Source organism: Dasypus novemcinctus, chromosome 21, assembly GCF_030445035.2.
Source record: "Dasypus novemcinctus isolate mDasNov1 chromosome 21, mDasNov1.1.hap2, whole genome shotgun sequence".
In the NCBI taxonomy this organism is placed as follows: Eukaryota; Metazoa; Chordata; class Mammalia; order Cingulata; family Dasypodidae; genus Dasypus; species Dasypus novemcinctus.
This window is the reverse complement of record NC_080693.1, coordinates 33504067-33620130: the sequence shown is the minus strand read 5'-3', so window position 1 is coordinate 33620130 and position 116064 is coordinate 33504067. Positions and strand designations below refer to the sequence as shown.

The 116064-nt window shown below is 37.9% G+C and overlaps 1 protein-coding gene and 1 non-coding gene across 2 annotated transcripts; one reads left to right on the top strand and one right to left on the bottom strand.

The window, feature by feature from the left end:
* The first annotated feature begins 283 nt into the window (after positions 1-283).
* CPD (carboxypeptidase D) lies at positions 284-94542 on the top strand. Its single transcript, XM_058283797.1, has 21 exons — positions 284-1026; positions 6575-6822; positions 34418-34560; positions 35666-35835; positions 37521-37867; positions 38339-38530; positions 40188-40355; positions 52678-52787; positions 73965-74067; positions 74530-74672; positions 76464-76633; positions 77735-78058; positions 79697-79892; positions 82762-82897; positions 83770-83901; positions 84662-84757; positions 84866-84930; positions 87291-87422; positions 88459-88644; positions 88947-89046; positions 90481-94542. Exons 1-21 carry the CDS (start codon positions 299-301, stop codon positions 90705-90707), a joined length of 4116 nt encoding a protein of 1371 aa, XP_058139780.1. The 5' UTR covers positions 284-298; the 3' UTR covers positions 90708-94542.
* On the bottom strand, positions 38814-38875 carry LOC111762004 (U7 small nuclear RNA). The gene has a single exon (XR_002795224.2). It is a non-coding gene; the product is annotated as a U7 small nuclear RNA (small nuclear RNA).
* Positions 94543-116064: the final 21522 nt, after the last annotated feature.

Below are 116064 nucleotides of genomic sequence, written 5' to 3'. Positions count from 1 at the left end.
CGAGGAGAGGAGAAGCGCCGAAGTGGAAACGGGGAGGGAGAGAAAGCGAGCGAGAGGAAACAGCGAAAGAAGAACGTGATGAAACTCGCCCGGGACTGAGCGGAAATCCATCCCTTGCGGGAATCGGCGGCTTTAAGGGCGGCCCCGCCCCCGCCGTGACGCCGCAGCAGGCCGGGCCGCGATTGGCCGCGGCGGGAGGGCGGGACGCGTTGCTAGGCGCCGAGGGGATCCGGCCGGCGCCCGCGGCCCGGGGCGCGGAGCTGCGGGAGCGGGCCCGGGCTGGCGGCGCTGCTGGAAGATGGGGAGCGGCGGGGACGCGCGGCCGCCCCGGCCCGGGCGCCTCCCGCTGCTGCTGTGCCTGCTGCTGCTGCCGAGCCCGGCCCGGGCGGCGCACATCAAGAAGGCGGAGGCGACGACGACGACGACGAGCGCGGGCGCGCCGGCCGCCGAGGGCCGCTTCGACCGCTACTACCACGAAGAGGCGCTGGGCGCGGCGCTGCGGGAGGCGGCGGCCGCGGGGCCCCCGGGCCTGGCGCGCCTCTTCAGCATCGGGCGCTCGGTGGAGGGCCGGCCGCTGTGGGTGCTGCGCCTCACGGCCGGCCTGGGGCCGGCGCCCCCTGACGGCGACGCGGGGCCCGACGCGGCGGGGCCGCTGCTGCCCGGGCGGCCGCAGGTGAAGCTGGTGGGCAACATGCACGGCGACGAGACCGTGTCGCGCCAGGTGCTCGTCTACCTGGCGCGCGAGCTGGCGGCCGGCTACCGCCGCGGGGAGCCGCGCCTCGTGCGCCTGCTCAACGCCACCGACGTGTACGTGCTGCCCAGCCTCAACCCCGACGGCTTCGAGCGCGCGCGCGAGGGCGACTGCGGCCTCGGCGACGACGGCCCGGCCGCGGCCAGCGGGCGCGACAACAGCCGCGGCCGCGACCTCAACCGCAGCTTCCCGGACCAGTTCCGCACCGGCGAGCCGCCGGCCCTGGACGAGGTGCCCGAGGTGCGCGCCCTCATCGACTGGATCCGCAGGAACAAGTGAGTGCCCCGCGCACCCGGCCGCGCACCCGGCCCCGCACCCGGCCCCGCACCCGGCCGCGCACCCGGCCGCGCACCCGGCCCCGCACCCGGCCCCGCACCCGGCCCCGCACCCGGCCGCGCACCCGGCCCCGCACCCGGCCCCGCAACCGGCCCCGCACCCGACCCCGCACCCGGCCCCGCACCCGACCCCGCACCCGGCCCCGCACCCGGCCCCGCACCCGGCGGACGCGCAGGCGCCGTCAGCGGGCCTGAGCGGGAGGAGCGAGGGTGGAGGGAGACCCCCGCGCCGGGGCCGCGGCCCGGGCCACGCAGCCTCCTGACCCGCTCCTTGGCAGAGACGCTCTGCCTGCAGGCTGTCGTTTGTTCGAGCTGTTTCCTGGCTTTTCTGGTCCCTGTTCTCACGCGACCGTAGAAGCCCAGCGATGGACTCGACTTTCAGGACCGCCTAGGTCTGCTGCACTCCTTTTATAGAGAAACTGTCAGTACTTACCACCGTATTACTGTAGGTACTGTGCCAAGTCACTCTGTCCATGGGCTGCGTTATCTGACATTATCTCGGCTACACCATTTATATCCCCATTCTTGCAGATGGGGAAATTGAGGGTCAGAGTGGTTCATCAACTTATATAGTAAGGAGTGTAGCTGGGACCTGGGCACAGGCAGTCCGATTCCTAGTCTTAACATCCAGGGAGGGAGACCCTAGAGATGGTAAATGACACCCCAGACTCTTCCTCTTGGTTATTTGACAGAAACCGTTCTTCCATCTTTAGCTCTGACTTCGCTAAGGGCCATATGGACAAGGCTGGGGAACTCATACAGATCCTGGAATCTTCATCTGTGAACTGCTTCACTTTAGACTCCGAGGGGTTTCTGATGTCCTTTGTGCACCTGATTAGTGCGCCGGGACTGACAAATTGTCACACTTAATACACACCTTAAATGTTATTAAGCACCGTGTGGGATTTAGAAAATTAAAAAGTAGACTCAGAAGGGCCTCAAGAAATTAGTGCATAATGAGAGACTATTATAAATACATATGAGTGTGTTTAAATACCTACTTACTAACTTTACAGGAGTTGTTCCCACTGGCAAAAATGGGTGTGGGCTGCAATAATACGGACCATCTCTATGGAAGAAGTTAGAACTTGAACTGAATACTGAGAGATAGGTAGGATTTTTCAGCAAAAGGGAGGAGGAGAGATATAAAGGATGAGGGAACTTAATCCAGATGGAATAGTGTCTGAGGTGAGCATGCTCCTCTTCCCTTTTTCAAGTTTTGGCTTTGCCAGCATATCCTTATTTGTGTCTTTCGTAACTCTTATGACGCAATAGCTAATCTTTCTGTCTTGATTTGATGAAGATTTCTGAGGACAGGTAAGATAAAGGTAATAATGAACAAAGAAATCTCTCTGTGGAACTTAGAATCATTTCTTCTTCAAGATTTCAGTTATATATATATATAGCAAATCTAGAGAATTTATGGGCATTATGATAGTTTCAGATTCTTTTTATCATTCTCCTTTCATTTTACTCCCCTTTTTAAGATCCCTTGAAGATATTTAATTTCACATACACTTTCTGAAAAGTTTTTTTCTTTCAAAAATTTGCCATGTTATGACCTTTCAATATCTACATAAGAAATATGACTTTGTTGTATACATCTTATCCTCGTAGGGATGTAAATTCTATGACTGGATTTTTCTTTTCTGTATTAGTTCTGCTGTGACCAAAAATGAAAATGAGCTTTCTCTTAGTATAAGTCACCTTGAGGCTATTCTAAATTGGAAGCTTTAAACTTTAAATCAAGAACTAAAAATTCACTCTCGTTAACTCTTATTGCCAGTTTTTAATGATTGCAAATTATGATCTGGACTGGTTAGTTCAATGATGGGAACTTGTGAGGATTTTAAAAGCTCATGTGTGTCAGTTTTATAGAGAGCAGTTATATTCTGTGGTTATGGACTACCCTGATCATACCCAAACATTTTTCAGGCATGCAACTTTAGTCCAACTGGGAAAGGAAGTAACTGTATAGTGTATCCTGTCTTCAAAATTACACTCAAAATACATATTCTTTAATGGTAATCAAAAACAAAGCACATTGTTTTATGTATAAAATTAAAAAGACAAGCACACTACAATTTTAGATTGATACCTAAATGTAGAGTTAACATTATGTATAGGAAATTTTTTTAAAAACCCAAACATCTGTTAGTCTATATGGGAAAATTACTTTTTTCAGTGTATTTGTGAAGTAAATCATTTGAGTAATTTCTTGGTATCCTGTTCACGCAGCTATCTTAGAAATAGATTTTTGTTGTTATTTTGAATATGTAAAATTTTAAAGACTCATTTCTTTCTGCTTAGTTAAGTTTCTTTTCTTTAACTTTATGCTTCATCCAGTGGGTGTGTTTTGTACTATGGATAAATGAAACAAATATTTAGGAAAATATACCAGATTTTAACTCCATCATTAAAAAAATAGATTTTATAGTTTACTTGTTTCCCATATTTTGGCACACTTGCCTTCTTTAGATATACCTGCTTTGACTTTAATAGGAGACTAGCATATAAATTACTTTTTGGTATGTTTATACAAAGTATTGTATTGTTTGGGGTGAATGCAGATTTTTGTTTTTTGTTTTTGGCTTGTTTGTGTGCATGTCTACACTTTCCTGAAGAATTGAGGTTTCTTAAAAAATTTTTAACTTATCTGTAGGGTTATCTGGAGGGTATGATAGAATTAACTTAGAGATTGACTTCTTAATATGTATGTTCTTGTTTATAATATTGATAATATACTTAACAGCAACTTTAAATCTTATGCAATAATGATAGATGATACTGACGTGAAATATGAGAAACACTTGAGATAATTGATTTGATTGGAAACCATAAAATATCTTTCCAGTAAGATTGGAGTTGATATACAAAGTAGGTTTAACAAAGACTGAAAGCAATATTCTTCTGTCCACTATAATTGGTATCACTTTGTTTTGAAATCCTCTCTATAAGAGTGGCATTGGTACTTTTAAAACTATTTATATAGAGTAAGGAAAATCTAATAATTGAATTTTATTGTTTGGTAGATTGTTGCAAGTGTCATTTCATTGTAAAAGTATTTTTAAGTTCTAACAGTATCTCTGAGAAGTGTTACAGGAAATGTTCAACATGATGCAAAACTTAGTATTTTGTAGAGCATCTTGGATTTTAAAGTTTTAATAAATATGTGAAGTAGTGTGCTTCACTTATTTAGACTACTCAGTTATACGTTTTATTCCACTGGAATATGAGCACCAAGAGGGCTTTTTTTTTTTTTTTAATTTCGTTGGCTAATGTATCAGTGCCTAGAACAATGTTTTACACATAGTTGACACTCAAGAAATATTTGTTGCTGAATGGTTGCCTGAACTGGACTTGTAACTTTCTCAAAGTAATTGGGGGAAAAAAGTACTTAAATTAGTTTAGGCACAAACCTACAAAGTAATACCTTAGTTTGAAGGAAACATGGGATGGGTGTGTGTGTGCACGCATATGCTTAGAATGTTAGAAAATGCTTTTTGTTTCGATATCATTCTATCATCTAAGGCCTGGCAGTGAACTGGGGAGTAGAATGATAGTCTATAATGCAGTGATTCCCTAAACAGGATGCTAGATGTCTCCAAAGGAATGAACATTTGTTCATCTGGTGCTATAAACAATCATGCTAGGAGATGCTTCACGTGTACTACCTTATTTCATTCTCATAACAACCCTGGGAAGGAGCTAGCATTAATTCCCATTTTACAAATGAGGGAGAAACTGCAGTTCAGTGAATTTAGAGGCAGTGACTTCTGATCATATTACTGGTAAGCAGCAGATATAGGAGAGTGAATGTTCTTACCCACATTTGTCTGGCTCCAAAAGCTTCACCAAATGACATTCTCCTCTAGTGTCTGGGAGAAAAGCTAATTATAATTGTATTAGTTTTTATTTAGTCCCTTTTCATAACTTCTCTCTCTTGATTAACAAATTCTGAGTTACGAGTAATTTTCACTGTTTGATCTCTTCTGGGATGGTACTAATCATACTTAACTTTTCAAATTAGACATACAATAGATTGAATTCTTTCATGCATTTAGAGAGAAATATTATATGTAACAGGCTTCTTGCTTTAGAACTTGTGGAGGCCAGTTAGTTTCAACTACAGAAAGATGAAGCAAAAAAAAAATCCAGTTTAGAGTACAAATAAAGAAATGTTTAATCTCTACTCATAGTAATGGCTTGAACTGTTACATAACAGAAATATGCATAAATAGGACATGTGCATGTTTTTACCTTTAGTGAAAGTTTGTTCCCTTAGAAGTAGAAACATAAAAAATTGTTTCTTTTATGGTAGCAACCTTGTTTCCCTGTCAGCTTATCTCTTAGCCTCCTAATAAGAAACCACTTCTGCAGTGATGCAGTGGAGGACTGGTCTTTGATGCACTGTATTGTTTTTCTCTGAAAGTAGCTCAGCATATCAGAGTTTTTCCCCCTTTCTTTTCTTTTTGCAAATCTTCTCAAAGTGACTTCGCTCTTGAAAATATGAGTATAATATATTGTGAAACTACAGTGAGGCAAAACATCCTTTTTAAAATTAGACTTCTTATCTCAAAAATTCTCTTTGGACAGTAAATATGAAAATCATAAAAGTTGTTAACCTAACTCATGTATTCAACAAATATTTCTTTTTACCAGCCATGCCTTCTATGAAATTGGTACATTATGAAATACAAGTATTAGGCTGAACTATATGAAATTTTGTGGGTCAGAAAAGGTCAAATATTGGCAAGTTCACATTCATCCTAATACATGAATTTGGAATATTTTCTTTCTTTTTTTTTTTTTAAAGATTTATTTATTTATTTAATTCCCCCCCCCCCCCTCCCCTGGTTGTCTGTTCTTGGTGTCTGTTTGCTGCGTCTTGTTTCTTTGTCCGCTTCTTTTGTCGTCAGCGGCATGGGAAGTGTGGGCGGCGCCATTCCTGGGCAGGCTGCTCTTTCTTTTCACGCTGGGCGGCTTTTCTCACGGGTGCACTCCTTGCGCGTGGGGCTCTCACACGGGGGACACCCTTGCGTGGCAGGGCACTCCTTGCGCGCATCAGCACTGCGCATGGGCCAGCTCCACACGGGTCAAGGAGGCCCGGGGTTTGAACTGCGGACCTCCCATATGGTAGACGGACGCCCTAACCACTGGGCCAAAGTCCGTTTCCCTGGAATATTTTCTGACTAATACATCTCCTGGAACATTAATTTATGGTGTGTTATTCAGCTGCTTTGTCAATTATGGGAAAAATCTTTGAAGTTACTTGAGGTTAACATGAATTGTGAAAACTGAAATTTGTTAAATTGAAATACTTTCCATTTTGTTTTTGTTGTTGGTCTGTTTATAATAGTTGGCAGAATTGTCTTCTAGGTCTCAAGAGAGATTTCTGAGTTCATTTAAGAAAGATGGTGTAGAATTTTAAAATACATGTTTTCTGTGCCTTTTTAAAGTGATATATGATTTGTTTGTGTTTTCAAAGATTTGTGCTTTCTGGAAATCTGCATGGTGGCTCCGTGGTAGCAAGTTATCCTTTTGATGATTCTCCAGAACATAAGGCCACTGGAATCTATAGCAAAACCTCAGATGATGATGTCTTTAAATACTTGGCAAAAGCCTACGCATCAAACCACCCCATAATGAAAACTGGTGCACCTCATTGTCCAGGAGATGAAGATGAGACTTTCAAAGATGGGATCACCAATGGTGCACATTGGTATGATGTAGAAGGTATGTACAGCGCTGGATTTGTTATATGTTTCCCTTTTAGCTTTTCTATTTGGCTTTAAGTATTCTGTGAGTGGTAAAGAGGAAACGTTGTGGAATTCTAATTTTTAATAATCTTAATTCTTTTTATTAAAAAATTTGAAACCTGTAATAAAGTTCAAAGAAGATTACCCTGTACCCATATATATCCTTCATTTAGATTCTTTGTTACTTTATCCCACATGCTCCATCTTTCCATCTCTTTCCCCTTTTCTCCACCTTTACAAACGCATACCCACAATCTTTTGCCAAACCATCCAAAAGTAGGTTGCAGATATCATGACACTTCGCTTGTGAATACATCAGCATGTATTTCCCATTTACAGGGACAGTCTCCTGTACAACCACATACCATTACCATAACTGAGAAATCAGCAATAATTCAATATAATCATCCCATAGCTGTCCATAACTCAAATTTCCCGTTATCCCCAAAATATCCTTTGTAGCTCCTTTTCCTTCTGACCCACAATCTAATCAAAGATCAAGTATTGCATTTGACTCTTGTGTCTCTTTAGTTTCCCTAATCTGGAATAGTCCTGTCAGCTCCCTTTTTTCTTAATGATGTTGAATCCTTGATTTGTTATTTTCTTCATAATATGGTTTTGGTCAATTGGACAACTTGGTTAATGTGGTGACCACCAGATCTCTCCATTTTATGTAAAGGCACATAATCTTTCTGTGTTTTATCTGTGGGATGATCAAGGAATGCTGTTTTGTTTGTTTTTTTAAAGAGACTTTATTCTCTCCCACCTCCAATGGTTCCCTGGTCTGTTTGCCCGTTGGTTTTGCTCATTTTGCTCATTGTTTGCTTGTTGTCTATCTGTTTTTCCTTTTTTTAGGGGGCACTGGGAACCAAACCCAGGACCTCCCATGTGGGAAGTGGGCACTCAACTGCCTGAGCCACATTGCTCCTGGAATGCTGTTTTAAAATAGAGTTGTTAAACTGAACTTGAATTGCTTATCTTTTCTTTTTAAATGTTATGAAAACAGCTCTTGTGCAGTACCCTTTGAATAATAGCTTTTTTTTAAATGCACCAACTTAAATTCTTTAATTAAGAGTAAATAGAGGGAATAAATCAACCCATGGAAATGTCATCAGTAAAAGTTTTTCTCTTCTTAGAATCTGCCCATGGTGAAATGCCCTAGGCCTTCCTTACCTTTTTATTGGCAGTTAATCCATTATAAATGTCTTATGACATTTCTCTTAAGGTGCCTTTATTTAAACCTTTGAATTACTCTTTGACTTTCTATGTCAAGTCTTGAGTACCCAAATTGGTTCCAAAGTTTGAGGACTTGAGACCTTCTGGAGTTTTCTGATTTCCCCCACCCCTATAATTTCTAGCCTTGTTTCTTGTATATAACAAATACCTACAAAAATATTTGATATATTTAGAAATCAAATTTCCCCCAATAACAAAGGTGATTTGGAAGTAATTTAAATTTCTTTATAAATAAGGACATGCTTCAGCACCTAATTTCGTTTCAATCTTTAGTGAATGTATTTAACAAAAACTGACCTTGTGAACTGGTGGTTCTATGATATAGTCAAATTGCTTCATTAATTTGAGATAATATTACTTAAAATAATGGGTTGAAAAATAACTTACTTTTCAGTTTTGGAAAAAGCCATAGGTTAAATAGTAACCTAACTGACAGTTGACTAAGGAAGTAAATCTATGTTATATTATTTTTAAAAATGAATATGTTGCTTTCACAGAAAATAAGTGGACTTTGGTATTAAGAGCAGAGATTCCTTGATGAAACCAGTTATCACATTTCTTTGATTCTTCAAACATCTGAAGAAGCTGAATTTTGCTGCTGCCACTGTTGTTGTTATGAGCATTATTAGCTTTTCTCCTGTTTCATATGAATGGTCAGACACTTTTTATGTTATCTCTACAATAACTAGCTTATACCTCTTCCTACCTCAACAAATACCAAACAGTTTCTGCTCAGCAAGGATGCTGTGGTGGGCTCAGTGGTTTCAACAGGGTAAATTCAGTTTGTCCCATGCAGGGCTGCAGTGAGTAAGATGTTATGAGACCTCGTGACTTGACATGTATTCAACCCGATGTCCTGGAATAATTTTACTGATACTCTGTGTGATGTATTTTAGAATCCCAGCCCACAGAAGTATGGACTTTCAGAGCAGGAAATAAATGTACTGATGTAGTTCAAACCTTTGTTTTATAGGAAATCAAGGCCTGATCTGAGAGAGGAAATAACTTGTTCAAGATTACTTATTCATTCAGCAAATATTTACTGAGTACCTGCCACAACCCATTAAGCTATATTAAGTGATATGGATATAGTGTGAGTGAAACAGAACAAGGATAAGACAGTATATAGTATATTAGTAATGTGGGAAGTGATAGTGATCTGGTCCTCAGTACCTTCGCCTTCCTTGCCAGGGTTGACTCAGCATAGCTAGCTGCCTCTGGGTGGGCCTAGATTCTTGCTACATCTCTCAGTCCTTCAGGATCCATCTGGGAATGACCATCCTAATAGTCTGTGAATAGTTGTAGGCCTCTGTTAAACCTGGTTACTGTGAGAGCCTAAGCTGGACTTTGTTCATAGAGCCGGCCTCTTTTTTATTCTTTTAAACACACAGTGCTGATTTATGTACCTTTCATTTGCCATCTCTCTTTTTTCTTCCAATTTTGAAGACATTATAAAAATATGCTGATGGTTTAGTATGTTTATTCCAAAGCAAACTTAATGAAAGTGAACTGTAGTTTTAGGTCAGCTTCTAAGACTTGGTCTCTTTTAACTAATAAAGAAAAAGGGCAGATAATCTCAGGCTACCTGTAAATGAAATTGTACGATCTAATATCACAGTTTTGTATAACTTTTAGAGGTTTTCTTGGACAAAACATTGTTATATTTTATTTTCCTGTAGATAGAAGGACACTGGAAATTTGTTTGGTATAATAGTTAAGAGCAGGGCTTTGGATTCCCACTGTCTAGGATTTGAATCCCAACTCTGTCATTGAGTAGCTTTGTGTGTGTGTGTGTGTGTGTGTGTGTGTGTGTGTGTGTGTGAGATCTTGGACAATTAATTATTTTCTCTAGACCTTAATTTCCACAAAATTAAATGAAAAGAAACACTACCTATCTCATAGGATCGAGGCCCCAAAGAGAGACTGTATGTAAAACTGTTAAGACTAAAACCAGGCCCCATGTCTATCTGACTCCACTAGAATTAAACCTTTTCAGGGCTGGGGCTTTTTTTTTCACTTTTGTATTTCCAGCACATAGAACCATGGTGGAAAGTGGGTATAAAATAAATCTTTTTTGAATGAATTGATTTGTGTTGTCTGAAGAATGATCACCTGTTATTTTAAAATTTGGATTGATGACCTTTAAACTAGATAATCTCACAAAATTTTATAAAAATACTCTTTCTAATTTCCCTCTTTCCTGAGAAAATAAGCTTGCTTTATTGGTAGATGCTAGGTCAGTATTTTTCAAACTTTGTGTGTGTGTGTGACCGACAATATGAAAAACCTTTGTGTGTACATAAGAGTGAAACAGTTTCATGAAATAATACTTATCTTTGCAACATATTCTTGTATTCTTCTAGTTTGTTCTATTTCCTTCCTTTTTTTTTTAAAGCTTTTCTGAACCCACTCATATTTCACATTCATTAATCATAACCTGCAGTTTGAAAAACACTGTTCTTGATCACCCTATGGTAGACATTTATTTTCAAATTCTATTATAAGTAGGAACAAAATAACTGACAAGTTGCATGTGGTAACTTAATATTTGGGATTTTTTTTTTTGCCTTAAGTGGTTTATATATGTCTGAACCATTTCCAATGAGGACTGAGCCACTAATATTTATCTCAGCTGATCTACTTTTAGATTGCCTTCCCTATCAAATGAATGAGTATTGAGATAGGAACTTGATCAGAAATATAGTTATCAGGCCTACATGTTGTTCATAAGAGTCTATGTGTTCTATGATTAGCCAGGAGAGCTGCCACACAGGCTTTATGTTTATGTATTTTTAAGCCACTACTAACTTGGGGCTGAGCTTTTTACAAATTGGCAATTAAAAATAATTTTCTTTCCTTCTGGAAGAAGAAAATGTTTCATTGATTTATCAAACTTTCTTCCTTGACCTTTAATACTATAGTTGAGATTTGTGGAATGTGGTGAGATACCATATAATGTACTCAGTTTAGTTTTTCTGTCAATATGAACTCCTTTGATCATGTGGACAACCATTTTCTACATAAGGTGGAGATCAGACTGAGCAGAATTGATGTGCTGTAAATATTAGGGTGCATTTGGATAGAAGTAGATTGCTGATGAAACAGGAAGACCATGGGGGAAATGATAAAAATCTAACTATCACTAAAAATGTAACTAGTTTTTTCTATCACACAAGCTGCTCTTCAGAATGAATAGAATGAATAATTACCAAACTGTTTTGAACAGCATAAAACATTAGATTTGTTCTAGCAGTTATCCAAAAAGGTTATTCTTTTTTTTAAGTATTGTTTTGTTTTTGTTTTTTCTACTCAAAGATGATATACCAGAAAGGTTATTCTCCAGTAGTGTTTTTTTGTGTCATTAAACAGATCGTTAGAAATTAATCCAAACACCAGAAAATAGGAACCTATTTAAAGCAAACAAAAAAAAAAAGGTATTCTTGAACTTAGAACAGTGCTGATATTAAGTGTACAAATCCATAAATATCTATAGTAGGCGATTTTAAACATACCTCTCTTAGTAATTGTTACATCATGAAGACAGAAATATCATTCATTATGGATATTGTAATTTGAATAACAAACAAATTTGCAGAGTTTGTTTACTAATTTGAGGTGTTGATGACTAATTTATCAGTTGTCACACGGAAGATATGTCTGATTCTATTATTGCTTGTGTTACTTTGTTTTTGAAATTATATGTTAAAAACAACAAATACATAAAAACTAAAAGGATGCTTGTATCTTTGCTTGTTTCACATTTTAACAGGTTTCAAGCCTAAACTTTTCAGCATGATGTTGAAGGTCCCACTTTCTGGCTGAAGTCTTCATTGCTAGCCTCACCTCCTACCTCTTTCCTGGCATTCAGTATGCACAGGATTACTTGTCCTTCCCCAAAATGTGAACTCTCAGCACACCTTGGTGAGCCTTCGCCATCCTCTGTCTGGAATGCTTTTCTCCAGTTCAGCTATTACCTCTTCTGAAATCATCCCAGTAGTAACAGTCACTCTTCTGCCTTCCTATAGCTTTTTGTTTATACCACAGTCTAAAGCTTATCAGCTTAGGTTGTTGATACTTGTTTGGGTCTACTGCTAAAAAGTTGTTTTTGCTTTTTGTTTTTTATAAGAAGTGTGGTGCTTTTCATTTTGGAGTTATCTTTATGTAAGATGTGTTTGCAGGAGAAGAGTCCTAGACAGAGACAAAGGAAGGTTTTTGTAGTCATTTGGAGTGAGATCTCTTTTGGAGATAATGGTTTTATAGAAGGATGCTTGGGATGAAAAGGAAATGTGACATATATGTGAAATTGTCTAAGAATTGGAGGATTAAACACTAATTAGATGGTAGAACGGAATGTCAGGAGAGAAAGAAACCAACGGTATGACTTGGAGATTTTTAAGCTAGATGAGTAAGAATGATAATAGGAATGGAAAAGACTAATTGGAGGAACTAGTGTGTGTGTGTGTGTGTATTTTGTCTCTTGATGAGAGTGGGGTGAAAATTGGAGGTGGTGGGAATATGTTAAGTTTGATGTATCAGTCATAAGTGCCCAATGGGCAGTTGGGAAATAGGCTCTGGTACATGGGCAAGAGGTCTAGATTAGAGAGATTTAGCAGTTATGAGACGTTTGAAAAGCATATGGCAGTGTACGTGATTTTTGAAAGTTGGATTGGAATGATTTCCTGGCTTAATTACTTAGAGCCAGAAATTCAATCAGAGTATTTATATATATATATATATATATAAATGAACAGATGGGTGCTTTTTCACCTCCAAAATGAGTGTACTTTTGGCATTTTGTACTGGAATGTTTTTTTTAAGGAATGCTGACAATTCAGATATTAATTCTCAGCCTGTTTGTGTTCTAAAAGTACTGTTGATAATGTATGTTAAGTAAAAGTACTTTGAGTCTTACCTACTCTTGAGGCATCACATTGTACATTAAGGAGCTGGTTAGATCTCTTTTTTTCCTTTCTCTTTTTCAATCCAAGCAACGCTTAATTTAAAAAGGAAAGCAAAAAGGTAAAACAATACTCTAAATGAAATATTTGCTTCTACTTTAGTCAGGAGTTTATGTTAGTAAACTGAAATATAACCTAATATAAAATATGGCCTTTAGGAGTTACAGTTGTGTATTTTGTAATGTGATAATAGGTCTGTGTGAGTATTGAAAACCAAACACTACTTTGAGATATAGCCCTCTAATCTTCAAATCCAATGTCTAAAACTTAGATGTGCTTATTTTTTTTTCTGTTTAACTTAAAATGGGAGAACCTTAAAAAAAAGAAAGAAAGGAAGGAAATACAGTTCAAAAAGCTGAGAGAGAGTGTTGACCAGATTAGGCAAAATTGAAAACAGACACAGGACTGTATAATTCAGTTTAACTTTGTAGAATCATATCATTAGCAAATACATATTCAGTAGGAATGGTAAAGGAAATAGCTTTTCATAAGATAAGATACTCAGAATACAAAGACCGAGTTCATTTTAAGATTTGATCAGAGTATATGTGAATTTAAAGATCAGGAGTTTGGGGGAATTTTTTAAAAAGACATCCTCTGTTTTACATTCATTTGGTTCATTTGGCCCAAATTTTCCAAACATTTTTTATGACTCTTATGCCCATTACTTTAAAAAATCTCTCAAGGAGTACAAAATTATTTAAAAATTCATTTATTGTCTATAAAAAATTGTTCACAGAAACCAAAATTGCAAGAATTTCACACTGTCCTTTGAAGTAGTTTTGAAGTAAAGAAATAACAGTAAGCTCAAAATTTAAATAGGGTTGAAGTTACCTACCTATTGTCCTACGCCATAATGTTTTTCCTATTTAAAAAAAGCATTGCAGATTTTCCTGTAAAAGGGTTCTTTTTGTTCTTTTTTTTGTTTTGTTTTGAAGAGTTCTTGTAAAAAAAATTTTTTTTTTAAATTTTGAAATACTTTCAAACTTAAAGGACAGTTACAAATATAATATAAACCCCGTGCAGAGAACTTCAACATACCCCTATCCCCCAGTTATATAGGGTTCTTGTAGAATGCAATTTCACACTTTAAAGTTGACCAGCTCAGACAAATTAAAAACAAAACAAAAGAAACAAACAAAAAACTTGCTGTGTTTAAGTCTTAACACTGAAACATGACTATATTTTTTTCTATTGGATTTCTACTTGAGACATAAGGCTCAGTCATAGCTTGATCTTTGAATGAAGGGTTGAACTTATTTTAAGCCCCCGTCCTTCCGTCCTTGAGGTTAATTCTCTCTCTGGTGGAAAACGGTAATAAGGACTGGTGTGACAATAAAGGTGTATTGTCTTTGAGTATCTTTTTTTCCTAAGGTTTTAAAATACGTATCACTTTATTTGAATATAGAAAGGAAAAAGACTTTTAAATTCTCAAAGTGTGTGGGAAAATAATTGTAAAATTACAATAAAATTCTGTTCCATATTTTGAGGAAAGTCACTCTGAGAATATGGGCAGATATTGGTACCCATAGGATGATGCCTTTTGGGTCAGTAGAAATCGTGAATCATAATGCCTTTATATTTCTTTTTTGTTTGTTTTTTTAAAACAGTTTTATAAAGATATATTTACATACCATACAATCTATCCAAAGTGTACAATTAATTCTTTTTTGTTTTTGTTTTTTTTAAAGCAGTTTTATTGAGATGTATTCACTTACTGTACAGTCTATCTAAAGTGTACAATCAATGGCTTTTTTTTTAAAGATTTATTTATTTTTATTTCTCCCCCCCCCCCATTATCTGTTCTCTGTGTCCGCTTGCATTCTTGTTTTTTTGTTGTGTCGTCTTGCTGTGTCAGCTCTCCAAGGTTCCAGCACCATTCCTGGGCAGGCTGCATTTTTTTCGCACAGGGTGGCTCTCTATGCAGAGCGCAGTCCTTGCATGTGGGGCTCCCCTACATAGGGGACATCCCTGTGTGGCATGGCATCAGCATAGCATGTGGGTCGGCTCACCACATGGGTCAGGAGGTCCTGGGTTTGAATCCTGGACCTCCCATGTGGTAGGTGGACGCTTTATCAGTTGAGCCAAATCTGCTTCCCATCAATGGCTTTTAGTATAATCACAGTGTGATTACAAATATTGGAGAAGATGTGGAGAGATAGGAACACTTATTCAACTGTTGTTGGGAATGTAGAATGGTACAGTGGAGGACTGTTTAGCAGTTCCTAAAAAATTGCATATAGATTTGCCATGTGACCTGGCAATACCACTACTGGGTATATACCCAGAGGAACTGAGAGCAGTAACTAGGACAGACTCGCACACTGATGTTCATAGTGCCATTATGTATGATTGTGAAGATGGAAACAACCCAGGTGTCTGTCCATCAACTGATGAATGGATAAACAAACTGTGGTATATACACATGATGGAATATTATGCAGCTATAAGAAGAAATGAAGTCGTGATGCATATGGCCGCATGGATGAACCTAGAGGACATTATGTTGAGTCATGAATCAAGCCAGCCACAAAAGGACAAATACTATATGATTGCACTATTATGGACTAAATATATTGTATAAACTCCTGGAATTAATAACTAGATTATGGGTCACCAAAAGAAAACATAATGAGTTTAGAGAATGGAAAGCTGAGGGTTAACTTGTACAGAATTGTTTAAAAAAGGTTTGTGTTTATCTTTGGCAATGAATAGAAAAGGTTACAACCTAATGTTTGTAAGTAGCAGTGTTATTATATGGGTATAACAGTGGTTGAAAGAAAAAGACTAAGGCAATATATATTACTAAGGGAAAGCTAAAAAATGTAATATAGGACTGTATAGCATAGTAAAAACTCATGTGAAATATGAATACGGGTAGTATTGCATATATAAGACTTTTTCTTTGAAACTGAACAAATGTTTTGTATATTAATGTTACAAGATGTTAATACCTGGGAAGTGGACTTGGCTCAACAGATAGAGTGTCCGTCTACCACACGGGAGGTCTGCGGTTCAAACCCAGGACCTTCTTGACCTATGTGGAGTTGACTCACACGCAGTGCTGATGTGTGCGAGGAGTGCTGTGCCACGCAGGGGTGTCCCCCACATAGGGGAGCCTCATGTGCAAGGAGTGTGCCCCAAAAGGAGAGCCACCCAGCGTGAAAGAAAGTCCAACCTGCCCAGGAGTGGCACTGCAACACGGAGAGCTGATGCTACAAGATGACACAACAATAAAGAGACACAGATTCCCGTGCCGCTGACAAGAACAGAAGCGGGCACAGAAGAACACAGAGGGAATGGACACTGAGAGCAGACAACTCGGGGGAGGGGAAGGGGAGAGGGAAAAAAAACAACAACAACCCAGAAAACATTACGTGAAGTGAAACCAAACACAAAGTACTACCTGTTGTGTGATTCCATTTATATAAAATGTACATATAAATCAATTTATAAAGATGAAATTAGATTAGTGGTTATGTAGGGCTGGGGAAAGAGAGGGATTGAGAGGTAACTGTTAATGGGTGTGGAGTTTTTCTTTTTGGAGTAATGAAATAAAATTGTGATGAGTGTACAACATTGTGACTATTCTAAAAGCGGTTGATTATACACTTTGGATAGATTGTGTGGTATGTGAACATATCACAATAAAACTGCTTTGAAAAAATGAAAAGAAAAAAAAAATGATGATCTAAGCCCCTCTCAATTAGAAGCTGAGTAGGCATCACCATCCCAAAATCCTCAAGATTGGGGAATGAGCATAGACTGAAGTAGACTTATAGTCTCTTTTAGACTTCTTATTATTCTAGCAATGGAAGAACTGGTATCATTGATGCAAAGGCAGTGGCCTCCAGAGGTTCTTAGGAATGGGAGATGAAAGAATAGGTGTTATACGGGAGCATTTTTGGGACATTGGTTTTGTCCAATGTTGGATACAGGCTGTTGTATATTTTGTCATAACTTACAAAATTGTGCAGGACAAAGTAAACTATAATGTAAACTGTAGTCCATGGTTAGTAGCAGTGCTCCAATATGGGGTCATCAATTGTAACAAATGTATCACACTAATAAAGGATGTTGTTACTGTGTGAAAGTGGGGGAGGGGGGAGAGAGTGGGGCATATGGGAATCCCTTATATCTTTTATGTAACATTTATGTAATCTAAATCTTAAAAATTAAAAAAAAATTTTAAAAAGAACCTAAAATAAAGAAAGTGATGTAAAAGTTTTACTTAACAATCATAATTCACATTATGCAGGAAATTATATTGTTTATAACTGTTTAAACTTAAGATGAAAACTTAGATAGTGTGACAGTTTGAAGTTTTGTGAATACCAGAAAAGATTGTTTTTTGAACTAATCCATTTCTCTGGGTGTGGGCTCTTTGATTGTATTAGATTCAGTGAAGGGACCTTTTGATTAGATCATTTTAGGGAATTTAATTGGACTATATCAGTGTGGTGTAATCCAGGTTGAGTCTCTGGCCTCTTGCTAGGGTCTTATATAATAATCTGAGAACTGGAAGCAGAAACACACAGAGAAATACAGCTGCCATTTTTCCCCTGCCTTATGAGAAAGGGCTCCAGGATTACCTGCAGTCACAGAAAGACATGCCCTGAAAGGCTGGGAGAAACCCCAAGAGGCTGGAATAAGTGGAGCACAGAAGCACAGAGAGAGGCCCCTGAAAGGCTAGGCCCATTGAGTAGCTCAAAGCTGAAGAGATGGAGAGCCCTGCCAAGTGCTTGATTGCCCACACTAAGCTCGGGAAGAAAGTGAGCCTGGAGGAAAAGGCAGAGAGAGACTGGCAGAGCCACCATTTTGCCTTCCACATGACAGAAGTCCAGTATCTGCCAGCATTCAACCTTTGCTGAGACAGCATTTCTTATGGTGCCTTGATTTGGAGAATTTCACAGCCTCAGAACTTTTAAGTTTTTACCCTAGTAAATTCCTTTTATGAAAGCCAACCCTTTTCTGGTAGTGCAGCAGAGACCAGGAACTGAGGTGGTGCAATTGACGGGGAACCTCTATCCATATCAGAGGTCCCCAGGATCGAATTCTGAGGAATCCTAGAGGAGAAAGATGAGAAGAGAAGACAAAAAGAGAAATGATACAGAAGATCACACAGTGAAAGGACACAGCAAAAATAGCAGAGTGGTGGGGGGAGGGGAAGAAAACTACAATGAGATATCATTTCACACCTTATGGAATGACCATTATTAAAAAAATAGAAAACTGGAAAAATAGGAACACTACTTTACTGTTGGTGGGAATGTAAAATAGTGCAGCTTCTGTGGAAGAGAGTTTGATTTTTCCTCAGGAAGCTAAATAAAGAACTGCTGTACGATCTGGCAGTCCTGCTACTAGGAATATAGTCAGAAGAATTGAAAGCAAGTATGTGAACAGATGTTTGTATACCAGTGTTCATAGTGGCATAATTCACAATTGCTAAAACCCATCAACCAATGAATGGATAATCAAAATGTGGTGTATACGTATGATGGAACGCTATTGAGCTGTAAGAAGAAATGAACTGGGGAAGCAGATGACCACATGGGTGGACCTTGAGGATATTATGTTGAGTGAAATAAGCCAGACAGAAAAGGACAAATGTATTTTCTCAATGATATGAACTAATTATGATGAGTAAACTTACGGAGTTAAACTATAGAGTATAGGTTAGTAGGAGATAGAATGTGGATTGAGAAGGGGGAGCTGATACTGAGTGTATGTAGAATGTTTAATAAGGTTGATTGTAAATATGTGGAAATGGATAGAGTTGATGGTAGCACATTATAATGAGTATAACTAACTGCTGATTTATAAATTTGATTGTGGCTGAAAGGGGTAGTCTAGTGAGGTTAATGTTAATTGAAAGACAGCTAAAGGATAATCTAGGGACTGTATAACTGATTTTGGTGGTAGTTGAGGGTTGTGGATATTAACTTAAATATAAGAATGTTCCTATATTACAGGGTATTAAGAATATAATGATACCTGGAGAAAATATAACAAATATAGCCAATAAATAATAGTTAAGAGTAATATTGTAATATTTGTGTAGCAAAGACAAAGAAGTACTATATCAATGCTAATGGTAAAAAAAAAAGAATATGGGACTTAGTTTTATGAGATATGAATATGATCGAGCATTTTTTTTCTTCATTTTCTTCATTAATAAGGAGACCATGGCCATGTCATCGAACTAGTCTTTGCTTATTTATGTATCTTTCTGAGCACTAGAGAAACAACTGAGATTGTTTTTAGGATTAAATAAGATAAATGTTCCTGGACAGAATTTTAAAAATAATGCCTCCATAATCTGTTAAGCTTCCTTTTGTCTGTTAATAATTTTTGAAGTTGAAAAAAATTTTTATTTAAAAAAATTGAGAGGGAAGCAGATGTGGCTCAAGTGATAGGGCTTCTGCCTACCACATAGGAGGACCCGGGTTTGATTCCTGGGGCCTCCTGGTGAAAAAGAAGAGAAAGAGTGTCTGTGCAGCCAGTGTCCATGTGGTGAGCTGAGTGCCTGTGTAGCAAGCCGAGTGGCCATGTGAGTGCTCGTGCAGTGAGCCGAGTGCCCACGCAGTGAGTCAAGTGTCCACGCACGGCAAGCTCAGTGCCCGCATGGTGAGCTGAGTGCTCATGTGGTGAGCCAGTGCCCACACAAGTGAGTCACACAGCAAGATGATGACACAACAAAAGAGAGACAAAGGTGAGAGTCAAGGTGAAGCACAGCAGAAACCAGGAACTGAGGTGGTATAGCTGACAGGAAACCTCTCTCCGCATCAGAGGTCCCTAGGATCGAATCCCAGTGAATCCTAGAGGAGAAAAAATGAGAAGACAAAAAGAGAAATAGATAAAGAAGATCAGATAAAGGACACAGACAGTGAAAACAGCAGGGAGGGGGAGGTGAAGGGGGGACAAATAAATACATCTTTTCTTAAAAAATCATGTGTCGTTGCATAATATTTCAAAATTGTTGTGGCTTGAACAAAAACATTTCAGGATCATTGGTTTAGATAACCCCCTGAGCAACTAGTGGATAATAGTGGCCTGCTTTTTTATGATGTTATAAGTAGGGTAAAGGAGCAGATCCTATACACTATTAATAATAAAGTGCTTTATTGCTTTGAGGCAAGCTTATAACTAAATGTTTTACTCCTTAAGTGAAAAATTTCTTTGGATGGATGAAGATAATGTTTTGAAATCTGACACGTCTTCTTTTAGTCTCTGTTGAGCCATATGACATAACAGCTTAGGAAAAAAAAAACCATATTAACTGAATCTGCACACCTGCAGCTTTCAGTAATGTCAGGCCTCTCTACACATCAATGATTGTTCCTTATTACAGTGAACTATAGCTTTGTATAAGTTGGCTCTGTGTTGAGGAAAAAATCAAGATAGCAAATCTGAATCAACCACTTAGTTAAGACTACTTATTACACAGACTGACATTTAGTATCGGAAAAATAAATGTTAAGGTTAATACAGATGGCAAACAATGCCTATTTCCGGCCTCTCCCCCAAATTCTTTTTTTTTTTTTCTTTAAAAAAAAAAGATTTATTTTATTTATTCCCCCCACCTTGCCACTTGCGCTCACTGTCTGCTCTCTCTGTCCATTTGCTGCTTGTTCTTCTGTCTGCTTGACTCCCTTTATTTCATCATCTTGCTGCACCAACTTTCTGCAGTGCAGGCCAGCTTTCCTTCACCAGGAGGCCCCAGAATTTGAACCTGGGGCCTCCCATATAGAAGACAGGAGTCCAATCACTTGAGCCATATCTGCTTCCCTCCCCCCATATTCTTAAATTATTTATCACTCAGACAGTTACCCCATTTGTCAATCTGGGTTTTAGACAATTTTTTAAGAAGTAATTTCTAAGCCAAAATTTGGAAATTGGTGAATAAAGTTTTTGATATTCTAAAGTTAGGATAGCTTTATCTTTTTTGTCTTGTGAAACGAAAGTCTACTGCTTTTGTGACATTGATTGACTCTTGTAAGTTTAGAAAAAGTTTACAGTATATATCATAACTCACTAATTGCCTTTTGGAATAGTTTGTTGTTATAAACTCAAGAAATGTGCTTTATTTTATGATACTGCATTTAGAGAAGGATATTTTCTAGATAACTTTCTGTTATTGATTTCTATTAATTTAATTCTACCATAGTCAGAGAGCATACTTTGTTGATTACAGTTCTTTTAAATTTGTTAAGTTTATGTTATAACTCAGAGTATGGTCTGTCTTGGTAGATATTCCATGTGTACTTCAAAAGAATGTATATTGTGCTGTTGACTATAGTTGATCTAGTTAGTTGATGATGATGTTGCATTCTCTATCCATACTGATTTTGTGTCTACTTGTTTTTTTGATTACTGAAAGAAGAATGTTCAAGTATCCAATCTAATTGTGGATTTGTCCATGTTTCCATTTCTATCATTCTATCAGTTTTTACTTCATGCTTTCAAAACAAAATAAGTTACCAGTATTATCAAAACTGCAGGTTTATTGAAAGAGAAACTATTTGAGCAGGTGGATCTTAAGTAAGGGGAGTGAGGGAAGCGGACTTGGCCCAGTGGTTAGGGCGTCCGTCTACCACATGGGAGGTCCGCGGTTCACACCCCGGGCCTCCTTGATCCGTGTGGAGCTGGCCCATGCGCAATGCTGATGCGTGCAAGGAGTGCCGTGCCACACAGGGGTGTCCCCCGCGTAGGGGAGCCCCACGCGCAGGGAGTGCACCCCGTAAGGAGAGCCGCGCAGCGCAAAAGAAAGTTCAGCCTGCCCAGGAATGGCACTGCTCACATGGAGAATTGATGCAGCAAGATGATGCAACAAAGAGAGACATAGATTCCCATGTCACTGACAACACAGAAGTGGACAAAGAACACGCAGCAAAATGGACACAGAGAACAGACAACGTTGGGGGTGGGCAGAGAAAAATAAAAAAAATAAAAAAATTAAGGGGAGTGAGAGTCTTAAAATGGTGTGTGGCTTATACAGGCATTGGGAGATTTCAACTGGGAAGTTACAATTGGTTGGCATTTAAGTTTTTTATTACACAGTAGGATTTTACAAAGCAAGGAACAGATATACATTGATTAGTATAGTATACTTGTCCATGTTTAATAAGCTACTCCTACGTGACTAAGACCATCATATTAAATATTGTTCATATTGTAATTTATCAGGAATGCTCCACTTTCTGGTCTGTATTCATCCTTGGCCAATTTTTATCTTCTATAAAGTCCCTGCCATTTCTCAGAAAAGGGGCCATTCCTGGCAACTCCCAATGCAGATGGTCATTTTATTTTATTTAACAGTAAAACACTCCATTCACCACCATTGGTCTTCCTTTTTTTTTTCAGGTGGTCGCAGAAGGCTCAGTCATTTGTTTTGTTCCCTTTTCCCTTTTTAATTTCAATATTCATTTCCTTTTCTTGATTGCAGTGAGGTTCATTTGGTGGCTATTAAATCATATTTAGGACTCTTGAAGTGGAGTTGCTTGTTTAGTTGAGTGGATTATGGTTATGGCCATCTCTCCACAGCAAGGTATTTATTATTTTAGCCTTAGTCCACCAGGCAGTCCATTTTATCTCATTTTCCTTTTCGATTAATTATCTTAAGAGCAACTATCTGTCTTGCAGATGATGAGAAATTTGAACAGAATCTTGAAACACAGTTTGCGCAAGAAATAAAAAACATAGAGATTAATAATCACAATTAAAAGCGTAGATCTAAAGTGTACTAGTTGTCCCCATTTCCATTAAACAAAGAGTTTGAGTCAGGAAATAGGTCTGTCTGTTGAAATGTTTGAGCCTGACTAATATCCTCAAATACCTCAACTTGGTCCTTTAAAATATGTATAGGGAAGCTGATTTAGCACAGTGGTTGAGTGCCTGCTTCCCATTTATGAGGTCCTGGGTTGAATCTCCAGTACCTCGTGAAAATAAAAAAATAAAAATAAAATATTTATATTATTATCATGTATTAGACTTACTAATATAAAAGCAACATTTTTCCTGTATTAGGACAAAAATATCTCCTTATGTAGACAACTTTGTTTTAGATGGAACAAGATCTCCTATTCCATATCTTCCTGATCAATCATGGTGAAAAGTGTTAAATATATATCCCTTCTCCCCCTTCTCTCCCCCCACCCCCCAGGAAAACACAATCCTGTGTAATCTCATGTAAGGCTAAGAGCATATTCAGAAACCCACCATGAATGTCTCTTTTTTTTGGATTTCTATACCTTCTGATGAAGTCATATTTGCATTGGCACATTGCCATTTTCCAAAAGAGTTAGTGCAAGTGAGCAAAAGACATTTTTGCTTTTTTGATGCAAGATTCCAAGTATATTACTCCCAGTTATGTATGTTGAGTTTCCACAGATATGACCTGAATATTGATTAAACCAGATTACATTAGTTTTATCTGTATTGAATGAGGATAATAGAAGCCGTCTATGTGCCAGTAATATTTTTGCCATTAAACCAATATCTAGTTTCAGTGATTTTCTTTGTTAGGTCTAAAAAAGTATTATTATCAAAGTCTATTGGAAGTTCTGTGTCATTTATATGGGAATCCGGTTTCCATTATCTGAATCAAGCCAGAGATTGTTTACATGATTGGCCTGGAATGCTTCCTAATTCTGGTCCTGTGTGATTTCAGTTTTCCACACATAAGGAAAAGTTTCTAGTTACAGAGTTCATGGTAGTGCAAGGCTGGCCTAACACTTTTATTAAAAACTCCCAATGTGCAATAAATTTGCCATATCAATCTATAGAAGAGTTATCCTGATTTTTAACAGCATGTCAAACCTCTTCATAAACCTGTTCACCATTTATGGTTTTTTCCCCTCCATTAATTGATTTTTTCTGGATAAATACTATTTCAAGTGCCTTCTTTTCAAGGTGTTGGCAAATCCAGCAATTAGACTTGAATGACTGGATCTAGGGGATGATCTAAGTTTAGAGCACCATGGATCATTAAAAATAATTATACTTTGATTAATGGTTTCATTTCAACAACGAGGGAGAGGATGGCAAATAAAGCTGTGGAAAAGGGAACAAAACTAACAAAATTTTAAAGACAGGTTAAAAACAAATACAGGGATCAAACAAAGTTTGGGTCAGCATATTCTTTTTTTTTCTTTTTAAAGAAAAGTTGTAGGTTTACAGAAAAACCATGCATGAAGTACAGACTTCACATATACCACCCTATTATTAACACTTTGTGTTAGTGTGATACATTTGTTACAATTGATGAAAGAACATTTTTATAGTTATACTATTTATTGTAGTCCATCATTTATAGTTGAGTTCATTGTGTTGTACAGGCCTATGTTTTCTGTTGTTTTTTTTAAAGTTTTTATTCTGTAACATATATACAACCTAAATTTTACCTTTTAATCCACATTCAAATATATAATTCAGTGATGTTACTTATGTTCACAATATTGTGCTACTGTTACCACCATCCGTTACCAAAACTTTATGGTCAACGCTCATAGAAACTGTGTAATTTAAACATTAACTCTTCATTCCTTACCTTCACCCCATCATCTGGTAACCTATATTCTAGATTCTGACTCTTAAGAGCTTGCTTATTCTAATTATTTCATATCAGAGATCATGCAGTCTTTGTCCTTTTGAATCTGGCTTATTTCACCCAGCATAATGTCTTCAAGGTTTATCCATGTCATTGCATGTATCAGAACTTCATTCCTTTTTATGGCTGAATAATCCATTGTATGAATATACTACATTTTATTTATTCATTAGACATGGACACTTGGGTTGCTTCTATCTTTTGGCAATTGTGAATAATGCTACCATGAACATTGGTGTGCAAATATCTGTTTAAATCTCTGCTTTCAGTTGTTTTGGGTATATACCTATAAGTGGGATTGCCCAGTCATATGGTAATTCTGTACTTACCTTTCTGAGGAACTGACAAAAATGTCTTTCACAGTGGTGACACCATTTTACATTCCCACCAACTGAATGACTGTTCCTATTTCTACATATCCAATCCAACACTTATTTTCCTTTACAGGTCAGCAGATTCTTGTTCCATGATCTTGGGTGGAAGCTGTCCACATCAGATACCATCATCTTTTATTGGTTAACTTTAGTTTTGTGTCAGAAACAGTTTCACATAATCACTTCAGTGGCACCCACTGTAGCTAGGAGATATTTACCCAGCCGTATGTGAAGTTAACAAAACCCAGTAAGGTCCTTTCCAGTGAGGTTCATGACTGGTCTTTCTCTGATATCTTTTCCAGAATAGAAGGTTACCAGGTTGCAGGTTTTCTGGAAAGTTGTCTTTAGGAGGTGAAACGTCGGTAAAACGTTCTGTCACCTATTGAAGATAACCCTGACAATATTCCATTAATCCCTTACAGTACTGAAGTAAATCTTGCTTGACTATTACTGGATCACCTCTAGTGAATTGTCCAAGTACATGAGCCACCCAGTAATTATCTTCTGTGGGGTTGATCAGCTTTTGCCCAATGGTGTAGATCTCAAGACCATCAGAACCAACAGGAGTACTTTTGGCCATGGCAGCCCCAATGAGTGATAACTTAGCTAACTTCAATTTTAATATCCCATTGTTTCTTTCCACCTTACCAGGAGATTGGGAATGGTATAGGCAGTGAAACTTGGTTGACAGGTAAGACCTTGAAAAGTTTCAGTGAAATGGGTGTCTCTATTCCTTGAGAGAATAGGAGGAATTTCTCAAGTGGGGAAAACAAAGTCTAGTCATTTTTTTAGCTTTCATGAGAGCAGTATCCTTGGGATAAAGAAAAGCCTCTATCCATCTGGAGACTAGACATATGATAACATGGAAGGACATTTTTCATATCCTGTGGAAGAATATTCTGTATAAAGTCCATTTAAAGATGTGTAAAGGACCTTCTTGGTCAGGGTCCTACAATTTTACTAGGGTTATGTAATTAACAAGTAGATCATGATTTATTTACTACTCACCTTGTTCTTCATTTAAAGTCTCTTTTTTGCTGAAGAGGAAATTCTGACTTGTAGCTGATTTCAGAGAAGAATCAGAATAGAGCAATGTAACTGACAATGAAATTTGGTTGTTTTTGTGGCATGTAACATTTTTAAAGATTAACTGAAGTTATGACTAATAACACTGTACTGTTGTCCAATATTAGTCATATTAGTGCTAGGACATATGGTCACTGAGGACATTAACAAATCTCTAGGAACTTAATATGATTTTGAAATTTTTATATCAATAACATTTAACTCATACAAAATTAACCACCAGGAAGTTAGAAAAATACCCTTTAATTTGACAACACTTCCCATACAACTCATAACATATCAAATAAACCTAATCTAGCAGCTGTCCTTTTACAAGGTGAAAGGCCAAATCCTTTGTTATTTTCCAGGGCCCTCTGGAAAACGCCAAAGACAGTTCGAGATCAAGAGGATATTATTTAGAATTTGATTTTGAGAAGGCAAAATGTCAAAAGTTTTCAGGAGGTTTGAACACTCAAATAGGATCATGAACCACTGTGAAAACAATACTTGGCTCCCTGTTTAACCAATGTGACATTAAAAGATTTAAAAAGTAATTATATGAGGTAACATGATTATTTAAAAAAAAACAATTTAGTTCTGTTAAAAGTAAGGTGATTTTTTTAAACAATTAAAGACACGATAAAGTGAACATAAAGTACAGGAAATTATTCTGATAAGATATAGTCTCTGCCTTGTAGGCCAATTACTCAGATGGTAAAAACAAACAAAACAAAAAAGCTTAATGTCTTATTAAGAATAGATCAGTAATTCAAGAAAACTTGTCATTTTAACAGAGAAAAGCAAACTTCTAGTTTTGCGTCAATATATTATTTCCTACTAAAACTCTTTAAAATCTTATAAATAAATCTATTGTATTTACTCAGGTTTAACCACTAGAAATAAAATTTATTTTCCACAAATCTTTCATAACTTTTCATATCCATTTTTGTCCTTTACTTTCCTTTTTTAAAAATTCTACAACAACCAGTCATATTACTTTAGGACAAAACTACTCTTTTTTCTTGGCAAAAACACATCCTGCATACCTTGACTTAGCATAAGTTTTACTTATCAAAGATCTTGGAAACAGATGTGGCTCAAGTGATTGAGCTCCTGCCTACCACATGGGAGGTCCCAGGTTCAGCTCCTGGTGCCTCCTAAAGAAGATGAGCAAGACAGCGAGCTGACACAACAAGATGATGCAACAAGGTGATACAACGAGACACAAGAAGGAAAGCATAATGAGAGACTCAACAAAGCAGGGAGCAGAGGTGGCTCAAACGATTAGGTGCCTTCCTTTCACATGGGAGGTCTTAGGTTCAGTTCTGGTACCTCCTAAAAAAGAAGACAGCACACAATAAACAGACAAAGCAAAATGCAAACAACAACTGGGTGGGGAGAAATAAAAAAAAAATCTTGGAATCTATTTTAGGGCTGGCATCTTACAAAACACAATTACTATTGAAATAAACTTTGTCAGAATAATGGCTCAATTTGGTTAAATGCAAGCTTACATTTTTATTTTTCATCATCTAAACATCTAGTAGATATAATGTTACCTTACAGTAAACCTGTATAAGTTTAGGAAGAACATCTCCAGGTAAAATAAAATGTGTGTGTTTAATTTCCATCTGCTAAAACAAATACCATACAGTGGGTTGGCTGAATCATGGAATTTCAATTTCATGACTGACAGTTTTGTCTTCCCTGAAGATTCTGGTGTTCTGTGGCTGGCTGCTGCTGATCCTTGGTCCTTGGCATGTCTATGATATGGCAGTGCACATGGAGATATCTTTTCCTTTCTCCTCCAATTCGTGTTGACTTTTAGCCTCTTCCTGGGGCTTTCTCTATATATATGTCTTAATTTCATTCTGTTTATAAAGGACTCTAATAATTCAGATTAAAAACCCAACCAGATTCATTTGGGCCACACCTTAACTAAATAACATCTTCAAGAGAGAGTGCTTACAGTGGATCCACATCCGTCAGAATGTGGACCAAGACCACGGACTTGTCCAAATTGGGATACACAATTTAGTCCACCATAGTGTGCTTGTATTTTATAACTGATAACCCAAGACACATAGCTGCTTTTATTAAACCTTGACATTGGAAGAATTACAAGTTTAGTTTCTTGTTATTCTTGGGATTTTAGGAGTATTTATCTTTTTTATTTTTTAAAGATTCATTTATTTACCTTTTTTTTTTTAAAGATTTATTTATTTCTCTCCCCTCCCCCTGTCCCAGTTGTCTGTTCTCTGTGTCTATTTGCTACGTGTTCTTCTTTGTCTGCTTCTGTTGTTGTCAGCGGCACGGGAATCTGTGTTTCTTTTTGTTGCATCATCTTGTTGTGTCAGCTCTCTGTGTGTGCGGTGCCATTCCTGGGCAAGCTGAACTAACTTTCGTGCTGGGCATCTCTCCTTAGGGGGCGCACTCCTTGCGCGTGGGGCTCCCCTACGCGGGGGACACCCCTGCATGGCACGGCACTCCGCGCGTATCAGCACTGCGCATGGGCCAGCTCCACACGGGTCAGGGAGGCCCGGGGTTTGAACTGCGGACCTCCCATGTGGTAGACAGATGCCCTAAACATTGGTCCAAGTCCGCTTCCCTTTTTTTTTTTTTTTTTAACTTATCCCCCACCCCCCAGGTGGTTCTCTTGTCTGTCTGGTCATTGTTTGCTCATCTTCTCCAGGAGGCACCAGAAACCAAATCCAGGACCTCCCACATGGGAGGCAAGTGCCCAACGGCCTGAGCTACATCCACTCCCCATGGGCTGTGGTGTCTGCTGCCTTGTGGCATCTGCTCATTGTGCCAGGTGTGGCATCTAGCTTGTGGCAGGTATGGCATCTGCTTGTCTTCTTTAGGAGGTCCTGGGACCTCTGATGTGGTAGGCAGGCGCCCACCTGGTTGAATCACATCTTCTTCCCAGGAGTATTTAATTTATTTGTTTATTGATCATTAAACCAATTTGAACAGAGCTCCTTTAAGGACTTTATAAGTTAATTTGTTAATACCGTACAGAAGCAGGAAAATATCACAAATAGGGAGGATGTAATGCTCTGTAAATGTTAGGTCTCGTTCATTTATCATATTATTCAAGCTCTCTGTTTCCTTATTTCTCCTCTGTCCAGATGTTCTATCCAATGCTGAGAGTGGTGTATTAAAGTCTCCAACTATTAATGTAGAAATGTCTGATATCTTCCTTCAGTTTTGTCAATGTGTGCCTCATGTATCTTGGAGTACCCATAAGGGGCATAAACATTTATTATAGTTATTCTTGGTGAATTGCCCCTGTTATTAATATGTAATGAAGATTTTCAGTAAAGGTAAAAGGGTAAATGCAAAACCCAATAGTACTGTATCCTCGATATATACAACTCTACTCTTTAATTCTTATACAAGTCAGAATACAGTTCAACAAGAAAAGGGCATATTTCCTGATAATGGACATGCAAAATATAAAGAGTTAAAGTGTGATTAAAGAAAAAACAACAAAGAGGAGAAACAGAGGGATATGGAGCAGAGAATGTGTAGGCTATTGAAACTAAGTTGGTATCTTTTTAAATTAGTAGATTATAGATGTAGGTTATATAAAATAAACCCCAGAGTAAGCACAAAGAAACTATTTAAAAATATGTACTATAATAAAGCAGAAATGAGGAAAGGATTAGTCAGATACATCACAAAAGATCACCTAAAGGGAAAAGGACTTGGCCCAGTGGTTAGGGTGTCCGTCTATCACATGGGAGGTCTGTGGTTCAAATCCCGGGCCTCCTTGACCGGTGTGGAGCTGGCCCATGCGCAGTGCTGATGCGCGCAAGGAGTGCCCTGCCACGCAGGGGTGTCCCCTGTATAGGGGAGCCCCACGCGCAAGGAGTGCACCCTGCAAGGAGAGCCGCCCAGTGTGAAAGAAAGTGCAGCCTGCCCAGGAATGGCACCGCCCACACTTCCCCTGCCGCTGATGACAACAGAAGCGGACAAAGAAACAAGATGCAGCAAATAGACACAGAGAACAGACAACTGGGGGAGGGGGGGGAATTAAATAAATAAATAAATATTTAAAAAAAAAAAAAAAAAAAGATCACCTAAAGAAAGGAGGTTGCAATAAAGGTACAGAGAGACAAAAAAATGATAAGGCATATTAAAATAAAAGGACAAAATGGCTGAAGTTAGTACTGCCTTTATAGTAATAACACTGAATGTTAATTGGCTAAATTCCCCAGTCATAAGACAGAGTGGCAGAACTACTAAAAAAGCTTGGTTATATGTTATTTAAAGGAGACTCAGACCCAAAGACACAAATGGTTTGAAAGTAAAAGGTTGGAAAATATATTTCATGCAAATAATAACCAAAAATGAGTGGGGGTAGCTTTAGTAATATTGGGCAAAATAGACTTTAAGTTAAAAGCTGTTATAAGAGACAAAGAAAGACACTATTAATAAAAGGGGCATACCACCAAGAAGAAAGAGCAATCAAATATTTATGCACCTAACCACAGTGCCCAAAAATACATGAGGCAAACCCTGAAACTTATGGGAGAAACAGACACCCCTACAGTAATAGTGGGGGGCTTCAATGTACAACTCTCATCAATAGATAGAACATCTAGACAGAATATCAATAAGGAAACAAAACTTGAATAATAAATGAATGAACTAGACCAAACAGACATATACAGAACATGGCACCCCCCAAAAAACAGCAGGGTATACATTCTTCTCAAGTGCACATAGATTATTCTCCAGGATAGACCACATGTTGGATCACAAAGCAAATCTCAGTACATTTTTTAAAAAATTGAAATTATACAAAGTATCTTCTCTGTTCATATGGAATAAAGCTGGAAACCAGTAATAGGCAGAGAACTGAAAAATCCACATAATATGGAAGTTAAATAATATACTCAAAGAATTAGTCAAAGAAGAACTTGCAAGGGAAATCAGTAACTATCTTGAGATGAATTAAAATGAGAATGCAACATATCAAAACTTACAGGATGCAGCAAAGGCAGTGCTGAAAAGGAAATTTATAGCCCTAAACACTTAAAGAAGTAACTAAAATCAAAGACCTGGTGGAACTGTTAAAAAGGACACTGGACTAATGCTGAAGGAAGCAGAAGGAAAGAAATAACAAAGATTAAAGCGGAAATGGGAAACGGACTTGGCCCAGTGGTTAGGGCGTCCGTCTACCACATGGGAGGTCCACGGTTCAAACCCCGGGCCTCCTTGACCCGTGTGGAGCTGGCCCATGCGCAGCGCTGATGCGCGCAAGGAGTGCCATGCCACGCAGGGGTGTCCCCCGCCTAGGCACAGAAAAGGCATTTGACAAAATCCAGTATCGTACTTGATAAAAGCACTTAGAACTCTAGGAATAGAAGGAAACTTTCTCAACATGATAAAAGGCATATATATGTATACTCAATGGTAAAAGACTGAACGCTTTCCCTCTAAGATCTTCAAGAAGCCTGCTGTCACCACTGTTATTCAACATTGTATTGGAAATTCTAGCCAAAGCAGTTAGGCAAGAAAAAGAAATAAAAGGCATCCAAACAGGAAAGGAAGAAGTAAAACTTTCACTATTTGCAGATGACATGATTCTATATACATAAAATCATGAAACATTCACAACAAAGCTCTTAGAGCTAATAAACAAACTCAGAAAAGTGGTGGAGTTTAAGATCAATGTGCAAAAATCAGTAGTACTTCTGTACACTAGTAATGAGCAATCTGAGGAAGAAATTTAAAAATCCATTTATAATAGCAAAAGAATCAAATATATAGGAGTAAATTGGGAAAGAATATAGTCTTCAACAAATGGTGTTGGGAGAATTGGATATGGATATGCAAAAGAATGAAAGAGGACCCCTATCTCCATATACAAAAATTAATTAAAAATGGAACAAAGATCTAAATACAAGAACCAGGATTATAAAACTCCTAGAAGAAAATGTAGGGAAGCATCTTGGGATCTTGTGTTGAGCAGTGGTTTCTTGCACTTTACACCAAAAGCACAAGCAACAAAAGAAAAAATAGATAAATGGGACCTCCTTAAAATTAGAAACTTTTGTACATCAAAAGACTGTCACAAAAGTGAAAAGACAACCTACTCAGTAGGAGAAAATATTTGGAAACCATATATCTGATAGGATTTACTAGCCAGAATTTATGAAGAAACCCTACAACACAACTATAAAAAGGTAGCCCAATTTGGCAAAATACTTAGACATTTCTCCAAAGAGGATATACAAATGGCTAAAAAGCACATGGAAAGAAATTTAGCATCATTAGCTATTAGGGAAATGCAAATCTAAACCACAATGAGATATTAATATTTCACACCCACTAATAGTCCTTACAATGATGCATTACTCATTTAAAGTTTAGATCAATTGTATGAGGGAATATATTTTTTTAAGTTTTTTTTTATTTTTAAAATTTATTTCTCTCCCCTTCTCCTTCCCCTTCCCCCTTTCCCATTGTCTGCTCTCTGTGTCCATTTGCTGTATGTTCTTCTGTGTCCGCTTGTATTCTTGTCAGCAGCACCTGGAATCTGTGTCTCGTTTTTTGTTGTGTCATCATGCTGCGTCAGCTCTCTGTGTGTGCAGCGCCACTCCTGGGCAGACTGCACCTTTTTTGCTCTGGGCGGCTCTCCTTTCGGGGTGCACTCCTTGCACGTGGGGCTTCCTTATGCAGGGGGCACCCCTGCATGGCAGGGCACTCCTTGAGCGCATCAGCACTGCACATGGGCCAGCTCATCACACAAGTCAGGAGGTCTGGGATTTGATACTTGGACCTCCCATGTGGTAGGTGAACTCCCTATCTGTTGGGCCAAATCTGCTTCTCTATATTATATTTTTTAAGGGTAGGAGAAGGACAAACAATATAGAACTTGCCATTCTTTTATTGTTAAACTTTAGGTCATTGTAGTAAAAGTTAAAACATGGATGACAAATCTCAAAATTTCTAGATTTTTGTTTATGTTATTAAGTTTTTATAGCAAATATAAACTTGTGAAATTTGGAATGTTTAATATTGATCAAAAAGATGAAATTCATTTTACTTTAAGTTGACTATAAATTGTTGATTTACTGTGGTGTCATTTTTGATGCTTTACACTTAACCTAGCTTTTGTGTCACAACAATATTCTATAAATAAGCTATGAAATGGATCATGTTGTATTATATAAAGTAGATGTATTTCAAGAGCTAGAGGGAGCCAATGTGGTTCAGTGGTTGAGTGCTGGCTTCCCACATACGAGGGAAGAGTCCTTTGTGATCATCTAATGCTCATATTGCAGATAAATAAATAATGACTCACATCCATGCTGTAACTTGCTAAAGGGTTCTCAGCCAGTAGGTGACAGATGAATCTATGACTCATGTGTACCTGTTGGTGCCAAGGCAATTAGAGAAAAAAATTATTCCTCTCTCTTCTGATCTGAAGGATCTTGAAGAACATCATCTAAGAGGTACTGGGGTTTGGAGAAAGAGGACCTTCATTTGTACTTTGTTCTGTCACAGGAAAAATCAAACTCTTTGTAGGAGAATGTTGGGGAAAGAGAAGTTTCCTTGTCTGGTACAGCATTTACAAGATTCTGATGGATAGTATTCACTGAGTCAAACCTAGACTTGTGAGGCATCTTTCAGGGATAGTAGAAGGAAGTGAGTTAAGGTCAGGGTCCATTTTTACATACCACAAAACAGGCTTTGGAAACCATCTAATATTGCTCATAAATGTTTGCCCACAAGGGCAAGGTAAGATATTAGAGAAATTATTCCTCTGCTACCCTGCCTAATTCCTAGTCTTTATCCACTAAAAAAAAGATGTGGAAAAATCAAGTGACAGATATGATAAGGTAATTGGTTTTCTAGAGAATGAGTCTGGATTTGTGTAAGTGTGGAAGCAGGAAAGGTGGCTGATCATGGATGCTTATTCCCCTTTCTACTTGTCTTTTATTAAACATATTTTAAAAGGGCTTGTTGTATCTTTTATTTTTTCCCTGGCTCATGTAGCTGTACCACCCTAGATGTAGTGTTGTAAATACATGTAGAACATGCCTGGCATATAATAAATATTCAAATGTAGATCTTTTGTCATTATTGTTATTAACTAATTTGTTCATACTCTTTGTCTCATCACCAATGTATATTCCTTTAACCTTCCTTCTTGGCTTCCTCTAGAATTTAAGTACTTTCTCTGGATTCAAATAATGTAATAGAAAAAAATATATATATATGTATATTCATAGATGGCTGAGTGTCTTTGGTCTTTTGGAGAATAGAATTCTTTTCCTTCTGAGAGCAAACTTATTTTTTTCCTTCATGTTACAGGTGGTATGCAGGATTACAATTATGTTTGGGCCAACTGTTTTGAGATCACATTAGAACTGTCTTGTTGCAAGTACCCACCTGCTTCTCAGCTTCGACAAGAGTGGGAGAATAATCGTGAGTCTTTGATCACATTGATTGAAAAGGTAAATGTAGCTGACTAAATAGCTGGGGTGTAGAAATAATGAATTAATAAATAAGGGACAAATTCAGTTGCATAGAAATGACAATCTATACTAGAGGTCCTTTATTTTATTCATCTGTTTTTATTATTATTTTAGAGGTTATTACATCAGAATAAATTCCAACTCTGCCTCCCTTGTTGCACTCTTGCCCCCAGCATCCTTGCTCTTTAGGGCTCCCTTTGCCTAACCTTAGAACATTATAAACTGAAATGACAAGCCATATTTTTACTCCCATTTTCTTAAATGTCATGTGATCAAATTTGGCTCTAGGAGGGAAGCAGATTTGGCTCATTGGATAGAGCATCCGCCTACGATGTGGGTGGTCCAGGGTTCAAACCCAGGGTTTCCTGACCCATGTGGTGAGCTGGCCCACGCGCAGTGCTGATGCGCACAAGGAGTGCTGTGCCATACAGGGGTGTCCCTCGCGTAGGGGAGCCCCACATGCAAGGAGCGCACCTCGTAAGGAAAGCTGCCCCACTTGAAAAAAGTGCAGCCTGCCCAGGAGTGGCGCCGCACACATGGAGAGCTGGCGCAGCAAGATAATGCAGCAAAAGGAGACACAGATTCTGGGTGCCGCTGAGAAGAATACAAGCGGACACAAAAGAACACAGTGAATGGACACATCTGAGAGCAGACAACTTGGGAGGGAACGGGAGAGAAATTAAAAAAAAAAAATTGGCTCTAGGGCCTTTAGCACTATACGAACAATGGCTATCAGTTTGATTTAAACATCAAACAGGCTAATTAACTATTGGTTATATCAGAAATTATTGCTTACAACTTCTTGAGAAAATCAGCAGTCTAGCTTTGAAAAGAGGAAATTTCAAAAGCCTATTGCCTGTTAGTCAAGATTTCAGACACATGACTTAAATTGGTAAATGTTTAATATTTTTGTCTGTATTTTATTTTAAATTGGAGGAATTAAAAATGTCTTGTGGCAATAGAGGAGTAGCCTAATTTTTCAAAGAAATTCTTGCATCAGTGCAGATGGAGAGAGCTTATGCACTCTTGTCTTCCAAATTGATAGTCTCTGAACAGTCTACTTTGATTCTTGTTTTTTTTTTAGGTCCACATTGGAGTTAAAGGATTTGTTAAAGATTTTATAACAGGATCCGGTTTAGAGAATGCAACCATCGCAGTGGCTGGGATTAATCATAATATCACAACAGGCAGATTTGGTGATTTCCACAGATTACTTGTTCCTGGAACTTACAACCTTACAGCAGTTTTAACTGGGTAAGACTTAAACTAGACTTTTAAAATGTGAAGCCTTTGTTTTATATCTAAGACAAATACTGTATAGGAAATGTTATTCATTGTCTCTGGCTTTTTTTTTTTTTTTCTTTTTTTTCCCTCCCCTTTTATAATGATAAAAATACTACTGTGAAGTTTTCTGTCACATAGTCTAACAGGTACAACTGGTTATGGAGCATAATTGTAGCATTTGAGAGGAAGGACAGCTTTGAAAACTTTACTGTGTAAAGCATTGTGGGGAGGTTAATTGAAGGCTAGGATAGAAGAAACCCTGGGCTCTGTAAAAGACATTTTTTTGTTTGTTTGTTTGTTTTTTAAAGATTTATTTATTTAATATCCCCCCTCCCCCAATTGTCTGTTCTCTGTGTCTGTTTGCTGTGTCTTGTTTCTTTGTCCGCTTCTGTTGTCGTCAGCAGCAGCACCACAGGAAGTGTGGGCGGCGCCATTCCTGGGCAGGCTGCACTTTCTTTCACACTGGGCGGCTCTCCTTGCGGGGCGCACTCCTTGCGCATGGGGCTCCCCTACGCAGGGGACACCCCTGTGTGGCAGGGCACTCCTTGCGCGCATCAGCACTGCTCATGGGCCAGCTCCACACGGGTCAAGGAGGCCCGGGGTTTGAACCGTGGACCTCCCATGTGGTAGACGGACGCCCTAACCACTGGGTCAAGCCCGTTTCCCTGTAAAAGACATTTTGAAGAGCTGTCTTATCATCGACTTTCTTTTTTTTAAAGATTTTTTTATTTCACCCCCCCCCCCCCAGTTTTCTACTCTCTGGGTCCATTTACTGTGTGTCCTTCTGTAGGAATATGTGTATCTTTTTGTTGTGTCATCTTGTTGCATCTGCTCTCTGCGTGTGCACGGCACCACTTCCTGGGCAGGCTCGCACCCTTCTTTGCCCTGGGCGCCCTCTCCATGAGGCGCACTCCCTGCACGTGGGGCCCCCCACGCGTGGGACACCCCTGTGTGGCACGGCACTCCCTGCGTGCATCAGTACTGCGTGGGGGCCAGCTCACCACACAGGCCAGGAGGCCCTGGGTTTGAACCCTGGACCTCCCGTATGGTAGGCAGACACTCCACCCGTTGGGCCAAATCCACTTCCCATCATCAACTTTCTAATACATGAAATGAGTAATTTCCCACCTCCCTTGGAAATCTTTATGGAAGTTCACTTTAATAAGGATTGAACTGATAACCTTTAACTTAATTTTCAACTTTCCTCTTTGGGACAGTAGTTGGAATGTCAGTTTGATAAAGCACTGCAAAGAATTGGCTAATTTATCTCTGTGAGTATAGCAGTGTGGTTATAATAGAGTGAAGACCTTCTTCTTTCAGTGTATTTTCTCTTTGGATGTAATTTTTTGGTAAGCATTCTAGTATTTGGTTCCTAAGAAAATTGATAAAAGGAATAGTTCTTCAAAGACCTAATCTGGGATTCTCTGTGAGATAATATCCTAAACTCTCTTAAGTTTACACATGTCTTTATTTAGTGTGTGTTTTGATAGACAACTAAGTGTGAGAATATGAAAAAGCTACTGTGCTTTTGTAATGTTGAAGCAACTTTTCTTTTAAACAGTTTTTTTTTTCCCCACACCATACAAGCCATTCAAAAGTGTACGATCAATGTTAATTTAACTTTAAGGTATCTACTTTTTCAAATATTTCCTCAGATACATGCCACTTACAGTTTATAATATAATGGTGAAAGAAGGACCAGCCACAGAGGTAGATTTTTCCCTCCGGCCAACTGTGATTTCAGTAACCCCTGCCACCACTGAGACTTCAGCGACTGCTAGCATGGTTGTAACTAATATTCCACCTGGAACACCATCCTCCTACCAACCAATTCAGCCAAAGGATTTTCACCATCATCATTTCCCTGATATGGAAATCTTCTTGAGAAGGTTTGCCAATGAATATCCTAACATCACCCGGCTTTATTCATTGGGAAAATCAGTAGAGTCAAGAGAACTTTATGTGATGGAGATATCTGATAATCCAGGTGTTCATGAGCCAGGTAAATGGTTTGTTCTTACAAATAATTTCAGTAATGCCTCTTAAAGCTATGTTTTGATTCATACATATTCATGTTTAATCCAGAAAGGTCACCTTTAATATGAATAACTGAATCAAACAAAAAATAGCCAATCTTTTGCCAGAAAGGAAGAAAAGCCATTTGATAACCCATATTACACATGATATTTAATATGCTGAATAGATTAGATTCTCTTCTGCTAATGATGCTTTTATTTTCATATTATATGTCATATATAGATATATATATGCTTTGAGCCTACTTCTCAGATGTATGTAGGAGTAAGCAGAAAGTTGCTTTATTAGATGTTTATGAAGTATTTTCCTGCTTATATCTTCAAAATTAATTTTCTTAAATTTTTGATTCAGAATATTTATATATGTTGGGAAAAGTATAGAGAGAGTCCATGGTAATTGAAAAGGAAAAAAGTCTTCCACAATATTTTGTTTTCAGGTGAACCAGAATTTAAGTACATAGGAAATATGCATGGAAATGAAGTGGTTGGAAGAGAATTGCTATTGAACCTCATTGAATATCTTTGTAAGAACTTTGGAATAGACCCTGAAGTAACAGATTTGGTTCATAGCACTAGAATTCATCTTATGCCATCTATGAATCCTGACGGGTATGAAAAGGCCCAGGAAGGTAATGAATATCTATTTTATTGTTTAATGTTTTGATTATCACATGGCATGATTATTTTGTGATAAAAGGGAATTTAAATTGGTTGTTTCTCTGAAACTTCTTTATATTTTATTCTTTTAATTTATAGTTAATTTATAGTGGTTATAGCTCTTATTCCTATAAAATAACCACACCAATTATGTGAAAAATTTTATATTTAATGGGGTTTTCCACTTTATCAATGGCTCTTATTTACTAAAAACAGTGTAAGATTTTTACAAATTATTTGTTCATTTGTTTTTTTGGAGGTTTTCCAGCTAGAGCCAGAAAACCTGCCAGACAAATTCTAAAAGAGCTATAACACTAAATTATTCCATTTTAACAATAGTTCTTTTTTTTTTTTTTTTACTTTAAAGATTTATTTTATTTATTTATTCCCCACCTCCCTCATTGTTTTGCACTCTCTGTCTGTTCTCTGTATCTACTCGTCTTCTCTTTAGGAGGCATGGCAACCACACCTGGGACCTCCCATGTGGGAGAGAAGCACTCAATCTCTTGAGCCATCTCTGCTCCCTGCTTTGCTGTGTCTCTCATTGTCTTTACTCTTTGTGTCTCCTTGTTGTGTCATCTTGTGTCAGCTTGCTGCACCTGCCCACTGAGCCAGCTTGCTGTCTTGCTCATCTTCTGCCTGTTTTGGGCAAGCCCATTTCTTCTGGAGCAATGTATCTTGGGCAGGGAGAGCTGCTCGCTTACATGGGTCACTGAATGCAGAATACTGGAGAGTGAGAATCCATCTTTTCCCAACCCGTGGTTCCTTCCAGGCTATGATAGCAGTGTGTAGAATAGGTACCACAATATGAGTATGAAGCCACATGATTTATTAACAGTACTATCTTCAGTAGAGTAGTGAAAGAATCAATAGATCATTAGTGCCAATAAGCTCTCTTAACCAAATATGCTCCTGTTAAACTTTATTTTTCATATTCTTTCCCTGAGGACCTCATTCTTTGTCAGCATCACAAACACTCCCACATTCCTCATCAGACCTTTCTGGAAGGTGGGATTAATTGCTACTTTTGTGCCCCCAGTACTTTTATTCATTCGTTTGAATTTTTTTCTCATTATAATGACAATTGTAGAGCACTCATCCCATAATAAAATAATATATGCACAGTTAAGCTTAAGTTGAATTTGCTTAAACTTTCATCTATGTTTTTGGCTAACCTTATTCTTTTGTGATCACTTTGCTATAAGCATACCACAATTTTCTTCTCTTCATTTGGTCTGTTTTTTTATGAAGCCTTAGTTACCTGTATATCACTACAATAGATTCCCCCTCTGATCAGTAATGCCCGCTTATTAATATTGTTTCATATGTATTATTGGCAGCTGAGTAATACTTTAATATAATTTGTGTAACTGGATTTCTTTTTCCCTTAGAGTATGACCAGAGGGAGAAATGTAAGGAGAATGGTTTTATCTCTGTTCAAAAGATACAGAAGAGTTTGATATTTTACATGTACAATGTAAAAAATCTGTGTTTTAATTATAGTGTGATCAGAATAAAGCTTGATGTGTTCATACTTAGCTTTGAGTTGATAGCTGAATTATTATGTTTTAGTTAAGGATGACTTAAATGTCTTTTTCATGGCTTCAATTTTAATCCTTTAACATACAGGAGATTCAATGAGTGTGATTGGCAGAAACAACAGCAACAACTTTGACCTGAACCGAAATTTCCCAGACCAGTTTGTTCAGATCACAGATCCTACCCAACCAGAAACTATTGCTGTGATGAGCTGGATGAAGTCATATCCATTTGTACTGTCAGCAAACCTTCATGGAGGTATGGCAACTTTATATTTCATTAATTAGTTCCTGTTGAGACTCTGAAATTTCTGGTGCAATTTTAGCTGTTTATAGTCATAGGTATTCTTTCTTTCTTCCCCCCTGCTTCCTGCCCCCCACATTGTCTGCTGTCTATGTCCATTCACTGTGTGTTGTTCTGCGTCCGCTTGCATTATCCTGCAGCACTGGGGAACTCTGTCTCTTTTTTGTTGTGTCATCTTGCTGCGTCAGCCCTCCATGTGTGTGGCACCACTCCTGGGCGGGCTGCACTTTTTTCACATGGGGCAGCTCTCCTTGAGGGGTGCGTTCCTTGCCCATATACCCTTACATGGGGGTGCCCCTGCATGGCACAGCACCCCTTGCGTGCAGCAGCACTGCACATGGGCCATCTCACCACACAGGTCAGGAGGCCCTGGGGATTGAACCCTGGGCTTCCATATGGTAGATGGACGCTCTATCAGTTGAGCCACGTCTGCTTCCCCATTGGTATTCTTAAAATGAATATCCTGTTATTGCTTTTGTGGCAAACAACAATAAAGGTGTTTTTTTTCCCATTACTTTTTAGGCACATTCCCTCTCTGTTTTTCCCTTCCCTCCTTCTCTCCTCTCTGCACCCCTACCCCACTTTAGTAGTTTTCAAATTGTTTTGTATTTATCCCTCACACAGGGAATTTGGTAATGTGCTTTGTCATTCATAAAAATTGAAACAGATTAAAGTGATTAGTATTAGTTTCTCCCTAATGTTTAATAAACTCTTATTTATTCTCATTCGTTTATGAGCTTATACACCTCCATGTAAATCAGCAGGAATGAATCAGTTGAGTAGAATAAAAGGTCAGGATTAAAAAATATCACCGTGTCCAACCAGGGTTGTAACAAAGAGTGAAAGTGTCAATATCCAAGAGAAATGAAAACATATGTCCACATAAAACTTTTACATCAATATTCATAATATTCATAATGGCCAAAAAGTAGAAATAACCATATATTATGCTATAATCACACCATCCATTAACAAAATTTGTTCAGCACCCTAAACAGAAACTCCATACCCATTAAACAATAATTCCCTATTCTCCTTCCCTCTCCAGCACCTGCTAACCTCTAATCTACTTTCTGACTCTATCAATTTGCTTATTCTTAATAGTTCATGTAAGTGGACTCATACAGTATTTGTCCTTTTGTGTCTGGCTTCTTTCACCTAATATGATGTCTTTATGTTTGTGTTACATGGCACCACACACACATACACCCCAACACACTCATGTCTTCATTATGCTCAAAGAGATAAAGGAAAACAAGAAGAAAGAACTAAAAGACATCAGGAAAACTATGAATGAACAATATGAAAAACTCAAGAGAAATTTTAGAAAGGAACCAAATAGAAATACTGGTGTGGAAGAACACAATAACTGAAATGAAAAGTTCCCTAGAGGGTTTCAGAAGCAGATTGGAACTGGCAGAATAAAGTATCAGTGAACTTGTAGACAAGACAATTGAAAGAATTCGAGCAGAGAGAAAGGATCATATTTTTTAAAAGTCTTTGAACTGTATGTCCAAAGTCTGGTTGTCTTCGTTTATGCTTTCTGGATTTTTATCTTGTTTCTCTGGATGGACGATTGTTTCCTTTTTCTTTGTCTTGTAGTCTTTTGTTGCACACTGTACATTTTAATATTTTAATGTGTTGACTCTGGTATTTAGTCCATGAGATATCTGTTTCTGAAGTTGGTATCCAGCTAGTAATATGATAGAGATTTCTGTGAGTGCCAGGAGCTAACAAAAATAAAGCCAATATAAAAAACACCTTTCACAGTCTTTGCAAATTAGCTCTGCTTTGGCTCAGCCTCTCCCTGAGTTTAGCCCTCCTACCAAGAAAATGAGCGTGAGGTAAAAGTGAAGTGCAGGGTCCTCTCCATCTTTTCTGAGCCTGTGTCTTGTCCTGGGCTTGCACTTGCTTGTGGCTTTAGGAATTCTCCCTTTTACAGGAAGCTGAAAGTCCCCTCTAATCCCTATCTAATGGACCTTTCACTCAGAGGTCTACTCTGTGCTCTATTTTAAAATCAGTAACTCTTTGCCCCAGTCTGCTTTGACTTGTTTCTTATCCTGCAGGGCAAGTTCGGGCAGGACAAGACATAGATGAGTTTGCTGGTTCATTTTTTTTGCAGGCTACTACCTGATAGATTGGCAGTGGTACTGGTAACCCAGTATGCACATAGTAGTTACTCTGTTCCCTCTGGATCAGGGCCAAGAACCCACAATGGGAGCATAGGCCAGGTAGGGATTGACCAGGGGCTAGCAAGGGCACCAAGAGCTTCTCCTACTGTGTTGTTTTTTTTAAAAAATGTTTTAAATTTTTCTTTTTTTAAGGCCAGTAAAAAAGAATTTATTGGGAAATGAGGGAAAAGAACAGAGCTTGCTGAGAAATGGGAGAAAGGATGGAATACGTACTGAGATTTATGCGGGCTCCTCTATGCAGAGATAGTAGGCTTCGGCTTGTGTGGTCACCTTTTAAACTGTTATAATATTTCTCCCCTTGCTAATGCTAATGGGAGGGGCACCAGCTGTTATTGGTTACCCCACCAATGATGGGGGCCAATGTTGAGGACTTTTGTTTGGGGTTATCCAGAAATAAACTTAATTAGGACTTTGAAGATACATAGTCCTATTAAAAAGATAAAGAAGATAGTAGTAGGTGAACCCAAAAAGGGCACCAGCCATGACATACAGGACCACGAGAGTGAGAAAGGCCAGGTGCCTTCAGAGGCTGCATCCTTCCAAAGTCGATGGGTAAAAGCATTCTTCCTTGAGTTTTCTTTGTGCTGTAAATTAACTCTAGGGAGAGATTGTTGTAGACCTGCTGGGTTTGGGTATAAACTGCCAACCCCAGGTCCAACAGCAATGGTTATGCTTAGGAGAGCTGGGAGTGGTTTGGTGACGCACTGTCCTAGGCATAAACTCACAAAGATAGTATAGTCAACAACAAGATAAGCATATGGCAAGCAAAATAAAGACAGTACTTAAGATAGCCATTCCTTTATGGTATAGGCATGTTCATTACTACTTAGAAAATGAATTAAGTTTACCAGGGCTTTTAACATGTTCAGTGTCCCTCTGCATATAATCTAGAATAGAAAAAAGATGTCATAATCATCAAGCAAATAGATATAGTACTTAATACTAATTAATCAATGCATAAGTTCCCCTTTGAGGTCCAGTTAATAGATCTATGCTACAGGTTTGCAATACCACACATGTGTTCTCTCCATGGGAGCAGGCCATAATGCCAATTGTGTTTAAGTCTACTCACAGTACTCTGGTAATTTTTTTTTTTTTTTTTTTAATTTCTCTTCCCTTCCCCACCCCAATTGTCTCTTCTCTGTCTCTGTTTGCTGAGTGTTCTTCTTTGTCTGCTTCTGTTGTTGTCAGTGGCACGGGAATCTGTGTTTCTTTTTGTTGCATCATCTTGTGTCAGCTCTCCGTGTGTGCAGCACCATTCCTGGGCAGGCTGCACTTTTCTTTCAGGCTGGGCGGCTCTCTTACGGGGTGCACTCCTTGTGCATGGGGCTCCCCTACACGGGGACACTCCTGCGTGGCATGGCACTCCTTGCACACATCAGCACTGCGCATGGGCCAGCTCCACACGGGTCAAGGAGGCCCGGGGTTTGAACCATGGACCTCCCATGTGGTAGGCGGACACCCTGTCCACTGGGCCAAGTCCGCTTCCCTAGTACTCTGGTAATTGTTGCTCCACTTGGTATGCCCTTCACACAGCCAGGATGCTGCAGCACCGTTGACCCTAGAGAGAGACTAGGAAGGTAAGGCTCCAGTGTTTGACTGGCCTGCTGCTTAGTGCCCTTCAGCACTATGAAACAAAGCCATTCTGGAGGCAATGTCCATTGTACATCTGGTCATATTTAGCCATTGCCAGCTGCTGCAGGAATCTGAAACTGCAAAGTACTCTCCATCCACTTCGGGAGCATGTTTCAGAAATGTAATAGATACCTTTATTATTTTAGGGGTCAGTGACCAACCTAGCCAATAACTCAAATGGAGAGACACAATGCAGGGTATTTGGGCCTGGCTTGAATGCACAAAGGAGTTTGACAATACTGAAGTCTATCTCTTGATCTTTATATAGTTGTAAACAATTCCAGTGCAATGTATAACATATCACATGAACTTGACTATTTCAGTACTTTGATTTTACTTTTATACTTTTACCTTTTATACTTTTATACTTTTACTTTTATACTTTTTATACTTTTATACCTTTATACTTTTAATGATTACATTAATTAACAGGTATTTCACTTTAGCAGCATGGGAAAACTACTTTCTCCATTATTTTATGAAAATCTAAGATTCCCAATGGAGTCAAGGTTATCCTTCCTTACTACCACTTTAACATACAAATTGAGGTGGCCTCTGACAGTTTTCCCTGTTAATGACGTTACTTTTTGTTATTAATATCAGTTTAGGTTTTTATTTAATAATGGCTTCTTGGAATTTGCCATTTAAATGCTTCAGTTTAGAAGATGCTTTTATAAACTTATAATTAACCATAACCACATAGACTAGTTATCTTACATTTAAGTAAGCTTATTAATTACAATTAGCAACCAATGAAGTTTACTTTATCCATTTAAGAGAGGGCAGATATATATTTCCTTCTTTAACTTAATTTAATTTCATTAATTTAATTTCATCTTAAAGATTTAATACATATAGTGTTAATTTATTTGGTGTTCTATAAACCTAGGGAGGTTACACCCAAGCTAACTAAAATTGAAATAATTATAGTTTAAGCAAGGAATGTTCTTTTTCCCTCCTTTACTGGAGGCTAAAACATCTTTAATAAAATTCTAAAACTGTGAATAATCTTAAAAGTGTACTGACTACTAGGTTCTGGCATATATTGTAATTGTTTAGTTTGTTTTAATTATAATTTAGAAAAGATCTTTTTACAGCTTTCAAGGACTTTTCCTTTACTTACTGAAATTTGATAATAGGATTATTAACCACCCTTATATTAAGGCTGTTAGAAGGTTTAAAATGGGAATTACAGAGCAAACTGATTCCTAATTCCCCAGCCTAGAAGATAGAGTTTTATTCTGTAAACCTAGCCCCTTCCTCAGAGCTTTTCAAAAGAGAAGGCCCTGGATGCTGGGTAGGTCAAAATGCTTAGGAAAATCTACCCTTTTCCAGTAGTTTTTATATTTAGATTTCTGTAGGATCTCTCCATCCTGCTTAGCCTAATTTGAGCTCCAGGAATATTCATTCACATGTATAACCACATATTTAATTTTTAACAATCTGAATAGAGCTCTTTTTTTTTTTTTTGGTCTTTTTTTTTTAATATTACATTAAAAAAATATGAGGTCCCCATATTCCTCCCATCCCCCTCACCCCACTCTTCCCCCCATAGCAACAATCTCCTCCATCATTATAAGACATTCATTGCATTTGGTGAATACATCTCTGAGCACCGCTGCACCTCATGGTCAGTGGTCCATATCGTAGCCCACACTCTCCCACATTCCACCCACTGGGCCATGGGAGGACATACAATGTCTGATAACTGTCCCTGCAGCACCACCCAGGACAACTCCAAGTCCCGAGAACGCCCCCACATCTCATCTCTTCCTCTCCCTACCCCCAGCAGCCACCATGGCCACTTTCTCCACACCAATGCCACATTTTCTTCGATTACTAATCACAATAGTTCATGAATAGAATATCAGTAAGTCCACTCTAATCAATACTCTTGAATAGAACTCTTTTAAGAATTTTCATTTGTTATTTTGATATTACCATCCCGATTTATGAAGATATGCACTGAGCAAATAGGCAGATACAAATAGAGAGTTAGACACAAAAAACACAACTCATTAAAGTTACTTGTAACTCATTCTTTTATAATAAGTTTAACTGTAAAATAACATTTAAAAGATTTATTTGAAGGTTCTTTCTAATTACTCTCATTTGCACTGTGACCGTGCTGTTTTGCACAAGAATTTCATTCTTTAATTATTGGCTTATAACCAAATTGTTCCCAATGCTTTAAAATACAATTTGTAACATTTTCCTTTACTTCAGAGCTCTGCTTATTTCCCATTTTGACTTTGACGGACCTTGGATGAGCAAGACCTATTCCAGTATATACTCACTGTGGTCATTAAAGTCTCAGGGAAACCTGACCATGTTGGGTAAGTTAGGCCAGTAATTTATTAAGGTAGAAAGGGAAGAGAAATGGGAGGAAATAACAGATCCCAGATCCCAGGAAGAGAGGAAGGGGCTGAAAAGTGATAAAGTGGGCTGATTTACAGCCTAAAATTCCCCATTACAGATTATAAATGCCCAGGTTTTAATTGCATGGCGACCATGGCAGGGGGAAGATGGCAAGAGTAGGGTGCAGAAGGCAGGAACAGGGGTCCAAAGGCAAGAGAGTGAGTTCAGGCCTTGTGCCTGCCTTTTTTTTTTAAAGATTTATTTATTTATTTATTTATTTATTTCCCCCCTTCCCCTCCTCCTGCCCTGCTGTTTTTGCTGTCTGTGTTGTCTTCTCTATTCATTTTCTCTCCTCTGGGATTTACCGGGATTCAATCCTGGAGACCTCTGATGGGGATAGAGGTTCCCTGTCAATTGTACCACCTCAGTTCCTGGTTTCTGCTGTGCTTCACCTTGACTCTCCCCTTGTCTCTCTTTTGATGCGTCATCATCTTGCTGCGTGACTCACTTGCTCAGGGCACTGGCTCACTGTGTGGGCACTTGTGCAGGCACTGGCTTACTATGCGGTCACTGGCTCACCATGTGGGTACTCACATGGGCGCTGGCTCGCTGTGAGAGCACACTTTCTCTTCTTTCTCTCCATGAGGCCCCAGGGACTGAACCCAGATCCTCTCATATGGGATCCTTCCCATAGGCGGAAGCTCTATCACTTGAACCATATGTGCTTCCCTTGCGCCTGCTTTTTGAACTGTTAATTATTCCACCCCTTTGCTAATGGAATAGGAGGAGTTCCAGCTGTTTGCTGTTTTGATTGATTGCCCCACCCATCATTCCCCTAGGAGGGCCCAATTATAAAATCCTTGGGGAATATCTGGGGCTTCTCCTGGCTGGAGGAAATCTTGTTCTGAATGGCAGAATCTTGTGGGGGGTCTTCTAGCAGCTATCTTGGGGTTATTGATATGCATGTGGACTTCTTGCCAGGTTCCATATCCATCTATTAATTCCCTATCTTGGGAAGTGGATGTGACTTGAGTAATTGGGCTCCTGTCTACCAAATAGGAGGTCCAGGGTTCGATGCCCAGGGCCTCCTGGTGAAGGGAAACTGGCCAATGTGGTGAACTGGCCCACATGGAGGGCTGGCCCATGTGGAGTGCTGTCCTGTGTGGAGTATGCATAGGAGTGCTGCCCCACGCAGCAGTGCTGGCCCACATGGAGAGCTGGCACAGCAAGATGATGCAACAAAAAGAGACACAGAGGAGAGATAATAAGAGATGCAACAGACCAGGGAGCTGAGTGGCACAAGAGAATGATCGCCTCTCTCCTACTCCAGAAGGTCCCAGGATTGGTTCCTAGAGCCACCTAATGAGAATACAAGTAGACACAGAAGAACACACAGTGAGTGGACACAGAGAGCAGACAGTGGAGGGAGGGGGAGAAATTAAAAAAATAAAAAAAATAAGAATTCCATATCTTACTAGCCAGTATCATAAGGGAAGGTGGTGAAGCTAGTCACAAAATAATCATAATCAAAAGTAAGTTTAGTTTATAATTACCATTATTATAGTAAGCACAAGCTAGACCTGAACCAGCCATAAACAAAGGTAACTTAGTCTAAAGATTACCATTGCAGTAGGTTCTAGGTTAAATCCACCCAGTTATAGCAATTTCAGATATTGCCTTTCTGCTCTTCTATAATATAAAGGCATCTATATAATGGTCTTAACTTTTAGTGACAGTTTCCAGTTAGTTTTCACTTTAAATTGGGGGAGAAAAGAATCTCTGTGAGGGCTTTTTTTCTCTGGAAGGACTGGAGTGTTACAAGGGAATAGGCAGGGAGCTAGGAATAGTCAGGAACCTTTTTTATCTTAATTGATGGCTCCTCTACAGGGGAGAGGTTTAGTAAAAAAACCCTAGATCTTAATTCCCCGTTCACTCCCTTCATTAGGCACAACCAAGGTTAGAGAGGTCTGGAGTGTGGGCTAAGACCAAGTAATTGGCTCCCATGTTAATTAAGAAATCAACAGGGAAACGGACTTTGGCCCAGTGGTTAGGGCATCCGTCTACCACATGGGAGGTCCGCGGTTCAAACCCCGGGCCTCCTTCACCCGTGTGGAGCTGGCCATGCGCAGTGCTGATGCGCGCAAGGAGTGCCGTGCCACGCAAGGGTGTCCCCCGCGTGGGGGAGCCCCACGCGCAAGGAGTGCGCCCGTGAGGAGAGCCGCCCAGCATGAAAAGAAAGAGCAGCCCGCCCAGGAATGGCGCCGCCCACACTTCCCGTGCCGCTGACGACAACAGAAGCGGACAAAGAAACAAGACACAGCAAATAGACACCGAGAGCAGACAACCAGGGGAGGTGTGTGGGGGGGATTAAATAAATAAATAAATCTAAAAAAAATAAATAAAATAAGTAACATTATAAAAAAAAAAAAAAAAAAGAAATCAACAGTCTTACCTGCCATGCCAAGGGTTACCCAGGGCTACTCTGGATGATGGTTCGTGCGCGGATTCAGGCCCCTTCTGTCCTTCTGTCTGTGTGCGGAGGCAGTTTGGGGCCAGGTTCCTACTGATGTGGAACCTGTATTTGGGTAACCTTGAGGTGACTGATGCCTTTTGTGGCAGCAGTTAAAAGGTGAACCTGTCCCGACCCTGCACCTAGCCCGCCTTACCTTCTCCATCTTTGCATCATTGTCTCGATTGTTGAAAACTGAGAAGGCTGTTTCTAAAAGGGAATTAATGAACATTTGGGGGCCCAGGGAAAGTTTTTGCAGCTTTCTACAGATATCCGAGGCAGACTGGAGTTCCTATAAAGCTCTGTATTTCTCTAGAGCTAGAATCTACCAGGAGGGTATTTTTATAGCCCCTGTAAGCTTTCTTTGAAATAAGGCTAGGTTTCTAGGCTTTGCCTCTGAGTAACTTCCCTAATCTTATTTAAAATTGACCAGTTTTGTGGTACATTTCCTTATCCCTTTAAGGAGACGTGGCCACGTGGTCTCTGGCCCTCACATCTGTCTGTCCTGTCCTTCTGTCTTACACAGGTTTAATTGGAATTCAGTGTTCCATACAGAGCCCACTGTCAGCCATACTGTGGCCACCTGGTATAGTGGGAAAAGATTAGCCTCTTTCTTTTTAGACCATTAATAAGCAGGTTGTCCCAGTTTCTTAGAAGAACCCCCAATGGGGAGTCTGCTGGAATGCTAAAAGAGCCGCCCATTATCCTAGGGGAGGATAAAATGCATTTTTCAGTCTGGATGGCCTCTCACTGGTAGACCTGACTGAATGGATTCCTCACCAAGCTAGCGTACTGGAAATCAGGGAGACCTGCTTGCTGTCCCCACATTCCGGGAATCAGGAGCCTTATGTTTCTGGTGTCTCCAGAGCCTTAGAGATTTTGGGAGCATCTGGGCCTGGTTCCCAGACTGAACACCCAAGCCAGCTGACCCTAGGAAAGGGGCAGGCTAGGGACCTTTCTTTTGCCTACTTTGCAGAGGTCTTAGGAGTTAGCCATGAGTAAGCTTATCTCATGGTGATTTTCAGGCTGGGAGTTCAGCAGTTAAACCTGACATTAAAAGCCCATTAAAAAACCTGAGACAAATTGTCCTGTGATTTGCCAACAAGCAGCCTCAGGGGCACCCTGAGACAGTATCTTGGCCTTCCCAGGGCAGAGAAGGAGCAAATCCTCAGGGGTCTACCAAGAGTGGGACTCAGGTCTCACTAACAAATGCATTTTCAGTTTCCAAGCCATTCTAAAGCATCTCACAGACCCAAAATGAGGACAGCAGTAATTGAAAGATTATAGGTACTTATAATTAAATGGAGTTAATTAGTGGCCTAAGAAAACAATACAAGGGGTGGAAATCACTCTGAACTCACAGAGGACCTGGTAAACTCCCGGTGGACTTCTGCCTGATTTAGGTCACATGCCCAGTCAGGTCTCAAGGACAGTCACACCTACCACCCACAACTTCCTTGGGTATATATGGTGCAGGGGTTTGCCCCTGCCACCTCCGAAGTGGGAGCCGAATGTCTGGGCAGACTGAGTTTATGGCCTGTAGGAGCCTATCCAGGAACTCACTTTAAAATGTCAGAACCAAAAAAGGGCACAGACAGGCTATAATTAAAAGTTTAGACGCATTAGTCCTTGCCAGGTGTTAGGGAGGGTTACCTGCCTCTAGAACTCCTGGCTGCTGCTCGCCGTATGAAGCCGGGTAAGTGTTGGATTCCTCTAGGTTCTTGGCTATGTTGCATAACAGAATTTAAGAACACACCCGTTTAGTTAGGCCAGTAAAAAGAATTTATTGAAAAATGAGAGGAAAGAACAGAGCTTGCTGAGAAATGGGAGAGGAGGACAGAAATACACATAGAGACTTGATGAGGCTCCTCTAGGCAGAGAGAGCCCTACTGTTTTCTAAGTTGGGTTTTTTTAATCGACACTCACTCAGTTACTGCAACTCTCTTACTGTTTTCTGGAGTTGTGAAGAAAGTGGCTCTGTCAGTTTTTGCTAGTTGTTCAAAGATTCTATGGGGGAATGGTACCTTGGAACATCTATTTTAAAATATTTTTATTTTTAATTTTTTAATTAAATTGTCTTTTTTATAAGGTACATAGATCACAAAAAATATTACATTAAAATCTTGGAGCATCTTGTGCCACCATCTTGGTGGACCACAGGTCGATAAAATCATTTTTGAAATAAACTGGTAAAAATTGTCAGTCTTGCATGCTTTTTTCTTTCTTTTTTGCCTTAGAAAATTAGCCATTTGAAAGACTTAATATTGGGTAGAAGTTGATGCTGCCTTTTCTGTCCATATTTTTACATCTGGGTCATGGATCCAGGGTAAACTTAAATGTTTTTGAGAAATTAAATTTTCCTAAGAAGAGATATTGAAGCATGTTTGTGTTCTTGCTAGAACTATTTGGGGAATAAAATGAGTGCAATTCTTTTTTTCTTTTTTCTTTTTTTTAGAGAAGTTCTAGATTTACCAAAAAATCATGGATAAAATACAGAGTTACCATATATCATCCTATTATTAACTCCTTGAATTAGAGTGGTACATTTGTTATAATTCATGAAAGAACATTTTTTATCATTGTACTATTAACTATACTCCATTGTTTATAATAGGGTTCACTGTGTTATAAAGCTCAATTCTTCATATTTTTTATTTTTATTTTTATGAATGTTTGTGGTGTTTATCACAGAATTACATCATCTGAATTCAAATTGCATATCTTCCTTCACTTCCATTCCCCTGAATAGCTTAACTAAAAGGGGCAAAGGTGAATGCCCCAGTAGAAGGCAGGAAGTGGACAGATGGACATATGAAAACAAGGTGACTAATAGGAAGAACCCTATGGTGGGGGAGTGGAGGTGGGTAGCTCAAGGCATTTGCCTAAGGAACATCCTAAATGCTTTATTCCCTATGAGCAGCATGAATTCAGTTGATATCCTTTATATATATATATAAATGTATGTATGTATGTATGTTTGTTGTTTTTTTTTTCTGAGGGTGCACGGCCAGGGATTGATGGAACCAGGACCGTGTATGTGGGAAGCCAGCACTCAACCACTGAGCCACTTTGGCTCCCCTGAGTTGGTGTTTTTGTTTGTTTTTGTTTGTTGTTAGAAGGCACAGGGAACTGAACCTAGGACCTCCCATGTGGGAAGCCACATCTGCTTCCTTATGTACATTCTTTTTGGTTTGTTTTTTTCTTTATTTTTTTCCTACATATGTTTTAAAGCATCATTTTCTTTACCTAAGGCCATGAAAAGTCATATGGTATAAATCCAAATGAATGATTTCTAATAAAACCATGAAAACTTTTTAGCGTTTTTTTTTCTGAGCATGTAATTAAGAAATCTAGATTTTAAGGCTGGCTTTCTTATCCATAAGTAATTTAATCTCTGTTTTTTTTTTTAGATTCCACATCTGCAAAATGAGGTGGATGAATTAATTAATTGAGGGAAATAGCTTATAGCATTGGCAAATTTTATTGGTTTCCTTTCTCTTGCAATGTTGTGAAAAGCTTACTTTATGCTAAGGATCCATCTTGAAACAGATCACCTAACACGTTTTCCTCTTTTCCCTTGAAGGTTCATTAGTGGTTAACTACCCTTATGATGATGATGAACAAGGACTTGCCACATATAGTAAATCACCAGATGATGCTGTGTTTCAACAAATAGCACTTTCTTATTCCAAGGTAGGCTCATGTTTAAACAAAAGAGGTTATAAAATTCTTTTGTTTAAAAATCTATGTCTTTTAAAAAGTCCTACAAGACTCTTGGTAAGCCTTCCAAAATTCCTCTAGGGCAGTTGTGGGGCTTTGTATTAGCCAGCCAAAGGGGTGCTGATGCAAAGTACCAGAAATCTGTTGGCTTTTATAAAGGGTATTTATTTGGAGTAAAAGTGTACAGTTACAAGGCTCTGAGGAGCCCAACTCAAAGTACCATAAAAGGTATTTGCTCACCCAAAGTCTGTTGTCACATGTTGAAGCAAGATGGTGGGCGATATCTGTGAGAGTTCAGCCTTCCTCTTCCCTCTTAAGACTCCATGGATCCAGCTTCTTCCAATCTGAGCTATAGTGTGGCATAAGGCTTGTCTCTCTCTCTGGGTCTCATTTCTTTCTGGGCTCAGCTCCTCTGTTCTCTTCTCAAGATCAGTTGTAAACTATCAGGAAAATGGCTTATCTCTCTTCCCAGGGCCTTAGCCATGTCTATGGAACTGTCTCTCTTCCTCTGTGTATCTACTTCTGTGTTCTTGAGTGAATGTCCATTTATATAGCCCACCGAGGGGGCAGACTTAACCTTGCATGCCCTAATGATATGGTTGAATCAAAGCCCTAATCTTAACATAATCACATAAACATAAACCCTTTGAACTTACTGTAATCAAAGGGTATCATGCCCAGAGGAACAGACCAGTTTACAAACATAATCTATATCTCTTTTTTGGAATTCATAAATAATATCAAACTACCACAGGCGTTTTCTCTTATTTTTCCCTTTTTTTTTTTTATTTCCGCCCCCCCCGCCTTGTGGCTTTTTGCCTGCTGTCTGCTCTCTGTGTCCATACACTGTGCGTTCTTCTGCGTCTGTATTTATTTAATTTTTCCCCTTCCCCCTTGCGGCTTGCTTGCTGTCTGTTCTCTGTGTCCATTCACAGTGCACTCTTCTGTGTTTTTGCTTGTCTCCCTTCTTGTTGCGTCACCTTGCTGAGTTGGCTCTCCGCGGTGCTCATGGGCTAGGTGGCGCTCATGCAGGTGAGCCAGCCTTCACAAGGAGGCCCAGGACACAAACCCAGGGCCTCCCATATGGCAGATGGGAACCCAACTGATTAAGCCACAGCTGCTTCCCTCCCACTTTACTTTTGAACATACTATGTGTCTTTCTCCATTGGCCTTTAAGCTCAGGTAATGTATTTTCATCTTAAATACATAATGCATGCTAGTTTATTTCATTTGACAAATACTTAAGTTTTAAAACTAAGACAGTAGTCTAGGGTGGGATTGACAAACTAAAGCTCGTGGGCTAAATCCAGTCCTATACCTGTTTATGTAATTAAAAGTTTATTGGCACACAGCGACATCCAATCTTTTACATATTACCTATGGCTGCTTTCTCTTTCAACGTTTGAAAGACAGTGTAATTCAACATATTGAGAGGCTCAATAGGAAAAACCCTGAGATCATCTCAATAGATGCAGAAGGTAGAGTTGAGTAGTTGCAACAGAGACTATCTGGTGCACAAAGCCTAAAATATGTTTGCACATATCGCCATCATGTTCTGTACTAATTCCCATGGTTCTGCTTTTCATTCTCACAGTGATTTCTATTTTTTAACCTGTTAATTTTCTTGGACCTTTAGCCCTTTTAATTTGATTTACCTTTCTACCCAGCCCAGACTCATGGCCATACCTTTCAGTGATGCTCCAACCTACTCTTAGGATTTTTATACCCTTTTATATATTTGCCTTATCAGTATCCAATCCCCAGTAATTACCACATCTTTCCTCTCCATCCCAGAAAAGTACCACCATCATAGCATTTGACTATTCTACGTATGTGTGCTCTCTAACCTCAGCTAATCCCGCAATCCTACTTCACAGTATTTCATGTATTGCTGCTTGACTCACTGACTCATTTCCCACCATGGTGATTCTAAACCTTTATTTTGTACCCGAGCTCCTAATTCCAGCACTAGTCCTCTTACTCTCAGAGATCACTTTGTTGTAAATTAAAATAGTAGGTCTTTGAATAATCTGATAAGAGTTCATTCAAGTTCTGTCTTCTCAATTATGACGTATTTATGTTTTACCCATAATTCTCCTCCATTTTCTTGATCCCATTGCATCCTCTGGAACCTTGTATCTTCATGTATTCTGTTGTAAATGGGAAAGGTAATAATTGAAATCCTCAGTGTTCATTCACAACCTCTATTCTCTTGGCCAACTAGTTGCTTATCTTTATAAACCCATGTACAGCCATAATTCCAAGTTCTTTCATCTTCATACTTCCAAAGTTCTCAAAAGCAAATAGTCTTGGGAGACTTCCAAGTAGCTACATAAAGACAATGACAGCTATGTAGTAATCAACCTCCCCAAATTTTCTCTTCTTCAAATGATTCCAAATAACTTTACAATTATAAAATTCTTCACAAAACAACACCTTTGTCAGTACAGAAAATTCTGAAACTGCAAAATAACTAGGGGTAAAAAGAAAAACAAAAACAAAAACAGGAAGTGGATGTGGCTTAAGCAATTGGGCTCCCTTCTACTATATAGGAGGTCCAAGCTTCGATTCCCGGGGCCTCCTGGTGAAGGCAAGCTGGTCCACATGGAGTGCTGGCCTGTGCAGAGTGCTGGCCTACATGATGTGCTGACCCGTGCAGGAGTGCTGGCCCACTCAGGAATGCTAGCCCACGTGGAGACTTGCAAGCACAGCAAGATGATGCAACAAAAAGAGACACAGAGGAGAGACAATAAGAGACACAGCAGACCAGGGAGCTGAGGTGGCAGAAGAGATTGAATTCCTCTTTTCCACTCCATAAGGTCCCAGGATTGGTTCCTGGTGCCGCCTAAAGAGAGAAGACAAGCAGACGCAGAAGAACACATAGCGAATGGACCCAGAAGAGAGACAGTGAGTGCAAAAAAACAATGAGAGGTGGGGGAGAAATAAATAAGTCTTTTAAAAAAAACAAAAACCTGCAATGAGATACTATCATTAAAAAAAGAAAAAGCAAGAAAAAAAACTAAAAAATTTCCAGCACAATCTATCATACACCCACCCTCCTTTTCCTCAATTTAAGGGATTGTGGTAAGCAAAAACAAACCAAGAAAAACTCTGGGGAAGACAGAAGAGGAAGACTAATAAAAAGGCAGTTCTAACTTCTGGGAAGATAGCAGACTAGAAAAACATGGGACTAACTTCTCTCCTTTTATTACTCAACATTTTTCTAGACGTTCTAGCTAGAGCAATTAGACAAGGGGAAAAAAAAGCATCCAAATAGGAAAAGAGGAAGTAAAACTCTCACTATTTGCAGATGACAGATCCTATATTTAGAAAATTCTGAAATGCCTATGACAAAGCTACTTGGGCTAATAAACGAGTTCAGCAAAGTGGCAGGATACAAGATCAACATGGAAAAATCAGTAATATTTCTATACCTTAGTGTTGAACAACCTGAGGAGGAAATCAGGGAAAAAACTTCATTTACAGTGGTAACAAAAAGACTCCAGGCCGCTGTCCCAGCAGCTCGGGCGGCGGGAGGAGCGGTAGCGGCCAGCAGCCCGGCTTCGTGAAGGCTCTCGGCGTGCCGCGTCCCGCAGCACCGCCAAGATGCCCAAGAGGAAGGTCAGCTCGGCCGAAGCGGCGGGGAAGGAGGAGCCCAAGAGGAGGTCGGCGAGGCTATCCGCCAAACCCACTCCTGTGAAAGTGGAAGCGAAGCCAAAAAAGGCAGCGGGAAAGGATAAACCTTCAGACAAAAAAGTGCAACCAAAAGGAAAAAGGGGAGCAAAGGGAAAACAAGCTGAAGTGGCTAACCAAGAAACTAAAGAAGATTTACCTGCAGAAAATGGAGAAACTAAAAATGAGGAGAGTCCAGCCTCTGATGATGCAGGAGAGAAAGAAGCCAAGTCTGGTTAATACCATATACCATGTCTTATCGGTGGTCCCTGTTTCTCCTTTCTTGTACAATCCAGAGGAATATTTTTATCAGCTATTTTGTAAATGCAAGTTTTTTAGTAGATGTAGAAGAAACATTTTTAAGAAGGCGATTGGAATCCCTCCTCATCCCATTTTTTTAAGTGTAAATGCTTTTTTTTAAGAGGGGAAATCATTTGCTGGTTGTTTATTTTTTGGTACAACCAGAAAATAGTGGGATATTGAATTATGGGAGGCTCTGACTGTCTTGGGTGTCAACATTCCACTGGGGGTGGCAGTTTTTATACCCTTTAATACAACACGTACTAAATGGTGATTTAGAATCAAAGTTACGCATTTAATATGTGTTGAACATTTTAAATTACTTCTATTCCCATGTTTTTTAGTAGACATGTTTCTTAAAACCACTCCCTGATCTTTGCTCTCCCTTTCAGAACTCTGTAACATCCTTGGTCTTGGTCGTCCAGTTTTTCTAATAACTTTGTTAATGTGCTGTAAAAGATTGGAAATGTGAGTATGTAGTGTGTATGGTATTGTGAATTTGTGGGACTTAAAGATGTAACAGTTTATCAACGTTTGAAAATACTGGTACTTGATATTCTTTTAAGGAAAACTTGCCTCCAAATTTTAAGCTGGAAAGTCACTGGAATAACTTTAGAAAAACAACTACATGGCTTTTTAGGGTTTTGGTACGTACATTAAGAATTGTGTACAAATTGTTCATAATGTCTGTGCTGATCTTCAAAACAACCAATAAAAATCTCAATTATGAAAGAAAAAAAAAAAAAAAAAGACTCCAACCAATGTGCAGGTCCTATATGCAGAAAACTACGAAACAATGCTAAAAGAAATTAAAGACCTAAACAAATGGAAAGACATTCTGTGTTCATGGCTTAGAGGAGTAAATATCATGAAGATGTTTGGACAGGAACCCAAACTGACTTATAGATTAAGTGCAATACCAATCAAAATTCCAACAGCCTACTTTACAGAAATAGAAAAGACAATTACCAGATTCATTGGGAAGGGAAAGTGCATCCAAATCACCAAAAGCATTCTAAAAAAGAGGAGTGATGTGGGAAGAATTTCATTTGCCTGGCCTTGGAACATATTACAGAGCTACCGTGGTCAACATAGCATGGTACTGGCATAAAGATAGACTTATCAGTCAGTAGAATAGAATTGAGAGTCCAGAAATAAATCCTTACCTCTATAGCTAGTGGTTTTCAACAAACCTACATTAATGGGACAAAACTTTCCCTTCAACAAATGGTGCTGGAAGAACTGGATATCCATACCCAAAAGAATGAAAGAGGACCCCTCTCTCACTCCCTATACAAGAATCTACTCAAAATGGATCAAAGACCTAAATAAAAAAGCCAGGACCATAAAACTATTAGAAGAAAATGTAGGGATACATCTAAAAGACCATGTGGTAGGTGGTAGTTCCTAAAAGAAAAAATAGATAAATGGGACCTTCTCAAAATTAAGCACTTCTGCACCTCAAAGGACTTTGTCCAGTGTGTGAAAAGGCAGCCAACTCAATGGGAGAAAATATTTGGAAATGACATATCTGATTAGGGTTTAATATCCATGATACATAAAGAAATGCTACAATTCAACAATAAAAAGACAACCTGATTAAAAAATGGTCAAAAGACTTGAATGGGGAAACAGATGTGACTCAGTAGATTGGACTTCCATCAACCATATGGGAGGACCTGGGTTCAATCCCCACAACCTCCTGGTAAAAGCATGCCAGACCAAAAATGGTGAGCCTGCCTGGCAAGCAATGAAGCAAATGATGATGCAACAAAAAGAGAGATGCAGAGGAGAGTCAAGGTGAGACATGGGAAGCAGATTTGGCTCAACTGATAGTGCATCCGCCTACTACGTGGGAGGGTCAGGGTTCAAATTCAGGGCTTCCTGACCCATGTGGTGAGCTGGCCCCCGCACAGTGCTGATGCACACAAGGAGTGCCATGCCATACAGGGGTGTCACCCATGTAGGGGTACCCCACGTGCAAGGAGTGCACCCCATAAGGAGAGCCGCCCCACATGAAAAAACACAGCCTGCCCAAGAGTGATACCACACACATGGAGAGCTGATGCAACAAGAGACGCAACAAAAAAGAGACACAGTTTCCCAGTTCTGCTTACAAGTATACAAGGAGACACAGAAGAACACACAGCATATGGACACAGAGAGCAGACAACGGGGGAAGGGGAAGGGAAGAGAAATTAAAAAAAAAAAAAGGTGAGACGTGACAGAAACCAGGAACTGAGGTGGTACAGGTGACAAGAAATCTCTCTCACAGAGTGAAGGTCCCCAGGATCAAATCCCGGTGAAGGCTAGAGGAGAAAACGAGAAGAGAAGACAAAAACAAAGAAATAGACACAGAAGATCACACAGTGAATGGGCACAGACAGCAAAAGAGCAGAGGGGCAAGGTGGGGGGAAAGACTTGAATAGACATGTGTCCAAAGAAGAAATGCAAGGAAGCAGACTTGGCCCAATGGATAGAGCCTACCACATGGGAGGTCCACACTTCAAATCCCGGGCCTCCTTGATCTGTGTGGAGCTGGCCCATGCGCTGTGCTGATGTGCACAAGGAGTACCCTGCCACACAGGAGTGTCCCCTGCGTAGGGGTGCCCCACGCGCAAGGAGTATACCCCGTAAGGAGAGCCACCCAGTGTGAAAGAAAGTGCAGCCTATCCAAGAATGGCGCCACACACACGGAGAGCTAATGCAACAAGATGATGCAACAAAAAGAAACACAGATTTCCAGTGCCACTGATAAGGATAGAAGCGGTCACAGAAGGACACACAGCAAATGGACACTGAGAGCAGACAACTAGGGGGACGGGGGCGGGGGGGGTAAGGGAAGAGAAATAAATTTAAAAAAAAAATGGAAGAAATACAAGTGGCAAAAAAAAACATGAAAAAATGTTCAGTGTCACTAGCGAGTAGGGAAATGCAAATCAAAACTACAGTGAGATAACATTTCACATTTATTAGGTTGACCACTATTAAAAAGACAGAGGACTGCAAGTGTTGGAGAGGATGTGGAGAGATAGGAACACTTATTCACTGTTGGTGGGACTGTGGTATGGTACAGCCACTGTGGAGGACTATTTGGCCGTTTCTAAAGATGTTGAATATAGATTTGCCACGTGACCCTGCAATACCACTACTGGGTATATACCCATAAGAACTGAGAGCAGTGACATGAACAGACATCTGCACACTGATGTTCATAGCAGCATTATACAAGAATGCCAAAAGTTGGAAACAACTCAGGTGTTTATCAACCAATTAATGGGTAAACAAACTGTGGTACATTCACACAATGGATTATTATGCAGCTGTAAGAAGAAATAAAGTTGTAAAATGTATGACCTGGAGGACATTATGTTGAGCAAAGCAAGCCAGACACAAAAGGACAAATCCTGTATAACTGTACTACTTGAACTAAATATATTGTGTAAACTCATGTAGCTAATAACTTGAATATGGGTCACCAGAAAATAAAATGAATTAGAGAATAGAAAGCTGAGGGTTAGAACTGGTAAAAAAGAAAGAGCTTGCAGTGTTTGGGGAGTGCATGAGACCCTGCTGGCGTGTTCCAGGGGTACCGCCCAGGACCCCGCAGGGCAGGAGGGACGTGTTGTCAGCCGGCAAGGGGGGCTGCTGGGAGTGCTCGACCCTGCGCCCAGGGACCCCACCCATTTCCCCAGCCTGCAGTAGTGTTTTGGCTGCCATATACTTGCTCTAGGAATCATTGCACGGATATAATTAAATTTGTTTTGGAAAGACTTTTTGGAGTGGAATTAGGAAGAATTATGGTCCCTCAACAATTCCACGAAGTAAATATATAATGATCCACATTTTACTGATGAGAAGAAAATCTAAGACTCAGAGAAGTTGAGTCACTCCAGCAAGATTCCAGATACTTGAACCCAGGACATCCAATTCCAGAATATGAGCTCATATTCTTCTATGTTTTGGTTTCTGTCAACTACCAGAGTGAAAGACAGAGAGAGAAGCCAGGAGAGGCCACCATGTGCATTGCCATGTGACAGAAGAGCCAGGGACCAAGGATCACTGGCAGCAGCCCCAGAACAACACAGCCTTCAGAAAGAAAGTATCACTCTGCTGATGCCTCAGTTTTGCACTTCTCCTGGCTTCAAAACCATAAGCCAATGAATTCCTACTGTTTCAGTCAAAAAAAAAAAAAAAGAATTGGTAAAAAGAATGTATTTTAATCTTTGGAAATGAATAGAAAAGGTGAAAGCCCAATATAATGTCTGTAACTAGAATATTATGTGGATATGAAAAGGGTTTAGGGTGGCAGACTTGGCCCAGTGGTTAGGGCGTCCATCTACCACATGGGAGGTCCGCGGTTCAAACCCCGGGCCTCCTTGACCCGTGTGCAGCTGGCCCATGCGCAGTGCTGATGCGCGCAAGGAGTGCCGTGCCATGCAGGGTTGTCCCCCGCGTATGGGAGCCCCACGAGCAAGGAGTGCACCCTGTGAGGAGAGCCGCCCAGCGTGAAAGAAAGTACAGCCTACCCAGGAGGGGCACCACACTGATGGACAGCTGACACAACAAGATGACGCAGCAAAAAGAAACACAGATTCCCATGCCCCTGACATGACAACAGAAGCGGACAAAGAAGATGCAGCAAATAGACACAGAAAACAGACAACCGGGGTGGGGGGGAAGGGGAGAGAACTAAATAAATAAATAAATCTTTTTTTAAAAAAAAAGCGTTTAAAGGGAAAGTCTAAGGACGTGTATATTACTAAAAGGAAAGCTAAAAAAGGTAGCATGGAACTATATAACATAAAACCACATATGAAATATGAATATGGGTAAAATTGCACATACACCATTGTTTTTCTTTGAAATTGAACAAATGTATGGTTTTTCTGTAAGTCTTTTTTTTAAATTTATTTCTCTCCCCTTGCCCACCTCCACCCACCCCCCTCAGTTGTCTGCTAGCTGCGTGTTCTTCTGTGTCCGCTTGTATTCTTGTCAGCGGCACCGGGAATCTGTGTCTTGTTTTGTTGCAGTATCTTGCTGCGTCACCTCTTCGTGTGTGTGGCACCATTCCTGGGCAGGCTGCACTTTTTTCCTGCTCGGTGGTTCTCCTTACGGGTGCACTCCTTGTGCGTGGGGCTCCCCTATGCAGGGGACACCCCTGCATGGCACGACACTCTTTGTGTGCATCAGCACTGCACATGGGCCAGCTCATTACATAGGTCAGGAGGCCCTGGGTTTGAACCTTGGACCTCCCATGTGGTAGGCAAACATCCTATCCATTGAGCGAAATCCTCTTAATGTATGTTAATACTGTAAGATATTAGTATCAGATAAAAAATGTTTGCTAAGTGAAAGAAACCAGACACAAAGTACTACATATAGTATGACTCTATTTATATGAAATGTAAATAAATTTCAATTTATAAAGATGAAGTTAGGTTAGTGATTAGGTAGGACTGGGGAAAGACTGCTAAGGGGTGTGGAGTTTTTCTTTTTGGAATAATGAAATAGTTCTAAAATTTTTTGTGGTGATGAATGCACAACATTGTAATTATACTAAAAGCCATTGATTATACACTTTGGATAGATCTTATGGTATATGAATATATCTCAATAAAACTGCTTAATAAATAAATATGTAATTGTGCAAGAATAGCCAGAAATAGCAGAAGAAGCATAAAGAGATCAAGAGGTGAAGAATTTTCTTGTTTGTTTTAATTATTATTATTACTATTATTATTGAAATAATGAAAATGCTCTACTTATGATTTAGGTGATGAATGCTCAACTATGTTATTATACCAAACACCATTGCTTGTACACTTTGCATAAATCGTATGCTTTATAATATGTATCGATAAAATTGACTTGTAAAAATAAAAAGGTGTGAAAACAGATTGAAAAGCAAATAAATAAATAAATTTTTAAAAAGGGCATTTCTAAGAGTGATTTGGATTGGCCACCAAAAGATTAAATGTGCCCTAAATTTGAAAATATATATAAAAAAGGAACTGGGCTGATGATAAAACTGCAATATAGGGAAGAAATTTCATTTTACCCTCAATTTAAAGGGTAAAATGATTAAAGGGTAGGTACAATTTAAAAGGATAGGTTAAAAGGACAATCTTCCAAACGCATAACTTCTGGAGAAGAAGGAAAAAAAAGCAAAAAGGAATGAAGACATGCCCTTGGATGATTTATGGAAAAAAGTGGGGGGGTGTAGAATTCTGTAAGATGAAAGAGAACTACAAAACAAGACTCATAATAACAGCTAAAAGAATAAAATATATAGGAATAAAATTTTTTTTTAAAGATTTATTTTATTTATTTCTCTCCCCCCCAACCCCCCTGGTTGTCTGTTCTTTGTGACCATTTGCTGTGTGTTCTTTGTCTGCTTCTGTTGTTGTCAGTGGCATGGGAATCTGAGTTTCTTTTTGTTGCGTCATCTTGTTGCATCAGCTCTCCGTGTGTGCGCTGCCATTCCTGGGCAGGCTGCACTTTCTTTCGCGCTGAGCGGCTCTCCTTACGGGGCGCACTCCTTGCTCGTGGGGCTCCCCTATGCGGGGGACACCCCTGCATGGCACGGCACTCCTTGCGCATATCAGCACTGCGCATGGGCCAGCTCCACACGGGTCAAGGAGGCCTGGGGTTTGAACCGTGGACCTCCCATGTGGTAGACGGACACCCTGTCTACTGGGCCAAGTCCGCTTCCCATCTAGAAATAAATTTAAACCAAGGAGAGGAAAGCCTTATATACTGAAAACTATTACACACTCCTGAAAGAAAGAAGACCTAAATGAATGGAAAGACATCCCATGTAGTCAATCTTCTAATTCATATGGAATTTCAAGAAGCCCCAAATAGCCAAACAAACTTGGGGGAAAAAAAAAGTTGGAGAACTCATACTTCCTGATTTCAAAACAACTGCAAAGTTACAGTAATCAAAACAGCTTAGTACTGGCATAAGAATAGCTGTATAGACTAATGAATAGAATTGAAAATCCAGAAATAAACCCACACATTTATGGCCAACTGATTTTCAACAAGGGTGCCAGTACATTAAATGGGAAATAATATTCTCTTCAACAAATGATGCTGAGACAATTGAATAACCATGTGCAAAAGAATGAAGTGGTATCCCTAACTGACACCATAAACAAAATTGACTCAAAATGGATTAAGGATTTAAACATAGGAGCTAAAACCGTAAAATGCTTAGGAGAAAACATAGGGGAAACACTTCATAACATTAGATTTGACCATGATTGCTTAACTATGACACCAGAAGTACAAGCAGCAGAAGAAAAAATAGATAAATTGGACATCATCAAAATTAAAAACTTATTCATCAAATGACATTATCAAGAAAGTGAAAAAATAACGGGATATATTTAATACTTGCCAATCATCTATCTAATGAGGGTTTCATATCCAGACTACATAAGGAACTACAACCTAACAACAACAACAAAGAAACCAAATTACCCAATTAAAAATGAGCAAAGGGGAAGCAGATGTGGCTCAAGCAATTGAGCTCCTGTCTACCATATGGGATGCTCCAGGTTCAATTCCTGGGGCCTCCTGGTAAAGACAAGCTGACTCATGCCTCAGAGAGCTGGTGTCCTGCGCCGCGGAGAGCTTGTGCAGCAAGATGACACAACAAAGGGAGACAAGCAGATAGAAGAATGCGCAATGAATGGACACAGAGCATACAGTGAGCACGTGGCAAGGGGGGAATAAACTTAAAAATTAAAAACGCGCAAAGAACTTGAATAGGTATTTCTCTAAAGACAATACACAAATGGCCAATAAAGACTAGAAAAAATGGTCAACATCATTAGTTATTAGTGAAATGCAAATCAAAACCACAATAAAGCACCAATTCACATGCACTAGGATGGCTATTATTTTAAAAATAGGAAATAAGGATGCAGAGATTTGAAATCCTTGTACATTGTTAGTGAGAATGTAAAATGGTTCAGCTACTGTGAAAAGCAGTTTTGGTGATTCCTCAAAAAGTTGAACTTAGAATTACCATATGACCCAGTAATCCCAATTCTAGGTATATACCAAAAAGAATTGAAAACAGGGACTCAGATATTTGTGCACCATTGTTTATAGCAGCATAATTCACAATAGCCAAAAAGCAGAAGCAATACAAGTGTCCACCGATAGATGAGTGGATAAGCAAAATATAGTAAGTACATAGCATGGATTATTATTCAACCTTAAAAAGGAATGAAGTTCTTATATAGGCTACAACCTGGATGAACTTTGAAGATACGATCTTGAGTGAAATAACCATACACAAAAGGATAATATTGTATGAAATATCTAGATAAGACAATTCAATGGGGAAAAGATAGTCTTTTAGATGGTGCTGGGACAACTGGATATCCACACGTAAAAGAATAAAGTTGGATGCCTTCTTCATATCATACATAAAAATAAATTCAAAATGAATCAGACTTAAATATACCAAAAACTCTTAGGAAAAAATAGGAGTAATTATCTGCTACGTTGGGTTAGGCAGTGGTTTCTTAGGTAAGATGCCAAAAGCACAAATGATTGGGAGAAAATAGATACATAGTACATCATCAAAATTAAAAGCATTTTTGTTGTAAGGATGCCATCAAGAAAGTGAAAAGAGACTCGGCGACAAACCCCGCGTGCACTGGCTTCTCCTCTCTCGCGGCTCGCTCGGCTTCCTTTGCAACCATGTCTGATAAACCCGATATGGCTGAGATTGAGAAATTCGATAAGTCGAAATTGAAGAAGACAGAAATGCAAGAGAAAAATCCACTGCCTTCCAAAGAAACGATCGAACAGGAGAAGCAAGCAGGTGAATCGTAATGAGGCGGGTGCTGCCAATATGTACTGTACATTCCACAAACATTGCCTTCTTATTTTACCTCTTTTAGCTGTTAACTTTGTAAGATGCAAAGAAGTTGGTCAAGTTTAAATGACTGTGCTGCACCTTTTCACATCAAAGAATCGAGAACTGCTGACAAGGCCGCACCTGCCTCTCCCATCTGCCTGTCTGGCTGGCAGGGAAGGAAAAGAACTTGCATGTTAGTGAAGGACGACAGTGAAATCTACAGTAAAAGCAAAAGTTGGTCCAAGGTGTCTACAGGCTGTAAAATGCAGTTTAATCAGAGTGCCATTTTTTTTTTGTTCAAATGATTTTAATTATTGGAATGCACAATTTTTAAAATATGCAAATAAAATGTTTTAAAACCTAAAAAAAAAAAAAAAGAAAGTGAAAAGGGAAGTGGATGTGGCTCAACTGATTGGGCTTCCGTCTACCATATGGAACCCAGGGCCTCCTTGTGAAGGCACGCTGGCCCACACCCACAGAAAGCTGATAACTATGCCCATGGAGAACTGACGGCCCACGCCCTCAGAGAACTGACAGCCTGCACCCATGGAGAGCTGGCAGAGCAAGATGACACAACAAAGAGAGACAAGCAGATGCAGAAGAACATGCAGCGAATGGACAGAGAGCAGACAATAAGCAAGCAGCAGGATGGGGGAGATAAATAAAAATAAATCTTTAAAAAAAAAGTGAAAAGACAACCCACAGAATAGGAGAAAATTTTTGTGATTTGTATATCTGATAAAGGTCTAGTATCTAGAATATATAAAGAACTCTTAATAATAAAAAGACAATCAAATTTTAAAATGGGTAAAGGATATGAACAGATATTTATCCAAATAATAAGCACATGAACAGATGTTCAGCATCATCAGCTATCAGGGAAATACAAATCAAAACCACAATGAGGGAAGCAAATGTGGCTCAAGTGATAGAGCTTCTGCCTACCATATGGGAGGACCTGAGTTCAATCCCTGGGGCCTCCTGGTGAAAAAGAAGAAAAAGTGTGCCCTCATGGTAAGCCAGTGCCCATGCAAGTACCTGCATGGTGAGCCAGTGCCCATGTGAGTGCCCATGTGGTCTGCCAGAGCCCATGCAAGCGAGTCACGCAGCAAGATAGCAACACATCAAAAGAGAGACAAGGGGATAGTCAAGCTGAAGTGCAGCAGAAACCAGGAACTGAGGTGGTACAATTGACAGGGAACCTCTCTCCACATCAGAGGTCTCCTGGAGACTCCTAGAAATGAGAAAATGAGAAGAGAAAACAACACAGGCAGCAAAAACAGCAGGGAAGGAGGAGGGGAGGGGGGGATTAATTAATTTTTTAAAAGTAATGAGATACTACTTCATACCCACTAGAATGGCTAGTATCAAAATGATAGATCATAAGTGTTGATGAAGATATATAGAAAATTGAACATGCGTACACAGCTGGTGGAAATGTAAAATGGCACTGCCACAGTCTGGCAGTTCCTCAAAATGCTAAACATAGAGTTACAATATGACCTGGCATTTTCATTCCTGGGTATATATCCAAAATAAATAATATATGTTCACATAAAAACGTGTACACCATTGTTCAGAGAAGCATTAATCATAATAGCCCCAAAGTGGAAACAACCCAAATGTCCGTCAACTGAAGAATGGATAAATAAAATGTGTTATAGTCATACAACGGAATATTACTATATTTGGCCATAAAAAGGAATGAAGTAGTAAAATATGCTACAGCTGGCATGAATCTTAAAAACATCATCCTAAGTAAGAGAAACCGATTATAATAGACCACAAATTGTATGATGCCATTTATATGAAATGTTCAGATATCTTCAAATCCAGAGACATAGAAAATAGATTGGTGGTTGCCTAGGGCTTGTTGTGAGAAGTTGGGAAAAATGAAGAGTGACTGCTAATTGGTATGGAGTTTATTTGGGGGTTGACAAAATATCATAAAATTAACTGTGGTGATAGTTGCACAATTCCGTGATATACTAACAACCAATGAAATTGTACATTTTCATGGGTGAATTTTATGATATTAATATGTGCAGTATATCTCAATAAAATGTGTGTATACATATATATGAGATAAATTATAAAGTGTCCAAGCAAGGATACACCTAAATGAAAATTAATAAAAGATATTGAAGAAGTTGGGAAAATAACCAAAAGAATAAAAATCATGTAAGAAGTAAAAAGAGTAAGAGAAAATAGTAGAAATGGAAGACAAAGAAGGAGTATCAGAAGTAGAAAAACAAAACATTGGAACAGAAGTAATATTTAAAACTATAATCTCAGAAAACTCTTCAGAAATAGAAACAGACCTGAATCTACTCATTGGAAGGGCTTGCTGGTATCTGAGAAAATTAATCCAGTGTGATCAACTCTCAAAATTTATCTTGGTAAAACTATTAGATTTTGAAGATTAAAAAAAAAAAATCCTTATGTCCTCATGGCAAAAATATCATATAACTTAAAGTGGTAGACAATCAACTGTTTAAAAATCATCTTTCAGACTTTCCAAAGCAACCTCAAAACAGTGAAACAGGGAAGCAGATGTGGCTGAACTGATAGAACATCCGCCTACCATATAGGAGGTCCAGGGTTCGGGCCCCAGGGTCTCCTGACCCATGTGGTGAACTGGCCCACACGCAGTGCTGTTGCCACGTGCAAGGAGTGCTATGCCAGGCAGGGTGTCCCTGCGTAGGGGGCCCCGCATGCAAAGAGTGTGCCCCACAAGGAGAGCTGCCCTGCGCAAAAAAAGCACAGCCTGCCCAGGAGTGGCGCCACACACGGAGAGCTGACACAGCAAGGCAAAGCAATAAAAAGGAGACGCAGTTTCCCAGTGCCACTGGATAATGCAAGCAGATGCAGAAGAACACACAGCAGACAACGGGGGGAAGGGGAGAGAAATAAATAAAATAAATCTTTAAAAAACAAACAGTGAAACAACGTTTTTAAAAATCTGAGTGAAAGTGTGAGTGAAGGATTTTGTAACTAGCCAAGCTGTCCTTCAAATATTATCTCATTTAATCCTCACAACCACTCCACTTATACATTTTGTTTTTAATCCAGAAAAAAAATTTTAAAGCAAACTGTGAGAATCTAACAAAGACTGAGGGATGGGGTATCCAGTCTCAGTTCAGATATAGCCCCCCCCCCAAAAAAAGTTTATTTTTATTTTATTTTTATTTCTTTAAGATTTATTTATTTATTTAATTCCCCCCCTCCCCCGGTTGTCTGTTCTCTGTGTCTATTTGCTGCGTCTTGTTTCTTTGTCCACTTCCATTGTCATCAGTGGCACGGGAAGTGTGGGCAGCACCATTCCTGGGCAGGCTGCACTTTTCTTTCGCGCTGAGCGGCTCTCCTTCCGGGCACACTCCTTGCGTGTGGGGCTCCCCTACGTGGGGGACACCGCTGCATGGCACGGCACTCCTTGCGCGCATCAGCACTGCACATGGGCCAGCTCCACACGGGTCAAGGAGGCCCGGGGTTTGAACTGCGGACCTCCCATGTGGTAGACGGATGCCCTAACCACTGGGCCAAGTCCATTTCCCTATTTTTATTTTTTTATTTTTCAAAAAGTTTAAACTTATCTCAAGGTTTATTTTCTGCTCCTTTCTGCATCGATATTTTCCAATATTTCTATAATAACATAAATATAATATGAAATTCAATGAATTCAATTCAGTGAAAGATGGAGGGGAAAAAAGCAAAGTTCCCTACCATACATACTGTATGACAGAAATCAAGGAAAGAGAAACTTTCAAGGAGGCATTATTGGAAAAATGGACAAAAATTCTGTAGTTTAGTTAGTAGTAATATACCAGTGTTAATTTATTTGTTTTTATCATTGAACTATGGTTATGTAAGATACTAACATTAGGGAATACTTAAGAAGTCAGGAAAATAAGAGAATAAAAATGACATAAGTGAAAAGAGTAAGAGAGAAAATAGTAGAAATGCAAGATGAGGAAGGATCAAAGATCTATAGGAACTCTATTTTAATTTATTGAAGTATATCACACATAAACATATAAATATAAATAAATAATAATTGTATAGTAATAGTTGCAAACTTACCAAACAAACATATAAAACATCACACAGGGCTTCCACACCTCACCCCACCACCAATACCTTGCATTGTTGTGAAACATTTTTAACTACTGATGAAAAAGCATCCTCAAAGTATCTGTTAACAAAATATCTTACATTTAGTGTATTTTCCCCCCAACCCACCCCATGGTTATTATTATTTTATGTTATTTATACATGAACATACATACACAATAAGTGTATAGTAAAAGTTGTGAACTTACAAAGCAAACAAGCATAACATCATACAGGGGTCCCTACATCAACCCACCACCAACACCTTGCATTGTTTTGAGACATCTGTTACAAATTATGAAAGAATATCACCAAAATCTTACTACTAACTATAGTCCATATCTTACATTTGGTATATTTTTCCCCCAACCCACATTATTATTGTTTTTTTAAAATACATTTCACAGAAGTTGTAAACTTACAAAACAATCATGCACATGTGCAGAATTCCCACACAACACCCCTCATCAACACACCACACTGGTGGAATATTTGTTACAGATTATGAGATAATGTCATCACACTATTACCATGAACCATGGTCCATAGCATACTTTGGCACACTATTTCCATACTCCCCATTGCCAGCATAGTACATCTTGGGCATAGATGCATGACGATTACAGTATTGCTGTTAACCACAGGCCACAGGTCACTCCAGTTGTATTTTTTCCATGTTTCTCCACATTTCCACCACCCTGTAATAGTGATGTACATCCACTCTAGCTCACAAAGGACATTCTTGCATCTGTACCATCAACCACAATTCTCATCCACCTCTGTGTTTACTGTGTTATTCAGTCCCTAGATTATCCTCTAGCTGTCTTTCAATTCACATTTACATCCCTAGACTACCCTTTCCCAGCCACATTCCCATTTATAAACCAGTTGTTACCCACTATAATGTGTTATCATCAACTCTATACATTTCCACACTTTTATAGTAAAGGTAATTAAAACTTCTACATATATTAGGCACCATTAGTCCATCTCAGTCTTCCTCTTATCTCCCTTAAGAATCCACCACCTACCACCAGGTCTTAAAGATGTTTTCCTACATTTTCCTCTAGAAGCTTTATGGTTCTTGCCTTTATATTTACATTTTTTATCCATTTTGAATTAATTCCTTTATAAGGTGTGAGATAAGGATCCTCTTTCTTTGCCTTGGCCATGGATATCCAGTTCTCTCAGTACCATTTGTTGAATGGACTGTTCTGCCCGAGTTGGGTGCGTTTGACAGGCTTATCAAAAAATCGCTTGACCATAGATGTAAGGGTCTGTTTCTGAACCATCGATTCAGTTCCATTGGTCTATGTGCCAGTACTATGCTGTTTTTACTACTGTGGCTAGATATTATGATTTAAAGTCTAGAAGTGAGAATCCTCCAACTTTGCCCTTCCTTTTCAAGATGTTTCTGGTTATTCGGGACCCCTTACCCTTCCAAACAAACTTGATAATTGTGTTTTCCATTTATTTTTAAAATGCTGATGGAATTTTTATTGGGATTGCATTGAATCTGTATATTAATTTGGGTAGAATTGACATCTTAATGATATTTAGTCTTCCAAAAATGAGCATGAAATGTCCTTCCAATTATTTAGGTCTTTTTTTATTTCTCTCTACAATGCATTGTAGTTTTCTGAACATGAGTGCTTTACATCATTGGTTAAGTTTATTCCTAAATATTTGACTTCTTTAGTTGCTATTGAAAATAGTTTTTTTTTCCCTGACTTCCTTCTCAGATTGTGCATTACTAGTGTATTTTAAAGTCTATTTCATCTCATACTTCCACACTTTTTTTGTTTGTTTTGTTTTGTTTTTGTTACTGCATGCATGGATTATCTTTTTCCAGCCTTTCACTTCAATCTATTGATATCCTTGGGTCTAAGATGAGTCTCTTGCAGACAGCATAGACGTGGCTCATGTTTTCTTATCCATTCTACCAGTTTGTGTCTTTTCATTGGAGAGTTAAATTCATTAATATTCAATGTTATTATTCTAAAGGCAGTTCTTATTTCACTCATTTTGACCTTTGGGTTTTATCTATCATATTTTATTTTCACTGCTCTTTTGACACTTTTAGTTACTTTTACTGATATAATCTTCATTTCTAGACTCTCTTCCAATCCTCTCTCTCCTGTCTTTTCAGACTGTAGCACACCCTTTAGTATTTTCTGCAAAGCTCATTTCTTGGTTTCAGACTCTCAGTTTCTGTTTATCTGTGAATATTCTAAACTTGCCCTTACTTTTGAAAGACAATCTTGCTGGATATAAGATTCTTGGCTGGAAGTTTTTCTCTTGCAGTATCTTAAATATATCATACCACTGTCTTCTTGCCTCCATGGATTCTGATGAGAAATTGGCACTCAATCTTACCGGGTATCCTTTATATTTTAAGCATTGCTTTTCTCTTGCTGCTCTCAGAATTCTCTCTGTCTTTGGTATTTGACATTCTGATTAATATGTATCTATCTCCGAGTTGGTCTGTCAGATTTACTCAGGTGGGAGTACATTGTGCTTCTTGGGCATGGATATCTATGTCCTTTAACAGGTTTGGGAAATTTTCTACCATTAGTTTTTCAAATATTCCTTCTGCCCCTTTTCCCTTCTATTCTCCTTCTGGGACACCCTTGACATGTATGTTTGCATGACTCTTGCTGTTGTTAGTTCCTTGAGACCTTGTTCAATTTTTTTCCATTCTTCATCTGTTCTTTCATATGTTTGCTTTCACAGGCCATGTCTTCAAACTCATCAGCCCTTTCTTCTGATTCCTCAAATCTGCTGTTATATGACTCCAGTGTAGTTTTAATTTAATTTATTGTACCCTTCATTCCCGTAAGATCTGCTGTTTTTCTGTATGTGCTTTCAAATTCTTCTTTGTGCTCATCCAGTGTCTTCTTTTTTTTTTTTTTTTTTTTTTAATTTTTTTATTTTTTATTGACTTTGTAATAATATTACATTAAAAATATATATGTGAGGTCCCATTCAACCCCACCCCCCACCCCCCCTCTCCCCCCCCCCCAACAACACTCGTTCCCATCATCATGACACATCCATTGGATTTGGTAAGTTCCAGTGTCTTCTTAATATGTGTAATCTCTTTAGTCATCATATTGAATTTATTAAGGAGATTTGTTTGAACATCTATGATTAGTTGTCTCAACTCCTTTATGTCATCTGGAAGCATATCTTGTTCCTTTATCTTGGCCATATTCACATATTACCCTTTTCTTCAGATGTCTTCACTGTCTCATTATTATTCTGAGAAAGTAAAAATGCATATAAGTTTATGGAAGGGGGTTGTTTATTTTTAAATTAAGTGGTTAATTCTGGGTGGTGGGAAAACAGGAAATTTTGAGTTTTTTCCTTAAAACTTTTCTGTATTTTTTTTCCCATTTTCAAAAAGAGAAATGAAATTTGACCACCTGTCAAAGCTTAATTTCCTCCAAGAAACTTTCTCTGCCGCTCTTGTCAGAAGTACTTTCTCTGGAGGCAGTTTTTCCTTATCCTTCATTAACCAAGCAATTGTACATGTACTGTATACCTGACCCTGTGCTAGAGATAATTGTTGTATAGTCTGAGGACATCTCAGTCCCCTTAGAAATCAGGGTAAGCTCTTAGCTGTATACCATATGTCTATTTTCTGGACTTTGAGTTTCCCAACAGTATGAAATGAGCATGTGAATATGAGCAGATTTATTTTTTACAGGGGAAGGGTTTAGGCTGAGTTTTATATTAACTTGTAATTGTACATATTAAATGAAGTCTTCAATATGCTTTTTTACAAAGACTTTTAATTTTGACTTTAAAATAGATAATAAATTCACAGTCAAAAGGCATAGAAAGCTATACACTGAAAAGTCTCACTGCTTTTCATCCCCTTTTTCACCCCCAACACATCTTTTATTATTTTCCTGTGTTCTTCCAGTGTTTTGTGGTTGTTTTTTTTTGTGTGTGTGTGTTTTTTTTTTTTTGATGCAGATACAAATACTAATATAGGTTCTTATTTACACAAAAAGTAGGATACTATCTACATTGGCCTACATCTTGCTTCTGTCACTAAGTAAAATGTCCTAGGGATTTTTCCAGACTCAAATTTCAGTATTATTTTGTGGGGGGAAAAAAGAAATTTCAATTAAAATCTGTACTGCTAGAGGTTGTTCACTGTAAAAAAATTTGTTTTCCAGGAAAATTCCCAGATGTTTCAAGGTAGACCTTGCAAGAATATATACCCTAATGAATATTTTCCTCATGGAATAACAAATGGAGCTAGTTGGTACAATGTCCCAGGTAAAGATTATTTTATATCAATGCCATAAATTTGATGGAATTTTTCCCCTTAAATAGTGCTGTTGTCACTGATCTTTTAATTTTGAGAAATAATCATTCTTTTAAATAAATCATTTAAATAGCTAAAAATATTCAGAATAACCTTTTGAAGTATTTTTAATTTTGATGCATTTTGAGTATAAGTAGTGAAAGTGTTATATTTTACTTTTGGCTGTTACATGGAACCTTGGATGTGGTAATAGGAAGAATGTAAGCGATGGTTGAATTTTTCTTGAATGTGAAAGTATAGGCATTTTGCTTGTACTGCAACCATCAAAAAGCCCTTACATTAGCACATTTTTGTTTTTCAACCAAATGTTGATAATTTATGAATTTTTAAAAATAGGAATGCTGCTTACCTTTTGAGATCTCAGCTGTTTAGAACTTCTTTAGAGTGGCTGATTTTAATTTTTTAAACTTTAGGTGGTATGCAGGACTGGAACTACTTACATACAAATTGCTTGGAAGTGACTATTGAACTAGGTTGTGTGAAATATCCATTTGAGAAAGAACTGCCAAAATTTTGGGAGCAGAATCGAAGATCTCTAATCCAGTTTATGAAACAGGTGACTATCCAGGAATGAAGTATTAAATTTCTCTCAGGAGCAAGAAGATATTTGCATGTCCGTGTAGTTTTCATGCAGTGATTTTAGAATATACCCTTTCGAGTCCCAATTTGACCCATTCGTGTTTTAGTGCATTTATCTAAAAAATGCATGGATGGAAATGAATTTATTTGTGTGTGGGGGGAAGAGTTGAAGAAAATAACTAACAAGGTAGTAATATTTTGCTCTTAATGGTTAGTGGTCATTCTTTATCCTGTTATTATTAAAGGCTAACATATTGTATATACTCCCAAGCATTTGGCAAATGATAGAAAGATTAGCTGTGGGGTAAATGTTTTTATTCTTTCTCTTTTTTGCAAGTGATTTACCATGAAATTATTCATTTCCTTTTTTTTTTAATATACTTTTTTTATTTTTTTATTTTTTAAAGATTTATTTTTATTTATTTAATTCCCCTCCCCTCCCCCGGTTGTCTGTTTACTGTGTCTTTTTGCTGCATCTTGTTTCTTTGTCCACTTCTGTTGTCGTCAGCGGCACAGGAAGTGTGGGTGGCGCCATTCCTCGACAGGCTGCTCCTTCCTTCGCGCTGGGCGGCTCTCCTTACGGGGTGCACTCCTTGCGCGTGGGGCTCCCCTACGCGGGGGACACCCCTGCGTGGCACGGCACTCCTTGCGCGCATCAGCACTGTGCATGGGCCAGCTCCACACGGGTCAAGGAGGCCCGGGGTTTGAACCGCGGACCTTCCATGTGGTAGACAGACGCCCTAACCACTGGGCCAAAGTCTGTTTCCCTATTTTTATTTTTTTAAAAGAAACTTAGATTACATAATATCACACGAAAATTTATTTCCTTTTGTTTAGCTATGCATGATGGCCCATAGCTAAACACTATAAGAAATATACCAAAAGTTAATTAGGATAATCTGAGTAAAACTTCATGCCAGGACTTTCTCTTTTATTCTTTTTGCTCAGTGGTGTGGCATAAAGGCTGTGAGTTTACATACTAATTTTTTAAACATTTTATTCTGAAAAAAATTTTAACATACAGAAAAGTTATAGGACTATTACAATAAACACTCTTATTCTTACACCTAGATTTAACAATTAACATTATGCTGAATTTACTTCATTCATACATAAATTATATACATACATTAATATTTAACTATTTGAAAATAAATTGCAGATGTTTTGATATTTTACCTCTAAATATTTCAGCATGCATCTCTTAAAAATAGTTTCTCCTATATAACCAAATACCATTATCTCACCTTAGAAAATAAACAGCATTCCTTAATATTGCCTAATACTAGTCCATATTCAAATTTCCCCCATTTGTCCCCAAAATGTCTTTTTTAGCTGCAATTTAGAACAAAGATCTAGTCAAGTTTTGTGCATTGCATTTGATTATTACATCTCTTTGCTCTTTCTAAATCTAGAACAGTCCATCCATCCTTTTTTTTTAAAAAGGACATTTCCTTTTTCAAGACATCAGACCAGTTTTGTTGTAAAATGTCCTATATTCTAAATTTGTCAGAATATGTTTACATTTAAACTGTGTTATTTATATTCCTCATGATAAAGACAATCTAGCTCATGAAAAATTAAGTTGTACAGGAACTAAAATATTTTGTTTAATAGACATTTATTAGCTTTATTCTGAACTCCTAAATTCCAATTTTGCTTCATATGCTTATATTATTAACAATCTATTATTTTGGCATGTAGATTCCCATAAGAAGTAGGTATGATCTTTATCATTGAAATATGAATTTCCTTATACTTTATCCAGATTCATCAGGGGGTCAGAGGATTTGTCCTAGATGCTACAGATGGCAGAGGTATATTAAATGCCACTATTAGTGTTGCTGAAATTAATCACCCAGTGACTACTTACAAAAATGGAGATTACTGGCGTCTCTTGGTTCCAGGAACTTATAAGATCACAGCATCTGCTCGAGGGTGAGTGACTGGATGCTTTGAAATTGAGTGCTTGGGGATAAGACAATCATTACTCCATTCTGGAAGATTATTATCAGAAAGCCTTAGAAACCTTGTCCAGTATAAAAGCCATAGTGAATGAGTACCTTCACTATTGGTAACAATTCTGCGAAGTGTCTATTAGTGTAATAAAAAATACTCCTGTTCTGCTACACACTTCTATATTATTTAATACCACCACCTTTACATTTGTACCCTTTTTCACACTCATTTTTTATTGTTGTGTAATTGCCTTATTGCTTCTGTGAAATTTACTTCTCATAGTAGGCCTGCATTCAACTTTTTTACCAGTTTTCTTTCCACAAAGAAATATTTATTAAAAAAGAGAGAATGAACTTACTACTTTTTTTCTATTTTCTCTTCCTTTGTAAATAGCTTAGAATTGGAACCACCTGACTGTTTAGTCTATAACTTATCATTTTTAGTCTCATATTTTTATCGTCTTTTTATGTTTTGATAAATATAGAATTTACCAAAGGCTATTTTTTCCTTCCCCCTATTAGCCATCTTGCGTCTAAAGAGTTATTTTAAATACCCATTGAAGTAAGGGTAAGTACTTAAAAATATTTATATAGCTACTATTACTTTTTTTTAGTGGTCCATAAATGGATGGGTTAGAACCTCACTCTAATGAGTAATGAGGTCCCTTTCTGTTTTTCTTCAATTTTGGCATAGTATTGAATAAACTAAAGCAGCAGAGTATCTGAGAAATGTGACAAGAAGGATAGGTTTGCTAGAGAATGTCCTAAGGTAGTATTTTTTAAAACTTTTTCACTAGCAAACCCTAATGGCTAACAAGTGAACTCAGATTCCATCCAGGAGACAAGAGATTGTCCACTGCAAGCACAAAATTTGTTTTGAAGTCATGTATTTAATCACAGAAACTCGTTAATGTTTTACAGTCTCCCATGTATCTGTTCTTTTATTAATGATTAAAATCTTTAAGAAGATGCATAATGTTTATCCTGAGGATTCACATCACCTACACATAACTCTTATTTTCCCGAGGCTTGGGCACTCCAGCTAAAGAAGTGTGGCTCTGATTTGTCTCCTTTATTATAGGTATAATCCAAGTACCAAGAATGTGACTATAAAGAGTGAAGGTGCCATTCAGGTCAACTTCACACTTGTTCGATCTTCAACAGATTCAAACAGTGAATCAAAGTTACGAAAGGGAGAGAGTATCAACACTGATGACATCAGTGATCCAACTACTAAAGAATTCGAAACTTTAATTAAAGACCTTTCAGCTGAGAATGGCTTGGAAGCCCTCATGGTGCGCTCCTCCTCAAATCTGGCTCTTTATCGGTACCATTCATACAAAGACTTATCAGAGTTTCTGAGAGGACTTGTAATGAACTATCCACATATTACAAATCTTACCAAGTAAGTGCCATCTTCTTTCTGCCTTTGTTTTTTAAAGAGAGTACATTCAGCTTTAGCCATGTTGAATGTTTTCTCATAATTTATTTAGCAATATATGAGGGCTGAATTCATAGAGAGTTGGAGTTTACTTATTTTGCAACAAATATTTGCTTGGGGATCTTTCTAACAATCTTGGGACCTTTTATGATGAACATCGGAGAAGAAATACTTTCTAGATTAGCAATGTATAGCCTGTGCCTCCAAGAATGTAAAGTTACTCTTCTTAGTGATTACTTTGACTGATTTCAAAACCCTTTACACTTCTGAGCTGCAGATTTGTATTCTAGTTAAAGTTGTATATGTTTGTTTTGTTTTGCTGGGGGTGAGGGAGGAATCTGGAAGGAAGTGTGAGTAAACCTATCAGTGATCATGTGTTACCTTCTTTTTTCATAGTAGAAAATGAAGCCTGGTTGCCATCATTTCCTGTACTGAGGTCTCTTTCACAGTCTCTGTTCTTCACAGCATTAGGGACATCTGTGATTGAGGATCCCAGGGAAAATACTCTACTGGTTCATGTAAAATCAATGGCTGGGCAAGCCCACCTTTACTTTCTGGGCTTTTCTGCCTCACTTTCACTATTTCATTATAAGTCCTCTTTAGGACAGTTACTCCAAAATTATTTCCATGATTTAGTGATGGCTATTGTTTTGTTTTGTTTTGTTTTGTTTTGTTTTTTATTTTAGGTACTGGGGGCCAGAGATTGAACCTGGGATCTTGTATGTGGAAAGCTGGCGCTCAACTGCTGAGCCACATTGTCTTCCCTAAGTTGGTTTTTTGTTTGTTTGTTTTGCTTGTTTTTTGCTTTTTTGTTTTTTTTCAGGAGGCACCAGGAACCAAACCCAGGACCTCCCATGTGGGTGGCGGGAGCTCAACCACTGGGCACTACATCTGTTCTCAGTTTCTATTGTTTTTTTTTTTTATTTTTTTTTATTTTTTTTATTTTATTTTTTTTTATTTTTATTTATTTCTCTTCCCTCCCCCCCCCACCCACCCCAGTTTCTATTGTTTGTCACAGGCCTTTGCTTTACATTTTACCCTGAGTTTATTGTTCTCTATGGCATGTTCTAATGAACATTTCTACCCTTACACTTTATTTAATTCTTCTATAATCAAAGAAAGCGGGCCTTAACCTTAGCACTCCTGGCAGACAGTATTTGACCACTGTTTTGTTTTCATTGCATTATTTTTGCTGTGATACTGAATTATAGTAAAGTATGAAGTGTCTCATTTATATAAATTTAGATTTAAAAAGTGAGGTTTTCTTTATTTGTATATTTTTAATGCTTCCGTAATAAAAATTTGAGTTAATATTAAAAAAATACATTAGTAGTATAGATTACAGAAGATAAGGCAAATACTGTGAAGATGGTATGAGAATGAATTTGAAGGAATGCTGAACTAAATCATAATCTTCTCTAAATATGATAGTATCTTCTACTTTCTTTGGTCAAGGAAAACTAATTTTTTAAGGTTATCTGACACAATGATTCGTTCTTTAAAAACTTTCTAACTTCTCATGTTTTATTTTCATTTCTTTTTTTTAAATTCCATAAGTCAACATCAGCATAATGCTGACTTTTTGCTTCTCGTTTTTGTAAGTTTGGGACAGAGTGCTGAATATCGTCACATTTGGTCCCTTGAAATCTCCAATAAGCCCAATGTATCTGAGCCTGAAGAACCAAAGATTCGTTTCGTTGCTGGAATTCATGGAAATGCTCCAGTTGGAACCGAACTACTTTTGGCTCTGGCAGAATTTCTCTGCTTGAATTACAAAAAGAATCCAACTGTTACCCAAGTAAGAGAACAGCTGTTTTAACATACTTTAAATGTAAAAAGCTCAGTGATACATTGATAACAAGGCACCTTTTAAAAAACTCTACTTTCTTGTTAAATTTTACACCGAGGCAAATACAGCGCATTATAAACTTTACCCTTTAAATATGGACCATCCTTGTATATAATCATTGTTATTAGTGCCTTTCATTATATTTTTTGTATATGTTAAGATGCATAGAGGAAAAAATGCTAAAATTTTGCATTCAGTCCTCTATTCTTTTTTATAATAACCAAGTTACCCTTCCAACCTCTGCTCATAGTTCTGTGCATTCTAACTTTAAGGACTTTCATCCCTAGTTAACCTAAAATTAGAATACTAGTAGTGAAAGACATACAGATTTTTTTTCTCACGTAATAAATAAAAAATTATTGGGAATCTTGGCTGCTAGGAGATTTTAGAAAAATGGTATTGTCTACCTCAGCCATTCATGACTCCAGAAAAGGACTAACTTTGATCCAGAAGCTTAGTCATGTTTGATTAAGCAATCTATTCTGTGGTGTCTCAGAGGAAAGAAAAGAATTAGAACACTCACTAGTTGGCACTGTCTATAGTGAACTTAGGAAAGGGAGAGAGAACTAATATTTGTTGAATATTAACTGTGTGCCCGGTGTTGTACCAGGTATTTTACATATATCATCAAGGAATCCTCAACCCTGTATTTGTGATTATCTCCATTTCACAGAAGTGGAACTAAGGCAAAGAGATTTGATAACTTATAGGAGGTCACACAGCTAATAAATGGTAAAACTGGGATTTAAATCCATGTGTTGTATTCTAAAGCCCATATTGCCTCCCCCAAAGAAATTTGGAAATAATTGATGTCAAAATAGGACCAGAAGGGACCTGTGAGATTAGGTGAGACGAGAGATGAGATGAAATGATAAAATCAGACTTTATCAAAAACGGCTTTGCCATCTTCAGTAACGCAAATTCCATTGACTTCTTCAGGTGAGTTGCAAATAGTGTCTCAAAGACATTTTTTGTTCTTCTAATAGGAAAAGTTTGTAGGACTGTGGTTTTCAACCCTGGCTGCACATTAGAAATACCTGGGAAGCTTTTAAAAATACTGATGCCTGAGACCTAGTCCCTGAGGGATCGGTATTCCTTTAAAAGCTCCCTAGATCACAATACCAGAATCCTCAGCATTGGGGAACAAACTATGGATTTAAGTAGACTTACTGGTATTCTACTGTAGACTTATTGTGATTCTAGCAATGAAAGAAATTGTATCATTGATGTGGAGGCAGTGGCCAATGGAAGTTCTGACTGAGAGCAGGGAAGGGGAAAAACAGGAGTAATACGGGGCATTTTGGGGGCTTCGGAATTGTCCTGAATGACATTGCAATGACGGAAGCAGGCCATTATCAAACTTGTCATAACCTATAGAATTGTGTGGGAGAGAGTATGAACTACAATGTAAACTTTAATCCACATTTAGTGGCAATGCTCCATAATGTGTTCATCAATCACAATGAATGTACCTCACTAATGAAGGATGTTGTTAATGTGGGAAAATGTGAGAGGTGTGGGGAGCAGGGCATATGAGAATCTCCTATATTTTTTATGTGACATTTGTATAATCTAAGTATCTTTAAAAAAATAAAATAATAAAATAAAATAAAAGCTCCCTAGGTTATTCTCATATTTAACCAGAATTGTGGTATACTGATGTCAACCATAAGATACCGTTAATCCTCAGAAAAACACCTACCAGAAATCTTTAAACTCCTAGTTTATTAGAATTTGCCTCACTGGTCTAATTGGGCTTAGCTCAAAACGAATGTCAATTTGAAGTGATCTATCTTAAGAGAAAATACACATGCCAAAACCCCATCACCAGAGATTCTGCTTCAGTAGGCCTGTAGTGAAACCCTAAGCATTTATAATAAATAATATATAATAATATAATATTTATAATATAATAAGTAGAATAAATAAGACAGTGGATTGCTTATTCTGATTTAATATTATTTTTAAAATGTAGAAATATATTAGAAATTAGTTCATGCCACATATGTAGATATTAATGCCTCTTAATCCAGAGGAGAAATTATTATGGATGAAACAAATATCCCACTTCAATTTGTTTTGTGTTTTTGACATGGTGATTTCAGTTCTTCCTGTCTCATTGTTTCCAGACATACATTGATATTTGTCAGATTATCAAACTGCATTCTAGTTTTTAATCTAGAAAATTTAGTCTCAAAATTGTTATTGTTCTAAGCCAGTGGTCAGCAAACCTTTTTTTTAAAAGGCCAGAAAATATATATTTTAGGCTTTGTGGGGCAGACAGTCTGTGTTGCAACTATGTAACTCCGCTGTTGTAGCAGATAAGTAGTCATATGTAAACAAATGGGCATGACCGTGTCCCAATAAAACTTTAAGAGCAGGTGGCAGGCTGGATTTGGGCTTTGAAAGAGTAGTTGGCTGACACCTGTTCTAGGTTACCGAGAGGTCTCTGGGAACATGGGTTGTGTGATAGTTTTTTGCTTTTAAATTATTTGGTGCTCAGAGATGTATTCACCAAATGCAATGAATGTCTCATGATGATGGAGGAGATTGTTGTTATGGGGGGAGGAGAGGAGTGAAGGGGGTGGGGGGTATATGGTGACCTCATATTTTTTTAATGTAATATTAAAAAAGAAAGACAAAAAAAAAAAAGCAAAAAAAATGCTGCACTAAAAAAATTTAAAAAATAAATTATTTGGAACAAGAGAGACTTCATTCTGCATTTTAAATCTGTTTAAAATAAGCAATAAAGACTTTCTCTTTGAGGCATGGGAGGATACCTGTTGATTCCACGCCTTAATTTCTGTTTCTCTTTTAGTTGATTGACAGGACTAGAATTGTGATTGTCCCTTCTCTAAATCCAGATGGGAGAGAGAGAGCACAAGAGAAAGATTGTACCTCAAAAATAGGACAAACAAATGCTCATGGCAAAGACTTGGATACAGATTTCACAAGTGAGATGAATTTTTAGACTTATATCAAAACACTTTGCAAATAATTTTATTTCTCTTTGCTAGGGGATTGGTTGATCCTATTTTGTAGATGAGTAATAGGGGTACTTTCTTTTATAGGGTATGTATGTGAGGTATAAATAATACAGACATCTAGAAAACTTTTTAAAAATTTTCTCCCTTTTTCATTTATAAAAGTAATTCAAGTTCTTTTTATGAAATTCAATCAATTCTACTGGAGTCTTCCATCACTCTTAGTATGAAAATATGTTTTCATTCTCTCTACCTTTCCAATTCACATACACAATAGGTACATATGTTGATTTGGATGAACTCATTTCTTATTTACATAAATTGGATTATCAGTGAAACATATTATTCTGCAATTTTTTTTCACTGAGTATATCATTGACATCTTTCCATTTCAGTACTTATAAATTCTAACATTTTTATTAATGGCATTTTAATTTCCTTACTGATGGGCATTTAGTTTGTTTCTACTTTTTTTCTATTACAAACATTGTTGCAGAAAACACCCTGCTTTCTGACAATCTTATTTTCTTTCAAATATAGATTATCTATTTCCTAAATTATTTTAAAGGAGGATGTGTCCATCCCCTTTTTTTCCAGTAAGAATTTTCTTAAACTTGCCTAAAGTCATTATCATATACACATTAATCCTTATTTAAAGCTCAGAATTATCAAACTTCTAGAATGTTTCTTCCTTGCTTGCTTGCTTGAGATTGTGGCTTAGGGAGAAATTAAGTATTTATCTACACATTTTGTAAGCATTTTGATTGTGTCTGAGTTGAGAAGTTTCTTAGCTACTCACACTAAAATTTTTTTGATATTTTATATTTGACTTTGTTTTTTAGATAATGCCTCTCAGTCTGAGACTAAAGCTATCATTGAAAATTTGATTCTAAAACAGGACTTCAGTCTTTCAGTTGCTTTAGATGGTGGTTCTGTGCTGGTCACGTATCCATATGACAAACCAGTACAGACAGGTATGTAGAATGTTACTTCACATATATACTGTTTAAGCTTTGGTAAGAAATTCCAGTTAGGTTAAATGATGAGCATTTGAGCACATGCATGAGCAAATAACCCGGTCTAAGAAGATTGTACATGCGTGAACAGAATTCATTTACTTGAGAAAGGTCAGATCTATGGATGGCCTACCTTTATTGAGTCTAGCTATCTTGTCACATCTGTTCAGTTTAGTCTACAAACATTTATTGAGCAATTATTATGTCCACAGACATTAGGAATACAAAAGTGAGTAAATCAGTACTTGCTGTCAAGAAACTCATATATATTAATAACTAGATATTAACTATATAGAGTTGCCTTCCCCTTCTCTAAATCTTGATTTACTGTACCTTATGATGAATCAAACAATTGCTTGTTGAATCTCTGTGGGGCTTTTGTACGTGGAGATAGTTTGGGATGATATTAATGCAGTTTACAAAGAATATTGTTGCCAGACCATTGTTGCCCCAAAATGTACTAAAAAATACCAAAACAAGTTTGGACTTTGGTGTGGTAGCCTGTTGCATAAACTCACCATTGGTACCTTTTAATATAAGGAAGTTATTTGTCTTCTTAGACTGATTATCCTAGGCTAACAAAAACAATGTGGTTAATTTTATTAATTTCTAAAACTTCAGTGGAATGCAAAATTTACTAGGAGAAGATGACTTTCTTAGCCATAACGTTAAACTTGGAGAAAAATCTCCACTGACTTCTGAAAACTTTTTTTTATAGTGGAAAACAAAGAGACTCTAAAACATTTGGCATCTCTTTATGCAAATAATCATCCATCAATGCACATGGGTCAGCCCAGTTGCCCAAATAAATCAGGTAGGTATTTCCCTACCCTTTGTGGTTATTTTGGTAGGGGTGGAGGAGGGGCAGGGAGTTTCTTATCTTATTGTTTTATTGATCTTACATCACTTAATGCTTTCATAGATGAAAATATTCCAGGAGGAGTGATGCGTGGAGCAGAATGGCACAGTCACCTGGGCAGCATGAAGGTATGCTTTATAGAGTACAGTGAGAATGAAATTATGAATATTGCCCATTGAATGAAAGAATAAGTGACTGTTCTTATATAGCATCTGCTTCATGGTTTTCTTGACAAGTATAGCCCTTAAATTAACAGCATTTTAATTAGTTTTCCATCTACTTCAAATTAGGAGTTATTAGCAAATGAGTGATTAGTTGGTCATTCCATTCATGTATGTAACCAGAAAATTTTCTTCATTCCCATTTCTGTCTGCCTTCCCACCTTTCTTTATTTACTGAGAATTTTACTATGTATGAGCACTTTGCTATATAGGATTTAGTGATAAAATGTATTCCCTGGCCCATTGCATAAATAATTATATTGCAGTATTAATTACTTTGATTTAAAAGAGAGCAACTCTCAATGTCCCATGAGAAATCAAAAACAAGAAAGGTGACATCTAGTTAGAGATGTAGTCTCTTCTTAATAGAGGTGATTTTTGATACTGAGATGGTGAGGTAGGACATTCCAGAAGGAGAAAATAATATGAGCAGAGATCAATAAGCAGTCTAGTTTAGTTAGAATGTAGGATATAATGGAGAGCTGTGGAAGATAAGGATGGAAAAAGAGTTTGGGGCTTTGAATACTTTGTTTGAGTAAGGAATGGGAATCCACTGTAGGTTTTTGAACAGAGGTGTAGTGACATGATCTGAGCTGTGCTATGGAAAAATTAATCTTTTAACAGTGGGTTAAGGCAGCGGACTTGGCCCAGCGGTTAGGGCGTCCGTCTACCACATGGGAGGTCCGCAGTTCAAACCCCGGGCCTCCTTGACCCGTGTGGACTGGCCAACACGCAGTGCTGATGTGCGCAAAGAGTGCTGTGCCACGCAGGGTTGTCCCCCGTGTAGGGGAGCCCCACGCGCAAGGAGTGCGCCCCATAAGGAGAGCCCCCCAGTGCGAAAGAAAGTAGAAAGTGCAGCCTGCCCAGGAATGGCGCCGCACACATGGAGAGCTGACACAACAAGATGACACAACAAAAAGAAACACAGATTCCCGTGCTGCTGACAACAACAGAAGTGGACAAAGAAGAAGACACAGCAAATAGACACAGAGAACAGACAACAGGGGTGGGGGGGAGGGGAGAGAAATAAAATAAATAAATCTTTAAAAACAAAGCAAAACAGTGGGTTAGGAAAGATTGGAGGAAAGAGATACTGTGATTCAGGAAGACTGATTTGGAATAGTCTAGACATGAAGTACTGAGGGCCTGCACTAGATAGTGGCAATGGAGGAGAGTGAAGGGATCCAATTTTAAAGATATTATAGAGGTAGAATTGACATGATTTGGCAAATTCTGGGATGATAGTGAGATTCAGAAGTAAAAGATGAGATTTCAAGTCTGTGTGAAAAAATGCCATTAACTGAATTAGGAAAAAGAATGGGTTTGGCGGGAAAGGTGCTAAGGTAAGTTTTTGAACCTATCCACACAGGTGGTTCCTGTGCCTAGATAAATGCTACACTGCATGCAGTGGCTATTGTCACCAGTGGGTTCCAGGTTGAGGGTATCAGAGGTCAAGTGCTTGTGCTTCTTCCTCCAGAGCTCCAGGAACAGCAGTGAAGTTCCAGGGTTTAGAGGGAAACAGGCCTTCTGCATATACTTTACTCATTCATTTATTCACAAACCCTAATGAGCCTATGCTATTTGCCAGTAGGCATTGTAGAAAGCACTGGAGATAGAAAGATGAATTAGACATAGTCCTTATCCTTAAGAGACTTACCATCTGTTAGGTGCTGTCATGTTTCTTATTAATTATAATACAAAATGGTTTATTTATATATGAAATAAAATGCTTTACAGATTTTTTTAAATCTTCCCTTCCCCACCCCTACCCCCACCCCCAATTGTCTGCTCTCTGTCCATTTGCTACGTGTTCTTCTGTGTCCGCTTATATTCTTGTCAGCGGCACCCAGAATCACTGTCTCGTTTCTTGTTGCGTCATCTTGCTGCGTCAGCTCTCCATGTGTGCGGCACCATTCCTGGGCAGGCTGCACTTTTTTCGCGCTAGGTGGCTCTCCTTACAGGATGCACTCCTTGTGAGTGGGGCTCCCTACGTGGGGGACACCCCTGCGTGGCACAGCTCTCACTGCACACATCAGCACTGTGCATGGGCCAGCTCATCACACAGGTCAGGAAGCCCTGAGTTTGAACCTTGGACCTCCCATGTGGTAGGCGGACGCGCTATCTGTTGGGCCAAATCTACTTCCCTGCAGATTCTTTGTTTACTCCCCCCAGGTTTTCTTTTTCATTTCATTTGTTGTATTAAAAAGACTCATTCTTACTTTTGCTTATTAATTTTCCTACATTTGTTTTTGAATTTTATATTCTAGGATTTTAGTGTCACTTATGGCCACTGTCCAGAAATCACAGTATACACAAGCTGCTGCTACTTTCCTAGTGCAGCACAACTTCCTTCCTTGTGGGCAGAAAATAAAAAATCTCTTCTTAGCATGTTAGTAGAGGTGAGTCTTTCCCTTTTAACTAGAAGCAAACTCTGAGAAATATAGTCAATGAAAACCTTTCTCAAAATATTTTCTTAATCTTTTAATGAAAAGTATTTATTTTAAATTTAGATAAACAAGAGAGTTTTATTTAATTTTATTGCCTAAATATATGTACTATGAGTTTATTTATCTCAGGGGTTCTTAACTAGAGGTCCATAGACCCCCCCAGTGGAAAGATTACAGGGGTCTGTGAGCTTGAATTGAAAATTCAAAAAAAACATTATTCTTGTGGGTATGTATTGGTGCAGGTATGATATATATAATAAATAATACACAGTATAGTGTGGACTTAGTATGATTTTTATTTTGATGTAGCATGTTCTGAGTGCAGTGGATAACTGCCTGTAAAAAGGTTGGTAAGGATGGTGGAGATGGTTTTATGACACTGTGGGACAACTCGAATTTCTAAATGTTCACCAAAAATGACCATTTGAACAGATGTACTGTGTTAGGTTATTAGGTATTGAAATTATGGGAAAGTTGTAAAATGTAATTTTGCATAATTCTAAAATTTAAAGATACGCTGATGTTGAGTATCCTAAAAACATCTGCCGCTACATTCTGAGAAGGGGTCCATGGTTTTCCCCTGACTAGCAAAAGGGTCCATGGAAGAAGAAAGGTTAAGAAACCCTGATTTATCTGGAATCTGCTGTAATTTAGGTAATTTGACCTTGCAGTATGTTGCAAGTTCTGTAATTTGAGTATCACACAAAGTTACTAGAGGCAGCAGTTGAAAGAAAATCTTACTAAGGGCATCAGAAAATACGAGTTCTGACACTTATTAATTATATCAAAGTTTTCTCTTCTCCCTCTCAATGACTCTGAAGCAGTGAATATGTAGCTAAACAAGGTCAGAGTCAGTGGGAAGGAATAAACCAATCTTATGTCTTATGTTTTGTTTTGTTTTTTGTTTTTTATTTATATACCTCAAGCTATTACCTCTAGAATATCTGACACTATAACCATACGTTTATATTTTAAACATTTTTTTCAGGTTCACAAGGGAGTTCATGGATTTGTTAAAGATAAGAGTGGAAAACCAGTCTCTAAGGCAGTTATTGTACTCAATGATGGAATAAAAGTGCTCACCAAGGAGGGAGGCTATTTCCATGTACTGTTAGCTCCAGGTTTCCACAACATCAATGCCATTGCCGAGGGATACCAGCAGCAGCATTCACAGGTAAGAACTCAAGTTGAATAGTAACGTGTAAATTCTTATTTTTAATAGTACTTAGGTTTTATTTTGAAACTCTTTTTAGAAAGTATGAGGGTAATGAAATAAGAAGTGTGATCACCTCTTGATTATGATACATGGTTATCTTTCTATCCTTTAGCAACAAAAGGAAACTTTTATGGCATTTTATGTACTTTAAATAATAATGACTAGACTCCTTGGTTGGCTATTAAGGCCCTGGGAAAATAGCAGTCGTGTAGTATACCTTAAGTAAATTTTTGCATAATTCTGACACTTTATCCTTCTAGGTCTTTGTGCATCACGATGCAGCTAGTTCTGTGGTGATAGTCTTTGACACAGATAACCGGATATTTGGTTTGCCAAGGGAGCTTGTAGTAACTGTATCAGGTAAAGAAATAGTAATATTTCGTAGTTGAAGTTAAAACCCGTCTTGACATTTTAGTTTGAGGGTGGATCGCCTCCATAGTCACCTTTCTTCTAATGTCTCTTTTTCTTCTAATGTCACTTTTCTTCTAATGTCTCCTTATCTAAACATGATTTCCCTGGAACACTGTTCTCCATTGTGTTCTCATGGCTTACAGTTCCTCCCACCCTCCTCAGTTTTTCAGGTCTGTAATCAAATGTCACCTCCAGAGAGACCTTCTCTGATCATCCTACCTAAAATAGTTTCCATGTCACTATCTCCAGCCTGCTGCTTTCTATTATAGCACTTATCACTACCTGACATCATATTATATATTTATTCGTTTATTTTTCTATATTCGCTCTCCCACTAAAACATAAGCTCTGAGAAAGCAGGGAGTTTATCTGTAACCCCAAAGCCTAGGACCGTGGTTGGCATGTAGTACATGTTAATGAATAGTTGTTGAATAAATGAATGATTCGCTTTATATTAAGGTCACAAGTTACTTGATTTATATTAAGTCTCTTTTTCCAAGATCCAAGAAAGAGGAAATATTTTTTTTTCCATGGCTAATTTGTGCCATTGCTTGAATTACTAAAAGGTTAAGAGGAAAAAAGATGCGCTAAAATAATATGAACTCTGCTGTACTGCATCTATTTGACACAAAGAACCTTGGTCCATTTCAAAGTGCAATTTGGTCTTCAGGCAAAATAACCAAATTTTATTAAATGGTATATATGGGGGAGGTCCTTAGTTAAGAGGGAGTGGTATATTGGAAAAAATATTAAATCCTAGAGCCTGTTTTGGAGGGTTTAAAATATTCTTAGTTTAAACTAGATGAAGTGGAAAAAGCTTAGGGGTTGAAAACACAGAAGCCAGAATTCACCCATGGTTTAAATCTGGCTCTGCTACCCATTAGCTGTTGTGAACTTAGTTTTATTATGATTCTAAAACTCTTGCTTTGATAGGTAACCTTATGTATAAATATTTAAAATAAATGAGAGGTTTTACATGAGGTGAAAATTTACTGGATAGGAAAAATAAAGGTTATTAATTGAAAAAAGCAGGTTGCAGAACTGTGGGTACGGTGTGATTTCATGGTTGTAATAGAAAAAAAAATACAAGCTTAAAGAAACATTTTGAAAGATATGCACTAGGGTTATTAAAAGTGACCTCTGGGTAATGGAAATGTGATGATGTGGGAATTTTGGGTTTGAGTTTTTGGTATTTTTGTTCATCTGTATTTTCTAATTTTCATACTGTACATGTACTGCTTCTGTAATAACAGAAGGTTGTTTTTAAGCTCATGAAATAAAAATAAAATAAATGAGTACCTTATAAATGGTACTATTTTAAGTAGCTGCCTACTTATGTCCTTAAAGTGGAACACCACTCACATGTTGATTTTTGTCTGGCAGGAGCCACCATGTCAGCGTTGATCCTCACAGCTTGCATTATTTGGTGCATCTGCTCAATCAAGTCTAACAGACACAAGGATGGCTTCCATCGGCTCAGGCAGCATCATGAGGAATATGAAGATGAAATTCGCATGATGTCAACCGGCTCAAAGAAATCCCTCCTAAGTCATGAGTTCCAGGATGAAACAGACACTGAGGAGGAAACACTATATTCTAGCAAACATTGAAACACACAACTTTGCGTAACTCCCAGCATAAGTACCAAGCAAAATTACGGTTCTCCTTGGGAGACACTGAGTTAAGAAGAGAGACTATCTTCTTCAAAGAGCTTTGGGAAGTTAACTTGCTAAATTTGTACTCTCTATGAATTTGGTTGGCAGTTTTGAACTTCCCTTCCTTAAAGTACTCTTACCTTAAAAAAAAAAATCTGATTTCTATTTATGCAGCAGAGATGGGGCAGCCACTTCGTTTTTCTTTTTAATTTAAGATAAGCTGTTTGGAGCTTATATAATAACTGCATAAAGCCAACTAGTGGATGTTGTATTTTGCATATCAGGTGTTTACTCTAGTGGCTTTTTTTTTTTTCTTCTTTACTTTAAATGGCCAAAAGAATCCAGAACATTAAGGCAGGGACAGCAGTCAGAATCTGACATAAAGCTTTAAAAACCTGAAGTTCTCTCAACATACGAAGAGTACTTTTTTCTCTAGTTATTAAGAAGCTGGAAATTCTCTTATTATTCAGATTTAATGGAAATGATTTTTAAACATATGTGACATTAGGAAATGAATAAATGGGCTTCTGCATTCAGCTTTCTACCTGTTCCATGGCTAGATCAGAACTGGTGTGCTGTGCTCTATGCAGGATTTCACTACCTCTCTTGAGTGTTTAGCCAAGTTCTAAATCTCCCCATTTTAAGGGAGAACTTGTTGACTTTGTTGTAAAAGATCTAAATGTCCATTAGAATGGCTCTGAGAGGGATATCTAGCAACAATTAAAACTCATGTTGCCTATCTTAACTCGGTAAAAACCCACAGGTGCTGCTGCTTTTATCTGTGAGGCACTAGTTTATTTTAGGAATGCCTGATACTTTAATATTTCCTAAATTTGAACCTTTTTCTACATTGTGTGGTGTTCAGATGATCCAGCAATATACAAGATCTGATGTCTACCGAAAACATTTAGAAGGATAAAAGAGACCTACTGGCACATTCCTTACCTATAACTGAATAAAAAGTATCTATATGTCATGCCCTAGTCTAAGCCCTTGTTCTGGAATAGCATATGTTAGTGAAATAGCTTGGCTAGTCTTGTTCACACAGACCTCCACAAGTGATTGGGTTCTTTGTTAAAAGTTCACTTGAAAACATTTAAATATGCATCCCTCCATTAAAAAAAAAAGTAAACTGTGAATTGCTGTGTGATATAAGACTGGTATGAAAGTGTCATCTTCACTGCCAGTCAGGTTATTGGAAATGCCTGAAAGATTTGCATTTTATTGTGTCTGTTGAATCATGCTATTAAATGAAAATGATGCTTTTGTAAGTATGAGTCTTACCAATGATCTAATTTTAATATTTTTGAATGTCTTAATGGCCAAGTTGCAGCTTTAACTTGTACTAAATCTGGATTTCTAAAAACTTGCTTTCATCTTTTCAAATTGTATTCTACATCCATTAATGTATCAGTCATCTTAAAGTCTTCAAGTGATTTACCCAAACTTAGGTCATTCATAAAGTTTTGTGTGGAATGCATCCAAAGAGACTTATAAAAAGAGATTTGGTTTAGCAGAAGTAATGAGATCATGACATTTATTAGTGAGTAGCTGATAAATTTGGGTGGTTCGAGGTTAAGCCATTCTGATGTTAATCCTGGTAGTAACAACTCTAAATTCTGAGCCTTTGCCACCCTACTTTCACCCCCACCACATATTTAGAACAGATTTTATGGGGCACTAAGAGGTATGAAATATGCATGATTTAATTTCTTCTAATAATACTTTATTTTCCGTAAGGGGGTAGTATGGTATTTAGTGCTCTTTTTCAGCTTTATTTTTAAGAGTGCAAATGACCAAGGGACCTGAGAATGGTGTCTCTGCTTGGAACATTATAGCTAGAAATGAAACAGAGTTGTGACAGCCTTTATTAGCAGTTGTCGTTACTAGAGGATGCCCTTTAAATTTACTACACTCTTGAATTAAACTTGTCTTTAACTCTATATCTCAGTGGCTGGAGGCCTTGCCTTTTAAACATGTGTAAAATTTGTTTAGAAGTGAACATACAAGTAATTCTTTAGTAATTATTCCTGAAAGGAAAATCAAATTCTGCTATAATTCTTGAATATTTAAGGAATTTCTAAATAATGTATTGTGCTAGAAAACAAGGTCTTCTTAGCCTGTGTTATCTGTTAACATGAATGTACAGGATCCATGATTAAGACTTCTCAGCCCTGCTTTGTCTTTTATTTGTGGATCTAATGTATTTAGATTAGACCACATTAATGGTCTAGGTGCGAAGCCATATGGGATGAGGAATGCATTCTTCAGTGTTTTTCCTTGAGGTTTTCTGTTTCCTTGGAGTCATGGAGGAAAGTAAGTATCACAGTATTAAGAAATTTGCTCAAATTTGAATTGTGCCTTTCTTTTCTCACAAGTCGTGGGTTTTGTCCTGGTGATCAGTTTGTAAGCCCTGTACTATCCCAGCTCTTGATTAAAAGCAAAATGAGTGGGTAATGTTCAAAGTAATTGCCTCTATAAATGTGCTTGTACTGATTATGTAGTTCAGTAAGATGAGCCCAAGTAATTTCAGAAGCAAAGACTCTCTGGTTTTGATGTGTTTTGCTGAATGCTTGAATAGTAAGTGGGATCCTATCCAGTTGAGGAATGCTTGCAATTCTCACAGAGGGGAATTTGCTTTGGGATTTTGTTATTCTTCAGAAAGGAAACATTATATTTGGCCCATATGTGCATTTGGCCAAGTGTGACGGGTTAATTTTTTATTATTTTGACCTGAATAGGATTTGCTAAATTAATTAATATTGAATTTCAAAGCTAATTATGAGTTGACAAATAAAAGGTAGTGCTTATGCCTGAGTGCGTTGTGTTCCTGAGCAACATGAGGTTACTCAGTAATCACGACCTGCTCCTCCATATCCATTTATTCTCAGCATTAAATAAATTTATATTCTACTGTCAGAAATGTACTTGTACCAGGTTTTGTCCCTCCTGTATTAAAAGCTTCTTGGCTATTAATGCTATCATAGTGCCCTATGTTAAAGTTCTCTAGTAGAATTGTTTTTAATAGTAGCAACCCAGCATTTCCCCTATACCTTTGTTTTATTGTTATTACTAAAAAATCCCACAATGATTTTCTGTTTAACAATATTTTGATAACTCTTCGGGTTTCTGATTTGTTTTGATTAAAGCAGATTATTGTGGGATGATTAGGGCCTTTGATTAATACCAACTGAACTTGGATTTCCAGTTCTTGAGGAAATCTCACCTAACACCCATTTCTCCTATTTTTAGCAATAATGAACAAATATTCCACTTGGCTTTCAAAATATTGTCCTGGCTGATTTAGATTTAACAGAACATATTATGAAATTTGAAGGTAGGTTACAATTTTGAGGCAGTTGAATATAAATTATGTAAATATGTGTGATTATGATTTTTATAAATGGCATAACATGAGTGTACAAGTTACATTCTGTGCTGGCCATGCTGCAGGTGTTCTGGAAGTATGACATAATGGTATTTTTTTATGCTCAGATTGAAGATCAACTTTTCACCCCTCCATTTTTTCAGAGTAATACTCCCCAACTCCAGAACAATCTATAGCTATTTATATGAGGTATTCAATACTCATTCATCTCAAGTGCATCAGTCTTTGGTTTATTTCATGCACTGTGCCTTCAAAATGAAATTTTTAAAAGGAACTTTAAATGAAGTTGAATAGTAGTTTTAAAATCTGTGTAATTTATGTGAACTCTCTAACTGTAATGAGTTCCTTTTTGTTTTGTATATGTAACAGATCTACTAATCCTGTATAAAATTTATTTTATGATGTTTGTCTTTCTTTGTGTTTTGTCTCATAATCTTTTTTCAAAAGCAGTAGATCAGAAGAAGTTATAGTTCTAAAGTGAAAACTGTGTATTTAGTTTTTCTGGGAGTACTGGTAGCACTTGTTTTCATGGATTGATTCAAAAGAAAGCTATGTTTCTCAAGTAATCACCATATGGTGGCCACAGTTCTCTTTTTCTGGTTGTTGCTCAGCTAGATTAATATATGTCTAGTCATTTCAAAAGGACCATTAAAAAACTGACCATTGAATGGTTTATGTACCAATTTGAAACTTAATTGTTAAAAAGTTGGTACCTTTTCCAGGTGAAATCCAGTTAGAATAAATGTGTCTTGGCACTTTTGTTTAATATCCCTTTTTCATCTTAGTAACTTTTTTTTTTTTAATTTTTAAAAGTGTATTTATTTATTTATTTTTGAGGTACCAGGGCCAGGGATTGAACCCAGGACCTCATATGTGGGAAGCCAGCACTCAACCACTGAGCTCCCCTGAGTTGCTTTTTTCATTTGTTTGCTTGTTGTTTGTTTTTAGGAGGCACCAGGAACCAAACTTGGGACCTCCCATATGGGAAGCAGGGGCTCAACCACTTGAGCCACATCCACTACCCTAGTAGCCATTTATCGATATTACTGCTGTACTAGGAATTGAGAAAGCGAAGCTATTTAAGAAAAATGGGCTCTGCTGATAAGGAACTCAATCTCCAAACCAGAAAAATATAAATGGAAATAAGCTTCACTTCAACAATGATTGGTTCTTCTGAAAAGAAGGCTTCTGCTCTAGAGGAAGCATAGCACAGAGGTTCAAGCATAGACTTGAAGTTAAATAGACCAATCTATGACTGATTCTTGGCTCTGCATGTGCCCTTGTATTGCACAAATTTCTCACCTCCACTGAGTCTCAGTTTCTCTGACAACATTGTGATGGTGCTTAAATGAAATAGTGTTCGTGAAGGGCTCAACGTAATATTTGATGTAGAATTTAACTCCCATTGGAACCAGCATTCATTTTTCTTTCATTTACTGTTTTTGATCCCTTTGAAAGTTTATTTTATCAAATATACAAATTACGATCTGTTTACAGCTGGTCTTTTCAACCTAGAAGAAACCCTGGCCACCAACACATTTTTAAAATGCTGTGAAATTTTTCATTATGTGGTTCAGTAGATTGTATATAGCATGCTTGGCAGTAAACCTTTAATTGTGCTAAATGCATCATATTTGTTTTTAAATGAAAGTAGTTGTACTTATGCTTTTTCAATGAAAACAGCCTTACTACAGGATACCTGAAAATATTTTTTTTTTTCTCAAGTTTGAAATATTTAACTAAATTTTTGTCAGGATTTTTCTCATAACCAAATCAAGGACATTTTGCTTTGTATTATAAACAGTAAACTACTGATTGTATTCAAGTTTTCAGATTTCTAGGAACAAACTTTTCAGCAAAGTTAAAATGTGATGTTCAGTAATAATACACTACTTTGTCAAGAATAAGTGCCATCATGAAGTCTTCATATCTTCTCACTTGCAGTTAGAATGCCAGCTGATTCTGTGCTATTTATTGCTAACCTCAGATAAATACATTAATCATTGCCCAAAATGTAAAAGCAATGAAATCAGCAAATTAAACCAAATTTTTACCTTAATGTAATAATTTACGCCTTTATTAGTAGAATGATAAAAACAAGCATACTATTTATTTAGCCTTTTGACTGGGATCAGATAAATTCCTCTTTTCTAGTGCTATATAAACAAATATAGAAGCAGTGAGCAAGAATGAGAGAGGTTGGCCTATGTGGAACACAAAGTTGCTGAAATTTAAAGGCCACCCTGGAAAAAGAATGAAGACAGGAGAAAGTTCTTTGATTTAGAATGAAGACATAGTTAGAAGTGGGAGTATATTGAGAGGGCTGCCTCAAGGTCATTAAAGTTGGGCAATTTATTGATTCTATAAATATTAGAAGCAATATGAAGAGGCTGTTAAATGGAAAATAAAAGCAGCAGGTAGAGAAGTTTAAGATAGAACAACTTGAAAGAGATTGCAGAGTAGGTAAAAATTCTTATGATAATATGGATTATGTTCTGAGATTAAGGTGCCATTAAAGTTGAGCCAAAGCCTTGAGGAAGTTCTAGTTGCTGGATGTAAACCACTACTAAATCCAAGCATTTGAACTTACTCCATTATTTATAATTATTAATATTTATGTATTGAGTGGCTCCTAAGTAGAGTTTTCAAGACCAAACAGGCTTTAGATTTAGCTTCTGGTAGATATCAGATGCCCAGGAGACTTGATCCTAAAGATAATTAAAGAATGTGATAGATAGGGAATGGGTAGGTTACAGTAATTATTGAATTGGAGGACTAGGTGGATTTTTACAAAATAAGCCTTATGTTAGAGTAGTTGTATACTTACAGACAAGTTGTAAAATAGTATAGAAAGTTGACTAATGGATTATAATTTGGAACATGTGGGTGTCAGGAGGGCAAAAGAGGAAGGATTGTATAGTTTCTGTCCAGTAGGACTTGCATGGAACCTATTTAAAGAGGTACTACTAGGCATAGGAAATATGATTTCTAGAACCTAGCATATGCATAGCCTGGGTTGTCCAGGTATCAAGCCATGTGATACGGTGAGTTAAACTCAAATTTCTAGTGGAAGATAGCTCCATCCTAGATATTGACATCTCACAAATAATTTTCAAGGGCCGTGACAAAGCATTTAAAGAAATAATGCACCACAAACAAGGAATAGCAGAAAAAAGGTCCACACAGGTGTCAGATATATTAAGAACATTCGTTGGAAACTATGAAATAACAGATTTTTAAAACATTAGAATTGAAAGTACAAGAACTAAAATGGATAGTTGTAGTGTCAGATTGAACACAGAGAAGTCGTGAACTAGAAGATAGAGCAGTAGAAATTCCTTATATAGCACAGAGACAAAAAGGTGTAAAAGAGGAGAAGGTTAAAAATGTGGATTTAACATAATACATGCTTGGTAAGTCTAGAAGGAAAGGGGAGAAAAATGGAGAATAAGAAACTAAGAGATAATGGGGGAAGCAGATGTGGCTCCAGTGGTTGGGTGCCCACCTACCCCATGGGAAGTCCCATGTGCCTCCTAGAGAAGATGAGCAGGACAATGAGCTGATGTGGCAGGCTGGCATGGCGAGATGACACAACAGGAGACACAACAAGCAGGGAGTAGAAGTGGCTCAAGCAATTGGGCACCTCCCTCCCACATGGGAGGTCCTGGGTTCAGTAATCAGTGCCTCTTAAGAAGGAAGATGAGCAGACACAGAGAACAGACAGTTAAGCACAAACAATGGGGGTGGGGGTGGGTTAAATAACTTTTAAAAAAAGAAAATGGGGAGCAGATGTAGCTCAAGTGGTTGAGTGCTTGCTTTCCATGTATAGGTTGATCCCCAGTACCTCCTAAAAACAAGTGAAAAAACCAGCTCTCATTGGGGAGCAGAAGTAGCTTAGTGGTTGAGCACCTGCTTCCCATGTACAAGGTCCTGGGTTCAATCTCCAGTACTTCTAAAAAAAAAAAAAAAACTAAGAATTTTCCAAAATTTATAAACGATATCAATCTATAGATTAAAGAAACTCAATCACAAGCAAGAACAAGTAAACATCCATTCCTAGACATCAGTGAAACTCTAGGGCACTAAAGACAAAGAGGAAGGAAAGTGTAAATCAACCAGAGAGAAAAATACTAAATTGAAAGAATTAGTAATTATTACTAAGAGGGACTATTCACTTCCAATAATGGAAATCAGAGTACAGTGAACTGCTACCTTGAAAGTGCTGTGGGAAAAATTAAATACCTTCCAACATAGAATTCTATATTGAATAATTATTTGAAAAAGGAAGGAAAGCTTCCAGGTAGCTGAAAACTGGTGGCAGCCTAATTGCATGTCTCCCAATATTTTCTCACAAAACAATGCAGAAAACAAGAAAAAATTTAATCTATTTGGAAACCACATTCTCATTGTAACTTAAAGTCAGAATATCAAAACTTCAAAATAATTCTGAATAAGGAGGAAAATCACCAAATCTCATCTTGCACTTTCATGCCTGATCACATCAAAAGACTGTGAAGAGAAAAAGCAGACCAAGATAGACTGCAGGTAAGACAGATGAGGGAACCTAGCAAAAGGGCTTATGGTTGAACTAAAACTTCTGCAGGAAAGACCTAAGTCTACCAAAGTCTGAATTTTCTATTTTAAAAAAAGTGTCTAGGAAGGCCAGATTTCAAAATAAGCATCATATAAAGGGGCAGGTATGGTTTAAAGAGGCAGTTTTTGAAACATAGTTCTTGGTGAAGGAAAAATATGAAAAAGAAAGGAGAAGCCCCCTTTCCCTATTAGAGGATGAAGGAGAAGAGAAGCAAAGGAGGAACATTTGGACTACTACAAGATAAAATTGTAAAACAGGAAGACTCCTGACCTGTCTGTCTTCACTAAAACAATAAAAACAACAAACCCACTAAAGTACCCAAACTTTGCAATATTGACGGAAGAGGGTGCTGGTAAACTAGGAATCTTGGGAAACACCCCAAAACCATAAATATGAACAAGAGGAAGTTCAACAAGTCTTTAAGATCTATTACCATATATACTATATACACTTAGGAAGAAAAATTTCGTCCCTACCCCTTCAACCAGGGTAGAATGATGTCATCAACATGGTGCTGTAATCATCCCCTGGAAAGTCTCCTTCAGAATCAACTAATAAAAGAACAAATCCCATTTGCTCAGAACTCTGGAGGATGATAGAGCATAGAGAAGGACTCACAAGTACTGAATTGAAGAAAAAGAAAAATCATCTCCAAAATCAGGTAGGACTGGTAAGTTAAGACCCCACCCCCTCACTTGGTCCCACACAGCTCAGGAGATACATGAGGCAGTATGACCCAAGTCCCTCCTAGCACAGATGCAGATCATAGAGTCACAACAGTGAGTCAGAATCCCACACATGTCCAGGCACAGGAAACTAAGTCTGCAGCAACCCAGGGCAGATTCAAGCAGCTGAGTGCTGCACATAGAAGTGCCACTAGGGAAAACAAAAAAAAAAGAGACAACAGCAGAACTGTTCGAAAGAGATGTGCATACTCAATCCAGTCTGTTTGCTGCACCACCTAAATTCAAAAGAGAACTTTCTGGATTTTCCTCAACTGCTCCCCAGTGCAAGATATCCCAATGGGGAGGAAACCAGAGGCAGGAAATCCTCACAGAAAAAAAAATAGGTGAAAACTGAATTGCTGTAAGACAGGATGGGTCCCAGAACTAGAAAGTGTAAGGAAAAGGGAGTACTGAATGAAGGAGAGAGTTTATAAGAGCTGGGGAGAAAATTCTGCATGCACACACAAAACAGAACAGATCAAGATTTCCAGAGAAAGAAGAGAAGAAAGAAAACTTTCTCCTGGAGGTGAAACAATTGCCTGCAAAAAAGCAATCTTAAAAATTGCACTGCATATCCAGAGCAAGATTCAGGTGAAGGAAGGTCGAGAAAATCTGAACAAACACAGGCTACACTAAAGGTCCAGAATAAGTTGGACCAAACATCAAAAAGAACCTTAACACAAAGTCAATCAACAATGAAACCCTAGGCAAGAGGGAGACATGGACCTTCAGTGTTAACACATCAAAATAATCAGATGCCCAGACATCAACAAATAATTATAAGCCATACTAAGAAACAGGAAGATATGGCTCAATCAAGGGAAGAAATGAAAACTTCAGAGACACAGAATTTGGAGCAATTAATCAAAGAAGCTCCTAAATCAACTCAAGAAGATGAAGGAAAATATGAATATAAAGTGAGTATAGAGAGGAATTTGGAAATTTAAAAAGAAACAAATTATGGGTATGAAAGGCACAATAATGGCGATTAAAATACACTAGAGGCATAACCACAAATATGAACAGGCAGAAAAAAGAATCAGTGAATTAGAAAACAGGACAATCAAAAACATACAGTCAGAAAAAATGATAGAGGAAAGAATAGAAAAAAAATTATGCAAGATCTCAGGGATTGAGTGACAGCATGAAGCACACAAAGATATACATCATGTGTCTGAGAAAGAATGCCAATTTCTCATCAGAAACCACGGAGGCAAGAAGGCAGTGGTATAATATTTAAGGTACTGAAAGAGAAAAACTACCTGCCAAAAATTTTTTATCTGGCAAAACTGCCCTTGAAAAATAAGGGAGAGTTCAGAATATTCACAGATACACAGAAACTGAGAGAGTTCATCAACAAAAGAGCTCTCCTACAAAAATTACTACTGGGAATTCTAGAGGTTGCAAGGAAAATATGAGAAAGTGACTTAGAGTAGTATGAAGAAATGGAAATTATCAGTAAGTGTAACTAAAATGGCACATGCAAAACCCAAAAGTATTGTATGCCCGATATACTACTTATTTTAGTTCATATAAGAGTGAAAATATAATTGAACAAGAAAAAGGCATAGTTCGTGATGATAGAAATGCAAAATATAAATAGGTAATGTATGACAAAAATAACATAAAGGGGTAACAGAAGGATATGTGAGAAGAGACCATGTAGGCTATTGAAGCTAAGTTGGTATCTTTTCAACTTTTCAAATTAGTAGCGTATAGGTGTAGATTTTATAATACAAACTCCTGGGTAATGACAAAGTATTTTTAAAATATACAGAAACAAATGAGGAAGGGATCAGTCAATATATCACAAAAGGTCAACTATACAAAAAGAGGTTGCAATATAGGAAAGGAGGGTCAAAAAGAGAAAATATATAAAAAACAAAAGGACAAAAAAAAAAAAGGACAAAATGGCTGAAGCTAGCGTTTCATTAACAAAATGAAGGGGAAAAATAGTGTGATCATCTCCATTGACATAGAAAAGGCACTTGACAAAATCCAGCATCCTTTCTTGATAAAAACACTTAGAACTCTAGGAATAGAAGGAAACTTCCTAAACATGATAAGGAGCAGTAAAAAATTCTATAGCAGTATGTGCATGACTTGGACTTAGAATACTTCAAAATTTTGCTAAAAGAAATAAAAATCTAAATAAATGGAAGTACATTCCTTGCCCATGGATTTGAAGACTAAATAGTGTTAAGATGTCAGTTCTGCCCAAAATATTTAAAAATTCAATGCAATCCCAATCAACATTCTAAGAGCCTACTTTGCAGAAATGGAAAAGCCAATTATCAAATTTATTTGATGGGATAAGGGACCCTGAATTGCTAAAAATCATCTTGAAAAAGGAGGGTGAATTTAGAGGATTCACACTTCTTGGCTATAAAGCTACAGTGGTCAAACCATCATGGCACTGGTACAAGAATAGATATATGACCGATGGAATCAAACAGAGTTCAGAAATAGACCAACGCAACTACAGCCAGTTGATTTTTGACACAGATGCCAAGTCCACTCAGTTGAGAAATAGAAATCTTCAACAAATGGTGCTCGGAGAATGGGATACCCCTAAGCAAAAGTATGAATGAGGACCCTTACCTTCCCCAATATAAAATAAATTAACTCAAAAATGGATCAAAGACCTAAATAAAAGCAGGACTATAAAACTATGAGAAAATGTAGGAAAGCATCTTCAGGATCTTGTGTTAGGCAATGTTTTCTTAGACTTTACACCAAAAGCACAGGATAAATGGAACTTCCTCAAAATTTTGTCAAAAAAGTAAAAAGACAACCTCCTCAATGGGAGAAAATATTTGGAAACCACATATTGATAAGAATTTAATATCCAGAATACATAAGGAAATCCTACCATTGAACAATAAAAAGATAACTCAATTTTTAAAATGGGCAAAAGAGTTGAATAGACATTCCTCCAAAGAGGATATACATATGGCTAAAAAGCACATGAAAAGATATTTGACACCACTAGATATTTGAGAAATGCAAATCAAAACCACAATGACCCTAGCCAATCAGAAACAGAGTGGGCATCTCCAGCTTAAAATCCTCAAGATTGAAGAATGAACAAACATAAGGGGGGAAATGCAATTATGGACTAAAGTAGACATTATTATCCTAGCAATGGAAGAAATTGTATCATTGACAAATGCCACCAGAGGTTCTGAGGAGAGGGAGAGGGAAGACAAGGTGTAAGATGGGGCATTTTGGGGACATTGGACTTGTCCTGCATGACATTGCAGTGATGGATTCAGGCCATTATACATTTTGTCAAAACCTATAAAATTGTGCAGTGCAAAGTGCAAACTATAATGTAAACTATAGACCATGATTAGTAGCGATGCTTCAACATGCGTTCATCAATTACAATTTATCACACTAATGAAAGATTTTGTTAATGGGGGAAAGTGGGGGAGGGGGGTATACATGGGAATCCCTATATTTTTTATGTAACATTTATGTAATCTAAAATTTCTTTAAAAAGAAAAATAAAACACAATGTGATATTTCACACCCACTAAAATGGTTACTATTAAAAAAAACATAAAATTACAAGTGTTGAAAAGGATGTGGAGAAATAGGGACATTCATTTATTGCTGCTGGGGATGTAAAGTGATGCAGCCACTGTGGAGGACAGTTTGGCAGTTCTTCAGAAAGCAAAGAGTAGAATTACCCTATGGCCTGGCAATCCTACTACTGGATATATACCCAGAAGAATCAAAAGCAGGGACTTGAACAGATAGGCGCACACTGATATTCGTAGTAGCATTATTCACAAAAGAAAGAAGCAACTCAAGTATCTATCAACTGATCAGTAGATAAACAAAATGTGGTGTGTATGTGTGTATATATATATATATATATACATACACACACACACACACACAGTGGAATATTACTCAGCCGTAAAAAGGAATGAAGCTCTGATCCATGCAACAACATGGATAAACATTGAAGACATCATGTTGAGGCAGACACAAAAGGAAAAAATTATATGATCCCACCAATATGAAATAATTAGAATGAGCAAACTCATGAAGTGAGAAACTAGAATATAGGTTACCAGAGGCTGGATTGGTGGTAGGGAATGGAGAGTGAATGCTTAAATTGTACAGAGTTTCTATTCGGCTTGATTGTAAAGTTTTGGTAATGAATGGTGGAAAATGGTAACATAACATTGTGAGTGTAATTAACAGCACTGAATCATATATGTGAATGTCGTTAAAAGGGGAAATTTGAGGTCCAACATATGTTACTAGAATAAAAACCAAAGTATAAAACATAGGACTGTACAACATGGTGTACCCTATTGTAAACAATAGACTATAATTAATAGTACAATTATAATAGTCTTATATCCTACCATCAGTTTTAACAAAGGCACAACACTAATGCAAACTATTAAGGGGTGGGGATATATGGGAATGCTGTATTTTCTACATAATTTTTCTGGAACCCTACAACTTCCCTAATTAAAAAACATAGGAGAGGGAAGTAGCTGTGGTTCAATTGATTGAGCTCCCGTCTACCATATGGGAGGTCCTGGGTTCACGTCCCAGGGCCTCCTTGTGAAGGCAAGCTGACCGGTGCCCATGGAGAGCTGATGGCCCATGCCTGCAGAAAGCTGGCGCAGCAAAATGATGCAACAGAGGGAGACAAGAAGACACAGAAGAACACGTGGCAAATGGACACAGAGAGTAGACAACAAGCAAGTCGCAAGGGGGGAGGGAATAAATAAATTTTGAAAAAAAGTAGAAGGAAGGAGATGTGGCTCAAGCAGTTTGGTGCCCACCTACTACATGGCAGGTCTCCTAAAGAAGACGAGCAAGACGGCAAGCTGGCACAACTAGATGATACAATGAGGAGACACAATGAGGAAATACAATGAGAAACACGACAAGCAGGGAGTGGATGTGGCTCAAGCGATCAGGCACTTCCCTCCCACATGGGAAGTCCCAGTTTCAGTTCCTGGTGCCTCCTAAAAAGAAGATGAGCAGACACAGAGAGCAGACAATGAGTGCAAACTACAAGGGGAGCGGATTAAATACAATAAATCATTTTAAAAAATCATAGGAGAAAAAAAGATTTCTTGTGCCTAACGTCATAAATATTTTTTCCTATGTTTTCTTCATTTTAGTGTTCTACTTGTCTATCTTTATGCTAATACCAGGCTGTCTTGTGGACTGTAGCTTCATAATCTTTTTTTTTTTAAAGATTTATTTTTATTTATTTCTCTCCCCTTCCCCTCCCCGCCATTGTCTGCTCTCTTGTGTCCATTTGCTGTGTGTTCTTCTGTATCCGCTTGCATTCTTGGTGACACTGGGAATCTATGTCTCTTTGTTGTGTCATCTTGCTGTGTCAGCTGTCCGTGTGTGCAGCACCACTCCTGGGTTGGCTGCACTTTTTTTTTTTGCGTGGGGCGACTCTCCTTGCAGGCCACACTCCTTGCGTGTGGGACACCCCTATGTGGAGGCATCCCTGTGTGGCATGGCACTCTTTGCACATGGCAGCAGTGCACATGGGCCAGCTCACCACATGGGTCAGGAGGCCCTGGGTTCAAACCCTGGACCTCCTATATGGTAGGTGGATGCTCTTATCAGTTGAGCCATATCCACTTCCCCATAAAAGATCTTGAAATTAGAATGTCATTCTTCCAACTTTATCTTTTTCAAAGTTATTTAGCCTATCTAGGTTATTTCATTTTCATAATTTTAGAATCATCTTTTTAATTTTTTACAAAAGAAGCTTGCTTGGATTTTTATTTGGATTGTATTGAATCTATAGATCAACTTGAGGAGAACTGACACCGAAACTATGAACCATAAAAGAAAAAAAATGGATAAATTTGACTGCTTCAAAATTAGGAACTTCTGCTTTTGACAGCCATACACTAGAGAAAATATTTGCAAAGAATATATCTAGTAATGAACTTGTATCCACAAATATGTAATACTGTCAAAATCCAATAATAAAAATATAACCAAAATTTTTTTAAGTGGGGAAGAGTTGCATAGACATTTCACCAAAGAAGATATACAGATAACAAATAAGCACACTTAAATTGCTCAACATCATTAGTCATTAGGAAAATGAAATTCAAATAACAATGAGATACGAATACCCATCATCAGAGTCTCATAAATTAAAAATACTGACTATGCCAAATGTTAGTGAAAATGTGAAGGAACTGGTACTCAATAAGTATTGTTGGTGATGTAAAATGGTACAAATACTTTTAAAACTAGTTTGGCAGTTTCTTAAAAAGCTAAACATTCAAACTGTCATATAATCTGGCAATTCCATTCCTAGATATTTACTCAAGAGAAATGAAAGCATATGCCTAAAGACTTGTTCAAAACTTTTCATAGAAGCTTTGTTTGTTATAGTCCCAAACTGGAAATAATACAAATGCCCATCAACAGATGAATAAATAACCAAATTGTGATATATCCATACAGTGGAATGCACTCAACAATAAAAAGGAATGAACTATTGATATACACAATATGCATAAATCTCAAAACAATTATTCAGAATGAAGGAAGTCAAATCCAAAAAGTACATATGTTGTAATGCCATTTCTATAAAATGTTAGGAACTGCAGACTCGTCTATAGTGACAGGAAGTTAATGAGCAGTTACCTGAGAAATGAGGATGAATGAAGAGGGTTGGGGGAAGGGATAACAAAGGGTCATAAGCAAACTTTTGGAGGGCAATAGATATGCATCTTTTTTTTTACTATGTATTTTTTATAATAGAAATTTTTATTATTTAAATAAGAAACAAAAAACACAAAGAAGAAAATTCCCAACCTCTCAGTCTATGTTTCCCCTGCTATACATAACTGCTCTTTCTGGCTTTATTTGTTTATTTATTTATTTTTAATAATTTTTTAATTTTTTTAACATATTTTTATTGTCTTTTTTTAAAGATTCTCAGATCACAAAAAAAATATTACATTAAAAAGTGTCATCTTGGCAGACTTGGCCCAGTGGTTAGGGCGTCCATCTACCACATGGGAGGTCCGCAGTTCAAACCCCGGGCCTCCTTGACCCGTGTGGAGCTGGCCCATGCTCAGTGCTGATGTGTGCAAGGAGTGCCCTGCCACGAAGGGGTTTCCCCGCATAGGGGAGCCCCAGGCGCAAGGAGTGCACCCCATAAGGAGAGCCGCCCAGTGCAAAAGAAAGTGCAGCCTACCCAGGAATGGCACCGCACACACGGAGAGATGACACAACAAGATGACACAACAAAAAGAAACACAGATTCCCATGCCGCTGACGACAACAGAAGCGGACAAAGTAGATGCAGCAAATAGACACAGAGAACAGACAACCAAAGTGGGGGGGAAGGGGAGAGAAATAAATAAATAAGTAAATAAATCTTTTTTTAAAAAAAAGTGTCATCTTGATTGTGGTGATGGTTTAATGGATGTATAAATATGTAAAAACATATCAATTTGTATACTTTAAATAATATGCTGTTTATTGTATGTCAATTATGCTTCCATCAAGCTGTTTAAAAACAAACAAAAAGGCATAAGTACAAAGGAAACCACTAAAGAAAACTACAAACCTTCCTAAGAAACAAAAATATTATAAATAATATGCAAAAAAATCAATATCTCATAGAGAGAAAATCATAGCAAATATAACAAAATACACATAATTATAAAATATTATGATAGCATTGACACCAATCACACAACTCTCCTAAATCACTTCAAAGAATTTTTAGAAATATATGAATAAAGAAATAAAGGATATTAACAAGACACTGGGAGAGTATAAAGAACAATTTGAAAGTCTACAAAGAAAAGTAACAGACCTTATGGAAATGAAAGACATGTGGATAAGATTAAAAATCCATTAGTGGGAAGCAGACTTGGCCCAGTGGATAGGGCATCCATCTACCACATGGGAGGTCCGCGGTTCAAACCCCGGGCCTCCTTGACCTGTGTGGAGCTGGCCCATGTGCAGTGCTGATGCACACAAGGAATGCCCTGCCACGCAGAGGTGGCCCCCTGCATAGGGGAGCCCCATAAACAAGGAGTGTACCCTGTAAGGAGAGCCGCCCAGCGCAAAAGAAAGTGCAGCTGCCCAAGAACGGCGCCACACAGACGGAGAGCTGACACAACAAGATGACACAACAAAAAGAAACACAGATTCCTGGTGCCGCTGATAAGGATAGAAGTGGTCACAGAAGAACACACAGTGAATGGACACAGAGAGCAGACAACCGGGGGGGTGGGGGGGAAGGGGAGAGAAATAAAAAAAAATAAAAAATAAATTAAAAAATACATTAGAGGCACATAAGAGCATATTTGAATTGCTTGAAGATAGAATTAGTGATTTCAAGGACAGAGCATCTGAACTGGAAAGGACAGAAGAACAGAAAGAGAAGAAAATGGAAAAAATGGGACGGAGTCTCAGGGAATTGAATGACAACATGAAACATACGTTTGCATTATTGGTGTCCCAGAAGAAGAGAATGGAAAAGGTACAGAAAGAATATTTGAGGAAATAATGTCCAAAAACTTCCCAACCCTTATGAAGGACATAAATATCAATAGCCAAGAAGGACAATGCACCCCAAACAGAATAAATCTGAATAGACTTAGCCCAAGACAGCTAGTATTCAGAATGATGAATGTCAGAGATTGAGAGAGGATTCTGAAAGCAGCATGGGAAAAGTAAAGCATCACATATAAGGGAACCTCCATAAAATTAAGTGATGACCTCTCATCAGAAACCATGGAGGACATTAGAAAGTGATATGATGTATTTTAGGTACTGAAAGAGAGAAGCTGCCAGCCAAGAATTCTTTATCTGGCAAAGATGTCCTTCAAAAATGAGAGTGAATTCAAAGTCTTCTCAGACAAACAAAAACTGATAGAATATGTTACCAAATGACCAGAATTTACAAGAGATGCTAAAGGGGCTGCTGCAGCCTGAAAGGATAAAACAAGGGAGAGAGATTTGAAGAAGAGTTTAGAAATGAAGATTATTAGGAAGGGTAAACTAAAGGATAAGAAGATAGACAATAGAACAATAGGACAACAGAAAGCTAAAGGACAAAATGGATGAAGTAAGTATTACCTTTATAGTAATAACGCTGAATGTTAATGGATTGAACTCCCCAATCAAAAGACATAGATGGATAGAGTGGATAAAAAAATATGAGCCGTCTATATGTAGTCTACAAGAGACCCACCTCAGATGTTAGGACACAACCAGGTTAAAAATGAAAGGCTGGAAAAATGTATTCCATGCAAAGAGTAATCAAAAAAGAGCTGGAGTACACCAGATAAATATAAAATAACAACCTTAGAGTATATGAATAATAATTACTCAGTGCAACTAGCAAATTGTTCCTGTGATCAGTATTCTGTAATTTCTTTTTCATACAAAATAAACACTTGCTTTTAATTGCAGGGAAAAATATATATATTAGTTTGGGAAAAATAATAATAAGATTATCCGTCGATAAAAGTCTTCTTTTAAATGACTAGTTAATTCATTTTGCATCTTCTCCCATTTTTTTTATTTGTCAGTCTAAAGGTTTTTCAATTTTGTTCATCTTTTCAAATAGCCAGCTTTGGTTTTGGTAACTCTGTTTTCCTATTCTCTATTTTATCTCTGCATTTTATTATTAATAATAAGTAAACATCATTATTTTCTTCCTTCTGCTGGCTTTGGGCATGTATTGTTCTTTTCTAATTGCTAAATGTATATAGTAAGGTTGTTGGTTAGAGCTATTCTTTTTTAATGAAGGTGCTTACACCTACAAATTTCACTCTAAAATTCTTTCAGTAAAGAATTTCATATGCTTTGGTATGTTTTGTGTGTGTGTGTGTGTTTAACTCATCTCCAAGTATTTCCTAATCTCTCTAGTGATTTCTTCTTTGCCTATTGGTTGTTTAATTTCCACATCTTTGGTAATATTCCAGTTTTCTGTTACTGATTTCTAGTTTCATTACATTGTTGTCAGGTAAGATAATTTTGTCATTTCAATCTTTTTAAATTTACTGAGAATTGTTTTATAGCATAACATACGGTCTTTTTTTCTCCCCCTTTCCCCACCCTGCGGTTTTTGCTGTGTGTCCATTTGCTGTGTGATCTTCTGTATCTATTTCTCTTTTGCCTTCCCTTCTAGTTTTTTTCTCCTCTAGGATTCACCGGGATTTGATCCTGTTGGGCTGATATGGAGAGAGTTTCCCCGTCAATTGCACCACCTCAGTTCCTGGTCTCTACTGCACATCACCTTGACGCTCCTCTTCATCTCTCTTTTGTCATGTCATCATCTTGCTGCGTGCCTCACTTGCACAGGCACTGGCTCACTGCACGGGCACTCAGCTTGCCACACAGACAATGGCTTGCTGCATGCACACTCATGCAGGCACTTGGCTTGCCATGTGGCACTTGACTCACTATGTGGTTACTTGGTTTGCCGCACAGGCATGCTTTCTCTTTATCTTTTTTTGCCAGGAGGCCTCAGGGATCGAACCCAGGTTGTCCCATATGGTAGGCGGAAGCCCTATCACTTGAGCCACATCCACTTCCCTATATAGTCTATCTTGGAGGATATTCCATGTGCACTTGAGAAAAATGAGGACTCTGCTGATGTTGGCTGGAGTGTTCTGTATATGTGTTTTAGGTATAGTTGGTTTAGATTGTTGTTCAAGTCCTTTCTTTTCTTATTGACTTTCTTTCTAGATGATCTATCTATTATTGAAAGTGAAGTATTGAATTTTCCAACATTGTAGAACTATTTTCTCCCTTCAATTCTATCATCACACATTTTGGAGCTCTATTGTTTATGGTGTGTATGTTTATAATTGTTATATCTTATTGATGATTAGACACATCAATATATAGTGTCTCGGGAAACGGACTTTGGCCCAGTGGTTAGGGCGTCCGTCTACCATATGGGAGGTCCGCGGTTCAAACCCCGGGCCTCCTTGACCCGTGTGGAGCTGGCCATGCGCAGTGCTGATGCGCGCAAGGAGTGCCGTGCCACGCAAGGGTGTCCCCCGCGTGGGGGAGCCCCACGCGCAAGGAGTGCGCCCGTGAGGAAAGCCGCCCAGCGTGAAAAGAAAGAGCAGCCTGCCCAGGAATGGCGCCGCCCACACTTCCCGAGCCGCTGACGACAACAGAAGCGGACAAAGAAACAAGAAGCAGCAAATAGACACCAAGAACAGACAACCAGGGAGGGGGGGAAATTAAATAAATAAATAAATCTTTAAAAAAAAAATATATATATATATATATATATATATAGTGTCTTTCTCTGTCTCTTGTAATAATGTTTTGCTTAAAATCTATTTTGTCTAATATTGATATAGCCACTTCACCCACCTTGGCTATTATTTACATGGAACATCTTTTTCACACCATCCACCTTCAAAGTACTGTGTCTACATGGGTGAACCTGGAGGACATTATATTGAGTGAAGCAAGCCAGACACAAAGGACAAATATTGTATGATTATGCTATTATGAACAAAACATATTGTATAAAATCATGGAATTAATAATTAAAATATAGGTCACCAGAAAATAAAAAGAGGGTAGAGAATGGAAAGCTGAGGGTTAATCTGTGCAGAACTGGTAAAAAGGTTTTTTGTAAATTTTTGGAAATGAGTAGAAATGGTTAAAGCATATCATCCTATCTGTAACTAGCAGTGCTATTGTATGGGTATGACAGTGGTTGAAAGGGGAAGGTCTAAGATCATGTATATTACAAGAAGGGAAGCTAAAAACTGTAACGTGGGACTCTATAAATAGTAAAACTTCATGTAAAACATTAATATGGATAATATTGCATATATAAGGCTGTTTTTACAAAATATAAATACAAATATACTAGAAAGAAGGAAAAAGAATAGCAGCTATGTACATCAGGGGAAGCATAGAGAGATTGAAAGGTGATGAGTTTTGGTTGTTTGTTTTTTGTTTATTATTATTGGAATAATCAAAGTGCTCTAAGAATGGTTGAAGTGGTGAATGCACACATATGTGATTGTACCAAATACCACCGATCATACATTTTGCATGGATTTATGGATTTATTAATATGTATCAATAAAATTGATTTGTTAAGAAAAAAAACCAACTATATACTCTACACAAGGGACAAACCTAAAACAAATTGATTCAGAAGGCTAAAAATAAAAGAATGGACAAAGACATACCAGGAAAATGAAAACAAAAAGAGCAGGGGCAGTGATCTTAATATTACACAAAGTAGATTTCAAACCTGAAAGCAATAAGTGTGACAAAGAAGGACACTTATTAAGGCTGAAAGCCACAATTCACAAGATATCTATAGCACTTATGAATATTTATACACCAAATAACAGAGCAAAGACCTTTATGAAATAAAAATACTGTGGGAGATGCAAGGAGACAGAGATACAAATACACTAGTAAGAAAAGACTTTACATTATTTTGAAGTAACTGAAGTCCTGACGAGGGGAAGGAAGCAGGGAGCAGCTATGTCTGATGAATCAGCATGACCCTAGCTGTTGTTGGTGTGCATATGGCGGAACCCCAGGTAAAACTGGGATGGAAACACTGACACTGCCGATTTTACTTAAGTAAATTAAAGTTGCATTTTATTTATTTATTTATTTTTAAAGATTTATTTATTTATTTCTCCCCCCCACCCACCCCGGTTGTCTGTTCTCTGTGTCTTTTTGCTGCGTCTTCTTTTTAAATGAGACTCATCAAAATGTGTTTTATCATTTTCTTTCATAGAAAACTATTGTCAATCAGAAGATTTGAATTTGTCCCTTATTTGGTATGCAGTGGGGTGAATTTTGCAAGACTTTGGGACCACCCATGGGATCTACATCTTTTTAGCATCCCTATCCTGGTAAGCAATATTTTGTTCTCTGGAATTGTGGCACTTGTTATGTGGCAATTATTATGCAGAACATTCTCATTTCCTTAGATTATTAAAGACTATTGTAAATATATTTCTAAAATTGCATTCAATGTTAATAGTTTTCCAAATTTAAAAAAAAAAAGACTTTAATACATCACTCTCTGAACAAGGGAGATCAATTGGATATAAAAGTAAACAGAGAAAAGATTTTAAAAACATAGTAAATGAGGTAGATTTTATTTTATGGACTCTACACCCTGATAATAGATGAAACACCTTCTTCTCAAGCACTTATGTTCCCCCTCAAAAATTGATCCTACCAAGTACAAATAATACAACCTTCACTGATCACAATGCTGTAAGTCTAGAAGTTACCAACAAAACAAAAATCAGAAAGGTCTTGATTTTAAAACTTTCTCTTAAACTATTTTTGGTAGAACAGGAAGTACAATACAAAATTACAGAATTAAAAATATGTAGATGATCTCTGAAGTCTCTGATAATGAAAATACTATATATCAGAATATATAGGATACATTTAAAGTGGTGATCAGAGGAAAATTCAAAGCACTAAACACATAGATCAGTAAATAAGAAAGAATGAGCATTAACAAACTCCTAGCTCAAGAAACTGGAAAAAGAACAAAGTAAACCGAAAGAAAGCACAAGTAAGGAAATTTTAAAAAAAAGAAGAAGTAATGAAGTAGAAAATAGAAAAATAACAGATCTGATTAGTAAATCAAAATTCTTATCTTTTTGGGGGAAAAAACACTCAACAGCATATGCAAATCACATGCTATTTGGCAACAAAAAAAGGGAGAAAGCATATATACACAAAATAAAATATGACAAGGAAATAATAATTAGTAAGACAGAAGAAATTTTAAAATCAGAAGAGACTTCTTTGGAGATCTCTATGCACAGAAATTCACAAACCTAGGTGAAATGGCTAATTTTCTCTGGAAACACAGATGACCAAAATTGACCCCATTAGAGTGAGAAAGTTAAAACATCAATTTCCATAGAAGAAATAAAGTTATTAAGGAATTATCCCTGCAAGAAAGCATGAGAAATAGATATTTTCACAGAACAATTTTACCAAATCTTCAAAGATTAGATAGTCACAGTTCTCTACAATTTATTCCAGAGAATTGAAAAGGAAGGAATTCCAATAAAAAATGTAGAAGGAAAGAAGGAAATAGAAAATCACCATTAGGCAAATATAACAGTAATCACTGTGGCAAACAAGATCTTTCAGTGGCTGCTAAAATTAGTGGGCAAAAATTTGAGCATAAAGAAGATATTTCCAATAGTCTCAAACTAACTCTCCAGAGATATTTATTAATTACCATGGAAAAAACTAGTAACTGGCCAATTCCATCTTAACCAAGTGAGGAAAGTTAACATTATGAGTAAGACATCATATGCCCCTTATATGCTCTGAAAGGTGTACATCACTTCTATGGTATCCTTGCTAAAAATGTAAAACCTCAATCTATCATGAGAAAACATCATAGAAATCCCAATTTAGGGGCATTCTACACAACATGTCGCCAGTACTCTTCAAAAGTATCAATGTCATAAAAGACAAAGAAAGGCTGAGGCACCAGGACATACTGGAGAATCCTAAAGATTCATGACAACAAAATGCAATGTGGGATCCTGGATCAGATTCTGGAACAGGGGGGAAAAAAAGGCAGTATTAGTGAAAAAACTGGTGAAATATGAATAAAGTCTTTAGTTAATCGTATTGACCAATATTAATTTCCTGGTTTTTATAGTTGTAAGATGTTAACATTGGAGGAAGCTGGGTGAAAGGTAAACAGTAACTTTCTGTACTAATTGTTTTTTTTTTAAGATTTATCTATTTATTTATTTCTCTCCCCTTCCCCCCCCCCCCCCCCCCCAGTTGTCCTCTGTGTCTATTTGCTGTGTGTTTTTCTTTGTCCACTGACTTTTGTTGTCAGTGGCACGGGAATCTGTATTTCTTTTTGTTGTGTCATCTTGCTGTGTCAGCTCTCCATGTGTGCGGCCCCATTCCTGGGCAGGCTGCACTTTCTTTCATGCTGGGCAGCTCTCCTTACAGGGCGCACTCCTTGCACGTGGGGCTCCCCTACACAGGGTCACCCCTGAGTGGCAGGGCACTCCTTGCGCGCATCAGCACTGCGCATGGGCAAGCTCCACACGGGTCAAGGAGACCCAGGGTTTGAACTGTGGACCTCCCATGTGGTAGACGGATGACCTAACCACTGGGCCAAGCCTGCTTCCTGTGTACTAATTTTGTAAATATACTTTGTTCTATTTTGTAACTTTTCTACAAGTGTAAAATCAATTCAAGATAAAAATTTGAAAGAAAAGAAAATGAAGTCTTTACTTTTCTCCACTCTCTCTCATGCTCTAGTTTCTTGTCATATGACTTCTGCTTATGTTGTACTACCTAGAAGTGTCCCTGTCATAGGTTATTAGAAATCTATTTCTTGATCTTCTTGAGCTCTGAAGTCTCTAACATTGTGGGCTTCATCCTTCTTGAAATGCACTCTTCCTTTGATCTCTGTCACACTAAATATCAAAGATCTGGTGGAACTGAAATAAGATCTACAATTTATGTTAATGTGAATTTCCTGGTTTTGACCATTGTACTATAATTATATAAGGTGCTAACATTAGGGGAAGCTGGATGAAGGATATATGGAAATTTGAACTTTTTTATTTATAACTTTGCTGTTAAATCTCAAATTATTTCAAAATAAAAATTAAAAAAGAAAAAGGAATTTTATCAGGCATTGTTTAAAAAGAATGAGATTGAGATAAAACTTCATACAGACAAAAGAGTTCATTGTCAGCAAACTCTCACTAAGGGAAATTACAAAATGTATACTTGAAGTGGAAAGAATAATCACAGAAGGCACAATACAAGAAAGGATGAAGAACAAAGAAAAGAAAAATTTAAATAATATAACTAACATTACAGGGAAATTATTAATCTTAGTGAACATAAAATACAAGACAACAATAATGTAAATTGAGATGAGTTTAAGAGTGTTAAATTGTTACAATGTCCTTGCATTATCTGGGAGTAGGATAATTGTATTGATTAATACTAGGTTTAATACGTTAAATATGCTTGTAATTTCAGGACTAACAAAAGAATAGAAACTGAGTGTATAACTTTCATCTACTAGAAAAGGAAAGAAAAAGAACAGAGGAAAACAACATTGAAAAGAAGGGAAAATAGAACAAATAGAAAGCACAAAATAAAATGGTAGGTTTAAATGCAAATATGAATAATTACATTAAATATAAAATTAAGAGAACTGCAAGGTGAAATAGACAAAGCCATAATCATACCGAAAAGTTTATCATACCACACCTTTCTAAGCAATTGACAGAATGAGCTGAATTTAAAGATCCAGTAAGGATACAAAAGATGTGAACAGCATAACTACCAAATGACCTAAAATATGTGTATAAAATGTATTATAAGGCATTCTTCTAAGCATATGCCAAGCATTTATAAAAATTGAGAATATACTTTCAGCATTTGGTGGCTGGAAGGGAATGAGTTGCTGGGACTATAACTACTATAGATAGAGAAAAAGAGGACGGTGGAGAAGAACTTTTATGCCAGAGATAGTGGATGATGTAGCACAGGAGGAGGAGGAGGATGGAGAGGTTGACCTTGGGAAGAGAACTCTAT

What these genes read in the sequence shown, in the direction of transcription:
- CPD (XM_058283797.1), top strand. Translation starts at nt 299, where the DNA reads ATGGGGAGCGGCGGGGACGCGCGGCCGCCCCGGCCCGGGCGCCTCCCG. An exon ending in TTCTTAGCATGTTAGTAGAG is followed by an intron (nt 87,423 to 88,458) that starts GTGAGTCTTTCC and finishes CATTTTTTTCAG; the next exon opens with GTTCACAAGGGAGTTCATGG. An exon ending in GCTTGTAGTAACTGTATCAG is followed by an intron (nt 89,047 to 90,480) that starts GTAAAGAAATAG and finishes TTTGTCTGGCAG; the next exon opens with GAGCCACCATGTCAGCGTTG.